The following is a 141,380-nucleotide window of genomic DNA, read 5'->3' as shown; positions in this document are numbered from 1 at the left end:
GTCTACAGCATTCTCCTGATCCAGCAAGGTAGTCACTTTCTCAAAAAAAGAGATCAGGTTAGTCTGACATTACTCGTTCTTGAGAACCCATGCTGGCTCTTAGTAATCACATCCATTCTTTGTAAATGTTCCATGATTGACTGTTTGATGATTTGTTCTAAAACTTTTCCAGGTATAGATGTCAAGCTGTAGCCTAAGTTATTCTAGAGAGAAGTATTCATCATGCTACAGCAAGAAAACATCAAGGTGCACTAGCATGGCATGAACATAAAGTTAGCCTGGCTTCCTTCTGCCTCTTTATTACCATATTATAGTTTCTGCCTCTCTAGGGTCAGGTCGTTCGAATGACCCAATCAAGGGTCCTCTTGGATGAAATTTTCCACAGACTATCAGCAGCATCATCCCCTGTTTGCAGAACTGGATAAAGGTTCTCACGATTAACCAATGACCACAATCTGGGATCTGGCCTTGAAAAAAATGTTGTTAGCTGCAGGGAGACTCCAATTAGGAACACCCACAAGTTGCACCAGACCACTTACGTAATAATCCCTGTAACCCTTGGGGGAACAAGGGTTCTTCGCCTCACAGATCCATTCCCCTTATCCTGGTTCAGATTCTGACCTTTTATCTGGACTGCAGTGCTGGCCTTCCGGAAGAATGTTTAGTCTTTCACCTCTTTCTTTCCCCATGTAAGAATGATGTCTTTCTCTCTTTGTTTCCCTTTCTCTCTCTGCAAAAGGAGCCAGAAGTATAAGAGAGACTATAGCCAGTTTGGTGTAGTGGAGAGACAGTCTGGTGTAGTGGAGAGCCAGTTTGGTGTAGTGGTTAAGTGTGCGGACTCTTATCTGGGAGAACCGGGTTTGATTCCCCACTCCTTGGGTCAGCCATAGCTCTGGCAGAGGTTGTCCTTGAAAGGGCAGCTGCTGTGAGAGCCCTCTCCAGCCCCACCCACCTCACAGGGTGTCTGTTGTGGGGGAGGAAGGTAAAGGAGATTGTGAGCCGCTCTGAGACTCTTCGGAGTGAAGGGCGGGATATAAATCCAATATCTTCATCTACCTCACAGGGTGTCTGTTGTGGGGGAGGAAGGGAAAGGAGATTGTGAGCCGCTCTGAGACTCTTCGGAGTGGAGGGCGGGATATAAATCCAATATCATCATCTTCTTCTTCTTCTTCTATGGTGGAGAAAGAGAACAGCCTTGCATTTGAAGAAAGGTTGCAGGGTTCTTCTAGAGCAGGGGTCCCCAAACCCCGGTCCGTGGACTGGTCCATGGGCTGTTAGCAACTGGGCCGCCACTCCCTGCCCACCACCCCCCTGCTGCCGCTGCACCCCACCGGACTCCATCGCCCCCCCGCCTCCTCCCGCACGATGAGGCTCGGTTCCCTACCACCGCCACTGCTCATCCCCTCCTTTCTCTTCCCCAGCGCAGCACTGTGCCCTGCTCCCTCCCTCACCTGCGCAATCCAAGGAGCGTCAGTTCGGCCCTACCTACTTCGGCAGGGCCCAGGTGATTCTAAGTTGTCTGAAGAGCCGGCTGGAGGAGGAGGAGGAGTTTTGCCCCTCCCTCACTTTTGGAAGTTAAGTGGGGGGGGGAGAAGCGTCCTTCAACCTACTCTTCAAAGAGCTTAGAATCAGCCCGAGCCCCATCCAAGCAGGTAGAGCTGAGCCCCATCACCCACCTGACCTGGCATGATCAGAGGGGTGCCGCAATGAGAATCGGGCCGCATGAACAGGGCCAGGGCTGATTCTAAGTTGTTAGAAGGGAGCCGAGCCTCATCATAGAGGGGGGTGATGGAACGCGGTGCTGTGTTGCGGCGCTGTCAAGGGCAGGTGGGGGGGTGAAGCACGGAATGGCACTGGGGAACGGAGGGGGCGGGCCGTGGTGGAGCCCGAACCGGTCCCTGGTGCCAAGAAGTTTAGGGATCACTGTTTTAGAGGATCCCAAAGGGAGAAGAAAAAGATCTCGCCCTCCACACCGAATCTCAGAGCAGCTCACAATCTCCTTTACCTTCCTCCCCCACAACAGACACCCTGTGAGGTGGGTGGGGCTGAGAGAGCTCTCCCGCCAGATGCCCTTTCAAGGACAGAGGCTCAGAGCGGCCTACAATCTCCTTTCCCTTCCTCCCCCAAAACAGACACCCTGTGAGGTGGGTGGGGCTGAGAGGGCTCTCACAGCAGCTGCCCTTTCAAGGACAGAGGCTCAGAGTGGCCTACAATCTCCTTTATCTTCCTCCCCCACAACAGACACCCTGTGAGGTGGGTGGGGCTGAGAGGGCTCTCACAGCAGCTGCCCTTTCAAGGACAGAGGCTCAGAGCGGCCTACAATCTCCTTTCCCTTCCTCCCCCACAACAGACACCCTGTGAGGTGGGTGGGGCTGAGAGGGCTCTCACAGCAGCTGCCCTTTCAAGGACAGAGGCTCAGAGTGGCCTACAATCTCCTTTATCTTCCTCCCCCACAACAGACACCCTGTGAGGTGGGTGGGGCTGAGAGAGCTCTCCCGCCAGATGCCCTTTCAAGGACAACCTCTGCGAGGGTTATGACTGACCCAAGGCCTTTCCAGCAGGTGCAAGTGGAGGAGTGGAGAATCAAACCTGGTTCTCCCAGATAAGAGTCCGCACACTTAATCACTGAACCAAACTGGCTTTCTTTCCCGAATGAGCTGGTTCAGAGTGAGTGACCTTCACTGTTATTATGTCAGAGGAACACACCAGAAATAACCATATGAGATTCCTGATTCCCTTCTGAGCAACATCTAGTTTGGCACAATCCTGCAGGCCGGTGGGTAAGGAGGGAGGGAGGCCTTAATCTGGAGGCTCAGAAGCTGCTTCTGGGCAAGACTTAAGCTGAAGTTCTTCATGGGTGGGGGAGGAATCTTTAAACACTAGATATTCTTGAGGAAAGGTGGAGGGGTGGCTAAGATTAGTCCAGCTGGATGAAGCCAAAGGGCCATCAGTCCTTTCCTCCTGCAGTCACATGGATGCCTTTGGATCTTACCAGCCTTCCCAAATGCTAACAAGATCTCTCTCTCTTTATTCCAGTAGAGGATGATCAGAGGAATGAGGAGGGTGAGAAACTTCATCAGCAAATGCTAGATAGTGTTAAAAATGAAGAATTTAACGAAAATGTCAGGAATCAAAGCAGAATGAAGAGAAAGAAAGGTGGCTGTATGGTTGAGAAGCATGATGGAAGACAGCGGAATGTACATTTTCCAAAGCACAGGAAAATGAAAGCAAGTAAATCCGTTCAGTGTGGAAAGTTTTTCAGAAATAGATCACATCTTCTTGTGCACCAAAGAACAAAGAGAGAGGAGAAACCTGAACACTTGGAGACCAGGCTTAAATTCAGTCTCAGCTATAATCTTCAAAAGCATCAGAAAACCCACACAGAGGAGAAAACATTTGAATGCTCAGAGTGTGGAAAGAGATTCAGCACGAATGGCAATCTTCAACAGCATCAGAAAACTCATACAGGGGAGAAACCTTTTAAATGCACAGAGTGTGGAAAGAGATTCAGCACGAATGGCAATCTTCAACAGCATCAGAGAACTCATACAGGGGAGAAACCTTTTGAATGCTCAGAGTGTGGAAAGAGATTCAGCACGAATGGCAATCTTCAACAGCATCAGAGAACTCACACAGGGGAGAAGCCTTTTGAATGCTCAGAGTGTGGAAAGAGATTCAGTCAGAGTGGCTGTCTTCAAAATCATCAGAGAACCCACACAGTGGAGAAGCCATTTGAATGCTCAGAGTGTGAAGAGAGGTTCAGTACAAGTGGTGGTCTTCGATATCATCAGAGAAGCCACACAGGGGAGAAGCCATTTGAATGCTCAGAGTGTGGAAAGAGATTTGGTACGAGTGGCGGTCTTCAGCAACACCAAAGAACCCACACAGGGGAGAAACCTTTTGAATGCTTAGAGTGTAGAAAGAGATTCAGTCAGAGTAGCAGTCTTCAACAACATCAGAGAACCCACACAAGGGAGAAGCCATTTGAATGCTCAGAGTGTGGAAAGAGATTCAGTCGGAGTGGCAGTCTTCAGCAACATCAGAGAACCCACACAGGAGAGAAACCTTTTGAATGCTCAGAGTGTGGGAAAAGATTCAGTGATAGAGGGAATCTTCAAGCGCATCAGAGAACCCACACAGGGGAGAAACCTTTTGAATGCTCAGTGTGTGGAAAGAGATTCAGTCAGAGTGGAAATCTTCAATTTCATTGCCGAATCCACACAGGAGAGAAACCTTTTGAATGTTCAGATTGTGGAAGGAGATTCAGTCAGAGTGGCAGTCTTCAATTTCATTGCCGAATCCACACAGGGGAAAAACCATTCGAATGCTCAGAGTGTGGAAAGAAATTCAGTCAGAGGGGGAATCTTCAAGCACATCAGAGAACCCACTGAGGGAAGAAACCTTTTGAATGCTCACTGTCTGGCCCTGGCTCGTCACACCTGGTCTCATAAATGGCCTCAAGAGAGGCTTTAATGATAGGTACCATCCCAATGAATGAGATCACTCTCTTGTTACCCTAACTGATATTGAGGTTCTCCTGAGTTTATTGGGGGAATTAGCTAGAAGATGCAGAGGATACGAGGGGAGTAACAAGCAGAATCTCCACCTATGCTTATTAGGATTTTTTCCCTCAGTAGTATCCTCCATTATTCAAGCCTTAAATAATGAAATGGGTTTTCTTAATAAAAATTATAGAAATAAAAATAAAACTTATAAGTTGAGGAGCACTCTAAACACACATACAAGTTCAGAATATAAAGGTAGTAGCTTATATAGACAAAAAGGAACTTATTCTATGGGACTATATTTACCTGTTCAGAGAACATAGATCCAAGTGGAAGGATGAGCAAAACGAACCAGTGTTCCACTCAAGTGTACACAGCCTTGCGGCTGGGGATGCAAATCAGTGGACATCCAAACAGACACACACAGTCTCTTGGTCAGGGGGTGGTTGACATAATTTGAGCAATGAAGAGGAATGCAGATTTATACCTTGCCCTTCTCTCTGAATCAGAGACTCAGAGCAGCTCACAATCTCCTATATCTTCTCCCCCCACAACAGACACCCTGTGAGGTGAGTGGGGCTGAGAGAGCTCTCCCAGAAACTGCCCTTTCCAGGACAACCTCTGCCAGAATGCCATTCTAGCAGCTGCAAGTGAAGAAGAAGATGACTGAAGATTTATACCCCGCCCTTCTTCTGAATCAGAGACTCAGAGCAGTTCACAATCTCCTGTATCTTCTCCCCCAACAATAGTCACCCTGTGAAGCGGGTGGGGCTGAGAGGGCTCTTTCAAGGACAACTCCTGCAATAGCTATGGCTGACCCAAGGCCATTCCAGCAGGTGCAAGTGGAGGAGTGGGGAATCAAACCCAGTTCTCCCAGATAAGAAAGCTATGGCTGACCCAAGGCCATTCCAGCAGCTGCAAGTGGAGGAGTGGGGAATCAAACCCAGTTCTCCCAAATAAGAGAGCTATGGCTGACCCAAGGCCATTTCAGCAGCTGCAAGTGGAGGAGTAGGGAATCAAACCCGGTTCTCCCAGATAAGAGTCCACACACTTAACCACTACACCAAACTGGCTCCCATTAACATGATTGCTCCCAGAACAAAGCTGTGATGATGTGAATAATGCATTTGAACCAGGGACACTACGTAGCTTTCCTATGGGTTGCGAATGCAATGTAACATTCATGTGAAAATGTCTATTTTGTTTGGTGACCTCTAATAGACAAGACAAGAGAATTATTACAAAGCGGTGTTATGGGATTAAAATGGTATTGACTATAGACTCACATAGGATGAACCAGGTACGGGAAAATCAGGCAAGGTAGGGAAATGAGTCAGTTGTACTGCCTTTTCTGGAACTTAAACTTTGGCACTGATGGATTGAAAAGAAGGAAGAGAACTGCCAAAAACCAGGCCTTTGCACCTTTAGGATCACTTTTCCCAGACAAGCCTCTGTTCAGTATTTGATGACACACATTCCATGTGATTGTAGGACTTATTTTGATCCTATTTGCAGACCAAGTAAAAGTCTAGAGGAATGACCCTGTGAGATGTTGAGAAAGAAGATTGCCTGCATTACCTTGTCCAAGGTACCAGACTAGTTCTTCAAGGGAGGAGGAGTCCAAGCGTAACACTACCCCCACCCCACCCCCACTGAACTTGCTGATGAGGTGTTGCCCCATCAGCCTCTGTTACCACAGTGGCAGCTGTCATCCCAGAGGGTCCGATGAGGGTAAGGGGAGCAGGGAATGGGACAGGCCCCAGAAGGCTAGACCACTGCATTGAAGAATCCAAACAGGAGAAACCTTTTGAGTGCTCGAAGTGTGAGAGAAGATTCAGTTCTTCAACTGCATCAAAGAACCCGCGCATGAGGAGAAAATGTTGGAGCACTCAGATTGTGAAAAGAAATTCAGTCAGTGTGACTATTTTCAAAACTCATACAGGGGAGAAATCTTTTGAATTCTCAGACTGTGAAGAGAGATGCTGTTGCAGAAGCACTCTTTGATGGCAACTGAGATCCCACACAGGGAAGACACAATTTTAATGTCTGAAAGAGATTCAGTCATAGCGGTATTCTACTGTATCAAGGAACCCACATAAGGAGGATCCATGCAACTTCTTTGCTTGTAAAAAGAGCTTTTCTCCTATTTCATACCTGAAAGACGACCACAGACCATAACGAGTATTGAAAAGAGGCCAACTGCTGTAAAAGACCTGAATGTACAGACGAATCCTTACCCTAATCAGAAAGAAACATTATAAGTGCTCGGACTGTGGAAAGAGCCTCAGCCATGTTCAAAATCCCAAAAAGATCCAACAGAAAAGGTGTGGGGGAAGGATGAGCCATGGGATCTCCAGGTCAGAAAATCAGTTGATCTCTCTTTTAGAATCAAAGAGTCCACCCAAGGGAGGAATCTCATCAATGCTCTGAATCTGGCACAAATAACCTGAGGCACAAATCTAACGTTCGTGTTCCTCAGAGAATGAACAGAAGAGTGGAAATTTCTTATAGCTGGTCCTGATGAGGTCCTCCAAAGGACCTGGTGTTGCCAGTTCAGAACGGCTGAGAACGTGGTTACACCAAGGAGGAAGGGCGCTTTTAGTGGTTCCCCTCTGTGACAGGATTTCGGCTGGGTTGGCCCTCTCTTATGAAATTGGCTACAAGAGCTCTTTATGAAAATTGGCCATCAAGGGTTCAAGCATTCATAGTGCCAACAGCTCAGGCTGAGGATCTAGGTCAGTAGAGAAAGTGTGTGAAAGGCGAAGGCTGTCTCAGGACAGGAAAAGACTTACATGGTATGAGCCTTATATGGTATAAGCAGGAACTGAATAGGGAAAGATGCAGCCGTAGATTTTGGAATGTAGTTTGACGTATATGATAAGATGACGAAGAAGTAGAGATAAGTAATAAAGGGGATGTTTAGCCTGGAGAGGAGGCGGCTGAGAGGTGATATGATCACCATCTTCAAGTACTTGAAGGGCTGTCATATAGAGAATGGGGTGGAATTGTTTTCTATAGCCCTAGAAGGTAGGACCAGAATCAATGGGTTGAAATTAAATCAAAAGAGTTTCCAGCTCAACATTAGGAAGAACTTCCTGACAGAGCGATTCCTCAGTGGAACAGGCTTCCTCGGGAGGTGGTGGGCTCTCCTTCCTTGGAGGTTTTTAAACAGAGGCTAGATGGCCATCTGACAGCGATGAAGATCCTGTGAATTTAGGGGGAGGTATTTGTGAGTTTCCTGCCTTGTGCAGGGGGTTGGACTAGATGACCCTGGAGGTCCCTTCCAACTCTATGATTCCAGGGGGGGGGGGGCTTTACAAACCTTGAAATTTTGAGCAGAAGGGGCCTGACATGGATAGAGGCAGGGGTCTCTATCCATGTCAGCCATGGAAGGGGGCTGAACTGCACTAGAGACAGGAGACGGTCTCTATGCTGGTCATGCCTTTCTAAATGGGACTTGAGACTTAGATTCTAACCAGGAAAATGTAGATAGGTGAAGTCCCTGTTGGGCCTTAGATTTTTCATCATGCTCTCTGCTTTACTGTAGAACTATGCTTTGTGCTTGACTATCTTCTCTAACTGTGTAACTGTATTCTGAAATGTACTAGTGGTATCTAAACTGTTTTGCTTTTCTGTCCATATATTTTAAGGCTTCTGTGTGGAGTGTAACTTAGGTGTAACAAAAGTTTGGTGTAGTGGTTAACTGCATGGACTCTTATCTGGGAGAACCGGGTTTGAGTCCCCACTCCTCCGCTTGCACCTGCTGGCATGGCCTTGGGTCAGCCATAGCTCTGGCAGAGGTTGTCCTTGAAAGGGCAGCTGCTGGGAGAGCCCTCTCAGCCCCAGCCACCTCGCAGGGTGTCTGTTGTGGGGGAGGAAGATAAAGGCGATTGTGAGCAGCTTTTGAGTCTCTGATTCAGGGAAAAGGGAAGGGTATAAATCTGCAATTCTTATTATTCATTCATATGTATTAGCCTTCTGATAACTATGGGTTGTTTGGGTTACTGAGGGTACAAGGTGTCCAAAAATAATTCCCACAACACCCTCCTCTGTGGAACTTGCTACTTCAGGTTATCCTCCAATCTAACTCTTGACATCTTGAAATCTGGCGAAAAAAGTTCCTTCCCCAGATCCTATGAAGGAAGAGACCTTTTTAAGGTAACAGAAACCTGCAGCCTCTCTGCTGCTGGTGTAGATCTACTGTAACCAGCCGGCATCCTTAATTTACAAACTCTTTTATCTGAGGAGCAGTTCTAGAGAGGCATTTCTCAACCCTGTTCCCTCCCTAGTTCTGCCTGCTGTGAGCTTTTTGGGGTCCTTCGAAGCCGAAAGCATCCTGGCAGTAGGATTACTTTGGGCTGAAAGAAAAAGATTGCGTTCCCTAACCAAAGAACTCAGAAAGTTCAATGGGCCCCATAAGATATGATTGAGAATTGATTCAGGGATATCTGGCACTCTTGGGGGGAGGAGCTGTTTTTTAAAATAATTGGTACCAAATTTGCTCCATCATGCTTGTTTCTCTCCTCAGCCCCCCTCTGCCAAGTGTACAAAAGGCTGGACCAGGAATCCAATCTATGGGACCTAAAGAAGGTGTCCTCTTCCTCCATTTTTCCCAATGGAGGGGGGTGGTGCAAAGGCACTTGGAGGGACTGTCCCTCTCAATCCCTTCCTTCACCAAGCCACACAACTCCATGGACGGGATCGCCAAAGGCACAGTTCACTCTCTCCCCAGAGTCACGTGGTTTGGAGAAGGGAGTCACCAAAAGGGACAGTCCCCTTCAATTTGGATAGCTGAATCAGCACACCAAAATCATAGAGGAGCTCAGAAGCGTTCTCACAAGAACCAAAATGCTGATGTTTTGGCACACACAGCCCCTCTGCCAGTTATCTGGGCCCGGACCTTTTGCATCGTTGCTCTGCCTCTGTGGGGGGGGGGGGTCCCTGAAGAAGTGGGGGTAGGTCCCTCCTCAGAGATCCTCAGGAGGGGCTACAAGGTCTGCTGGTTTGCCAGGGCTTTTATGGAGGCGGAGGGGGTTGGATTTCAGTTATCTCTGAAGGGAGCCAGGGGGATAATTATGACGCTTGTCCCTGTACTTTGAGCTTCATCTGGCAATGTTTAACTATTATTGCAAGCTGCCTTGAACTGCAAGGGAGAGCCTTGGCTGTTGTGCTTGGTGGGCCAACTTAGGGTCCTTTGCAAGGGGATGGAGTGCCAAGGAGCCAGGTGTTGCAGCGGCTGGTTGAAAGCTGCATTTTGCACAAGGGGGAAGAGTTGGCCATCCACGGCAATCCTCTCGTTGTTAAGGTGAGTGACTGCTTCTGAGGTCTTATAATAATAATAATAATAATAATAATAATAATAAATTTTATTTATATCCCGCCCTCCCCGCCTAGGCAGGCTCAGGGCGGCTGACAAGAGTTCGATAAAATTATACAATATAAAGTATACAATATAAGGTAATTTAAAACAACATTTAAGTTATACATTGATTTAAAACAACAATCTAAAACCAGTTCCAAATGTCTGGATCATTCCATAGTTTAAACGGCGGTGATCTTCCTGATGTTATCTGTACACTTGTATTATGGCAGGGGTCACTAGATAAATAGTTGGTAATTAAACAGCCATCCTATCAAGTTCTACAAACGCCTGCTTGAAAAGGATGGTCTTACAGGCCCTGCGGAATTGGTCCAAATTCCGCAGGGCCCGTACCTCCTCCGGAAGTTGATTCCAAAGGCACGGGGCTATAACAGAGAAGGCCCGTGCCCGTGTACTCTGTAATTTCGCCTCCTTTGGCCCAGGGATAGTCAGCGTGTTCTTCCCTGCCGACCTCAGTGCTCTTTGGGGCTCATATGGGGAGAGACGGTCCCTCAGGTAGGCAGGTCCTCGGCCATATAGGGCTTTAAAGGTAATAACCAGCACTTTGTATCGGACCCGGTATGTAACTGGCAGCCAGTGCAGTTCACGCAGCCCCGGCTGTATATGCTCCCATTTCGGGAGTCCCAATAACAGCCTGGCCGCTGCGTTCTGCACTAGCTGCAGCTTCCGGGTTCGACACAAAGGCAGCCCCATGTAGAGGGCATTGCAGTAGTCTAGTCTTGAGGTGACCGTCGCATGGATCACTGTTGCCAGGTCCCGGCGCTCCAGGAAAGGAGCCAGCTGCCTTGCCCGCTTCAGGTGGAAGAATGCCGACTTGGCAGTGGCCGCTACCTGGGCCTCCATTGATAGTGAAGGCTCCAGTAGGACTCCCAGGCTCTTGACCCGGCCCGCCGCCTTCAACGGCGCACCGTCAAAAACCGGGAGAGGTATTTCCCTTCCCAGAGCGCCGCGCCCCACGCAAAGGACTTCTGTCTTCGTCGGGTTCAGCTTCAACCCACTCAGCCTAAGCCAAGTTGCCACGGCCTGCAGTGCCCGGTCTAAGTTCACTGGAACGCAGTCAGGCCGGCCATCCATTAGCAGATAGAGCTGGGTGTCATCCGCATATTGATGACAGCCCAGTCCAAAACTCCGGGCAATCTGGGCAAGGGGGCGCATGTAGATGTTAAATAACATCGGGGAGAGAACTGCTCCCTGAGGCACCCCACAATCTAGTGTGCGCCTCCGGGAAAGCTCACCCCCGATTGCCACCCTTTGTCCCCGACCTTTGAGGAAGGAGGAGAGCCATTGTAAGGCCAGCCCCCTAACCCCTATGTCGGCGAGGCGGCGGGTCAGTAGCCGGTGGTCGACCGTGTCGAACGCTGCCGACAGGTCTAACAGCATCAGCACCGCCACGCCTCCTCGATCCAGTTGCCGGTGGAGGTCATCTGCCAAGGCGACCAGCACTGTCTCCGTCCCGTGGCCCGGGCGAAAGCGGGACTGGCAAGGGTCTAGGACAGAAGCGTCATCCAGAAAACCCTGTAGTTGCAGCGCCACTGCCCTCTCAATAATTTTACCTAAAAACGGTAAATTAGAAACCGGTCGGTAATTTGCCAATTCGGCCGGATCTGCTGTGCATTTTTTCAAGAGGGGGCGGACCAAAGCCTCTTTCAGAGGTGATGGGAAACGCCCCTCCGAGAGGGATCTATTTATTATGTCCCGTAAAGGACATCTAAGCTCCCTCTGGCAAGCTTTAATCAACCAGGAGGGGCAAGGGTCCAAATCGCAAGTTGTTGGGCGCGCAACAGAGAGAATTCCATCGACTTCCTCCAGGCTGAGCGGGTCAAACCGACCCAACTCCAAACCCGAAGACAGGCGCGGAGCCTCAAGTTCCCGTACTGCATCCAATGTGATAGGCAGGTCTTGGCGGAGCGACGTGATTTTATCTGCAAAATATTTCGCAAAAGCCTCACAGCCAATCTCTAATTCCCTAACATTTGGTTTGCCTTGAGGCAATGTAGTAAGATCTCCAATTATTCTAAACAATTGTGCCGGGCGCGAATCTGCAGATGCAATCTTGGCTGCAAAGTAATCTTTCTTTGCAGCCTTGACTGCCATCTCATAAGACTTCATAAACGTTCTATAAGATGTTCTCGTCGCTTCGTCCCGAGTATGCCGCCACTGCCTCTCTAGTCGTCTGAGCCCCTGTTTCAGCCAGCGTAGCTCCAGGGTATACCATGGGGCCAGCCTCCTGCGAGGGCGCAGAGGACGTCGAGGTGCGATCTCGTCGATGGCCCTGGTCAGCCGGCCTTGCCAGGCCTCCACCAGGTCATCGAGGGAATCGCCAGGGGGCCAGGGATCCCCTAGTGCCATTTGGAACCGTTCCGGGTCCATCAGGCTCCGGGGGCGAGCCAAAATAGGCTCTCCGCCCATACAGGGTTGGGGTGGCATCTCCACACGGGCCTTGAGGGCTAGGTGATCCGACCATGGTACCGCTTCTACCGCGATATCGTTCACCGAAATCCCGGACGCAAAGATCAGGTCTAACATGTGCCCGGCCTGGTGCGTGGGTGTCGTAACAAATTGAGAGAGTCCCAGTGTCGCCATGGAAGACACTAGGTCCATCGCCTGAGTGGAGGCCGAGTCGTCGGCATGGACGTTGAAATCACCCAGGACCATAAGCCCTGGGTACTCCAACGCCCAGCCCGCCACAGCCTCCATCAGGGATGGTAAGGCGCTGGCCGGTGCGTTAGGCGGACGGTACACCAGCCAGATCGCCAACCCCTCTCCGACATCCCACGCTAAACCGGCACATTCAATACCCTCAATCTTTGGGCCCGGGAGAGCCCGGAAGGAGTAACCCTCCCGTATGAATAATGCCACCCCTCCCCCCCGCCCGCTATTCCGTGATTGGTGGAAGACCGAGTAACCTGGGGGGGTCATCTGGGAAAGAGCCACTGTCTCCCCATCTCGCACCCAGGTCTCGGTCACGCAAGCCAGGTCCACGTCCTGCTGGAGCAGGAACTCCCTGAGGGTCGCGGTCTTATTATTTACGGACCTGGCATTGCATAACACCAATGACGGAGACAGGCTATTCCTCTTGGCCCCACTACCTGTCACCGTTGGGATGGGAAGTAGACTGGAAGGGAGCCGAGCACCGTGTTGTCTCCGTCCCCTTCCCTTACACCTCTGTCTATTCCCACCGTCATACCTTCCCCTCCCCAAGAGCACTGGAATCCCTGAGCCGAGCATCCGTGCCTATGCCCGGGGTGATCTTACTAGTACTGAGCGGCTCCACCTCCCCCCGGATTCTCCCAACCTACAGTTGATTCGCACCCCACCAGCCACTCTGGTCTCCCAGTTCTGGTCTTCCTTTGATACTGCCTCTTGGCACCCCAGGATTCAAAAGCTGACTGTGTCTGAACATGGAAGTTCCCTTTAATCACGCTGCCTAGTAGCCATTATTAGACCTCTCCTCCATGAATCTATGTAATCCCCCTTTAAAGCTGTCTATACCTGTGGCCGTCACTACATCTTTTGGCACAAGATCACTGTATAAAAACTATTTCCTCTTGTCCATCTTGAATCTACTGCTGTCAGCTTCATTGGATGCTTCTAGTGATTTGAGAGAGGGGGGGAAAGTTCTCCTTGTCAGCTCTCTCCATCCTGTGCAACCTTTAGATCATCAAAGCCCTACTGTGGTGGCAAATCTGAGGATTTCCATTGGTTGGATGTGGGCTACACAGGATTGGCTCACACAATGTCTCTGGCATGCCACTGGCTGATTCTGCTCTCTCCCGCCCACCGCCTGCCCCATCAGGTGGGAACCCCACCAGACAGCCCCTGACCTCTGAGGGAGACAGTTGCCTGCTGACAGGTTCTCCTGGGGGCTTACTGACCACTACTGCCTCTCCTCAGGGCCCAGTGTAGGAAGCCCAGGATAGCCCATTCCCCCTTCCCCCTCAATAACAATGCTACAGCAAAGCAAACAGTGAAGCAAACAGTAAACTGTGAGAGACAAATTCATGAGACAAACAATATCACTTCTCATCAACTGACACAAAAGGAATGTTCATTCACATCAGGGAGGGGCCAGATCCACAGCAGCAGATAATCAGACATACTATACAGTGTATCAGGTCTCCTTCCAACTGCAAATACTCTTCACTCTTTCTATTCAAATTCGGGTACAGAGGGCTCGTATGATGGAATGGACTCCATTCTCTCCTATGGGCCCTGTAGGATACAATGCAGTCCATTCTGCCCTATGGGCTGATAGCCTAGATCTGGAGACCAGAGAGAAGCCATGCTAGCGTCATGATTTTGCTGGATTGAGGCCAGGACTATGCTGAGGCCACATTGCAATGAAGAGCTACCTAGGAAATGCTTAGGTCTCCACTCTGAGGCTGAGAATTTTAAGATTCTGCCATCTTAACACCATATGCCAATGTATTAGATAGAAAAGTCAGATTTCCTCTCTTATGCTGCTAGACTACAGAGATTATTTTTCCTCATATCAAGATTGTTCTTTAAAAATTTAATAAACCACCTCTGTTTTGCTGAGATCTGCTTTGTTGTGAACCTCTGGCCTTGGAGATACAGAGAGCCCCGGCTTGGGCTCCTTGACAGAGTGGCAGTTTAAGGGGATCGAGGCCTCTGTCCACAACTGAATCTATGAACAACCCCCTCTCTACCTCAGGGAGTGAGGTTATTATTTTGGAGAGTCAGTATGGGAAAGGCAGGGAAGAAGACATGAACTTCACATAAGAGCATGAGAGAAGCCATGTTGGATCAGGCCAACGGCCCATCCAATCCAACACTCTGTGTCACGCAGTAGCCAAAAAATCCAGGTGCCATCAGGAGGTCCATCAGTGGGGTCAGGACACTAGAAGCCCTCCCACTGATGCCCCAGCCCAGTACCAAGAACACAGCATCACTGCCCCAGACAGAGAGATCCAACAATAAACTGTGGCTAATAGCCACTGATGGACCTCTGCTCCATATGCTGATCCAATCCCCTCTTGAAGCTATCTATGCTTGTAGCCGCCACCACCTCCTGTGGCAGTGAATTCCACGTGTTAATCACCCTTTGGGTGAAGAAGTACTTCCTTTTACCCATTCTAACTCGACTGCTCAGCAAATTCATTGAGTTCCCCCAAGTTCTTGTATTGTGAGAAAGGAAGAAAAGGTCTTCTTTCTCTGCCTTCGCTATCCTGTGCATAATCTTGTAAACTTCTATCATGTCACCCCTCAGTCGAGGCTCCTATCAAAGAGCCCTAAGTGTTTTAACCTTTCTTTATTGTGTTCCAGCCCTTTAATCCAGGGGTGTCAAACACCCGTCCTGTGAACCAGAAGCGGCCCATCCAGGGTTTTGATCAGGCCCTGGGAGCCCTTTTCTACTCCCTCCCTCCTGTCCTTACCCTTCTGAAGTTCGGAGGCTGTCTCTTTCAGTTCTCACGGTCTTTGAGGCTCTGAAGGAGAGTCTCTTTCAGCCTGGGAGCTTCAGAGGTTGTTTGAACCCCTTTTGAAGCTCCCAGACTGAGTCTCTGTTCCCCGCTCTTCCTGCCTTTCTTTGCTGGCTGCTGCAAGGAAAACAGGTGGATTTTAAGGTCCATTCCACATTTTTCTTGCAGCTTTGCCTTTGCTCTGCAATGGTTTCAAATGGAGTAGAGATGGTCACATTTTCAGAGTTCCTGTAGCCAGGTAAAACTCATGCTTCCTGGAGTTGGGACCTTGCAGGCAAAAAGTTGATGTTTTCAGCCATCTTATCTCTGCTGAATGGACCTAATCTAGTGAGTACTCCGATGTGGGATCCCACAGCCAAAAGGGGGATATTATACTGGAAGGCCATTGGCAACCTGAGTAGACTCGAGGAGGGGAGAGGAAAAGAAGCTTACAATGCCATTCCGTTGTTTCCAGTCAGAGCCTTTGTGCCTTTTCTTGATGTTTTATTTTAAAAATTGCACTGCCAAATTCCAGTATTCCCCCACCTTTCCAACTTAAACAAAATATTGGAAGAGTTTTAAGCATGTTTGTATTTTAAGTTTAAAAATAATATCTTTCACTGTGTTTGTCTGTGTCCGTTATAAAGTTTATATCTCCACTACCTGGTATTATATTTTACGGCGCACACAACACATGCTCTGTATTCTTACGGCTCCACAAAATCCCATTTGTGTCAGATCTGGCCCTCCTAACAAATGAGTTTGACACCGCTGTTTTAATCATTCTAATTGCTCTTTGCTGGACTTTTTCCAATGCTATAATATCTTTTTTGAGGTGTGGTGACTAGAATTGTACAGAGTACTCCAAATGAAGCCACACCATCGATTTATTCAGGGGCATTATGATACTGGCTGATTTGGCACCTGAGTTTTTTGGCCACTGTGTGACACAGAGTGTTGGACGGGATGGGCCATTGGCCTGATCCAACATGGCTTCTCTTATGATCTTATGTGACACAGAATGTTGGACTGGATGGGCCATTGGCCTGATCCAACATGGCTTCTCTTATGTGACTCAGAGTGTTGGACTGGATGGGCCATTGGCCTGATCCAACATGGCTTCTCTTACGTTCTTATGTGACACAGAGTGTTGGACTGGATGGGCCATTGGCCTGATCCAGCATGGCTTCTCTTATGTTCTTATGTGACACAGAGTGTTGGAGTGGATGGGCCATTGGCCTGATCCAACTGGGCTTCTCTTATGTTCTTATGTGACAGAGTATTGGACTGGATGGGGAGGGACGGTGGCTCAGTGGTAGAGCATCTGCTTGGGAAGCAGAAGGTCCTAGGTTCAATCCCTGGCATCTCCAAAAAAGGGTCCAGGCAAATAGGTGTGAAAAACCTCAGCTTGAGACCCTAGAGAGCCGCTGCCAGTCTGAGAAGACAATACTGACTTTGATGGACCAAAGGTCTGATTCAGTTTAAGGTAGCTTCATATGTTCATATGGGCCATTGGCCTGATCCAACATGGCTTCTCTTATGTTCTTTTAGTTTTTCAATTCCCTTCCTAATAATTCCCAGCATAGCGTTGGCTTTTTTATGACATTCACATACTGTCTCTACATTTTCAGTGAGTTATCTGCCACAACCCCAAGATTTCTCTCTTGGTCAGTCTCCACCAGTTCACACCCCATTCACTTGTATTTATAGTTAGGAGTTTTGGCCCCAATGTGCATTACTTTGTACTTGGCCATGTTGAACCTAATTTGCCTCATTGACGCCCACTCACCCAGCCTCGACAGATTCCTTTGGAGTGCCTCACAATCCTCTCTGGTTCTCACCACCCTGAACAATTTGGTGTCATCCTCAGACTTAGCCACATCACTGCTTACTCCCAGTTCCAGATCATTAATGAACACGTTAAAAAGCATCGGACCCAATATTGAGCTCTGCGGTACGCAACTGCTTACCCCCCTCCACTGCAAAAATTGCCCGTTTATACTCACTCTCTGTTTCCTATTAATTAGCCAGTTTTTCATCCACAAGAGGACTTGTGCTTTCACCCCATGAGCTTTCTTAGGAGCCTTTGATGAGGAACTTTATCAACAGCTTTCTGGAATTCAAGGTAAACAACATTTATTGGGTCCCCTTTGTCCACATGTTTGTTCACCCCCTCAAACAACTCTTAAGAGGTTAGTGAGACAAGATCTTCCCTTACAGAACCCATGTTGAGTCTTCTTCAATAACTTTTGTACATCAGTGTGCCTGCTAAGTCTCTCTTTAATAACGGTTTCCATCAACTTTCCCGGTATTGAAGTGAGACCAACTGGCCTGTAATTTCCTGGATCTCCTCTGGAACCCTTTTTAAAGATGGGTGTATTTCAAGAGCGTGCAGGAAGTGCATTTCCATAGATGCGCATGGGCTCTTGACATCATTGTGATACCATCATCAGTTTGTGGAAATGCCTTGGAAAGCCATGCATCTTTCTTTGGTACCAGAACCAGTGTTTGGACCTGCAACACTCTATATCAGGGGTGGACAAACTTGCTGAATGTAAGAGCCACATAGAATAAATGTCAGATGTTGGATAGCCACATCAAATCGATGTATAAATCGATGGTGCGGACTCATTTGGAATACTGTGTACAATTCTGGTCACCGCACCAGTCCAGAAAAGAGCAACTAGAATGATTCAAGGTTTGGAACACTTTCCCTATGAAGAAACGTTAAAACGCTTGGGGCTCTTTCGCTTGGAGAAATGTCGACTGCGGGGTGACATGATAGAGGCTTACAAGATTAAGCATTGGATGGAGAAAGTAGAGAGAGAAGTCCTTTTCTCCCTTTCTCACAATACAAGAACTCTTGGGCATTCAATGAAATTGCTGAGCAGTCGGGTTAAAACGGATAAAAGGAAGTACTTCTTCACTCAAAGGGTGATTAACATGTGGAATTCACTGCCACAGGAGGTGGTGGCCTTCCCACCAAAGTGGCTCAGGGCAGCTCACAGCACATAAAATCTAACATAGAATTATTGAATTTAAAAACATTTTACACAGTTAAAACAGTAAAAACAGTAAAAAAAACATATAACAGCGGTCTATTAAAACTACACTCAGTTTCCAATGCCAGTTAGTTATAAGCCAGCCGGAAGAGGGCTGCCTTACAGGCCCTGTGGAACTGGGCAAGGTCCCGCAGGGCCCTCATCTCTTCCGGCAGCTGGTTCCACCAGAAAGGGGCCGTTACAAAGAAAGCCCTGTCCCTGGAAGATTTCAGGCGGGCTTCCTTTGGCCCGGGGATAACGAGCAGATTTTGAGATCCCAATCTCAGTACTCTCTGGGGAACATGTGGGGAGAGGCGGTCCCTAAGGTAGGCAGGTCCTAGGCCATATAGGGCTTTAAAGGTAATAACCAGCACCTTGTACCGAACTCGGTATATTATTGGCAGCCAGTGCAGAATCCAAAGTCTCCTGGCTCCTTCCTTTCCCGCCTCTCTGTTGTGCAGAGAAATGCTAGGCTTGAAGACTGACACAGGCTGCAAAGTCTGAGCTCCATTTTCCTTCCTTCCATCCCCCAATGTGCAGAAAAAAGCTAGGCTTTAAGACTGACACAGGCTGCAAAGCTCCATTTTCCTTCCTTCCATCCCCCAACATCTCTGTGTTGTGCAGATAAAAACTAGGCTTGAAGATTGACATAGGCTGCAAAGCCTGAGCTCCGTTTTCCTTGGAGTCCTCTATAGAAGAAAGAGACAGACTTTCCTGGCTCCACCCCCAAAGTCTCCTGGCTCCACCCCCAAATTTTAGTAGACAACGAAGGAGAAGTGTAAAAATAACCGGGCCACAGGGGAGGGGAAAGTTTGGGAAACCCTGCCCTAGAGGACCCACCCCCCAGCAGCCATCTTCTCCAGAGGAACTGCGGTCTGTAGCTAGGGGATAAATTGTATTCTGGAGAGATCTCCAGGCCTCACCGGGAGGTTGGCCAGCCCAGGAAAGACCCTGCGGGAGGAGAACCCCCCTTCCCCCAGCCTGGGGTCCCTTGGCAGAGATAATTCGGAGCGGTGGTCCACCTTCAGCACCCTGGCTACCCCTTCCACCAGCTGTGCACCATGGCCTGCCTGACCCCATGGTGGCTTTCAGCATTTCCCTGGACATTCCAGAAAGGTTCAGGAGGTCCCACCAGGTTTCCTCTCCAGGGGGCCCCAGAAACGCTAAATGGTCTGTTTAAAGAGCCTGATCTAGGCTTCCCAACCCTCCCGCCCTGGCGGGGGCCCCCAGGATTTCCACCCTCTTCTCCCGCTACTCAAAAAAATGGAAGCGGGGGAAGGGGGGGAGGCGGCGCCGGCCGCCCCATCTCGGGCGCGCAGCTGCCGCTCACCGTGGCTGCTCCTCCGAGATGGGCTCAGGCTGGGCTAGGCTTCCCAACCCTCCCGCCCTGGCGGGGGCCCCCAGGATTTCCACCCTCTTCTCCCGCTCCTCAAAAAAATGGAAGCGGGGGAAGGGGGGGAGGCGGCGCCGGCCGCCCCATCTCGGGCGCGCAGCTGCCGCTCACCGTGGCTGCTCCTCCGAGATGGGCTCAGGCTGGGCTAGGCTTCCCAACCCTCCCGCCCTGGCGGGGGCCCCCAGGATTTCCACCCTCTTCTCCCGCTCCTCAAAAAAATGGAAGCGGGGGAAGGGGGGGAGGCGGCGCCGGCCGCCCCATCTCGGGCGCGCAGCTGCCGCTCACCGTGGCTGCTCCTCCGAGATGGGCTCAGGCTGGGCCCATCTCGAAGGAGCGGCTGGGGTGGGGCGGCGGCGGCGCGGCAGCGTCGCCCGCTCTGCCTCTAGCATGGGGGGGGGTGCGGACGGGCCGGGGGCGTGGCGGGATTGGCAGGGATTGCAGCAGGGCGGAACCATACTTACAGAGGCGACGTTTCCTACGGAATCCCCGGCGAAGCACCCCGTCTCCTAGCAACAGCTGGTGGACTCTTCGAGCCTGAGCCGGGGTTAGGCAGGAGCGTCGCTGAAATGTGTCCGCCCGCCGTGTAGAGCCGCCTGCCGGGACTGCCTGGCGAAGGAGCTGCAGTGTCTTTGCGGGCGAAGGAGGTTGGGGAGCCATGCTGGGCCAGGAGGGAGGCCTCTCGCTGACCATTGCCCATGTCGTGCACAGGCTGAAGGCCTCGGGGCTCCATTCCCAGCTGGAGCGACAGGCCCGGGTGAGCTGGCTGGGGCCGCTTTGGAGCGCTCGCCGCCCCTTCTGTCAAGGGAAGCGCTTCCTTCGCCTCTGCCTTGGCTTCTGTCCTCCTTTCTGCTATCCCAAACCTTTGCTCTTCGCTTCTCTCTCTCGTTAACTCCTCCTTTGTTTGCTGTTCTGTGCCTTGCCTCTCTGCCCGCTTTCCCACTCTTTGACCTTTTGAATAATAATAATAACAACAACTATTAGATTTCTGAGCATCAAACATGCTCCTCCTGTATGTTATCTAATCGTAAAAGGCAGACATGTATATTCTGCTAAAGGGCAAAGCTGTGTCTGGTTTATAAAGGGCAGAACGGTTAGAATGCAATAATAGTATTATTATTATTAATAAAAGTTGTTGTAATGTTTTTGATGTGTATTTAGTGTGTTATCTGAGGGGGAAAGACTTGTATATTCTTCTAGAGACCAAAGTCACATCTGCATTGCAAAAGCCAGAAAAGGCTAAATGCAGTAACAGATTTTTAAATTTATGTTTATTTTTTTTTTTACTAAAAATAAGAATCATTGGAATACTTAAGAACATTTAATGTGCTTCTTGTGTATCATTTGGGGAGGGATGGTGGCTCAGTGGTAGAGCATCTGCTTGGTAAGCAGAAGGTCCCAGGTTCAATCCCTGGCATCTTCAAAAAAGGGTCCAGGCAAATGTGATGGCCAGAACTCCCTTGGAGTTCAATTATGCTTGTCACAGCCTTGATCTTGGCTCCACCCCTAATGTCTCCTGGCTCCACCCCCAAAGTCTCCAGATATTTCTTGAATTGGACTTGGCAACCCTAGCCTGATCTCATCATCACTAACCCCCCCTTTTGACCCCCCCAACTGAGTTTTAGAGTCCTTATTCTAGGAGAGGGGTGACTCGGGAGGGGGGACCCAGCTGCAGCCTCCTTTTTCTGAACTAAAAGACACAATTGTGTGGCCCCAAAATCACTTGTTATCGCAATAAATTGTATTCAAACATATCCCACAAACCACAATCAATAGTGCAGAAGAATGAATGGAGCCCAGCTCCAGCAAGAATAGTTCAATTAATCCCGTTCTGACAGAAAATGAAATGAAGTCCAAACCCTTACAAGAAGGGAAAAGGCTCAAAAGAGCATCGGTAGAGTGAAAGTCCTTTCAAAGGCGGAGGTGGGGCTCCTCTTCACTCTCCGGCAAAATCCAACCTCAATCTCTCAATGCGTCTGTCATTGTTTTAAGATGATGTATAGGTGGTATATGACTCCCAAAAAATTGGCAAGGATGAACAATAAGATGCCAGATAGATGTTGGAAATGCAAAAAACATGAAGGTTCTTTCTACCATATGTGGTGGACTTGTGAAAGAGCAAAAAAGTATTGGCAGATGATTCAACAAGAAATTTCTAGGATCTTGGGATATGAATTCAAGAAAGCTGCAGAGACTTTTCTGTTGGGATTACAAATGGAAAAAAAATTCCAAAAGAAGATAGAACTATAATTTGGTACTTGCTTTCAGCTGCTAGGACACTATATGCGCAGTTATGGAAGCAAGAAAAAATACCAGAAAAATGGGATTGGATTGTAAAAGTTATGACATGGAGTGAGATGGACAAATTAACAAGAACTTTAAGAGACTATGATTTAGAAGATTTTAAAAGGGAGTGGAAAAAATTTAGAAGTTATGTGGAAGATGAGTGGAAAGTAAAAGGACATTGGACAATTTTTGATAATGATTAAACTTTAGAAGAAAGAAGAATATTAATTTTAGTTCTTGGGAATTAAGGGTACCTTTTAATGTTAGTATTTTGAGTAAATAACACTGGTGGGGGTCAAGTAACGGGGGAAGGGGTGATTAGAAAGAAGCATATGGGATAGATGAAAAGAAGTTATTAATGGAAATTGTTACCATATGTTATCAATAAAATTGTTTAAAAACCAAAAGAGCATGTCTCGACTGTACTTCCTGCACAGTTTCGAAGAACCGCCCCAAGGCAGTTCACACTTTATCAAGTGATAAATTTGCCTGGAATGAAATTTGTGAAGCGCAGTTGAGAGAAAGCCATGCACCATTTTGCTCTTGATGTTCTTTTGTGTTCTTTTGAGCCTTTCCCCTTTCTTGTAAGGGTTTGGATTTCGTTTCGTCTACTGTCAGAAGGCGACTAATTGAACTAAGACGTTCTTGCTGGAGCTGGGCTCCATTCATTCTTCTGCACTTTTGATTGCGGTTTGTGAGATATGTCTGAATACCATTTATTGTGATGCGAGTGGTTTTTGGGGCCACACAGTTGTGTATTTTTGTTTGGTGAGCCAGTTTGGTGTAGTGGTTAAGTGTGCGGACTCTTATCTGGGAGAACCGGGTTTGATTCCCCACTCCTCCACTTGCACCTGCTGGAATGGCCTTGGGTCAGCCATAGCTCTGGCAGAGGTTGTCCTTGAAAGGGCAGCTGCTGTGAGAGCCCTCTCCAGCCCCACCCACCTCACAGGGTGTCTGTTGTGGGGGAGGAAGGTAAAGGAGATTGTAAGCCGCTCTGAGACTCTTCGGAGTGGAGGGCGGGATATAAATCCAATATCTTCATCTTCTTCTTCTTTGTTACTTATTGCTGTGTTTTGTTTTGATGTGCTCCTTTTTGTGAACTGGCTGAACAGCAGGGGCTACCCCGGGAGGAACACAACCCCCTGCAGCCCCCGAGTTACTCCCGAGCAGCCCCGTGGAGCAGCATAAGGCGCGGCTGAGGGCAGCTTCCATGAAGCTCCTTTAAGGGGAGGGACGTTGGCTCAGCGGTAGAGCATCTGCTTGGGAAGCAGAAGGTCCCAGGTTCAATCCCCGGCATCACCAACTCCAAAGGATCCAGGCAAATAGGCGTAAAAAACCCTCAGTTGGGGAACCGCTGCCAGTCTGAGTAGACAAGGCTGACTTGGAGGGACCTTTGAGGGTCTGATTCAGTAGAAGGCAGCTTCCGATGTTCAATATGTCCTCCAGGACAGGCATCTCCTTCCTCTGCAGCAGGAAAAGGGTTAAAACCGCCGAGCTGCTTGCTGGAGAGGCCGAGCAAGGAGGGGGGGGGTGTCAGAAAAGAGGAAGGGAGTTTTTCCAGGGGGAGGGGTTTGCATTTGCAAAGCGAAGAAGGAAGTGGGGGGGGGGGGGCCTGCAGAGAAGCAGCTGCAGGAGGGAAAAGCCGTGCAGCAGCTGCCTGGATCCCAGTTTTGTTCAGCTATATTTGTTGGCGAGCAGCAAGGATCAGTGTCTTTCAATGTAAGGGAAGTTCAGTACGTGAAACTGACATTCTTTTGCTGGTTTTTCATTCTGCAAAGGGACAATCCCAGCAGACCTTTTGGAGAGTGGGGTGAGTTAAGGAAGGGGTGTGGGCTGGGTGAAGTTTGTGTGTGTATATACGTATCTTCCTTCTGACACACTCCTGTCTGTCTCCCTCTGTCTCCTCAGGGAGAAGCCTCTCTTCAGAGCCAAGTAAATAAAGGCAACTTCTCAAAGACAGAGGTGGCCCAAGAGAAGGGAAAGGAGATGGAACAGCAGGACCCAGAACGACCTGGAACTGGCAGGACAGCAAGCAAAGGCCCTGATCCCACCCCAGCTGGGAGTGGTGTTGAATTCTGGGAAAGGGCTGTGCCAGAGGTCCTGGCTAAGAACACCCCGACCTCAGAAGTATGTTGCCAGTGTTTCCGGCAGTTCCGCTACCATGAGGCCGATGGGCCCCGAGAGGTTTGCAGCCAGCTCCATGGACTTTGCAACCAGTGGCTGAAGCCGGAGAGGCACACCAAGAAGCAGATCCTGGACCTGGTGATCCTGGAGCAGTTCCTGACTCTCCTGCCCCAGGAACTGCAGTGCTGGGTCAGAGGATGTGGGCCGGAGACCAGTTCCCAGGCGGTGGCCCTGGCCGAAGGTTTCCTTCTGAGTCAGGCAGAGGAGAAGAGGCAGGCAGAACAGGTGAGAGGATTCCCTCCAGGTGTGTATAACTCAAGTAACGATATCTGACCTTAACTTAAAGTTTCCTTGCCAGATAATTGCCCAGAACCTCTTCTAGAGAATTTCTGACCCATACAGATAACTCACCAAATCTGCTGAGAGAAGGGTGCAGAATCTGGGAGTTGGGTAGGATCCATTCCTTGGTCTCTTTTCCATTCCATCTCTTACCCCTCTCCCTTGCTGCTGTTTCAGATGCAGGGACCACCTTTGGAGATGGAAGCTGCAATCCCTGAGGCAGAAGGAGCTTCCTTGGAGCAGGGGCATAGGGGGCAGGCGGTGGAGCGTGCCCAAGATGCTCTCTCCTGTGGTAAGGACTTCTTGTGCCTGGGGAGCCTGTGAATGTGATGGGTAGAGAGGTCAGGTCTTGGGGGGAAATGCAGATTTCTATGGGCAACACAGAGTTAATCGGTGGCACTCAATATCCACACACTGTGATGTCTCTAAAAGATCAGACAAACTCCTGGAGGACCATTTATCCCATAACTTTAAAAATTCATCTCTCACCTTCCTTCCTTAAAAGGTCTCAGATTCCCTTGGGAGGAGAAGGCAGGCAACCCTCAAAAGGGAACCTCCACCTTCTGGGGAAGCAGAGCTCTAAAACCACTCCCTGGGGGCCAATAATCATGGGGACATTTTCCTTCTGTACCTGTGCCTGGAGGGTCATCTGGGGGGCTGCTGTGGGCAGCAGGGTGTGGAATAGGGATGGCAGGCTCTGGCCCAGCACTTGCAGGCGCTTTGGGGAGGGTCTTGGGGTGGGACTTGGGACAGATGTGATGTCATGTTGAAGTTGCACCTGGCTGAAAACCTGTTTGTGAAGTTGGCATGCCCAGAGACACTCTGAAAACTCATTCATATGACTCTCAAGCCCCAGAATTCCTCCAGTCATGTCGGGTCCAATGTGATGGAGAGGTTTCATTCTATTGCATTTCCTCTCTGCATTTCCCTGTAGAGCAAACACAAGTCTCATAGAGGTCTAAAATACATTGGCAGCATTTATAATCCCTAAGTCCCTGGTGTGTCTCTTCTATCTCTCCCAGAATGTAGTAAAAAGTATTTTAAAAATCTGTTGAGCGTTCATAGGACAAGGTTTAAAGACCCTGGGAAGGGTGTGTGTGTGAAGCAAGGAATATGCAAGCCAGAATGCTTCCTCCCTCCCTTGTCTCAGAAACAGGCAGTGAAGAGATGCTGTTGAGCCGTTGTCTTTTCCAAGGTGTGGGAACAGCTGCTGCACCTCCAATCCAGGTAGGAGAGATGAGCAGGGGGGGGCACAGCCTGGGTCCCTCCTCCTTTCTCTGGGAGCTTTTGTTCCTTCAGTTTCTACAAGGGGTCCGTGAGAGAGATCCTTTGAATGCTGTAGCATATACCCATCCCAAGCCTTATTTTCTGAACCTTCCCAGACGACTCCCTTCCAGGGTGAGATCTCTGAAGAGGAGGGAATCTTCTTTTTCTTCCAGGGTCCCTTTTCCTTGGAGGAGGTGTCCGTCTCTTTCACGGAGGCAGAGTGGGCCCTGCTGGATCCGGGACAAAGAGCTCTGTACAGGGAAGTCATGCTGGAGAACTGTGGGAACGTGGCCTCTCTGGGTAAGGATCTTTCCTAGGTGCCATTGTGAGGAGGAATGAATCCAAATACTGAATAGCAATGCATCATTTTGAGGCCTTCCCTACCACTTGGAGAAGAGCCCCGTGGCGCAGAATGTTGAAGCTGCAGTACTGCAGTCCTAAGCTCTGCTCACGACCTAAGTTCAATTCCCGGTGGAAGCTGGGTTTTCAGGTAGCCGGCTGGAGGTTGACTCAGCCTTCCATCCTTCCGAGGTCGGTCAAATGAGTTCCCAGCTTGCTGGGGGGAAAGTGTAAAAGACTGGGGAAGGCAATGGCAAACCACCCCATAAAAAGGCTGCTGTGAAAATGTTGTGAAAGCAACGTCACCCCAGAGTTGAAAACGACTGGTGCTTGCACAGGGGACCTTTCCTTTCCTACCGCTTGGGGAGGGGCTGCAGCTCCCTGGCAGAGCATCTCCTTTGCATGCAGAAGGTCCCAGGTTCAATCCCCAGCATTTCCAATGAAAAGGATCAGATAGGAGGTGAAATGAAAGACTCTGCCTGAGACCCTGGAGAGCCAATGCTGGACTGAGTAGATGATACTGACGCCAAGGGTATAAGGAAACTTCACCTGTCCATAGAATCATACAATTGGAACTGACCTCCAGGGTCATCTAATCCAACCGCATGCAAAATGCAGGGAATTGAGGACTACCCTTGTTGCATGCCCAGAAAATGGCATAAAAAAACCCCCAAACCTCCACAAACCTTGACTAAAGTTGCTTGGAGAAATTTGTTTCCTGACTCCAAAGTGGCAGTCGCGTTTCCTTGGGCATGTAAGAAAGCCCCACAAGAACTAAGCACTGATGCAGTCCTTCCTTTCCAGCCTCTCACTGTCTATCAGCATTGGTGTCAGGTGGCCGTCTAGCCTCTGTTAGAATCCCAGGATCACAGAGTTGGAAGGGGCCATAGAGGCCATCTAGTCCATCCTCTGCTGATCTAGTCCAAATTAGGCTGATCCAATACAGGATCAGCCTAGAGCATCCCCGACAAGCATTTGTCCAGGCGCTGTTTAAAGACTTCCACGGAGGGAGAGCTCACCACCTCCATAGGTAGCAGATTCCCCAGCAGAATAACTCTTGCTAGGAAAAGTTTTTTCTCCTATCCAGCTGGTAGCTTCCCACCCTTATTGCGAGTCCTCTCCTCTTTTTAAAACCCCCCAAAGAAGGAGAGCTCACCACCTTCCGAGAATTTCCTGGGAAAAGGATCAGGTAGGAGATGATAAAAAGATGTTTGCCTGAGACCCTGGGAAATTGTTGCTGGACTGAGGATACTGCGTTTAACAGACTAGAGTCTGATTCATAAGAACATAAGAGAACATAAGAGAAGCCATGTTGGATCCGGGCAATGGCCCATCCAGTCCAAGAACATAAGAGAAGCCCTGTTGGATCAGGCCAATGGCCCATCCAGTCCAATACTCTGTGTCACATAAGAACAGAAGAGAAGCCATGTTGGATCAGGCCAATGGCCCATCCAGTCCAACACTCTGTGTCACACAGTGACCAATATGTGTGTGTGTGTGTGTGTGTGTGTATATATATATACATATACATACATACACACATACATACACACACCTATATATACACACTGTGGCTAATAGCCACTGATGGACCTCTGCTCCATATTTTTATCCGAACCCCTCTTGAAGGTGCCTATGCTTGTAGCCGCCACCACCTCCTGTGGCAGTGAATTCAACATGTTAATCACCCTTTGGGTGAAGAAGTACTTCCTTTCATCTGTTTTAACCTGACTGCTCAGCAATTTCATCGAATGCCCACGAGTTCTTGTATCGTGAGAAAGGGAGAAAAGGACTTCTCTCTCTACTTTCTCCATCCCATGCATTATCTTGTAAACCTCTATCACGTCACCCCGCAGTCGACGTTTCTCCAATTCAGTATAAGGCACCTTGCTGAGGCAATCTTGAGTAGGCTGTTACAGTCTGTTACAGTCTGTCTGTACGTCGCAAACCTATTTTTGATTTATTGACATTCATTAGTGTGGCATTAGTGTGTTTAAAATCCTTCCTCGGGAGGTGGTGGGCTCTCCTTCCTTGGAGGTTTTTAAGCAGAGGCTAGATGGCCATCTGACAGCGATGAAGATCCTGTGAATTTAGGGGGAGGTATTTGTGAGTTTCCTGCATTGTGCAGGGGGTTGGACTAGATGACCCTGGAGGTCCCTTCCAACTCTAGGATTCTATGAACTTCCTGACCGATTCCTCAGTGGAACAGGCTTCCTCAGGAGGTGGTGGGCTCTCCTTCCTTGGAGGATTATAAACACACTAATGCCACACTAATGAATGTCAATAAATCAAAAATAGGTTTGCGACGTACAGACAGACTGTAACAGCCTACTCAAGATTGCCTCAGCACAGACACTGTTTATAGATTTTGGTGCAGTAATTCAGAACAAGAGGTGTGGGTTATCAGAAACAGTTTAATAAAAAAGTATTGCAAGGGTGCTAATCTCTTACTCATGTTTATTTTAAGTTTTTTTAAAAAAAATCTTTAATTGTGTTTGTCCGTGTCCTTAATAAAGTTTATATCTTTGCTACCTGGCATCACGTTTAATGACATACAGGGCCCGGCCTGACAAAGTCTCATTTATGCCAGATCCAGCCCTCATAACAAATGAGTTTGAAACCCCTGTTCTAGAGGCTCCCAAGAGCATATTTCAGGGGTGGCCAATGGTAGCTCTCCCCCGCGTTGGTCTTGTCAGCCACCAGCGAGCCTGCAGCAGACGTGGACTACTGCACCCTTCTTAAATCTTCGTTCGCGAAGTCAAGCCGAGAGAGAATGGTAGCTCTCCAGATGTTTTTTGCCTACAACTCCCATCAGCCCCAACCAGCATGGCCAATGGCTGGGACTGATGGCAGTTGTAGGCAAAGAAACATCTGGAGAGCTACCATTGGCCACCCCTGGCATAATTCCTTCCCAAATGAGCAGCTTCAGAGTGAGTGGCCTTCACTGTTATGTCAAGAGTACAGGCCAGAAATAACCATACGAGATTCCTGATTCCTTCTGAGCAACATTTGGTGTGGTACAATCATAGAGGCCGGTGGGTAAGGAGGGAGGGAAGCTTAATCTGGAGGCTCAGAAGCTCTTCTGGGAAAGAGTTAAGCTGAAGTTCTTCACGGGTTGGGGAGGTATCCTTAAATACCAGATATTTGGGAAGGAAGGTGGAGGGGTGACTAAGATTAGTCAACTGGATGAAGCCAAAGGGCCATCAGTCCTTTCCTCCTGCAGTCCCATAGATGCCTTTGGATCTTACCAGCCTTCCCAAATGCTAATAAGATCTCTCTCTTTATTCCAGCAAATGATGATCAGAGGAATAAGGAAGGTGAGAAACGTCATCAGCAAATGTCAGATAAAGTTAAAAATGAAGACTTGAACGAAAATGTCCAGGAATCAAATCAGAGTGAAGAGAAAGAAAGGCTGCTGTATGGTTGAGAAGTGTGATGGAAGATGGGGAAATATACACTCTCCAAAGCACAGGAAAATGAAAGCAAGCAAATCCATTCAGTGCAGAAAGTATTTAAGAAATAGATCACAGCTTCTTGTGCACCAAAGAACAAAGATGGAGGAGAAACCTGACTACTCAGAGACCAGACATAAATTAAATCTCATTAGTAATCTTCAACAGCATCAGAGAACCCACACAGGGGAGAAGCCTTTTGAATGCTCAGAGTGTGGAAAGAGATTCAGTCGGAATGGCTATCTTGAATATCATCAGAGAACTCACACAGGGGAGAAACCTTTTGAATGCTCAGAGTGTGAGAAGAGATTCGGTCTAAGTGGCCATCTTCAAGTGCATCAGAGAACCCACACAGGGGAGAAGCCTTTTGAATGCTCTGAGTGTGGAAAGAGATTCAGTCAGAGTGGCAGTCTTCAACAGCATCAGAGAACTCACACAGGGGAGAAACCTTTTGAATGCTTAGAGTGTGGAAAGAAATTTGCTCTGAGTGGCCATCTTCAAAAGCATCAGAGAACCCATACAGGGGAGAAGCCTTTTGAATGCTCAGAGTGTGGAAAGAGATTCAGTTGGAGTGGCCATCTTCGAAGGCATCAGAGAACCCACACAGGGGAGAAGCCTTTTGAATGCTCAGAGTGTGGAAAGAGATTCATTCAGAGTGGCACTCTTAAACAGCACAAAAGAACCCATATGGGGCAGAAGCCTTTTGAATGCTTAGCATGCGGAAAGAGATTTATTTCAAGTGGCGGTCTTCAATATCATCAGAGAACCCATACAGGGGAAAAGCCTTTTGAATGCTTAGAGTGCGGAAAGAGATTTATTACGAGTGGCCGTCTTCAATATCATCAGAGAACCCACACAGGGGAGAAGCCTTTTGAATGTTCAGAGTGTGGAAAGAGATTCATTCATAGCGGTGCTCTTCAACAGCACCAAAGAACCCACATGGGGCAGAAACCTTTTGAATGCTTAGCGTGCGGAAAGAGATTCACTTCAAGTGGTAATCTTCAACAGCACCAGAGAATCCACACAGGGGAGAAGCCTTTTGAATGTTTAGAGTGTGGAAAGAGATTCACATTTAGCGTCAGTCTTCAAACACACCAGAGAATCCACACAGGGGAGAAGCCTTTTGGCTGCTCAGTGTGTGGAAAGAGATTCAGTCAGAGCAGCCATCTTCAAATGCATCAGAGAACCCACACAGGGGAGAAGCCTTTCAAATGCTCAGAGTGTGGAAAGAGATTCAGTCGGAGTGGCCATCTTGAAATGCATCAGAGAACCCACACAGGGGAGAAGCCTTTTGAATGCTCAGAGTGTGGAAAGAGATACAGTCAGAGTGGCAGTCTTCAAAGGCATCAGAGAACCCACACAAGGGAGAACCATTATGATGTTCAGAGTATGGAAAGAAATTCAGTGAAGGAGGAACCTTCAAAAGCATCAGAGAACACACACAGAGCAGAACCCTTTGAATAGTCTATGTCCTGCCCTAGTTTGCCACACCCGGACTTGTCAGTGGCCCCAAGGGGAGTTTTCAGGACAGAGTGAGGCCATCCCAGTGCATTAGATCACTCCCCCTCCCCCACTGAACTTGCTTATGAGGTGTGGGCCCATCCGCCTCTGTTACCACAGTGGCAGCTGGCATCCCGGAGGGTCCGATGAGGGTTAGAGGAGCAGGGAATGGGACAGGCCGCAGAAGAAGCGAGGACAGACGAATGCAGTGGAGAATCGATAAAGGAGAAATGTTTTAAGAGCTCAGTTAGATTCAGTTAGAGTGGCACTGTTGAGCTGCCTCAAAGAACTCACACAAGGGGAGGAAATGTTTGAGGTCAGATTGAGTGAAGAGATTCAGTCACCGTGAGAATTTTCAAAAGTGTATATGAACCCACATAGGTGAGAAACCTTTTGAATTTCAGACCGTGGAAAGAGATTCTGTTGCAGAAGCACTCTTTGATGGCAAGTGAGAACCCACACAGTGAAGACACAATTTTAATGTTTGTTGCCTTGAAGGAGATTCATTCAGAACAGGACTCTTCCGCTGCATCGAGGAACCCACACAAGGAGGATCCATGTAACTGCTTAGCCCATAAGAAGAGCTTTCCCCCACCTTGCATCTAAACAACAACCACAGACGATAAAAAGTATTGGAAAGATGCCAATTGCTATAAAAGGCTTGAAGAAACCTTACCCTAATCAGAAAGAAATGTTATAAATGCTTTTCCCAGGAAGGTACTGCACAAACGAGGATGCTGTGTACAGAAATTGCACTCAGCACCGAAAGGCACACAACCCACAACCAGCTGTAAAAATCTTAAAACAATGAAGTAAAGAACAATTTAATATTTTTTACACATGCTGACTCACTGAATTTCTCGGGTGAGGAATGAACAATACGTGTGGAGCATCGGCTCCTTCATTGTTGTCTTTCAATGAAGATATATCCAAAGCTCCGTAGAGCTCCAGAAAGTCCAAAGGAAATCTAAATAACATTCATGCTTCTCGGTCTGTTGTTTAAGGCTTTGGTATCAAATTTGCTCCATCATGCTTGTGCCTTTCCTCAAGCCCCCTCCCCCAAGTTTACAAAAATTTTAACCAGGAGTCCAGTCTATGGGTCCTAAAGAAGTAGGTGCCGTCTTCCTCCATTTTCCCCAAGGGTGGAGAAAGCTCCTGAAGGGACTGTCCCTCTAAACCCCTTCCTTCTCCAAGCTGCGCAACTCCGTGGCAAGTGAACTCTGAAGGCACAGTTCACTCACCCTGGAGTCGCATGGTTTGGAGAAGGCAGTCATGAAAAGGGACAGTTGCTTTAAGTTTGGATAGCTGAATCAGCACCCCAGAATCATAGAAGGGCTCAGAAGCATTTTCACAAGAACCAAAATGCTGATATTTTGTCCCAAACAGCCAGTCTGCGACTTCTCAGGGCCTGGGCCTTTTCCATCTTGGTTTTGCCTCTGTGGGGCTCCATGAAGGGGTGGGGTCCAGCTCAGAGATCTTCAGGAGGGTCGCAGGGCCTACTGCTTTGCCAGGGGTTTTATGGGGGTTTGAATTCCAGGTATCTCTTAAGGGAGGGAGGGGGAAATGTACTGTATTTTGGGTTTCCACTGGAAATGTTTATTAACTATTATCGTAAGCAGCCTTGAAGGAGAGCCAGTTTGGTGTAGTGGTTAAGTGTGCGGACTCTTATCTGGGAGAACCGGGTTTGATTCCCCACTCCTCCACTTGCACCTGCCGGAATGGCCTTGGGTCAGCCATAGCTCTGGCAGAGGTTGTCCTTGAAAGGGCAGCTTCTGGAAGAGCTCTCTCAGCCCCACCTACCTCACAGGGTGTCTGTTGTGGGGGAGGAAGGTAAAGGAGATTGTGAGCCGCTCTGAGACTCTTCAGAGTGGAGGGCGGGATATAAATCCAATATCTTCTTGAAGTACAGGGGAGAGCCTTGACCATTGCCATTGGAGTGGTGCGTGGCGGGTCATCTCAGTGTTGAGGTGACAGCTTCTGAGCTCTTCCTTTGACACTGCCTCACGGCACTCCCAGGGTTCAAAGGTTGACAGTTTCTGAACATGAAAATCCCCTTTGATCACGCTGTCTAGTAGCTGTTATTAGACTTCTCCATGAACCTTTGTAGTCCTCTTTGAAAGCTGTCTGTGGTTGTGGCCACCGCTACATCCTCTGGCACCAAATTCCACATTTTAATCACTGGCTGTTTAAAGGAGTATTTCTTTTTGCCCAGCCTCAGTCTACAGCCCGTCAGGTTCACTGGATGCCCTCAAGTTCTAGCCGTTTGAGAGAGAAGGGAAATTATCTCTTTGTCAACTCTCTCCACCCATGCATAATTTTATAAACAGCCATCAGGCTCGCCGTTAATTGTCTGTTTTCTAAACGGAGTAGTCCCAAACCCTTCAGCCTTTCTTCATAGGAAACTTTTTCCAGCCCCCTGTACATCTGGGGAAGGCAATGCAAAGCACCCTGTAAAAATTCTGCCGTGAAATGTTGTGATGCGATGTTACCCCAGAGTCGGAAACGACTGGTGCTTGCACAGGGGACCTTTCCTTTACCTTTTTATGAAACAGCTAGTGAATGAACATTTCTGCTTTGCCGCAGGTCAGTATAGAAACCTCAGTCCCCCCCCCCCCAAAAAAAACCCCTGTGTTTTCTAAATTCATGTAGGAGCCCAGAGGCTGCAGAGTTCTGTGATGGAAAATTTGGCCATAGCTGGCTTTATAAGGACATCAGCCCGATTCATGGAGGAAGTCAAAATGAAGGGAATCGGAACATCCTCTGTGTGGGTGCATTAAGTGCCTCAAACCCCACGCCTGAAATTTCCCAGTGGAGGCAATACCCCTCCCCCTCCCTAGGTGCCAGGTATCTCCCTGGGTGCCAGGTCAGTGTAGAAACCTCAGTCCCCCCCCCAAAAAAACCCCTGTGTTTTCTAAATTCACATAGAAGCCCAGAGGCTGCAAAGTTCTGTGATGGAAAATTTGGCCATAGGTGGCTTTATAAGGACATCAGCCCGATTCATGGAGGAAGTCAAAATGAAGGGAATCGGAACATCCTCTGTGTGGGTGCATTAAGTGCCTCAAGCCCCCCCGCCTGCAATTTCCCAGTGGAGGCAATACTGCCCCCTCCCTAGGTGCCAGGTATCTCCATGAAGCTAGTTAGCCTTAAACTTTGTGGTCTCCTTCTCTCTGCTCCTAAAGAGGCTGCCTGCCACTCTGAATTTGGGACATTTACTTGTCACACAGGAACACCGCTTCACTGCCCTGGCTTATTTTTTCCTTTGGGATTCGTAGAAAGACAGGTTGCTTACCTGTAACTGTAGATCTTCGAGTGGTCATCTGTGCATTCACACTTGTGGGATGTACTGCGCCTGCGCTGGTCCCCAGTCGGTATCTGTAAGAAAGCCGGGAAAGATTTCCGCGGACGGCGCCACTGGGCATGCGCCGGCGTCCCACTGCGCAGGCCCAACGGCGCCACCGCGGCAATCCCACCAGTTCCTTCTTGACCGCTGAAAGCCCCTAAGGAAGGGAGACCGTCAGCAGTGGGGAAGGAGGGTGGGTAGTGTGAATGCACAGATGACCACTCGAAGATCTACAGTTACAGGTAAGCAACCTGTCTATCTTCTTCGTGGTCTCTGTGCATCACACTTGTGGGAGATTAGCAAGCAAGTCATACCTGGAGGTGGGAAGACGGTCAACCGGAGATGACAGATTGTAGCACCGCAGTCCCCAACCGGGTCCTCTGCTGAGCATGCACGTCCAACGCGTAGTGCTTCATGAAAGCATGCGGGGACGACCAGGTAGCAGCTTTGCAGACATCAGCCAGAGGCACGCCCTTCAGGAACGCCACCGATGTCGCCATCGCTCGTGTGGAGTGGCCACGTACAGGTCCAGGCAGTGGCCTCTTTGCTAGGAGGTAGCAGAGCTTGATGGTCTCTGTCAACCACTTCGAGAATCTCTGTGAAGAAATCTTGTCACCCATTCTGGGTGCGGTGTAGGAAACGAATAACTGCTGTCCCTTACGGAAGGACTTGGATCGGCTTAGGTAGAAAAGCAGGGCACGCCGGACGTCTAGGGAGTGAAGCCGACGCTCCTCGTCCGAGGAGGGGCTAGGGAAGAAGGCGGGGAGCCACACTTCCAGGTTGAGGTGGAATTGGGAGGGCACTTTAGGAAGGAAGTTGATATCAGGGGCCAGGGAGACGCCCGACTCTCTAAAGGCTAGGTAGGGGTAGTCACAACGCATCGCCGTGAGTTCCCCCACCCGGCGTGCGGAGGTGATGGCCACTAGGAAGGCAGTCTTCCAGGACAGAAGCTGCAGGGAACATGAGGCCATGGGTTCGAAGGGCCGCCTGGTTAATCTGTCTAGGACTATTGACAAATCCCACAGTGGGGTGGGGGGTTTGGACGGTGGATGCAGTCTAAATAGCCCCTTCATGAACTTCTTGGACTGGGGATGGGCGAAAACAGAGTACCCAGCCACAGGTTCGTGAAAGGCAGAAATGGCTGCCAAGTAGACCTTAATGGAGGAAAACACCAAGCCCGCGTCTACTAGGGACAACAAGAAATCAAAGACTGCCGGCAGGCCAGCCTCCCTAGGTGCGACTGGCCGGCCAGCCGTGAAGTCCGAGAACCTCTTCCACTTCCTGTCATAGGATGCCCTGGTGGAGGGCTTCCTGCTATTCAACAGGACCTCCTGGACCCTACCCGAGAACTCTAAGGGTCTATGCGCCACGCCGTCAGTTTCAGGTGTGGCACGTTGTGGTGTAGCACCCGCCCCCGTTGGGACGACAGGAGGTCTGGTTCCGCTGGAAAGTGGTAGAAGTTCCCCCCCGACATGGTCAGTAGGGAGGCGAACCAGTTCTGGCGGGGCCACCAGGGGGTCACCAGGATACAGCGTGGCCTCTCCCTCGCTAACTTGTTTATTACCCTGGTCAGCAGAGGGAGAGGAGGGAACAGATAGAGGAAGCGGCCCTCCCACGGAATGAGGAGCCCGTCCCCCAGGGATGCAGGGTCTGCACCCCCTCTGGAGCAAAACATAGGGCACTTCTTGTTGCCTGCCGTGGCGAAGGCATCCAGCTGTGGGTACCCCCAGAGCTGGAAAACTGGTTGTAGGAAACGCCACTGAAGTTCCCACTCGTGCGGGGAGGCCCCCCCCCTGCTCAGAGAGTCCGCTTGAATGTTGAGGACCCCTGGGAGGTGTGCGGCCTTCACGAAGACGTCGTGCTGGATGCATTCCGTCCACAATTCTATCGCCAACGCACAGAGGCGGCGGGACACTGTCCCACCCTGCCTGTTGATGTACGCCAAAGCGGTGGTGTTGTCTGTGAGTAGTGCCACTGTCCTCCCTGTCAACTTTGGGCGGAAGGAACGCAGGGCAAAGTGAACCGCTAGTAGCTCCAGATAGTTGATATGGTGCACAGCCAGCTTGGGAGGCCACTGGCCCCCCACACACAGGCCTTCCATGTGGGCGCCCCAGCCCCACTGGGAGGCATCGGTGGTGATGGTCACTGAGGGCGGTGGGAGGTGGAAGGGAGCTCCCTGGCAGATATTGTCTCTGGATCCCCACCACTGGAGCGATTGGAGCGTCATAAGGGGAATAGTGAACCTCTTTCGAGGTGAGTCTCTGTTCGGGCGAAACTGGCGAAGAAACCATAGCTGTAGGTCCCTCATCCTCAGTTTCGCGTAAAGAAGCACGCTTGTCGTTGCTGCCATCAGTCCCAGCATTCGCTGAAGTTGCTTTACTGTGCCCCAGCCTTGGTTCTGGAGTAACTGTACTGAGTTGGTGATGTCCTCTGCCCTTTGGGCGGGGAGGAAAGCTCGATGGAGGTTTGTGTCCAGCACTGCCCCTATGAACTGCACTGTCCTTGATGGAGTGAGATTTGACTTTTCTAGATTGACCTGCAGGCCCAGGGCATCGAGAAGGTGCAGTGTGGCTGTGATGTGGGTAGACAGACTTTCTCTTGAATTGGCTACCAGGAGCCAGTCGTCTATGTATGGGAAGACTATCACCCCCTGCAGCCGCAGGTAGGCGGCCACGACGCTCATCATCTTTGTAAACACCCTGGGTGCCGTGGAGAGCCCGAAGGGTAGGGCAGTGAACTGGAAGTGTTGTGAGCCTATTGCAAACCTGAGAAACTTTCTGAACTCTGGGTGGATGCTGATGTGAAAGTAAGCATCCTTGAGGTCTAGGGTGGCCATCCAGTCTCCTTGGTTGATGAGGGGCAGGATGGACTGCAGTGTGGACATCCTGAACTTTCGATACAGGATGAATTTGTTCAGATTCCGGAGGTCCATGATGGGCCTTAATCCCCCATCTCTCTTCGGGACTAGGAAGTAGCGGGAGTAGAAACCACCCGTCCTGGTTTCCGATGGTAATTTCTCTATGGCTTGTTTCTGTAGGAGGGTGTCCACCTCCGCCAGCAGAGGTGGGGATGGGGGGGGGGGTGATCACCACTGACTGTGTTGGAATCTGAGCAAAGTCTATTTTGTAGCCCTCTTGGATGACAGAGAGGACCCACCTGTCTGAGGAGACCAGCTCCCAGGCAGGCAGGAAAGGGCGAAGGCGGATGGTGGGCTGGGTGGTGGCAACGACGCGTGGTGCAGGAAAGTCAAAGCCCCTGCTTGGCGGGGCGGGTGCCCTTCGGTTTGCCTGATGGCTGGGCACTGTAGCGCCCTCTGTTGTTGCCCGAGTAGGCCTGCTTGTCGGGCTGTGGAGGGCGTGGTCGCCACTGTTGGTCCGAAGATGGCTTATGCGGAGTCTTTCTCGACCAGGACCTGCTCCACTGTCTGGCTCTGGGTTGTCTGGGAAGTGGCTGCACCCCAAGGCTCCTAGAGATCTTAAGGTTCTTATCTAGTTCCTGCAGTGCGGTGTCCGTGGTGGAACTAAAGAGTCCGTCCCCTTCAAATGGCAGGTCCTTGATAAGCGCCCTGGTGTCTTGTTGCAGGGCGGTCGATCTCAGCCAGGAGTGCCTGCGAATGGAGACAGCGGACATGATTGCCGCAGCTGAAACGTCCACTAGGTGCTTGGCTGCTGTTAGTTGCTGCTTTGCGACCTTCTGGCCCTCGTGCAGCAGTGCCTTGGCAGTGGTTTTCTTGTCATCCGGTAGGAAGGACAGGAGGGGGGACAGCTGCTCCCACATGGCGTATTGGTATCTGGCCATACAGGCCGTATAGTTCGATACCTTGGCGCCGAGGGACCCCGCCGAGTAGATCTTCCTCCCCATGGCGTCGAGTTTCTTCCCCTCCTTGTCAGGGGGGGTAGAGTGCACCTTACGTGACCTCGAGGAAGAGGAGACGATGGCTGAATTTGGTCTAGGATGTGTGAACAGAAATTCAGCCCCCGCCTCTTGGACCTTGTACATGTGGTCCAGTTTTCTTGAAGACACCGGTGCAGAGGATGGCTTCTTCCACGGATCCTTGAGCGCCTGGAGCATGACCTTTGTCATTGGGAGGGAGACGGCTGGAGAAGTGTCCTTCTGGACGATATCAAAAACACTATCGTCCACGGTTGGCTTGGGTTGAGAGATGGGGAGGGAGATGGTCGCTGCCATTCTTTTGACCATCTCCGCATAGGAGCGTAGGTCCTCAGAGGGCGAGACTGGGAGGTCCTCTGACGTGTTGGGGTCCGGTGAGGGCTCCCAGGTTCTCTCCTCGTCGCTTTCCGACCCCGACGGGGAGGACTCTCCTCGGCCCGAGCGCTCCGATAGGCGCGGTGATGGCTCCCTTCGCGGCGACCGGGTCGGTGTCGGTGTTCGGCGCGGAGGCTCCGTCGGTGTGACGCGTTTGTCCCGAGGAGTCGTGGCCGATCCCTGAGGATGCTTGGACCGATGCGATGTCCTGGAGAGCGAGGATAGCTCAGATTGATGCTCCCAGTCCGGGTGGTCGAGTGGCTGATGCCAATGATATTGGGGGCAGCAGGGATACGTCGACTGCCATCGATGGTGCTCCCAATGCGGCATCGATGGGTAGTGGCGTGGCTCGACCGAAGGCTCCCTTGGCCTCACGCGCTTGGGTGCCGCAGGCGTTGTCACGTCGACCGGTGGAAGAGACTCGACGTCCGATGCCGAGTCGAAGCTCCGCTGACGAGACGCCACCGATGGAGACCGACGGGTGAGGTCGATCTCCACGTCGTGTGTCGAGGACTGCAGCCGATGGTCGCTGGGTCCAGGCGTCGGGGAGGTACGACGTCGATGCGCGCTAGCCCGTGGAGTTGGAGGGCTGCGTGGTCGATGGCCGCTAGCCCGCGGAGTTGGAGGGCTGCGTGGTCGATGGCCGCTAGCCCTTGGTGTCGGAGGGCTGCGCTGCCTTCTCGCGCTAGCCCCTGGAGTAGCGGGGGTGCGGAGAGGAGAGGGGGGAACCCTTCTCACTGGGTCGGTGCCGATCGGTGCCGACACGTCGGGGGGAGGCGGAGGGGAGCGTGGCCGTTTCCGCTTCTCCTTGCTCTTCGCCTTCTTAGAGGATTCATGTCCCGAATCCTCCCGTCGTTTCTTCTGGGGCCTCTCGACCGACTCGTCGGGGGGCCGTTTCGCCGACTGCTGCTCCTTCTGCGGGACAACGTCGACCGGGGCTGCATCGGCCGATGGGGCCTTCGGGGTTTGGGCGGCAGCCATTTTCGGTACCGATGCCGAGGAAGACGCCGTTTGCTTCGGAGGGCGAAGTGCCGAGGCAGTTAGTGCGGCCGAGAGCCTAGCCGCTCTATTCTTTCTGGTCTGCTTCGAAAAGCGGAGGCAATGCGGGCAGGCTTCCACGCGGTGTCCTTCGCCGAGGCAGAGCAGACACAAAGAGTGGCCGTCGGGAGGGGCGATTTTCTTGCCGCAGGCCTGGCACCTCTTAAAAAATCCCCAGCGACTGTCCATAGACAGCGGTCGCTGGGAAAAATCCTCTCAGAATCCTCTGAGAGGAGGAAAAACTAGGGGCGAGGGGGGGGGAAGTCCCGGAGGACAAGAAACCCCACCGCGACACGCACCCGAACGAAAACGCACTTTTTTTTTTTTTTTTTAAACTAACTAACTATGGAACTAACTAACTACTACACTACAGAAAACAATAAACAGGCTAATATTTACAGGAGGCTCGGGGAAAAAGGGGTAGAAAAAACCCAAAGCTCACCGACCGGGAACACGAGGAAACACAACTCTTCGCGCAGCGGTCAGAAAGGAACTGGTGGGATTGCCGCGGTGGCGCCGTTGGGCCTGCGCAGTGGGACGCCGGCGCATGCCCAGTGGCGCCGTCCGCGGAAATCTTTCCCGGGCTTTCTTACAGATACCGACTGGGGACCAGCGCAGGCGCAGTACATCCCACAAGTGTGATGCACAGAGACCACGAAGAAGATGTTCTGCCTACAGCCCCTACTTTCAGTTTGCAGACCATCAAAAGGGACAATATATTGGAAGCTGTTTTCATGCCCTGGGAGCTGCAGCTTTAGAGAACAAGGAATGGAGAGGGATGAAGATTTCTGTCTTGAGCTGCGTGTGTCAGGATGGGGGGTGGGGGGTGGGGGGTGGGTGGGACAGAGGCCTGTGTCTCCAGTGCTGGAAGTTAAGGTGATTTTGGTATCCTGAGACTTGCAGCTTTAAAGGTAAAGGTGCAAGCATCGAGTCATTACCGACCCCTGGGGTGACATCCACTGTTCCCTCTAAGCTGCAGAGTCTTGTGAGCAAAAATTATAATTTGTGAGCTACTGGTATTAACATTGTGAGCTACTGGCGTTAAAGTTGTGAGCTACTGCATAAATTGTTGTGCTCTGGTGCCATTTTTCCTGAGCTAAGACAAAAATATGTGAGCTGAAGTATAAAAATCTGTGAACTACCTCACGCTAACTCAGCTTAGAGGGAACACTGGAGACGTCACATTGTGACATTTTCTTGACAGATTTTTTTTACAAGATGATTTCCCTTTGCCTTCCCCAGTCATCTACACTTTACCCCCAGCAAGCTGGGGACTCATTTTACCGACCTCAGAAGGATGTAAAGCCGAATCAACCTCTAGCTGGCTACCTGAACCCAGCTTCCGTCGGGATCAAACTCAGGTCATGAGCAGAGCTTGGAACGCAGCTGACCACTCTGTGCCACGAGGCAGCTTTAAAAAAGAAGAAACTGAATATATGGGAATAGCCTTTTCAGCTATTGTTTCTGTGTGGATGTATGATTGTGGAGTGGTAGATAAAGCTGGTTCATGAAATATGGCAAGTGAGGCAATTCTGTTGTCCTGGATTATACTTCAATCATACAAAGGCTCCCACAATTTCAGGTCAAAGTGTCTGAGATGCCAGAATTTACTGTGGATTCTGAGAAGCATTTGGGGTTTTCCTAGTGTGTGTCCAGTATGTAAGCGGTGTTGTTGTTAATAGTGTTTGTCTAAGATTGGGGAGAGCAGAGTTTAAATCGCCACAAAACACGCTACTTGACCTTGGTCCAGTCACATGCCCAGGCTAAGTTGTGGGGAAAAGGGGCGAGGGGAGTATTTCCTTTCATGCATGAAGCATCTCCACAGACTGTCACAGTGAGGCCATTCATAACATCGTTCATCCCAGAAAGTCCTCTTTCTTTGAAGGTCAGAATATGATGAGTGAACACAATTATATATATTTTAAACCACATCATTGTTGATGGCCTTTGGATGTATAAATAATTTCAAATGTAATCAAATACAGATTACTAACCGTGTGGGCCTGGACCAGGCTCAGCCCCTTCCCCCCTCCCGAAAAATTGTTGTCTACACTCCCCCACCCTCCAAACCCTGAGGAAGATGCTCATGGCGATGCCCCCGTGTGCTCATTAAAATTATATATTTTTAAGCCGCATCATTAATTGTTGATGGCTGTAAGCTTCAGGCTTGGGTTTCCTCCAGCGAAACTTGGCTCCAAAGTCCACACGCACAAATCCAGCAGGTCAGGCAAAAATAGATTTATTAACATCCATGAAGCAAAATAGCCTGGTTTAGCAAGGAATAGCCAGATAGATAGATAGATGAATTTATTGTCATTGTTCTCAAAAAGAGAGCAACGAAATGAGGTGCTCTTCCACAAACATACCAACACATCAAACACACATATTCATAAACCATTTAAATACATCTGAAACCATTAAACCATTTAAACCATTTAAATACATCTAAAACGGATAAACATTCATAAAACCATTAAAACCATTTAAACCATTAAATAAACATTCATAAAACCATTAAACATTCATAAAACCATTTAAACCATTTAAACCATTAAATACATCTAAAACAGATAATCCTTCATAACCCTGCATTTAACCTAACCACAGCACTTGGATAGAAACTGTCCTTAAATCTGTTTGTCCTAGCCTTCAACACTCTATATCGTCTACCTGACGGTAAGATCTCAAAAAGCAAATGGCCCAGATGTGTATGGTCCCTTAGGATCATTTGTATCTTCCTTTTACATGCCATATTATACAGATCCACCAATGAGGGGAGAGAACATCCACAAATCTTTTGTGCTCTTCTCGTCACTCTTTGGAGCACCCTTCTCTCTGCTAATGGGCTTCAATGTCCTGTGAAGCATGAATTACAGTAAAAGCCAGGAAAAACTCAAATTCAAAAGGGAGGGGAGTGCCCTGCCTCAAAGGACTTGGCTCCAAAGTCCGCACGCACAAATCCAGCAGGTCAGGCAAAAATAGATTTATTAACATCAATGAAGCAAAATAGCCTGGTTTAGCAAGGAATAGCCAGGCTAATGGGCTTCAACGTCCTGTGAAGCATGAATTACAGTAAAAGCCAGGAAAAACTCAAATTCAAAAGGGAGGGGAGTGCCCTGCCTCAAAGGACACGCATGATGATAAAACTTTTCCCCTCCTGGCTTTTATCCTTAAGGCAGACCAATTAACAGGCTGCCCCCTCCCTCTCATCTAGTCCAGACGACTGAGCTATGCTATGCTGGTATCAGCAGAATGAAGGTCAGTTATCTCTTCCTTACAATGGCCTTTGGAAGTTCAAATAATTTTCAAATTGAAACAAGTATTTATTTATTTTGTAGGCTTATATTCCGCCTTTTCCCCGTAAACGGGCTCAAGGCTGATCGCAACATATAAAAATAACAACAAAAACCTATATATCAAAGTTAAAACACCTCTTCCCCCCCCTTTCAGGGTCATCAAAAAGAGGGGAGGGGGAAATGTCTGTTGGACACTCCATTACTCCCCTATGGAGACCGATTTCCATAGGGTATAATGAAGAATTGACCTGTGGCTTTAGGTATGTGCGGTTTTTTTGAGGTAGAAGCACCAAGTTTTCAGCACAGAATCCAATGCCTCTCCTCAAAACACCATCCAAGTTTCAAAAGGATTGGACCAGGGGGTCCAATTCTATGAGCCCCGGAAGAAGGTGCCCCTGTCTCGCGGTCCCTTTAAATGTGATGGCCAGAACTCCCTTTGGAGTTCAATTGTGCTTGTCCCAACCTTGCTTCTGGCTCCACCCCCAAAGTCTCCTGGCTCCACCTCCAAAGTCCCCAGATATTTCTTGAATTGGACTTGGCAACCCTAGGTAAGACCTAAGCAGTTAAAGTGAGAATTCAGAACGAGAACAGAATAGAATGGGGGAAAAAACGGAACTAACTCTAAGTTGTGCCGATGAGGCAACAGAAGATTATTTTCCACTGAAACGCACAACTCTGGCAAAGGACACAAGCACATAAAAATGCAAAAATTCCGAAAGAAAAAAGGAAGGGTGTGTGAGGGAGTGAAATAAGTTTCCTCTTAGGCGGAAACACAGAAAAGCCACAGGGCAGTGTAGGCTGCTATAGCTCCCCACCCCCCTGAAAGTAAGGGGAGGTCCCCATTGGCAGAGGAGAGGGGGAGATATGGGATTCCACCTTCTTTGCTTGGAGAGCAAAGGGAAGCCCAGTCTAGTTTGGTGGGGGGGGGGGGATTGGAGTTCCCCCCTCCCCTTTGCTGGTGCTTCCTTGCAGCATTTGGGCACCACTGGGGTTGTGCTTCTTGCGGGGTCTGGGCTGGAGACCCACCCGGGAGGGCGGGGAAAAGTGTTATTTACATTCCAGCCATTATAGAGTTACCTGTTGTTGTTTACCTAAAAGAGGAAGTGATGCATTGTAGCCTAAACCCAATTCGGTACTGGTTCTTCTAAGGGGGCGGAGGGGGGGAGGTAAAGACTGAATTGGTCGGCTGGCACCTTCCACCTAAAACTCCTTTGCAAGCTGAATTGCTCTTCTTCCTGGAGCGAAATTCTCTGGGGAGAAGAAACCAGCTAACAAAGGCTAATAAAAGCAGCCATGTAGCAAATTAGACATAGTGAGGTGTGCTAGTAAGCTGAGTGTTATTTCTTTTGTCCCCAAGTACTTTTTCCTGATCTCTTCCTAGTAAACTTTGTTTCTCTTGATAAGCTTAAGTCGCTATTTATTGCAACCTCCATGCCTCTAATTTTAAACGCATTTCCCAGCAGAAAGGCGGGGAGGGGGAGGGGGCCTGCAGCAGGGATTTGTACCACGATTGGGACTGGATTACCAACCTCCAGGGAGGACCTGGAGACCTGCTCTACAACAGCTCACCTCCAGACTGCAGAGATCAGCCCCCCTGCAAAAAAGCCCTGTTGATCCCCTCCTGCCCCCAAGAAACTCCGCCTTCCCAGCTTCCCCCCCCCCCATCTCCAACCGCGCTGGGGGGGGGGCACAGAAAACCGCTTCCCTCCTCATCTATTTAAGAGCGAGCACCTAAAGCCGACTCTCCCCCACCCCAGTTCCTCTGCAGTCCTTATTCCAAGGAGCTGCTGGGATTCTGCTCCAGCCTCCTTTCCCTGGATCCTGCGGGCATGCAGCCCCGTGCAGAGTTACTCCCGAGCAGCCCCATGGAGCAACACTGCAGATGGCAGCCTGGCTTCTGGAGAGGACGAGAAGGCACAGGTTGCGTTCCTCTGCAGCACCGAAAGGGTTAATGCTGGAGAGGCTCAGCAGGGAATGCATGGGGGTGGGGTAGGTCGGAGAAGAGGAGGGGCTCTGGCGTTCCTTCCTTGCCTGCGCAGGCATGCGCAGGGGAAGGGGTTTGCTTCCGAACTGGATAAGAAAGCAGGAAGCGTTGCAGAGATGCTGAAGCGGAGAACAGCAGCGCAGCTAGAGACTGGGAAAGTTTCCTTAAAAGTAAGCCATGTGAAGGAAGGGAGAGGCGGGGATCATGCATGCCAAACCAGGGCTGTGCTAAGTTGGTGGGGAATTTCTGGAGGGGGGCACTTGGGAAGGGAAGACCACAGAGTCTTCCCTCCCACTCCTTGCTCAGCCTCTCTAGCAAACAGCTCTGCTGCTTTAGTCCTTTCTGAGCTGCAGAGACAGGACCAAGGCTTCCCTTCAGCCTGGGTGCCCTCATCGACCAACGCTCTGTAATGATGCAGCTCGGCAGGGGATGGTGCAGAGGCGGGGCGGGGCGCGGGGGAGAAGCTTCCTGTGCAGCCCGAGGCAGAGACTGTTCCTCTTTTTCCTTCTGTCTCTGGGGCTGCTAACCCAGCGCTTATCCTCAGCAAGCCCTTGATGGGGGTGGTGGAGCCCGGCTCTGGCCTTTCCCTCCCAGAAATATTGTCAAAGCTCCCAGGGGGCACTTTCTGGCTGCACTTGAGGTCCAGGGGGCAACAGAGAAAAAAAAAAGAAGCTTCCTCGTCTATTGAAGAGCCAGTCTATAAAGCCGCCTCCTCCCTCCCTCCCCCGTCCCCAACCGAGTTCTTATTCTAAGGAGTTGGAGGGATGCAGATTCAACCTCCTTTTCCTAGATGCTCTGGGCATACAACCCCGTGCAAAGTTGCTCCCAAGGAGCTCCATTGAGCAGCATGAAGTCAAGTATTTTAAATACATAGGTGTTTATTTTCAATACAACGTGACTTGGTCTACCCATCGCAAGTATGCAGTGAAGATAGCTAACATCAGTGCATCTGCCATAGCTTGCTTTTTTTTTTGGCAGAGGTAACCAATTTGTGCCAGCTGCCATAAAAATATTCAAAGCCAAAGTGATTTCACAACTTCTGTATGGCGTCCCGATCTGGATTGGCTCTTATGAAGGTGCTATCGAACGTGCCCAATCCAAATTCTTGCGTAAAATTCTGGGCATGCCAAAATGTGTCCCGTATGCAGTTATCCGCTTAGAAACTGGCACGTCTTTAATGGTTACTAGTGCATGGCTCATGACCTTCACATTCTGGCTACGCTTGCGCTACAACTCTGAACCGGGGAGCTATATCTCTCAAATGCTCTCTGAATTTAATTTGTCAAATTGGTCAGCACAGATTGAGAGAAAAATAAAAGCAATGGGTTTATCCCTAGAACTATTGTCCGTGCTGTCCTTCGCCGCCGCAGTCCAACAAATTAAAAACAGGTTGCTAGATATCGAGCGCCAAGACCTACACAGTCTGGCTAAGAAAACTTGTTCCCCACTGAGTTTTGAGATCTCTCTTAGTACTGGGAAAATGGCCTCATATCTATCCGTCTTGCAGGTGCCACAGCAGCGTAGAGCTTTTTCCCTTGCCAGATGCAACGCCGTGCCCTCCGCCGTTCTTTATGGCAGATTTAACAAGACAGCCTACTCAGTAAGCAAAAATGTGTGGAGTCAGTTACTCGTATTCTTGAACATATATGAAGCTGCCCTTACTGAATCAGACCCTTGGTCCATCAAAGTCAGTATTGTCTTCTCAGACTGGCAGCGGCTCTCCAGGGTCTCAAGCTGAGGTTTTTCACACCTATTTGCCTGGACCCTTTTTTGGAGATGCCAGGAATTGAACCTGGGGCCTTCTGTTTACTGAGCAGATGCTCTACCACTGAGCCACAGCCCCATTCATGGCTCTCCAGGTCTCAAGCTGAGGTTTTTCACACCATTTTGCCTGGACCCTTTTTTGGAGATGCCGGGGATTGAACCTGGGACCTTCTGCTTACCAAGCAGATGCTCTACCCCGAGCCACCGTCCCTACCCCCGAGCCACCGTCCCTACCCCCTTTATTGTACCTACCCCTTTATTTATTCTTCTTTATTGTAATTTGTATACAGATCTTCGTCACAAGTATTTACATCGTCTTTTAGTTAGCATGGTTGATTGTTCTGATGCACTTAAATCTATAATCTTTTGAACGATACTTCATCTAGTGTCACTGAGAAAGTGGCTAAGTCTCTTTATTCTGTTTTAAAGGCACGTCAGAGGATCTCATAGAAATAGTTTATGTTTATGCTTTTCCTGATGTATATGTATGCAATCGTTCCATTTTATCTTTTTTTAAAAAAAAAAACCAATTTGCTCTGATATATACATCTATATATTTTATGCCAATAAAGGCTCCTCCAGGAGAGAACAGGAGGACACATTTGGCACTCCTCTGCAGCACTGAAAGGGTTAACGCCACAAAGTCAAGCTAGGAGTGGGGGGGCGGGGAGGGGTGGAAAAGACTGGGGCTCTTTCCCTCTTTGCCGGTGGGAAGGGGTTTGCTTCTCCATGGGGAAAGAGAGCAAGGAGGGGTGCAAAAAATGGAGGGGGAAACCTTGCAGCCGGATCCCCAGGAGGTTTGCTTAAAAGTAAGTGGTGGAGGAGGTGGAGAGGGTGAAGCTTCTAGGGGGGCAGGCGGGATCAGGCCAAGCCGTGGCTGTCAGAGGGTGGCTAACTCCTGAATGGCAGATTCCTGGACATTGGGGGTGGGGTGGGGTGGATGTGAGATGGGAAGAAGGCCTCAGGGTCCTCTCTCCTGTGCAGCCATTTTCTCCCAGGGAGCTGATGTCTGCCCAATGGAGGTTGGTTGCAGTTCTGGGAGAACTTCAGGCCCCACTGGGAGGTTGGCAACTGTGCTAGGCAGTAGTTTTGCTCCACTGTGAAAGTGGAGTTTGTGTGTGTGTGTGGGGGGGGTGTTGATAATTTTCCTTTTCTGTACAAAAATGTTAAATGTGCAAAACTTTTTTGTTTTGGTTTTTTAATTTTGCAAACCAGCCCACCAAAGCAGGCCCTTTGGGAAGCGAGATGAGCAAGAGAGGGGCATGGGGGGGGGGGGGGTGGAGAGAAGTCCGGCTTGCGCTGGAATCGGCTGCACCCCATTCTAAGCCCCTGAGGTGGGGCTGGGGCTGCATTTTTAGCCTTGACCCTGTTGCCTGCCATTCCCACCTAGTCCTCTCACACCAGCTTCTAAAAAGTATGGTACTACACGCTTTGTTTTGGGGGGCCACTGTAAAGGTCTGTCTTTCAAAGTACATTGGATAAGGAACCTCTCCAGTGATGTGCCAGCTTGCAGACCCCCTTAGGGTCAAAGTAATTGAATAGGGATTAAGAAGAAGAAGATATTGGATTTATATCCCGCCCTCCACTCTGAAGAGTCTCAGAGCGCTCACAATCTCCTTTACCTTCCTCCCCCACAGCAGACACCCTGTGAGGTGGGTGGGGCTGGAGAGGGCTCTCACAGCAGCTGCCCTTTCAAGAACAGAGGCTCAGAGCGGCCTACAATCTCCTTTCCCTTCCTCCCCACAACAGACACCCTGTGAGGTGGGGGGGGGGCTGAGAGGGCTCTCACAGCAGCTGCCCTTCCAAGGACAGAGGCTTAGAGCAGCTCACAATCTCCTTTCCTTTCCTCCCCCACAACAGACACCCTGTGAGGTGGGTGGGGCTGGAGAGGGCTCTCACAGCAGCTGCCCTTTCAAGGACAGAGGCTCAGAGCGGCCTACAATCTCCTTTCCCTTCCTCCCCCACAACAGACACCCTGTGAGGTGGGTGGGGCTGAGAGGGCTCTCCCACAGCTGCCCTTTCAAGGACAGAGGCTCAGAGCAGCCTACAATCTCCTTTCCCTTCCTCCCCCACAACAGACAGCCTGTGAGGTGGGTGGGGCTGAGAGGGCTCTCACAGCAGCTACCCTTTCAAGGACAGAGGCTCAGACCGGCCCACAATCTCCTTTCCCTTCCTCCCCCACAACAGACACCTGTGAGGTGGGTGGGGCTGGAGAGGGCTCTCACAGCAGCTGCCCCTTTCAAGGACAACCTCTGCCAGAGCTATGGCTGACCCAAGGCCATTCCAGCAGGTACAAGTGGAGGAGTGGGGAATCAAACCCGGTTCTCCCAGGTAAGAGTCCGCACACTTAACCACTACACCAAACTGGTTCTCCAGTCTACCAAGCTTCAATTCATGGTAACAAACTGAAGTTTCTAAATTTGAATTCATTCTCAAGTTCACTATGATGGACCCATCAGGGCTCAATGAGTTCTTACCTCACCTTTGACGCTAATGTACCACACCCGAGTCCCAAACATCATTCTAGCTTGCCATTATTTTGACTGCAAAATAGTGAAATTAACAACCTGAAAGAGCAAACTAGAATGATGTTTGGGACGTGGGTGTGGTACATGAGCACTTTGAAGATAGTGGTCTTTGCAGTAGTTTCTTAATTCAAATCTCCTTTGGAATAGAGGCTTCTAGGTGGAAGCTTGTGGCGCAGGACTGGCATGTTTGGACCGATACAACTGCATGTCTTCTTGCAAGGGACAGTGTCCCGTGCGAGGGAATGTGTCACTTGGGGTGGTCCAGATATTGTTTTGGGGTACAGCCAGTCCCCAGTGTCTACCTCTTTGAGTGTCCTGGGGGAACCTTGTTTTGGAGCAGCTGGCACAAGAACCGCTCATTGGACCATGAGGCAGCACATGTCTTCTCGAAGGGCAGAGTCCCCTGATCAAGGGAGTGTTTGATATATGGGGGTCCAGGACTTATTTTGTGGCTCAGAGCTTTCAAACCCTCTTCAGGAGAGCATGTTTGGTGTAGTGGTTAAGTGTGCGGACTCTTATCTGGGAGAACCGGGTTTGATTCGCCACTCCTCCATTTGCACCTGCTGGAATGGCCTTGGGTCAGCCACAGCTCTGGCAGAGGTTGTCCTTGAAAGGGCAGCTGCTGTGAGAGCCCTCTCCAGCCCCACCCACCTCACAGGGTGTTTGTTGTGGGGGAGGAAGGTAAAGGAGATTGTAGGCCGCTCTGAGCCTCTGTCCTTGAAAGGGCAGCTGCTGTGAGAGCCCTCTCCAGCCCCACCCACCTCACAGGGTGTCTGTTGTGGGGGAGGAAGGTAAAGGAGATTGTAGGCCGCTCTGAGCCTCTGTCCTTGAAAGGGCAGCTGCTGTGAGTGCTCTCTCCAGCCCCACCCACCTCACAGGGTGTCTGTTGTGGGGGAGGAAGGTAAAGGAGATTGTGAGCCACTCTGAGACTCTTCGGAGTGGAGGGCGGGATATAAATCCAATATGTCCATCTACCTCAGAGGGTGTCTGTTGTGGGGGAGGAAGGGAAAGGAGATTGTGAGCCGCTCTGAGACTCTTCGGAGTGGAGGGCGGGATATAAATCCAATATGTCCATCTACCTCAGAGGGTGTCTGTTGTGGGGGGGAGGAAGGGAAAGGAGATTGTGAGCCGCTCTGAGACTCTTCGGAGTGGAGGGCGGGATATAAATCCAATATCATCATCATCTTCTTCTTCTTCTTCTTCTTCTTCTTCTTCTTCTTCTTCTTCTTCTTCTTCTTCTTCTTCTTCTTCTTCTTCTTCTTCTTCTTCTTTCTTCTGTGTTTTTGGTTGAATTCGCGAATAACAACCCGAGCAGGCCTTTCAGGGAGTGGGGTGAGTTAAGCAAGGCGTGTGGGCTGAGGAAAGTAAAGTCCATCCTGCACTGGAATCGGCTGTAGCTCCATCCTAAACCCCTGATGTGGCCCAGTGTGGGGCTGGAGCTGCCCAACAGAGGAGAGGAACATTTTAAATACCTCTGTTGCCAAGGTGGGGCGCACCTAGCAACCTCACGGGTGTTCACAGAAACACCACCAACCCGACCAATCAGAGCATTAGGCTGCTCCCCTGACAGGCAGAGAGGGGTGGAGCATGCTGATGCGGCCACGCCCCCAATATATACAAGGCCTGGAGGAACAAAGGCCACACAAAAATCCATCACTATGAGGATTATGGCATGTATACTCATGAGGGAGTTCCATGGATGTGGGTTCAAGTCCCCACCTGCATCAGTGTTTTGCAAAGTGAGTACACAGGGAGGGAACACACCTGCTCCAAATGCATCACCCCTGAACCATCCCTCCGTGGCTCACTTGGCAGAGGCAGATGTGACTCAATGCCAAACAGTCTCTCCTGCACTGGGGCTTGGGAGGAAGGGCATCCTTTTGCCAGGCGAGAGAGGCACAGACCCCAGGCAGCACAACAGGGAGAAGCACCACGGCACAGTCCCAGGAGGGGTGGGTTCAGATCTTCTTAAGGGGGTGATGCCCAACAAGAATATGAAGCCTGCCTTTTGGGGGTCAGGAGGCCCAGAAAGGAATCCCAGATGGGATCACATTTGCTAAATCATTCATGCTGATTGGCTTGTCTCAATGACAGGTGTTTTGGTTGACTCTCCCCTCAACTTCCATCTCCAGCGGGCACCACTGAGATAATTAGTAGCCGTGCAAAGGTGTTCAAGGTCTTGGCATAGGCTTTATTTCAAATGCTCTAGACTCTGGAAAATGGTCCTTCTTTCAGGATGAGCTGGAATACGGGGCCAGGAGAAAACTGTGATAATTCTCTGGATGAAGGACTTGTGATATATTCCCTGCTTCTTTTTTGGAGTGGAAATTGAATTAATATGTACATATATGTGTCTGCATGTTTGTGTGCCTGTGTATACGTATTTCCTTTTCACACACTCCTGTCTGTCTCTCTCCATTCCCTTGGGGAGAAGCCTCTCTTCTGAGCCAAGTGAATAAAGACAACTTTTCAGAGACAGAGGTGGCCAAGAGAAAGGGAAGGAGATGGAAGAGAAGGACCCAGAAGGACCTGGAACTTGCAAGACAGCAAGCAAAGGCTCCCAACCCACCCCAGCTGGGAGTGGTGTTGAATTCTGGGAAAGGGCTGTGCCAGAACTCTTGGTTAAGGATACCCCGACCTCAGAAGTATGTTGCCAACGCTTCCGGCAGTTCCACTATCATGAGGTGGATGGGCCCCGAGAGGTTTGCAGCCAGCTCCATGGACTTTGCAGCCATTGGCTGAAACCAGAGAGGCACACCAAGAAGCAGATCCTGGACCTGGTGATCCTGGAGCAGTTCCTGGCCATCCTGCCCCAGAAATGCAGTGCTGGGTCAGAGGATGTGGGCCAGAGACCAGTTCCCAGGCGGTGGCCCTGGCCGAAGGTTTCCTCCTGAGTCAGGAAGAGGAGAAGAGGCAGGCAGAACAGGTGAGGGGATTCTCTCCAGGTGTGTCTAATTCAAGCCACAATATCTGACCTTATCTTAAAATTTCCTTGCTAGATAATTGCCAAGAGCATCTTTTGCTAGGAAATTTCTGATCTCTGCAGCTAACTACCAGATCTGCTGATAGAAGGGTACAGAGTCTGTGAGTGGGGTTGGATCCATTCCTTGGTCTCTCTTCTATCCCATCTCTTACCCCTCCCCCTGGCTGCTGTTTCAGATGCAGGGACCACCTTTGGAGATGGAAGCTGCAATCCCTGAGGCAGAAGGAGCTTCCTCAGAGCAGGGGCAGAGGGTGCAGGCGGTGGAGCGTGCCCAAAATGCCCTCTCCTGTGGTAAGGACTCCTTGTGCCTGGGGAGCCTGTGAATGTGATGGGTGGAGAGTTCAGGTCAAGAGAAAATAAAGCATTTCTACAGACAACACAGTTAATTGGTGACAATCGATGTCCAGAAACTGTGATGTCACAAAAAAGATCAGACAAACTCCTGGAGGAAAATTCATCCCATAAATTAAGAAATTCATATCTCACCTTCCTTCCATAAAAGGTCTCAAATTAGGAGGGAGGAAGGTAGACAAACTTCAGCCTGGTGAATAGGAGGCGCCTCCACCTTCTGGAGCAGCAGAGCTCTGAAAACAGGTTCCTAGAGGCCAATAATCGTAGGGGAATCTGCCTTTGATGCCTTTGCTTGAAGGGTCATCTGGGGGGCTGGTGTGGGCAACAGGTGTGGTGTAGGGATGGCAGGCTATGACCCAGCACTCTCAGGCACTTTGGAGAGTGTCTTGGGGTGGGACTTGTGACAGATATGATATGTTGAAGTTGCATCTGGCTGAAAACCTGGTTGTGAAGTTGGCATGCCCAGAGACACTCTGAAAACTCATTCATATGACCCTCAAGTCCCCAGAATTGCTCCAGTCACGTCTGGCCCAATCTAACGGTGAGGTTTCATGCTATGGCATTTCCACTATGCATTTCTCTCCCTGCAGAGGAAACGCAAGTCTCACAGGAGTATGAAATATGTTGACAGCATTTATAATCCCTGAGGCTCATAGGTCCCTGGTGCTTCTCTTCTGCCTCTCCCAGAACGTAGTAAAAAGTGTTTTAAAAATCTGTTGAGTGTACATAGGGCAAGGTTTCAAGACCCTGGGAGGGGTATGTGTGTGAAGCATGGAACAAACAAGCAAACACCTTCCTTCCACCCCTGTCTCAGGAACAGGCAGTGAAGAGATGCTGTTGAGCGTTTATCTTTTCCAAGGTGTGGGAACAGCTGCTGCACCTCCAATCCAGGTAGGAGAGATGAGCGTGGGGGGCACAGTCTGGGTCCCTCCTTCTTTCTCAGGGGAACTTTTGCTCCTTCAGTTTCTACAAGGGGTCCGTGAGAGAGATCCTTTGAATGCTGTTGCATTTACCCATCCCAAGCCTTATTTTCTGTACCTTCCCAGACGATTCCCTTCCAGTGTGAGATCTCTGAAGAGGAGGGGATCTTCTTTTTCTTCCAGGGTCCCTTTTCCTTGGAGGAGGTGTCCGTCTCTTTTACGGAGGGAGAATGGGCCCTGCTGGATCCGGGACAAAGAGCTCTGCACAGGGAAGTCATGCTGGAGAACTATGGGAACGTGGCCTTTCTGGGTAAGGATCTTTCCTGGGTGCCAAAGGTGCAACTTGTTGCCATTGTGAGGTGGAATGAATCCAAATATTAAATAGCAATGCATCATTTTGAGGCCTTTCCCACCACTTGGGGAGGGGCTGCGGCTCCCTGGCAGAGTAGAAGAAGAAGATATTGGATTTATATCCCGCCCTCCACTCCGAAGAGTCTCAGAGCGGCTTACAATCTCCTTTACCTTCCTCCCCCACAACAGACACCCTGTGAGGTGGGTGGGGCTGGAGAGGGCTCTCACAGCAGCTGCCCTTTCAAGGACAACCTCTGCCAGAGCTATGGCTGACCCAAGGCCATTCCAGCAGGTGCAAGTGGAGGAGTGGGGAATCAAACCCGGTTCTCCCAGATAAGAGTCCGCACACTTAACCACTACACCAAACTGGCTCTCCTTTGCATGCAAAAGGTCCCAGGTTCAGTCCCCAGCATCTCCAATGAAAAAGTTCCGGTAAGAGGTGAAATGAAAGGCACTGCCTGAGACCCTGGACTGAGTAGATAATACTGACTCCAAAGGACCAAAGTTCTGAGGAATCTTTACGTGTTCATAGAATCGGAACTGACCTCCAGGGTCATCTAGTCCAACCCCCTGCAAAATGCAAGGAATTCAGGACTGCCCTTGTTGCATGCCCAGAGGATGGCATAAAAAAACCTCCACAAACCTTGGCTAAAGTTGCTTCCTGACCCCAAAGTGGCAGTCGCATCTCCTTGGGCATGCAAGAAAGCGCCATGAGGACGAAGCACTGAGGCAGTCCTTCCTTTCCACCCTCCCGTTGTCTGCCTAAGTTCACAGAATCAGCATTGGTGCCAGATGGCCATCTAGCCTCTGCTACAATCATAGGATCAAAGAGTTGGAAGGGGCCATAGAGGCCATCTAGTCCAACCCCTGCTCAATGAAGGATCAGCCTGGAGCACCCCTGACAAGTGTTTGTCCAGCTGCTGCTTAAAGACTGCCAGGGAGGGAGAGCTAGTCACCTCCATAGGTAGCAGATTCCACAGTAGAACAAATCTTACTATAGAAAGCTTTCCCTTATATCCATCTGGTAGAAGAAGAAGAAGAAGAAGAAGAAGAAGAAGAAGAAGAAGAAGAAGAAGAAGAAGAAGAAGAAGAAGAAGAAGAAGAAGAAGAAGAAGAAGAAGAAGAAGAAGAAGAAGAAGAAGAAGAAGAAGAAGAAGAAGAAGAAGAAGAAGAAGAAGAAGAAGAAGAAGAAGAAGAAGAAGAAGAAGAAGAAGAAGAAGATGATGATGATGATGATGATGATGATGATGATGATGATGATGATGATGATGATGATGATGATATTGGATTTATATCCCGCCCTCCACTCCGAAGAGGCTCAGAGCGGCTCACAATCTCCTTTACCTTCCTCCCCCACAACAGACACCCTGTGAGGTAGATAAAGATAGTGGATTTATATCCCGCCCTCCACTCCGAAGAGTCTCAGAGCGGCTCACAATCTCCTTTCCCTTCCTCCCCCCACAACAGACACCCTGTGAGGTAGATGAAGATATTGGATTTATATCCCGCCCTCCACTCCGAAGAGTCTCAGAGCGGCTCACAATCTCCTTTACCTTCCTCCCCCACAACAGACACCCTGTGAGGTGGGTGGGGCTGGAGAGGGCTCTCACAGCAGCTGCCCTTTCAAGGACAACCCCTGCCAGAGCTATGGCGGACCCAAGGCCATTCCAGCAGTGCAAGTGGAGGAGTGGGAAATCAAACCCGGTTTTCCCAGATAAGAGTCTGCACACTTAACCACTACACCAAACTGGCTCTCCACACCAAACTGGCTCTCCTGGTAGCTTTTTGCCCTTATTGGAAGTCCCCTCCTCTGTTTAAAACCCCACAGAGAGCTCCCCACCTCCCAAGAAGAATCCTAGGATCAACCCCCAGAATCTCCAGGGAAAAGGATCAGGTAGGAGGTGATTCAAAATGTCTGCCTGAGACCCTGGAAAACTGCTGCTGGACTGAGGATACTGACTCCAACAGACCAAGGGTCTGATTCAGTGCAAGGGAGCTTCACGTGTTCGTGTGGGTGTCCTTAAAGAAGGGCGACTGAGGCCAGTGCAGTCGACGTCCCCCAAGCCAGAGAAAGTATGTTGACTTGAGACAAAGTGGATGAGAGGCCCTCAGAAAGACTTTGGGAGGGTCCAGCCTTCTCCAACAGACCATTCCCTGTAGATGGGATTATAAACTTCTGCTCTGCCTGTAATTTGGAAATGATCCTGTGAAGAATCAAAGCCTGGGCCCCCCTGGGTCACTGCTCTTCGTACTTGAGCAACACCCGACTCACTGGCTTCACACAAGTAAAGCAGACCCCTTTAAGAAATAAAGTATATTAAGGCTTTAAAAATAAGACGTCACAAAACAGCACAGTTTCTGCAGCACAGCAAGAGTAAAACAAGAAAAGCTAACTGTTCTGTCTATTATATGAAGTACCTAAATGGAACCTCTTATTTCAGCATCAGTGGTACAACTGTAGCCTAAGTTATTCTAGAGAGAAGTATTCATCACGCTGCAGGAAGAAAACATCAAGGCGCACAAGCATGGCATGAGCATACAGTTAGCCTGGCTTCCCTCGCATCCATACCCGTATTATAGTTTCTGCTTCTTTGGGGTCATGTGGTCCTAATGACCCAATCAAGGGCTCTGCTGGATGGAATTTTCCAGAGATTGTTGGCAGCATCATCCCCTCACGCTTGTGTTTGCAGAACTGGATGAAGGTTCTTATGATTAACCAAGGACCACAATCTGGGAATCTGGCCTTAAAAAAAATGATGTTGTTAGCTGCAGGGTGACTCAAATTATGAACGCCCCGAGTTGCACCAGATCGCTACATAATCCCTGTAGCCCTTGGGGGAACTTGGATTCTATGCCTCACAGATCCATTCTGCATATCCTGGTTCAGATTCTGGGCTTTGATGTGGACTGTGGTACTTACTTTCCAGAAAAAAATAGAGTTTTTTCTTTCCTTCCCCATGTAAAAATGATCCCTTTCTCTCTCTTTGTCTCCTTCTCTCTCTGCAAATGAAGCCAGAAGTATCAGAGAAACTACGGTGGCGAAAGAGAACCGCCTTGTATTTGGAGAAAGGTTGCAGAGTTCTAGAGGATCCCAAGAGCATATTTTCTTCCCAAACGAGCCGGTTCAGAGTGAGTGACCTTCACTGTTATGTCAAGAGAACAGGCTAGAAGTAACCATAGGAGATTCCTGATTCCCTTCTGAGCAACATTTAGTTTGGTACAATTATACAGGCCAGTGGGTAAGGAGGGAGGAAGGGAAGCCTTAATCTGGAGGCTCAGAAGCTCCTTCTGGGCAAGAGATTAGCTGAAGTTCTTCACAGGTCGGAGAGTTATCGGGGAGGGACGGTGGCTCAGTGGTAGAGCATCTGCTTGGGAAGCAGAAGGTCCCAGGTTCAATCCATGGCATCTCCAAAAAAGGGTCCAGGCAAATAGGTTTAGAAAACCTCAGCTTGAGACCCTGGAGAGCCGGTGCCAGTCTGAGAAGACAATACTGACTTTGATGGACCAAGGGTCTGATTCAGTATAAGGCAGCTTCATATGTTCATATAAATACTAGATATTCTTGCGGAAAGGTGGAGGGGTGGTTACGATCAGTCCAGCTGGATGAAGCCAAAGGGCTATCGATCCTTTCCTCCTGCAGTCACAAAGGTGCCTTTGGATCTTACCAGCCTCCCCAAATGTTAACAGGATCTCTCTTTATTCCAGCAAAGTTTGATCACAGGAATGAGGAGTGTGAGAAACTTCATCAGGAAATGCCAGATAGAGTTAGAAATGAAGATTTGAATGAAAATGCCTGGAGTGAAAGAAGAATGAAGAGAAAAAACGGTGGCTGTATGGTTGAGAACGGTGATGGAAGACAGCGAAATATACATTTTCCAAAGCACAGGAAAATGAAAGCAAGTAAATCCATTCAGTGTGGAAAGTATTTCAGAAATAGATCACATCTTCTTGTGCACCAAAGAATAAAGAGAGAAGAAAAACCTGAATACTCAGAGACCAGACATAAATTCAGTCTCAGTATTAATCTTCAACAGCATCAGAGAACCCACAGAAGGGAGAAACCTTTTGAATGCTCAGAGTGTGGAAAGAGATTCACATTGAGTGGCCATCTTCATCGGCATCAGAGAACCCATACAGGGGAGAAGCCTTTTGAATGCTCAGAGTGTGGAAAGAGATTCAGTCAGAGTGGCAATCTTCAAAGGCATCAGATGACCCATACAGGGGAAAAGCCTTTTGAATGCTCAGAATGTGGAAAGAAATTCACATTAAGTGGCCATCTTCAAAGGCATCAGAGAACCCACACAGCGGAGAAGCCTTTTGAATGCTCAGAGTGTGGAAAGAGATTCAGTCGGAGTAGCAGTCTTCAAAGGCATCAGAGAACCCATACAGGGGAGAAGCCTTTTGAATGCTCAGAGTGTGGAAAGAGATTCCGTCAGAGTGGCTGTCTTCAACATCATCAGAGAACCCACACAGGGGAGAAACCTTTTGAATGCTCAGAGTGTGGAAAGAGATTCAGTCGAAATGGCAATCTTCAACAGCATCGGAGAACCCATACAGCGGAGAAGCCTTTTGAATGCTCAGAGTGTGGAAAGAGATTCAGTCAGAGTGGCAGTCTTCAAAGGCATCAGAGAACCCATACAGGGGAGAAGCCATTTGAATGCTTAGAGTGCAGAAAGAGATTCAGTACAAGTAGCACTCTTCAAGAACATCAGAGAACCCACAAAGGGGAGAAGCCTTTTGAATGCTAAGAGTGTGGAAAGAGATTCAGTCGGCCATCTTCAAGCGCATCAGAGAACCCACACAAGGGAGAAACATTATGATATTCAGAGTGTCGAAAGAGATTCAGTGAGGGGGGAATCTTCAAAAGCGTCAGAGAACACACACAGAGGAGAACCCTTTGAAAAGTCAATATCCTGCCCTAACTTGCCACACCCGGACTTGTCAGTGGCCCCAAGGGGAGTTTTCAGGACGGAGTGATGTCATCCCAATGCACTTCCGCTCCCCCATTGAACTTGCTGATGAGGTGTTGGCCCATCAGCCTCTGTTACCACAGTAAAACAACTGTGTAGCCAAAAGAAATCACTTAGTATCTTAAACAAGTTTACTTGAAAAACTTTCTTTACAAAAGTATCCTATGCAGTTCGAAGTGCCAAAAGGCGCCACATAAATAGTCTTGAAGTCCAAAAACTTGTAAAAAACCACTAAGGTGTGGTCAAACCAAGGCTGTTTCAAACATGAACGGAACGGTGGAAGCGTATTCAGAGGATGCCTGTGACACGGTGTACAATAGCACTCTCCTCCTGTGAAAACCTCCACTAACATTTTATTGGGGAATATTAAGATTTCTTAGCTCAAAAAAGTGAGTCTACGAGAGGTGCGGTGAGCAAGGATCTCTGTCAATGTTTACGGAGATAGACCACTGAAAATCCTTTGGTTAATAATGGATTTTATTATAGGTATTGGTTTTCAAATAGTTACATCCCAATCTAACAGTTTCAAGCATACAAGAGGAATACAGTGGTTAGCTGAAAAAGTGTGGATGGGGGAGAGGTGATACAATACCTAGATCTTGCAGAGTAGGCTCAGCCAGAGGAAACACAAGGCTTCTGGAGGGAGATTTCTCTAGAAAAGGGTGGGGGGGGGGTGAAGGCAGGAAGGGAGGGAGGGAGGAGAGGATGGAGAAATCTAATCTTAACAAAATTGCCTGTTTTCTTGGGTAAATTACATCACATCACATCACATGTCCCCCAAGGTTCCTCAGCATGATCATCCAGCTACATGAAGACCAGCGAGGCCAAGTCAGACACTGCAACGACCTCTCGGAGCCCTTCCCAATAGGCACAGGTGTAAAGCAAGGCTGCGTTCTCGCGCCAACTCTCTTTACAATCTTCTTTAGCATGATGCTTCAAAGAGCCGCAGTAGATCTAGATGATGACGATGGTGTCTACATCCGCTATCGCACCGATGGCAGCCTGTTCAACCTGAGGCGTCTAAAGGCTCACTCCAAGACAATGGAAAAACGTATCCGAGAGCTACTGTTTGCTGATGATGCTGCACTCGTCTCCCACTCGGTATCAGCTCTGCAGCATATGACGTCCTGCTTTGCAGAGGCTGCCAAGCTATTCGGCCTAGAAGTTAGTCTGAAGAAGACAGAAGTTCTCCACCAGCCTGCACCCCAGGAAGATTATCACCCTCCCTGCATCACTGTGGGTGAATCAGTTCTGAAGACAGTCCAGCAGTTCAGCTACCTGGGGTGCATCATCTCCTCAGATGCCAAGATCGACAAGGAGATTGACAACAGGCTGGCAAAGGCAAACCGCGCATTTGGCCGACTGCACAAAAGAGTGTGGAGCAACAAGCATCTGAAAAAAGGCCAAAGATCAATGTTTACAAAGCAGTTGTGATGACAACCCTCATCTACGGCTCCAAATCGTGGGTTTTATACCGTCATCACCTGCGACTCCTTGAGCGCTTTCATCAGCGTGCCTTCGCACCATCCTCTACATCCACTGGAGTGACTTTGTGACCAACACTGAAGTCCTCAAGCGCGCGGAGGTTACAAGCATCGAGGTACTGCTGTTGAAGATGCAGCTGCGCTGGGCAGGGCATATTTCTAGGATGGAAAACCACTGCCTTCCCAAGATTGCTCTGTATGGCGAACTTTCCACCGGCCATCGAAATAGAGGGGCACCAAAGAAGAGGTACAAGGACTCCTTGAAGAAATCCCTTGGCACCTGTCGCATCAACCATCACCAGTGGTCTGACCTAGCCTCAGATCGCAAAGCATGGAGGCACACCATCCACCAGGCTGTCTCTTCCTTTGAGAACGCATGCATAGCTGGTCTTGAGGACAAAAGGAGATTGAGGAAGAATCGCACTGCTACAGCACCAACCCCAAATCAGACTTTTCCCTGCAGCCACTGTGGCCGGATCTGCCTGTCCCGCATTGGTCTTGTCAGCCACCAGCGAGCCTGCAGCAGACATGGACTACTGCACCCTTCTTAAATCTTCGTTCGCAAAGTCAAGCCGAGAGAGAGAAAGACATCACATCAAGCGATTCAATTACCCAAGGAGGAAGCAGAGTGTCATACCAATGGAAAATCAGTGTGTCATGTGAATATCCAATTAGAGATCATTGTGTCATAGACCCATATCCCTAATAGAGGAATTTTAATTACACTGCCCAATTGACTTTTTATGGCCCTGTTTTTCCAAACTGATTCCTTTGAAGCTCCCCAAAAGTAGTAGATTTCTCCCTTAATGTCAAACATGGATAGGCATCCATCAAGTGTTCAGGAGACTGGTTGACTTTGGTAGCCTTAGAAGTAATTAAAGAAAAATAGAAATGTTGTTATAAGTCAAATTCCCTGGCAGAAATGTGAGACCAGTTTACTGGTATACCACACATTCACAACAAGATGGCCACTTAACCTTTAGCCTTTGTGTTTCTGCTGTCTTGCCCTGAAGAATAGAAAAAAGGAAAGGAAAGGTCCCCTGTGCAAGCACCAGTCGTTTCCAACTCTGGGGTGACGTTGCTTTCATAACGTTTCCATGGCAGACTTTTTACGGGGTGGTTTGCCATTGCCTTCCCCAGTCTTTTACACTTTCCCCCCAGCAAGCTGGGTACTCATTTTACCGACCTCAGAAGGATGGAAGGCTGAGTCAACCTTGGGCCGGCTACCTGAATCCAGCTTCCGCCGGAATCGAACTCAGGTCGTGAGCAGAGAGTTCAGACCACAGCATTGCAGTACTGCTGCTTTACCTCTCTGCGCCACAGGGCCGCTATTTTGAAGAATAACAGAACATATATATATACAAGACATTTGTTTGTGTTACAGGGGTCCTGGTAAACCGTATCTTTTTTGTTATGTTTTGATAACAGAAGTGAAGGAACTTTTACAGCTCTGCCCACTACGTGTCCCTCTCCGGGCCTGGAATTCTTCATTTCCAGGAGCAAAAAGATGGATGCTCTTTAGCCTTTCAGCAGAGCCACCACATTTGCCCAGTCTGTCACCCAGACTTGACATTCCTGCCTGGAGCCTAGAAGGAACTGGATTTGTCTCCCTTATGCGCAAGAAAGACCATTCCAATTCAAATGGGCATTGCTGTGTCATATTAATATTCAAGGGTTACATTGCAATATCACATTCCAGGGGTGCATGGCTTGGGAATCAGTACAGGGGTGTCTTTCTGGATATCAATCCCTCCTTTCCACCTTCCAAAGCACGAAGATAAACGTATAGAAGCTCTCAATGCGTTCGTCGACTTGGCTTGCTGCGCGTTTCGAACAACCGCCCGAAGGCAGTTCCAGCTTTTTCAAGAGCCTGAATGAACATAATTTACATCAACCTCCAATGTTGCCATATTAAAAAATGCAAAAGAATAACAAATCCACTACTTACAAATCAATGAAAACATCCTTCTCAGTACTGCATTTAGGAAAACATGGACTCCATTCTGTCCTATCAGCCCATGGACTCCATTCTGCCTTATGGAGATTACCATGAAGTGCTAGAAGGCATGGAAGTGCCTGGAAGGAGAAAGCTCCAGCCCTCAAATCCCTGGCATGACGAGGAAGAAGAGTTTTATCTAGGGACCCCAAGAAGAGAGCACTGTGGGAGAGCTGGGTTTGATTCCCCTCTCCCCCTCCATGTGCAGCCAGAGGCAGTGACAGGCTGTTTGGTGCCCTAGGTGGGGCTACCTACTTGCACTCCCCCTCCCCCACCAATTAAGAAAAAATGTTCCAGATATTTCTGCAGTTCTGTAGGATGACTCAGAGCTGGAGTATATTTGTAGGTCTCTTTCTTCCCCTGTGCAGAATTAAGAGTCTGATTACAGCTGCGTCCTATTATCTGGTTCATTCAACACTGACTTGCATAGCTTTAAACGTCTCATAATTCTAATAAACACACTAAAGATGCTTTAGAGCTGGGGTGTCAAACATGTGGCCCGGGGGCTGAATCAGGCTCTCGGAGGGCTCCTATCAGGCCCCTGAGGAACTGGCTGTCATCTGCTTCCGTCTCCCCCTCTCTCGGTTCCTTCTGCATCACAGCTTGCTTTGCAAGAATTGCTCAGTTGCACAGGCGCTACAGAGTAAAGTCTTTACGTTCTCCATTGGCTGAGGCCCCTCCCTTGGGCAGGAAGAGGGGAGGGTAAGATTCCTTTGCCAGGCTCTCTCAATTGCACAGCAGAGCTACTCAGCCAAGCCTCTCTTCCTTCTGTTGGCTGAGGCTCCTCCCCCTCCTGGTCCCCTGGGGAAGGAAGGAAAGAGCCAGAGCTTCCTTTGCCCAGTTCCCTTGATCCCATGGGCGAGATACAAAGAAAGCACCTTTAAAACCAAAGCGTGCTAATATTTTAAGCATGTTTTATTCTTAGGTTTTTTGGTTGTTGGGTTTTTTTTAAAATCTATTATTCTGCTTGTCTGTATCCTTCAAAAAGTTTATGTCTCTGCCACCTAATCTCAAATAGGTACACACACGGCCTGGCCAGACGTGGCTCAGCCCAGCAAGGTCTCACTTATGTCAGAACTAGCCCACATAACAAATGAGTTTTGACACCCCTGCAGTAGAATGATTGCATATTTGGCTTTCTATCTGCTTCTACCTTTTCTGTCAAGCTGCTGGTTGGGGCTGATGGGAGTTGTAGGCAAAAAAACATCTGGAGAGCCACTGTTCCCTATCTCTGAGCTAGACAGGAAGCCTCTGCTGGGACCTACCTATCCCTTGTCTGCACAGCAGGTGTGACCCAAAAGGCGCCGCATCCAGGAGACCTAAATCGGGTCAGCTTTGGTGCACGAAACCAAACATCTTTATAGCTGGAAGCTTTAAAATTCTGACAGAGGCTGTCCAAAGCTCTGGACAGAAGATGGCAAACGGATCACTCTATTTAACATGCAAACGGTGACTATAAAATCCCTCCCAGCCGTTTCCCAAAGAGAGTTTCTTTTAAAAGCGACATACCTGACGGCCCTTTATTAATCATGGGGCAATTTGCGCAAAATCAAGGGAAGCCCTGCCTGGCTTGTGGGGGAGGGGAGTCTGGTTCACTCCTCTTTTGCTGGTGCCCGTTTACTTTTGGACCATTCTGGTTGCGCCCCTGGCAGGGCCTGGGCTGGAGACTTGGGAGAGAGGGAGGTCTGGAAAAGTGTGGCCAGGGAGGAGGACTGGTGTGTGTGTGTGTGTGGGGAGGGGAGCTGCCATGGGATTTGTGCCTCGATTGGGACAGGATTGCTAACCTCCAATCTCTTGGAATAACAGTGCCAATCACACACACACACACACACACACTCTCCTGGGAAAGGGTGACTGCGGGGGGGGGGGGCTCTGTGACATCAAAGCCCCACTGACCACTCCCCAAGCTCCTCCCCCCTCTCCGTCTCCAGAGATTCCCCAACCTGAAGCTGGTAACCCCAGCAGAGGGAGGAGGTCTTCAGAAGGGCCCTGAGAAGATGGTGGAGGGGATGGGAGAGAATACTTCAGGTTTGCCAACTGCCTCGAGGAAGGTCTGAGTTTGAACTTGACTCTCCCTGGGCCAATCCTTCCCTCTTGGACAGGTCTACCTTGCAGGGGGGGTGTGGACATGAGAGGGAAGGGCCCTGGGTGCAGCATCTGGAAGGTGGCAAACTCCTGAGTTGGGGACTTTTTACGGGGTGGTTTGCCATTGCCTTCCCCAGTCATCTACACTCCCCCCCCCCCCAGCAAGCTGGGGACGCATTTGACGGACCTCGGAAGGATGGAAGGCTGAGTCAACCTCGAACTGGCTATCTGAAAACCCAGCTTCCGCCGGGAATCGAACTCAGGTCGTGAGCAGAGAGTGCAGACCACAGTACTGCAGTCACTGCTGCTTTACCACTCTGTGCCACGGGGCCGCAGGGACACCCCCTTAAAACAGAGATCTTCTGTAAGGGAACTGGAGGGGATAAATTATAATCTGGAGAGATCTCCAGGCCCCACTGGGAGGTTGCCCAGCCTTGCAGAGACCCTGCAGGAGGAGAACCTGCCTTCCTCCAGCCTGGGGTCCCTCAGCAGGGATAATGGGGGGGGGGGCGGTCCTTCACCTTCAGCCCCCTGGCTATCCCCCACCAGCTGTGCATCAATCGAATTCAGCATTTCCCTGGACTTGCAAGAAACGGACATAAGATCCAAAGAGGTTTTCTCTTCGGGTGGGGGGCAAAAGAAACACTAAATGGCCTGTTTAAAAAAGAGGCTGATCTCATCATCACTAGCCCCTCCCCCCCTTTCATCCTCCCATTGAGTTTTACGGTCCTTATTCTAGGAGGGGGGTGGGACCAAGCTGAAGCTCCTCCAGGACTCCTTTCTCCTTCCCCTGCAGCACTGGAAGGGTTAAGACCGCCGAGCTGCTTGCTAGAGAGGCGGTGCAAGGAGGGGGGGGAGGCAGGAGAGGAAGGGGGCTCTTCCTGGGGGAGGGGTTTCCTTCTGCAGCCTGAAGGAGGGCTTGTGTGTGTGGGGGGGCTGCATGGAGCAGCAGGAGGGAAAAACCTTGCAAAACATCCGGATCCTGGGAAAGTTTACTTGGAAGTAAGTCAGGGAGGAGATGAAGGGGGGGGGGGAGAATAAGCTTTTAGTTCTTGGGAGGGAGGGAGGCGGGGATCATGCCAAGCCAGGGCTGTCCTAGGTTGCCCACCTCCCTCCCGTGCAGCCATTTTCTCCCGGGGAAACTGATCTCTGTCCCTTGGAGGTGGGTTCTAATTCTGCGAGAACTTCAGGCCCCAACTGGAGGTCACCAGCCAAGAGATCCACGGAAACAGGTAAAGCCACAATAATCAACTACTGTGAATACGCAACTAGCAAATTTCACTACAGGTCCAAATATTTTTTTTCTTTTGTTCAATAGATCAGTGCAGATCCCTTGCATGCTGCACAGTTCAGAATATAAAGTGCCCTAAATGTCTCTTAAAGGGCAAGCGTCTTCTCAACCACTCACAAGAGCAGGCAAAAAGTGCTTGTGCTGATCCTGTGTCTCTTGAATCAAGGGCTTGCAGAAAGACTGCTCAGTTTCACATGTCCATCTCAGGGCAAAGGGGGAGCCTTGTGAGGATGGCAGGGATCAATTTCTCAGGGATTTCTTTAGGAGAGCCAGTTTGGTGTAGTGGTTAAGTGTGTGGACTCTTATCTGGGAGAACCGGGTTTGATTCCCCCACTCCTCCACTTGCAGCTGCTGGTATGACCTTGGGTCAGCCATAGCTCTGGCAGAGGTTGTCCTTGAAAGGGCAGCTGCTGTGAGAGCCCTCTCCGCCCCACCCGCCTCACAGGGTGTTTGTTGTGGGGGAGGAAGGTAAAGGAGATTGTAGGCTGCTCTGAGCCTCTGTCCTTGAAAGGGCAGCTGCTGGGAGAGCCCTTTCCAGCCCCACCCACCTCACAGGGTGTCTGTTGTGGGGGAGGAAGGGAAAGGAGATTGTAGGCTGCTCTGAGCCTCTGTCCTTGAAAGGGCAGCTGCTGGGAGAGCCCTCTCCAGCCCCACCCACCTCACAGGGTGTTTGTTGTGGGGGAGGAAGGTAAAGGAGATTGTGAGCCGCTCTGAGACTCTTTGGAGTGGAGGGCGGGATATAAATCCAATATCATCATCATCATCTTCTTCTTCTTCTTCTTCTTCTTCTTCTTCTTCTTCTTCTTCTTCTTCTTCTTCTTCTTCTTCTTCTTCTTCTTCGTCTTTGGAATTGTAGTAAACTTGGTTGGCTATTTATTCAGGGTATTTGATTATTTTGGCTTCAGCCACCTAACTCTGTTGGGCACCGGTTTTGATCAGCTATGTAAGCGGAGTTTGTTGGGGAGCAGCGATAATCAGTGGTTTTCAATGTAAGGAAAGTTCAATACATGAAACTGACATTCTTTTGCTGGCCATTTTCATTTTGCAAACCAGCAACCCAAGCAGGTCTTTTGGGGAGTGGGATGAGCTAAGAAAGGGGGGTGGGCTGGGGGAAGGGAAGTCCAGCCTGCACTGGAATTGGCTGCAGCCCCCTCCTAAGCTCCTGATGTGGGCCCAGTGTGGGGCTGGGGCAGTCCCTAGCAGAAGAGAGGAACATTTTAGATACCTCTGTTGCCAAGCGACAGAGAGCCTAGCAACAGCACTGGTGCTCCTAGAAACACCACCAACACCCACCAATCAGAGCATTAGGCTGCTCCCCTAACAGGCAGAGAGGGGAGGAGCATACCAATGTGACCACACCCCCAATCTACACAAGGCCAGGAGGAACAAACGCCCCACAAAAATTCATCACTGTGAGGATCCTGATATGAAAACACACCAGGGAGATCCACGGATGTGGGGTTGAGTCCCCACCTGCATCAGTGTTTTGCAAAGGGAGAAAACGCCTGGTCCAAATGCATCACTCCTGCCCCATCCCTCCACAGCTCAGTTGGCAGAGGCAGCCGTAACACTATGCCAGATCCTCCCTCCTGCCCTGGGGTTAGGGTGGGCAGAAGGACATCTTTTTGCCAGGCGAGAGAGGCACAGACCCCCAGGCAGCACAACAGGGAGAAGCACCAGGGCCCAGTCCCAGGAGGGGAGGGTTCAGATCTTGTTAAGGGAGATGCCAACAAGAATAAGAAGCCTTCTTTTGGAGGGAGTCAGGAGGCACAGAAAGGAATTCCAAATGGGAACCAGTGCATTAAATCATTCATGCTGATTGGCTCGTCGCAATGGCAGGTATATCGGCTGACTCTCCCCGCAACGACCATCTCCAGCAGGGTACCACTGAGATAATTAGTAGCCATGCAAAGGTGTTCAAGGTATTGGTGTAGGCTATATTCCAAATAGCTGGACTCTGGAAAATGGTCCTTCTTTCAGGGTGAGCTGGAATACGGGGCAGGGAGAAAAATGATAATTCTTTGGATAAAGAACTTGTGATATGTCCCCTGCTTCTTTTTCGGAGTGGAGGTTGTATTTATATGTGCATGTATGTATCTGCATGTTTGTGTGTGTGTATATATATATACGTATTTTCCTTATATACATATTTGTATTTACATGTGCATATACGCATGTTTGTGTGTGTGTATATATGTATTTTCCTTTTGACACACTCCAATTTGTCTCTCTCTGTCCCCTCAAGGAGAAGGGGAGGGATGGTGGATCAGTGGTAGAGCATCTGCTTGGTAAGCAGAAGGTCCCAGATTTAATCTCCAGCATTTCCAACTAAAAAGCGTCCAGGCAAATAGGTGTGAAAAACCTCAGCTTGAGACTCTGGAGAGCCGTTGCCATTCTAAGAAGACAATACTGACTTTGATGGGTCGAGGGTCTGATTCAGTATAAGGCAGCTTTTGGCTAAGGACACCATGACCTCAGATGTGCTTTCCCAATTCTTCCGGCAGTTCCGCTACCTTGTGGCCAATGGGCCCCGAGAGGTTTGCAGCCAGCTCCATGGACTTTGCAGCCAGTGTCTGAAGGCAGAGAGGCACACCAAGAAGCAGATCCTGGACCTGGTGATCCTGGAGCAGTTCCTGACTCTCCTGCCCCAGGAAATGCAGTGCTGGGTCAGAGGATGTGGGCCGGAGACCAGTTCGCAGGTGGTGGCCCTGGCCGAAGGTTTCCTCCTGAGTCAGGAAGTGGAGAAGAGGCAGGCAGGACAGGTGAGGGGATTCCCTCCAGGCATGCCCAATTAAAGGAACAATATTTGGCCTTATCCTAAAATTTCCCTGCCAAATAATCTCCCAGAGCCTCTTCTGCTAGAGAATTTCTGACCCCTGCAGATAACTCATCAGATCTGCTGATAGGAGGGTGCAGAGTCTGGGAGTGGGGCAGGATCCATTCCTTAGTCTCTCTTCCATTCCATCTCTTACTCCTCCCCCTGGCTGCTGTTTCAGATGCAGGGACCACCTTTGGAGATGGAAGTTGCAATCCCTGAGGCAGAAGGAGCTTCCTTGGAGCAGGGGCAGAGGGTGCAGGCGGTGGAGCGTGGCCAAGATGCCCTCTCCCGTGGTAAGGACTCCTTGTGCCTGGGGAGCCTGTGAATGTGACGGGTAGAGATTTCAGGTCAGGGGGAAAAAAATACATATTTCTAGAGACAACACAGAATTATGTCTCTAAAAGATTAGAAAGACTACTGGAGGACAATTTATCCCATAAATTAAAACATTTATACCTCACCTTCCTTTCATAAAAGGTCTCAAGTTCCCTGGGGAGGGGGGAAGGCAGGGAAACCTCGAAAGGGAACCTCCACCTCTTGGGGGAGCAGAGCACTCCCTGGGGGCCAATAATCATAGGGAAATCTACCTTTGGTGCTTGTGCTTGGAGGGTCATCTGGGGGGCTGCTGTGGGCAGCAGGGGGTGGGGTAGAGATGGCAGGCTCTGGCCCAGCACTTGCAGGTGCTTTGGGGAGGGTCTCGGGGTGGGACTTGGGACAGATGTGATATCACGTTGAACTTGCATCTGGCTGAAAACCCAGCTGTGAAGCTTGCATGCCCAGAGACACCCTGGAAACTCATTCCTATGACCCTCAAGTCCCCCAAATTGCTCCATTCATGTCTGGCCCAACAGGACGGTGAGGTTTCAGGCTATCGCATTTCCACTCTGCATTTCCCTCCCTGTAGAGCAAACACAAGTCTGGAACACGCTGGCAGCATTTATAATCCCTGAGGCTCATTGGTCCCTGGTGCTTCTCTTCTGCCCTTCCTAGTATGTAGTTAAAATGTTTTAAAAATGTGCTGAGTGTACACAGGGCAAGGTTTCACAACCATGGGAAGAGTGCATGTGTGAAGCAAGGAACAAACAAGCAAACACCCTCTCTCCCTCCCTTGCCTGAGGGAGCTTGAATGTCCTTTTACGGGACATCATAAATAGATCCCTCTCGGAGGGGCGCTTTCCATCATCTCTAAAAGAGGCTTTGGTCCGTCCCCTCTTGAAAAAAAGTACAGCGGATCCGGCCGAATTGGCAAACTACCGACCGGTCTCTAATTTACTGTCTTTAGGTAAAATTATAGAGAGGGCAGTGGCGTCACAGTTGCAGAGCTTTCTGGATGATGCTTCCATCCTAGACCCTTGCCAGTCCGGCTTTCGCCCGGGTTACGGGACGGAGACAGTACTGGTCGCCCTGGTAGATGATCTCCAACGGCACCTGGATTGGGGCGGTGTGGCGGTGCTGATGTTGTTGGACCTGTCGGCTGCGTTCGACACAGTTGACCATCGGCTACTGACCCGCCGCCTCGCCGATGTAGGGGTGAGGGGGTCTGCCTTACAATGGCTCTCCTCCTTCCTCGAGGATCGGGGACAAAGGGTGGCAATTGGGGGCGAGCGGTCCCAGAGGCGCACACTGGACTGTGGAGTGCCTCAGGGGGCAGTTCTCTCACCAATGCTATTTAATATCTATATGCGCCCCCTTGCCCAGATTGCCAGGAGACATGGACTTGGGTGCCATCAATATGCAGATGACACCCAACTCTATCTGCTAATGGACGGCCGGCCTGACTGCGTCCCAGAGAACTTAGACCGGGCCCTGCAGGATTTGGCAACCTGGTTGAGGAAGAGCGGGCTGAAACTGAATCCAGCGAAGACAGAAGTCCTTTGCCTAGGTCGGGGCGCTCGGGGAGGGGAAATACCTCTCCCAGTCTTCGACGGGGCGCCGCTGAAAGCGGCGCACCGGGTTAAGAGCCTGGGAGTTTTACTGGAGCCTGCATTATCAATGGAGGCCAAGATTGCAGCCACTGCCAAGTCAGCCTTTTTCCATCTAAGGCGGGCAAAGCAGTTGGCTCCCTTCCTAGAGCGCCAAGATCTGGCAATGGTGCTTCATGCAACGGTCACCTCGAGACTGGATTACTGTAATGCCCTCTACATGGGGCTGCCTCTGTACCGAACCCGGAAGCTGCAGCTGGTGCAGAACGCAGCGGCTAGACTGTTGCTGGGACTCCCTAAATGGGAGCACATACAGCCTGGGCTGCGCAAACTGCAATGGCTGCCAGTTACATACCGGGTTCGTTACAAAGTGCTGGTCATTACCTTTAAAGCCCTATATGGTCGAGGACCTGTCTACCTTAGGGACCGTCTCTCCCCATATGAACCCCAGGGAGCACTGAGGTCAGCCGGGAAAAACTTGCTGACTATCCCTGGACCGAGAGAGGTGAAGCTGCAAAGTACCCGTAACCGGGCCTTCTCCTCTATAGCCCCGAGCCTATGGAACCAACTTCCAGAGGAAATGCGGGCCCTGCGGGACCTCGAACAGTTCCGCAGGGCCTGCAAGACCTTCCTCTTCAGACTGGCTTTCGCTGATGAAAATGGAAACTGCGAAGGAAACCGCCATCAGAAAGAGTAAACATAGCATTAGCACTTTTAAAAATTAATTAATTTAATTTTAAAACTTAACCAGATTTTAATTAAACCCTTATAATGTTTAATGTAATTTTATCCGTTTGTATAATTCAACCCTGAACTATGTTGTTAGCCGCCCTGAGCCTGCTCCGGCGGGGAGGGCGGGATACAAATAAAATTTGTTGTTGTTGTTGTTGTCTCAGGAACAGGCAGTGAAGAGGTGCTGTTGAGCTGTTGCCAAGGTGTTGGAACACCTGCTGTAACTCCAATCCAGGTAGGAGAAAGGAGTTTGGGGGGCACAGCCTAGGTCCCTCCTCCATTCTCAGGGGAGCTTTTGCTCCTTCAGTTTCTACAAGGGGTCCTTGAGAGAGATCCTTTGAATGCTGTTGAATTTACCCATCCCAAGCCTTACTTTCTCTACATTCCCAGACTCCTCCCTTCCAGTGTGAGATCTTTGAAGAGGAGGAAATCTTCTTCTTTCAGGGTCCCTTTTCCTTTGAGGAGGTGTCCATCTCTTTCACGGAGGCAGAGTGGGCCCTGCTGGATCCGGGACAAAGAGCTCTGTACAGGGAAGTCATGCTGGAGAACTATGGGAACGTGGCCTCTCTGGGTAAGGATCTTTCCTAGGTGCCAAAGGTGCAACTTGCTGCCATTGTGAGGAGGAATGAATCCAAATAGCAAAGCATCATTTTGAGGCCTTTTCCACCACTTGGGGCACTGCATCCTCTTGGCATGCAAAAGGTCCCAGGTTCAATCCCCAGCATCTCCATTGAAAAGGATCAGGTAGGAGGTGAAAGGAAAGACTCTGCCTGAGACCCTGGAGAGCCAGTGCTGGACGGAGTACTGACTCTAAGGGACCACGGCTCTGATTCAGTCTAAAACCACTTCATGTGCCCCTGTGGCTGTTCTTGCAGAAGGGCGACTGAGGCCAGTGTTGTGGCCATCCCCGAGGCCAGAGAAGGTATATTGACCTGAGACAAAGTGGATGAGAGTCCCTCAGAAGGACTCTGGGAGGGTCCAAATCCTGTTTCCAGCCTTCAACACACTCCCTTCCCTCTGGATAGAATTTCATTTGCTCTGTCTGTGATCTGGAAATGATCCTGTCAAGAACCAAAGCCTAGGTCCCCCCGGGTCACTGCTCTTTGCACTTGAGCAACACCTGATTCACTGGGTTCACACAAGAAAACAGACCCATGTAAAAAATAAATTATTAAGTGTTTAAAAATAAGATCTCACGAAGTAGCACAGCTTCTGCAGTTCAGCAAGAGTAAAACAAGAAAAGCTAACCGTTCTGTCTAAGGTGTGAAGTACCTAAATGGCACGTTGCAGCGTCAGTATTGCAACTACAGCCTAAGTTACTCTAGAGAGATTCATCACGATGCAGCAAGAAAACATCAAGGCGCACTAGCATGGCATGAGCATAAAGGTAGCCTCGCTTCCCTCTCATCCATATCCATAGTATAGTTTCTTCCTCTCTAGGGTCAGGTGATCCTAATAACCCAATCAAGGGGCCTCCTTGATAGAATTTTCAAGATACTTTCAGCAGCATCCTCATCCCCTCCCCCCTGTTTGCAGAACAGAATAAAGGTTCTCACTATTAACCAAGGACCACATTTGCGGATCTGGCCTTGAAAAAAATGATGATGTTAACTGCAGGGAGACTCAAATTATGAACACCCACACGTTGCACCAGATCGCTTCATAATCCTTGTAGCCCTTGGGGAACTAGGATTCTATGCCTCACGGATCCATTCTGCATATCCTGGTTCAGATTCTGGGCTTTGATGTGGAGTGCGGTGCTGACCTTCAAGAATAATTTTTAGTCTTTCATTTCTTTCCTTCCCCATGTAAGAACGAACACTTTCTCTCTCTCTGTCTCCCTCTCTGTCTGCAAAAGAAGCCAGAAGTATAAGAGAGACTGTGGTGGAGACAGAGAACGGCCTTGCATTCGAAGAAAGGTTGCAGGGTTCTTCTAGAAGATTCCAAGAGCATATTTCCTTCCCAAATGAGTTGGTTCAGAGTGCGTGACCTTCATTGCTATGTCAAGAGAACAGGCCAGGAATAACAATCAATCAATCAATCAACATTTTATTTATATCCCGCCCTCCCCGCTGAAGCAGGCTCAGGGCGGCTAACAACATCAAATACAATAGGTTATACAATAAATATTTAAAATCAGTATTTAGCTTTAAACAGTCTAATTTAAAATTTAAAATTAACATTTAAAATTAACATTCTGGTGCTATTTCCAATAAGCATGATGGCGAAAATCACTTAGGCGAGTCCCTCTGTCATTTAATCGGTAAAGGCCATCCCAAAAAGGATGGTCTTGCAGGCCCTGCGGAACTGTTCAAGGTTCCGCAGGGCCCGCTCTTCCAGGAGCTGGTTCCATAGGTGTGGAGCTACGATAGAGAAGGCCCGCATACGAGTACTCTGCAGTTTTGCCTCCTTCGGCCCGGGGATGGTCAGTTGGTTCTTCCCTGCTGACCTCAGTGCTCTCTGAGGTTCATATGAGGAGAGACGGTCCCTCAGGTAGGCAGGTCCTCGGCCATATAGGGCTTTAAAGGTAATAACCAGCACTTTGTAACAAATTCGATATGTAACTGGCAACCAGTGCAGTCTGCGCAGCCCCGGCTGTATGTGCTCCCACTTCGGGAGCCCCAGTAGTAGCCTAGCTGCCGCGTTCTGCACCAGCTGCAGCATCCGGGTTCGGCACAGAGGCAGCCCCATGTAGAGGGCATTACAGTAATCCAATCTCGAGGTGACCGTTACACGAATCACTGTTGCTAGGTCCCGACGCTCTAGGAAGGAGGCCAACTGCCTTGCCTGCTTTAGATGAAAGAAAACTGACTTGGCAGTGGCTACTATCTGGGCCTCAATTGATAGTGAAGGCTCCAGTAGAACTCCCAAGCTCATGACCCAGTGCACCGCTTTCAGCGGCACACTGTCAAAAACCAGGAGAGGTATTTCCCTCCCCAGAGTGCCCTGACCCACACAAAGGACCTCTGTCTTTGTCGGATTCAGCTTCAACCCACTCAGCCTTAGCCAAGTTGCCACGGCCTGCAATGCCAGGTCCAAATTCCCTGGGACGCAGCCAGGCTGTCCGTCCATTAGCAGATAGAGCTGGGTGTCATCTGCATATTGATGACACCCAAGCTTATACTTCTGGGCAAGGGGGCGCATATAGATATTAAATAACATCGGAGAGAGAACTGCTCCCTGCGGCACTCCACAATCTAGTGTGTGCCTCCGGAACAGCTCACCCCCGATTGCCGCCCTTTGTCCCCATCCCTCGAGGAAGGAGGAAAGCCATTGTAGGGCCGACCCCCTAACCCCTACGTTGGCGAGGCGGCGGGTCAGTAACTGATGGTTGACCATGTCGAACGCAGCCGACAGATCTAACAACATCAGCACCGCCACGCCACCGCAATCCAGATGCCGCTGGAGGTCATCTACCAAGGCGACCAGTACTGTCTCCGTCCCATGACCTGGACAAAAGCCGGACTGGCAAGGGTCTAGGATGAGATTCCTGATTCCCTTCTGAGCAACATTTGGTTTGGTACGATCCTATGGGCCGGTGGGTAAGGAGGGAGGGAGGCCTTAATCTGGATGCTCAGAAGCTCCTTCTGGGCAAGAGTTAAGTTGAAGTTCATCGTGGGTTGGGGAGGTATCCTTAAATACAAGATATTACTGAAGAAAGGTGGAGGGATGATTAAGATCAGTCCAGCTGGATGAAGTCAAAGGGCCATCAGTCCTTTCCTCCAGCAGTTACATAGATGCCTTTGGATCTTACCAGCCTTCCCAACTGCTAACAAGATCTCTCTCTTTATTCCAACAGTGGATGATCTGAGGAATGAGGAGGTCGAGAAAATTCATCAGCAAATGCCAGATAGAGTTGAAAATGAAGACTTGAACGAAAATGGCAGGAATCAAAGCAGAATGAAGAGAAAGAAAGTTGGCTGTATGGTTGAGAAGCGTGATGGAAGACAGCAGAATGTACATTTTCCAAAGCACAGGAAAATGAAAGCAAGTAAATCCGTTCAGTGCGGAAAGTTTTTCAGAAATAGATCACATCTTCTTGTGCACCAAAGAACAAAGAGAGAGGAGAAACCTGAACACTTGGAGACAAGGCTTAAATTCAGTCTCAGCTATAATCTTCAAAAGCATCAGAAAACCCACACAGAGGAGAAAACATTTGAATGCTCAGAGTGTGGAAAGAGATTCAGCACGAATGGCAATCTTCAACAGCATCAGAAAACTCATACAGGGGAGAAACCTTTTGAATGCTCAGAGTGTGGAAAGAGATTCAGTCACAGTGGAAGTCTTCAGCTGCACCGAAGAACCCATACAGGGGAGAAGCCTTTTGAATGCCCAGAGTGTGGAAAGAGATTCAGCATGAGTAGCAGTCTTCAACAGCACCAGAGAATCCACACAGGGGAGAAACCTTTTGAATGCTCAGAGTGTGGAAAGAGATTCAGTCAGAGTGGCAATCTCCAGTATCATCAGAGAACCCACACAGGGGAGAAGCCTTTTGAATGCTTAGAGTGTGGAAAGAGATTCAGTCACAGTGGAAGTCTTCAGCTGCACCAAAGAACCCACACAGGGGAGAAGCCTTTTGAATGCCCAGAGTGTGGAAAGAGATTCAGCATGAGTGGCAGTCTTCAACAGCACCAGAAAACCCATACAGGGGAGAAGCCTTTTGAATGCCCAGAGTGTGGAAAGAGATTCAGTCAGAGTGGCAATCTTCAATATCATCAGAGAACCCATACAGTGGAGAAGCCTTTTGAATGCTCAGAGTGTGGAAAGAGATTCATTCACAGTGCCCATCTTCAGTATCATCAGAGAACCCATACAGGGGAGAAGCCTTTTGAATGCTCAGAGTGTGGAAAGAGATTCATTCACAGTGGCCATCTTCAACGTCATCAGAGAACCCATACTGGGGAGAAGCCTTTTGAGTGCTCAGAGTGTGGAAAGAGATTCATTCACAGTGGCCATCTTCAATATCATCAGAGAACCCATACAGGGGAGAAGTCTTTTGAATGCTCAGAGTGTGGAAAGAGATTCATTCACAGTGGCAGTCTTCAACGTCATCAGAGCACCCACACAGGGGAGAAACCTTTTGAATGCTCAGTGTGTGGAAAGAGATTTAGCCAGAGTGGTCATCTTCAGCATCATCACAGAACCCACACAGGCGAGAAACCTTTTGCATGCTTAGAGTGTGGAAAGAGATTTAGTATGAGTTGCCACCTTCAACGTCATCAGAGAACCCACACAGGGGAGAAGCCTTTTGAATGCTCAGAGTGTGGAAAGAGATTCCGTCAGACTGGCCATCTTCAACAGCATCAGACAACTCACACAGGGGAGAAACCTTTTGCTTGCTCAGAGTGTGGAAAGAGATTCAGTCAGAGTGGCCCTCTTCAGTATCATCAGAGAACCCACAAAGGGGAGAAGCCTTTTGAATGCTCAGAGTGTGGAAAGAAATTCAGGGAGAGGGGCAGTCTTCAAGAGCATCAGAGAACACACACAAGGGAGATCCTTTTGACTCCTCCATGCCCGTCCACGGCTTGCCATACCTGGACTTGTTAATCGCCCCAAGGGAGGCTTTCATGACAGAGAGACACCATCCCAACAATTGAGACCACGACCCCCCATTTAACTTGCAGATGAGCTGTTAGCCCATCGCCTCCGTTACTGCAGCGATAGCTGTCATCCCGGAGGGTCTTATGTGGGTAAGGGCAGTAGGTGATGGGACAGGCCCCAGAAGAAGCTAGGAGAGACCAATGGGATCTTCAGGTTAGAAGATCGGCTGATCTCTCTTTTACAATCTAAGAATCCGCCCAAAGGAGGAATCTCATCAATGCTCTGTATTTAGGAAGAGCCTGAGGCACAAAGCTCACTTCTGTGTTCCTCAGAGAATCCATAAAAGGGTGAAACTTTCTGATGAGGTTCTTCAAAAGACCTGGTGTTGTTGGTTCAAAAAGGCTGAGAACGTAGCCACACCAAGAAGGCCGCTTTTCCTGGTTCCCCTGCTTTGTGGAACTTGCTACTTCAGGTTATCTGCCAATCTAACTCTGACATCCTCAAACTGGTGAAAACAATCCCTTTCCCAGATCCTGTGAAGGAATAGACAATTTGAGGGTAATAGACATCTACAGCCTCTCTGCTGCTGGTGAAAATATAGTGTCACCAGGCGGCATCCTTACTTCACAAACCTTTGTGTCTGAGGAATAGTTCCTTGGCCCCTCCACCCAAAATTTTCTGGCTGCAGGACTGCACACACCTGGAAGTTTCCTGAGAGGCTTAGGAAGTAGTGGCCTTTTTGCCTGCGTTTGCCTCCCTGGAGTGCCACCCTAACTGAATCTTCTCTCACACTCAGAAGGTTTCTCCTGTTTGGATTCTTCAACGCAGTAGTCTGGCCTTCCGAGGCCTTCCCCATTGCCCGATCCCCATACCCTCATCGGACCCTCTGGGGCAACGGCTGCCACTGCAGTAAGGGAAACCACTAGAAGCAATGAAATTTAGTATATATATAAATTTAGCTATATATGCTATTGAGTTCAAAGCTTCTGGAAGTCTCACAGGCAAGATTTGAACTCAATAGCATATATAGCTGATACTTTACCTTTTTCCTTTATGAAATATTTTCCTAAAGTATCTGTAATGAACCACACTGTTCTTTGTCATGCTCTCATTTGTTAAATGCCTTTCCCAGGATCCTCAGGAGGCCTTTGGCCAGGAAAAGGCTAATAAAAATTGGCATTTTCATTTTAAAATAGTGTTCTCAAGTCTCTGCAATGCACAATTGTGCTACTATTGCTTGTTTAATGCCTGTTCTAGTCTCTTCCAGGTTGTTCCAGAGGTATTTTAGCTGGTATACAGTTCATAAAAGCATGATTTTTCCACATTTGGATTTCTAAAATACTGTTTGCAAGTGTCTACAGCACACCATATTATTTTTACAGTAAAAAAAATAATTCCTGTTTCAGGGTGTTCTGTAAGAATTCTTTTGTGGAAAGTGTTAGTCAAAGTGTGAGAATTCCATGTTTTCATGGATGGTGGCTCAATGGTAGAGCATCTGCTTGGGAAGCAGAAGGTCCCAGGTTCAATCCCTGGCATCTCCAAAAAAGGGTCCAGGCAAAGAGGTGTGAAAAACCTCAGCTGGTGACCCTGGAGAGCCGCTGCCAGTCTGAGAAGACAATACTGACTTTGATGGACCAAGGGTCTGATTCAGTATAAGGCAGCTTCATATGTTCATTTCCAAAATATCGTTCTTGCGTGTCTCTAATGCATCCCACATTTTTTGTAGTACTATTGGGTTTTTTTAATGCCTATTCCAACCTGTTCCAAAGCGTTCAAGAGGAATGTTGGCCTGGAAAGGGTTTTTAAAAGTGCAAGACTTCCATTCTTTCATTTCTGAAATATTGTTCTTGAGTGTTTGTAATGCTTTCCGCTGTTTTTTTTTCTGGCACGGTTCTCAGTTTAGAGGGTGTTCTTTGGTGTACCAGAGTCATTTTGGACTGGAAGGGGTTAATAAAATGGTGAGAATTCACTTTCCCCCTTAAAATATTGTTCTTGAGTGTCTGTACTGCATCCCACTATTGTTGGTTGTTGTTTTTTCTTGCAATCTGTTCTTTGTTTTATGCCTGTTTTAAAGGCATTTAAAAGTGCAAGACTTCCATTCTTTCATTTCTGAAATATTGTTCTTGAGTGTTTGTAATGCTTCCCGCTGTTTTTTTTTTCTGGTATGGTTCAGGAGACAGAAGGGTATCGTTTTTAGTACAACCCCTGGGGGTAGGAGAGGTTTTCTGGGCCCCAGAGTGGAATGACGGTGCCTTAGAGTAGCAGAATTGTTCTGGGCCTGGAATGACAGCCCCCAGAGTGGAATCATGGTCCCTGGGGGTGGGATCTCTAGTTTACTCGTCAGAACAAAAATAGGAACCCTGTTAAAATCTTTACTGAAATCCAGGTCAACAGCATTCCCTCGATCCAGCAAGGTTGTCGCTCAATCAAACAAGGAAATGAGGACCTACGGGGGACTTCCCCAGATCACCAAGTTGTCCTTTAGATGCTCGCAGACTGATCCCTTGAAAATCTGCTCCAGTATCTCCCCTGGGACAGGGGCCAGGCTGCCTCTCCTGCTGTTTCCTGAGTCATCCCTCCTCCCTTTTTTGAAAATTGGGATAACCTCTGCCCTCCTCCAGTCTTGTGGCACGTCTCCTGTGTCAAGTGCCATGCCATTCTTCTTCTTCTTCTTCTTCTTCTTCTTCTTCTTCTTCTTCTTCTTCTTCTTCTTCTTCTTCTTCTTCTTCTTCTTCTTCTTCTTCTTCTTCTTCTTCTTCTTCTTCTTCTTCTTCTACTATTTTTTAGATTGCTTTCACTTTTGCCTCTCTGCTTCCGCCGTACCTCTCTTTGCAACAGTTATTGAGTCCCTTCACACTGGTCTGAGGGGTTGCTAAGGGAAACCAAGGTTGCTCCTCCGGATTAGGAGCACCTGCAAAAGGGGCCTGGGAACATCTTGGGGGGAGGCATCGCTGCTTCCCGCTTTCCTTCAAAATTGTAACGGTTTAAGGTACATCTACTATATAAGGGGGCAAAAAGCCTGTCAAGCCAGTCTTTGCAAAGTCTGTCCTGTCTCCACGTATGTGTCATGAGTCATTAAACAACCATTAAGGAAGTGGACTGCTTGTGATCCTTGAACTACCGGGATCTTGACATCCCGTCCTCCAAGAGGTCTAGAAGACGATGGAAACAGGCCCTGCAATCTCTCTAGAAAGCTCTTTGAGCACTCTTGTGTGCATACCATCTGGCCCGGTTGTCCTAGATGTCCACACACTTAACCACTACACCAAACTGGCTCCCAAACATAAACTAAAATCTTATAGGGAATAAACCGTGCAAAGCTGGCCATATAGGACTTAGTAGGACATTGCTCTTGAACTGTGTTTATTCATGACAGGATGCAAGTACATAAGAACTTATTCTTACGTATTTGTAAGTTTATTTCTGAGGTTTTGTGAGTCTCCTGCATTGTGAGGTATTTGCGAGTTTCCTGCATTGTGCAGGGGGTTGGACTAGATGACCCTGGAGGTCCCTTCTAAATCTATGATTCTATGGCTTGTACTCATTCAAGAGAGCCAGTTTGGTGTAGTGGTTAAGTGTGCGGACTCTTATCTGGGAGAACTGGGTTCGATACCCCACTCTTCCACTTGCACCTGCTAGCATGGCCTTGGGTCAACCATAGCTCTGTCAGAGGTTGTCCTTGAAAAGGCAGCTGCAGTGAGAGCCCTCTCAGCCCCACCCACCTCACAGGGTGTCTGTTGTGGGGGAGGAAGGGAAAGGAGATTGTAGGCTGCTCTGAGACTCTGTCCTTGAAAGGGCAGCTGCTGTGAGAGCCCTCTCAGCCCCACCCACCTCTCAGGGTGTCTGTTGTGGGGGAGGAAGGGAAAGGAGATTGTAGGCCGCTCTGAGACTCTGTCCTTGAAAGGGCAGCTGCTGTGAGAGCCCTCTCAGCCCCACCCACCTCACAGGGTGTCTGTTGTGGGGAAGGAAGGTAAAGGAGATTGTGAGCTGCTCTTCGTCTCTTCGGAGTGGAGGGCGGGATATAAATCCAATATCATCATCTTCCTATCCAGCTGGTAGCTTCCTGTCCTAATTGCGAGTCCTCTCCTCTTTTTAAAAACCCCCAAAGAAGGAGAGCTCCTCACTTTCCAAGGAATGTCCCAGGCCCGACCCCCAGAATCTCCAGGGAAAAGGCTCAGGTAGGAGGTGATTGAAAAACGTCTGTTTGAGACCCTGAAAAACTACTGCTGGATTGAGCCCCTGGAAGATGGGCGGAGTGGAAATGGTTAAATCTGAGTTGGGGAATTTCCGAGGAGGGGAGGATCCTCCAGAAGATATACTGCCTTAGAGAAGAGCCTGGTGCCATCATCACTAAACTTCCCCCTTTTCTCCCCCCCACCCGCCATTGAGTTTGAAGGTCCTTATTCCAGGAGGGGGGGGCCCAGCTGCAGCCTCCTTTCTCTGAGCAGCCCGGGGCACCCCGGGAGGAGCGGAACCCCCTGCAGCAAAGTTACTCCCGAGCAGTCCCATTGAGCAGCACAAGGCGTGGCTGACGGCAGCCTAGGGGAAGCTCCTCCAGGAGACCTTTTTCCTTCCTCTGCAGCACAGAGAGGGTTAAAAGCCCCGAGCGGCTTGCTAGAGAGGCCGAGCAAGGAAAGGGAGGAGGTTTTCCCAGGGAAGGGGAGGGGTTTGCATTTGCAGGGCGAAGGAGGACTGGGAGGGGTGCAGAGAAGCTGCGGGAGGAGGGGAAAGCCTTGCAGCAGCCGGATCCCGGGAGGTCTCCTTGGAAGTAAGTCTTATCGGGGAGAGAAGCGTTTAGATCTTGGGAGGGAGGCGGGGAGAATTGCAAGTCATGGCTGTCCTAGGTTGCCCACCTCCCTCCCATGCAGCCGTTTTCTCCCGGGGAACTGATCTCTGTCCCTTGGAGGCGGGTTCTAATTCTGGGAGAACTTCAGGCCCCACGTGGAGGTCACCAACCGAGAGATTCACGGAAACAGCTAAAGCCACCATAATCAGCTACTGTGAATACAGAACTAGCAACATTTACTACAGATCCAAATATTATTTCTTATGTTCAGTAATCCATCCATCAGTTCCCATCTCTTTCATGCATCTATCTTTTGCACAGTTCAGAATATAAAGTGCCCTCAATATCTCTTAAAGTGCAAGCCTCTTCTCAACCTCTCAACAAAAGCAGGCAGAAAGTGCTTGGGCTGATCCTGGATGTCTTGAATAAAGAGCTTGCAAAAAAGACTGCTCAATTTCATATGTCGATTTCAGTGCAAAGTGGGAGCTTTATGAGGACCGCAGGAATTTCTTTCGCACTGTAGGAAACTTTGTTGGTTACTATTTCTTCAGGGTAGTTGATTGTTTTGACTTCAGTCACCTAGAGGTTGGTAACTCTGTGAGGCACTGGTTTTGCTCTGCTGTGTCAGCGGAGTTTGATGGGGAGCAGAAATAATCAGTTTCTTTCAATGTAAGAAAAGTTAACTATATGAAACTGACATTCTCTTGGTGGTCCTTTTCATTCTGCACACCAACAACCCAAGCAGGCCTCTTGGGGAGTGGGGTGAGCTAAGAAAGGGTTGTGGGCTGGGGGAAGGGAAGTCCAGCCTGCGCTGGAATCGGCTGCAGCCCCCTCCTAAGCCCCTAATGTGGCCCCACTGTGGGGCTGGAGCTGCCCAACAGAGGAGAGGAACATTTTAAATACCTCTGTTGCCAAGGTGGAGAGCACCTAGCAACCCTACAGGTGCTCATGGAAACACCACCAACACCCACCAATCAGAGCATTAGGCATCTCCCCTGTCAGGCAGAAAGGGGTGGACCATGCTGAAGTGGCCACCCTCCTGAAATCGTACTCAGGGCCCGGAGGAACGATGGCACACAGGGACACATCACTGTGAGGACCATGGCATGTAAACACACCTGCAGCAGTGCTCTGCAACGTGGGCACACATCAGTCCGCAGCTCACTTGGCAGAGGCAAATGTGACGCAATGCCAAACTGTCCCTCTTGCATTGGGGTTCGGGTGGGAGGAAGGGCATCCTTTTGCCAGGTGAGAGAGGTACAGACCCCCGCAGGCAGCACAACAGGGAGAAACGCCAGGGCATGGTCCCAGGAGAGGAGGGTTCAGATCTCACCCACCTTTTGGGGGTCGGGAGGACCAGAAAAGAGTCCCAGGTGGGATCAAACATGATGAATCATTTCATGCTGATTGGCTGGCACAAATATCAAAAAAAAAAAAAACCCTTCTCTAGCAGGGCACCAGTAAGACACTTGGCAGTCCCACAAAGGTGTTCAAGGCCTTGGCTTAGGGTTTTGTCCAAATAGTCTGGACTCTGGAAAATGGTCCTTTTTTCAGGGTGAAGGACGCAAGAAGGAGTCACAGCCCCAAAAACTGAATGGTCGAGAACCCCGCTTCCTCCAGTCTGGGGTTTTGCAGTTCACCTTCTCCCTCCTGCTTGATTTCGAAACAGAATATAACTCGCTTGAATAAACCAACAAATCCTAGAACAGGGGTGTCGAATTCAGTTGTTATGAAGGCCAGATCTGACATATATGAACATATATATAAACATATGAAGCTGCCTTATACTGAATCAGACCCTTTGTCTATCAAAGTCAGTCTTGTCTACTCAGACTGGCAGCAGCTCTCCAGGGTCTCATGCTGAGGTTTTTCACACCATTTTGCCTGGACCCTTTTTTGGAGATGCCGGGGACTGAACCTGGGACCTTCTGCTTACTGAGCAGATGCTCTACCACTGAGCCACCATCCCTCCCTTGTTGGTATAACAATTTTATAAACGAGACCTTGTTGGTATAAATTTTATAAAGAATGCAGGCAAACACATATATATTTTAAAAAACTTAAAAGATGCTTAAAATGTTTATACTCGCTGGTCTTAAGGATGCTTTCTTTGTATTTCTCCCATGAGATCCAAGGAACTGAGCAAAGCAAACTCTGGCTCTTTCCTTTCTTTCCCAAGGGACTTTGCGGGGGGGGAGCCTCAGCCAACCGAGGAAGAATTGCTCGGCTCAGTAGCTCCCCTGTGCAATTGAGAGAGCCTGGCAAAGCAAGCTCTCCCTCCCCCCTTCCTCCTCAAGGGAGGAGCCTCAGCCAATGGAGAAAATAGAAGTTTTGCTCTATAGCTTCTGTGCAATTGAGCAAGCCTTGCAAAGCAAGCTGTGATGCAGAAGGAAGCAAGAGAGAGGGAAAAGGAAGCCGATGACAGGCAGTTGCTCAGGGGCCTGATAGGAACCCTCCGGGGGCCTGATTCGGCCCCTGAACTGCATGTTCAACACCCCCGCCCTAGAACATATCCGTGTAAAATGAGCAACCAGTCTTTCCAAACATAGCAGTGGTTAAAAGGCATGGATATCTTTCCATCTTTCCAGTGCATTTTTGTGTTTGTGTCCCTGGATATACAAAGGGATGGTGATATTCTGAATTAATATGGAGGGAAAAGGAAACATGACTTTGCACAGAAAGGAGTGATTAAAATGTGGAATTCACTACCAGAGGATGTAGTGATGGTCACAGAAACAATTAGGTTTAAAGGGGGATTAGGCAGATTTCATAGTGGAGAAGTCTCTCAGTGTATTTCTACTAGCCGTGGTGACTGAGGTGAACTTCCACATTCAGAGGCAGTAATCCTCTGAATCCCAGTCTACATGGAATAATAATAATAATAATAATAAGAGATTGGACTCCCTTCACTTGCAGTCTCAGAGCAGTTTACAATCTCCTTCCCTTCCTCTCCCCAGAAGAGACACTCTGTGAGGCAGGTGGGGCTGAGAGAACTCCGAGAACTGTTGAAAGACCAGCTCTGAGAGAACTTGTGACTGACCCAAAGTCACCCTGCAGCTGCATGTGGAGGAGTGAGGAATCAAACCCAGTTCTCCCAGAACAGAGCCTGTGCTCTTAACCACTACACCAAACTGGCTCTCTCAGGCTTAAGATGGGAATAACTTTGCATAGAGAGGCACATCTATCCTCCTTAGTCAAGGTCATAATCACTATGGCACGCACTGGCTCTGGGGAGCTATGAGGGGTAATCCCTCAGTGAATGGGGAGCTCTTTGGGGGTAATATCTGCTGTGGGAGGGGTTGCTCACGATGTCCCATTTGTTTTCTAGGATCTCATCTCTGAGTGCTGGAATAAGTGGAGGATGGTTTGCAGAGGAGAGCTGAGCTGAACGAAGGGCCGTTGGTGATCCACTGCTAGAAGGATCTGAAGGGGGTTGTTTTTGGGGCCCTGAAATTCAGCTGGGGACAGAAAGTCATTTGAAAGAACTTGTGAAGAAAAAAACCACATTAGCCTTGGTTGGGAGGCAGATGCTGGAGATTTAGATTTCAACAAGAGATTCTTGAGGCATAAAAGAACACGGAGAGGCCAAGACTGCAAACAGAACAGTGACATGTCAAGAACCCTCAAATAGTGGGAAAAACATATTTTTGTTCTTATTGTGGGCAGCCATTTCAAGGGGCTTCAGCCTTGATGGTGCATGAGAGAACTCATATAGGAGAGCGCATATACAAGTGCTCACAGTGTGGGAGAACCTACGGTTGCGATTCTGACCTCACACACCGAAAGAGCCACATGGGAGAGAAGCCCCATCGATGTGCTTTGGAGGGAGGCCACGGATCCAGTCAGAATGCCGCCTCTGCTCCAAGGAGCCCGTCTGGCAGAGAAGGTAAGGAAGTGCCGTGAATGTGGGAAAAGCTCCAGGACGCATGCTCAAAATGTGGCACAAATGGTTGGTGTCCCTCATCCAAAGCCATTCTGAGGGGAAGAGTTAAGCTATTCTTTCAGCTTGAGCCCTGCGCTGGGATGGGCTCTGAGTTCTCCGGTTACACAGATGGAGGATATTTTTAGCCACAGACCCCTGAGAGCAGCTTTGGCCAAAGATCCCATTTTGTTGCTCTATCTGAGGGGGGTGGCCACCCCAGCCCCACCTGAAAGGAGACCTGTGGCAGCTTCAAGGCTGTGAGAGATTTATTGCAGCAGGAGAGAAAGTAAAGTTTACCTCAGGAAAACTTACTGCTCTAATAAATCTGCTAGGGTTGTTCACAAGTGCTGGAACCCCAGTGCCTTGAGGGGGTGGCATGGACTGCTAGTGGGGGATTCTAGCTTTTTAGGTTTATTTACATTTTTGAACACATGAAGCTGCCTTATACTGAATCAGACCCTCGGTCCATCAAAGTCAGTATTGTCTACTCAGACTGGCAGCGGCTCTCCGGGGGTCTCAAGCTGAGGTTTTTCACGCCTATTTGCCTGGACCCTTTTCAGTTGGAGATGCCAGGGATTGAACCTGGGACCTTCTGCTTACCAAGCAGATGCTCTACCACTGAGCCACCGTCCCTCCCCTTTTTTTAAAGCTCATGGACTTCGTTAAGTGGGATGAGAAAGGAGTCTGGTCCTTTCTCACTGAGGGGCATGGCCCAATGGGCCGTATGACTTTTTGTGAAATAGTATCTTTTGAAAGGCAGCCATGTAAACAATTGAGTTGGAACATTCTAGTCCTAAAGGGTCAGGCACCGAAGGTGATCATAGGGCAGAGACATTTAGGGAAAGTGGAGGACGAAAGATCCCGTTCTTCTGGCCTGAAGATCTCCTTTTAGGCTCTCTTCCATTGCTTTAGAACAAATCATCCAACCGTCAGTCCTGGAGCTTTTAGAAAAAATTACTGTGATTACTCAGACCCAGCATAGGTTTCTCAAGAACAAGTTATGTCAGACTAACCTGATCTCTTTTTGGAGAAAGTGACTACATTACTATTAATCTTTTTAATATAATGTGTCTGTGTTTATAAGTATGTACATATGAGTAGTTTTGAATACAATTATGATGATATATTGTTAGGTTGATTCTTCTTCCAGGATGAGCTGGAAAACAGGGCCAGGAGAAAACTGTGATCGTTCTCTGGATGAATTTGTTGTATATTCCCTGCTTCTTTTTATTTTGGGGTGGGGTGAGGTTGAGGTTGTGTGTGTGTGTGTGTGTACGTATTTTCCTTTTGGCACACATTGTCTGTCTCTCTCCATCCCCTCAGGAAGAAGGCTTTCTTCATAGCCCAGTGAATAAAGGCATGTTTTCATAGACAGTGTACCAAGAGAAGGGGAAGGAGATGGAAGAGCAGGACCCAGAAGGACCTGGAACTGGCAAAGGAACAAGGAAAATCCCCCATCCCATCCAACCTGGAAGTGATGTTGAATTCTGGGAAAGGACTGTGCCAGAGATCTTGGCTAAGGACACCATGACCTCAGATGGACATTGCCGACGCTTCCGGCAGTTCTGCTACCATGAGGCCGATGGGCCCCGAGAGGTTTGCAGCCAGCTCCATGGACTTTGCAACCAGTGGCTGAAGCCGGAGAGGCACACCAAAAAGCAGATCCTGGACCTGGTGATCCTGGAGCAGTTCCTGACTCTCCTGCCCCAGGAAATGCAGTGCTGGGTCAGAGGATGTGGGCCGGAGACCAGTTCCCAGGCGGTGGCCCTGGCCGAAGGTTTCCTCCTGAGTCAGGCAGAGGAGAAGAGGCAGGCAGAACAGGTGAGGGGATTCCATCCAGGTGTGCCTAATAAAGCAACAATATCTCACCTTATCTTAAAGTTTCCTTGTCAGATAATTGCCCAGAGCCTCTTCTGCTAGAGAATATCTGACCCCTGCAGATAACTCATCAGATCTGCTGATAGAAGGGTGCAGAATCTGGGAGTGGGGCAGAATCCATTCCTTGATCTCTTTTCCATTCCATCTCTTACCGTTCCCCCTTGCTGCTGTTTCAGATGCAGGGACCACCTTTGGAGATGGAAGCTGCAATCCCTGAGGCAGAAGGAGCTTCCTTGGAGCAGGGGCAGAGGGTGCAGGCGGTGGAGCGTGCCCAAGATGCCCTCTCTTGTGGTAAGGACTCCTCGTGCCTGGGGAGCCTGTGAATGTGATGGGTAGAGAGGTCAGGTTAGGGGGGTAAATGCATATTTCTATAGGCAACACAGAGTTAATTGGTGGCACTCAATATGCACACACTGTGATGTCTCTAAAACATCAGACAAACTCCTGGAGGACCATTTATCCCATAGCTAAAAATTCATCCCTCACCTTCCTTCCTTAAAAGGTCTCAGATTCCCTGGGGAGGGGAAGGCAGGCAAACCTCGAAAAGGAGCATCCACCTTCTGTGGAAGCAGAGCTCTGAAACCAGTCCCTGGGAGCCAATAATCATGGGGACATTTTCCTTCTATGCCTGTGCTTGGAGGGTCATCTGGGGGGCTGCTGTGGGTCTCAGGGTGTGGAGCAGGGATGGCAGGCTATGGCCCACCACTTGCAGGTGCTTTGGGGAGGGTCTTGGGATGGGACTTGGGACAGATGTGATGTCACGTTGAAGTTGCATCTGGCTGAAAACCCTGCTGTGAAGTTGGCATGTCCAGAGACACTCAGAAAACTCATTCATATAACCATCAAATCTCCAGAACTGCTCAATTCATGTCTGGTCCAATATGAAGGTGATGTTTCATCCCCCCCTCTCCTTTCCTTCTCCATAGAGCTTACCCAAGTCTCACAGAAGTCTGAAATACGTCGGCAGCATTTACAATCCCTGAGGCTCATAGGTCCCTGGTGCTTCTCTTCTGCCTCTCCCACATTGTAGTAAAAAGTATTTTAAAAATGTGTTGAGTGTATACAGGGCAAGGTTTCACAACCCTGGGCAGGGTGTGTGTGTGAAGCAGGGAACAAACAAGCAAACACCCTTCTTTCCTCTCTTCTCTCAGGAGCAGGCAGTGAAGAGATACTGTTGAGCCGTTTTCTTTTCCAAGGTGTTGGAACAGTCGCTGCACCTCCAACCCAGGTAGGAGAGAAGAGCAGGAGGGACAGAGCCTCCTTTCTTTCACAGTCCCTCCTCTTTTCTCAGGAGAGCTTTTGCTCCTTCAGTTTCTCCAAGGGGTCCGTGAGAGAGATTCTCTGAATGCTGTTGCCATTGGCCTGATCTAACATGGCTTCTCTTATGTTCTTATTTAATAATAATAATAATGAACTTTTATTTATATCCCGCCCTCCCCGCCAAGGCAGGCTCAGGGCGGCTAACAAGACATGGTAAGACCATGATACAGTAAAACAATATATAATATAATTAATAATTTAAACAGTAAGACCAATAAAACAATATGACATTATAATATAAACAAATTATGAATAAGATGGCACAGAGGTTATTGATGTTATCAGGGGTTCCGTCTTAAAAAGCTAGCTGGAAGAGGACAGTTTTGCAGGCCCTACGGAATTGGTTAAAATCCCGCAGGGCCCGCACCTCTTCCGGCAGTTGATTCCACCATTGGGGGGCCTTCGTAGAGAACGCCAGTTCTCTAGTAGTTTTTAGTTTGGTTTCTTTTGGCCCAGGGATTTCGAGAAGATTTTTTGAACTTGATCGTAGTGCTCTCTGGGGAACATATGGAGAGAGGCGGTCCCTAAGGTAGGCAGGTCCTCGACCATATAGGGCTTTAAAGGTAATGACCGGCAGCTTGTAACGGACCTGGTAAACAATTACCCATCCCAAGCCTTACTTTCTGTACCCTCCCAGACGACTCCCTTCCAGGGTGAGATCTCTGAAGAGGAGGGAATCTTCTTTTTCTTTCAGGGTCCCTTTTCCTTTGAGGAGGTGTCCATCTCTTTCACGGAGGCAGAGTGGGCCCTGCTGGATCCGGGACAAAGAGCTCTGTACAGGGAAGTCATGCTGGAGAACCATGGGAACGTGGCCTCTCTCGGTAAGGATCTTTCAGGGGTACCCAAGGTGGAACTTACTGCAACTGGGAGGAGGAATTTATCCAAATATTGAATGCATAATTTCCCCACCACCTGGGGAGGGTCTGCAGCTCCTTGGCAGAGCATCTCTTTGGCATGCAAAAGGTCCCAGGCTCAATCCCGAGCATCTCCCATGAAAAGGATCAGGTAGGAGGTGAAGGGAAAGACCTCCACCTGAGACCCTGGAGAGCCGATGCTGGACTGAGTGGATGATACTGGCTCCGAGTTTCAGTGTAAGGAAACTTCACGTCTTCATAGAATCATAGAATTGGAACTGACCTCCAGGGTCATCTAGTCCAACCCCCTACAAAACGCAGGGAATTCAGGACTGCCCTTGTTGCAGGCCCAGAGGGTGGCATAACCTTGGCTAAAGTTGCTTCCTGACCCCAAAGTGGCAGTCGCATTTCCTTGGGCATGTAAGAAAGGGCCACCAGAACTAAGCACTGATGCAGTCCTTCCTTTCCACCCTCTTGTTGTCTACCTAAGTTCACAGAATCAGCGTTGGTGTCAGATGCCTGTCTAAACTCCGCTAGAATCCTGGGATCACAGAGTTGGAAGGGGCCATAGAGGCCATCTAGTCCAACCCCTGCTCAATGCAGGATCGTCCTAGAGCACCCCTGACAAGTGTTCGTCCAGCTGCTGCTTACAGACTGCCGGGGAGGGAGAGCACACCACTTCCCTAGCTAGCTGATTCCACAGTAGAATGAATCTTACTATAGCAAGTTTTTCTTCTATAGAGCCAGTTTGGTTTAGTGGTTAAGTGTGCAGACTCTTATCTGGGAGAACCGGGTTTGATTCTCCACTCCTCCACTTGCACCCGCTGGAATGGCCTTGGGTCAGCCATAGCTCTGGCAGAGGTTGTCGTTGAAAGGGCAGCTGCTGTGAGAGCCCTCTCAGCCCCACCCACCTCACAGGGTGTCTGTTGTGGGGGAAGAAGATAAGGGAAGAAGAAGAAGATATTGGATTTATATCCCGCCCTCCCCTCCGAAGAGTCTCAGAGCGGCTCACAATCTCCTTTACCTTCCTCCCCCACAACAGACACCCTGTGAGGTGGGTGGGGCTGAAGAGGGCTCTCACAGCAGTTGCCCTTTCAAGGACAACTCCTACAAGAGCTATGGCTGACCCAAGGCCATTCCAGCAGGTGCCAGTGGAGGAGTGGGGAATCAAACCCGGTTCTCCCAGATAAGAATCCGCACACTTAACCACTACACCAAACTGGCTCTCCACACACCAAACTGGCTCTCCACAGGGAGATTGTGAGCTGCTCTGAGACTCTTCGGAGTGGAGGGCGGGATATAAATCCAATATGACCTTCTTCTTCCTATCCAGCTGGTAGCTTCCTGTTCTAATTGCGAGTCCTCTCCTCTTTTTAAAAACCCCCAAAGAAGGTGAGCTCCCCACTTTCCAAGGAAGGTCCCAGGCCCATCCCCCAGAATCTCCAGGGAAAAGGATCAGGTAAAAGGTGATTGAAAAACGTCTGCCTGACACCCTGAAAAACTACTGCTGGACTGAGGATACTGACTTTGTTCATGTGCGTGTCCTTGCGGAAGGGTGACAGAGGTCACTGTTGTGGCCATTGCCCAAGCCAGAGAAGGTATGTTGACCTGAGACAAAGTGGATGAGAGTCCCTCAGAAATACTCTGGGAGGATCCAGCCTTTTCCAACAGACCCTTCCCTGTAGATGGGATTACAAACATCTGCTCTGCCTGTGATCTGGAAATGATCCTGTCAAGAACCAAAGCCTGGGTTCCCCCCTGGGTCACTTCTCTTTGTACTTGAGCAACACCCGATTCACTGGCTTCACAAAAGTAAAGCAGACCCCTTTTAGAAATAAAGTATATTAAGGATTTAAAAATAAGACGTCACAAAACAGCACAGTTTCTGCAGCTCATCAACAGTAAACAAGAAAAGCTAACTGTTCTGTCTACGATATGAAGTACCTAAATGGCACCCCTTCGTGGAGCATCGATAATGCAACTGTAGCCTAAGTTACTCTAGAGAGAAGGATTCATCAGGTGTACTAGCATGGCGTGAGCATAAAGTTAGCCTGGCTTCCCTCTCATCCATGCCCGTATTATAGTTTCTGCCTCTCTAGGGTCAGGTGGTTCGAATGTCCCAATCAAGGGTCATGCTGGATGGAATTTTCCAGAGACTGTCAGCAGCATCCTCATCCCCTCCTGTTTGCAAAACTGGATAACGGTTCTCACGATTAACCAATGACCCCAATCTGGGAAACTGGCCTTGAAAAAGATGCTGTTAGCTGCCGGCAGACTCAAATTATGAACACCCACAAGTCAGACAAGACCACTTAATAATCTCTGTAACCCTCTGGAGAACTAGGATTCTTTACCTCACAGATCCGTTCCACATATACTGACTCAGATTCTGGGCTTTGATCTGGACTGTGGTGATGACCTTCCAAAAGAATTTTTAGTCTTTTATTTCTTTCTTTCCCCCCGGTAAGAATGATCCCTTTCTCTCTCTTTGTCTCCCTCTCTCTGCAAAAGAAGCCAGAAGTATCAGAGAAACTATGGTGGCGAAAGAGAACAGCCTTGCATTTGGAGAAAGGTTGCAGAGTTCTTCTAGAGGATCCCAACAGCATATTTCCTTCCCAAATGAGCTGGTTCAGAGTGAGTGTCCGTCACTATTATGTCAAGAGAACAGGCAATAAATAACCATAGGAGATTCCTGATTCTCTTCTGAGCAACATTTGTTTTGGTACAATCATAGAGGCCGGTGGGTAAGGAGAGAGGGAGGCCTTAATCTGGAGGCTCAGAAGCTCCTTCTGGGCAAGAGTTAATCTGAAGTTCTTCATGGGTGGGGGAGGAATCCTAAAATACCAGATATTTAGGGAGAAAGGTGGAGGGGTGACTAAGATTAGTCCAACTGGATGAAGCCAAAGGTCCATCTGTCCTTTCCTCCTGCAGTCATACAAATGCCTTTGAATCTTACCAGCTGCTAAAAAGAGCTCTCTCTTTATTCCAGCAAAGAATGATCAGAGGAATGAGGAAGGTGAGATATGTCATCAGGAAATGCCAGATAGAGTTGAAAATGAAGACTTGAACAAAAATGTCAGGAATGAAAGCAGAAAGAGAAAGAATGGTGGCTATATGGCTCTGAAGCGTGATGGAAGACAATGGAATATACATTTTCCAAAGTACAGGAAAATGAAAGCAAGCAAATCCATTCAGTGCAGAAAGAATTTTAGAAATAGATCACAGCTTCTTGTGCAACAAAAAATAAAGAGAGAGGAGAAACCTGAATACTCAGAGACCAGACATAAATTCAGTCTCAGTAGTAATCTACAACAGTATCCGAAAACCCACAGAGGGGAGAAACCTTTTGAATGCTCTGAGTGTGGAAAGAGATTTAATACGAGTGGTAGTCTTCAAATGCATCAGAGAACCCATGCAGGGGAGAAATCTTTTGAATGCTCAGAGTGTGGAAAGAAATTCAGTCAGAGTGGCCATCTTCAAAAGCATCAGAGAACCCACACAGGGGAGAAGCCTTTTGAATGCTCAGAGTGTGGAATGAGATTCAGCATGAGTGGCAGTCTTCAAAAGCATCAGAGAACACACACAGGGGAGAAGCCTTTTGAATGCTCAGAGTGTGGAAAGAAATTCAGTCAGAGTGGCAATCTTCAGAAGCATCAGAGAATCCACACAGGGGAGAAGCCTTTTGAATGCTCAGAGTGTGGAATGAAATTCAGCTTGAGTAGCAGTCTTCAAAAGCATCAAAGAACTCACACAGGGGAAAAGCCTTTTGAATGCTCAGAGTGTGGAAAGAGATTCAGTCAAAGTGGCCATCTTCAAAGGCATCAGAGAACCCACACAGGGGAAAAGCCTTTTGAATGCTCAGTGTGTAGAAAGAGATTCAGTCAGAATGGCAGTCTTCAAATGCATCAGTGGACCCACACAGGGGAGAAGCCTTTTGAATGCTCAGAATGTGGAAAGAGATTCAGTAAGGGTTGTCATCTTCAACATCATCAGAGAATCCACACTGGGGAGAAGCCTTTTGAATGCTCAGAGTGTGGACTGAGATTCAGCATGAGTGGCAGTCTTCAAAAGCATCAGAGAACTCACACAGGGGAAAAGCCTTTTGAATGCTCAGAGTGTGGAAAGAGATTCATCCAGAGTGGCCATCTTCAAACACATCAGAGAACCCACACAGGGGAGAAGCCTTTTGAATGCTCAGAGTGTGGAAAGAGATTCAGTCAGAGTGGCAGTCATCAAAGGCATCAGAAATCCCACTCAGGGGAGAAGCCTTTTGAATGCTCTGAGTGTGGAAAGAGATTTAGTAGAAATGGTAGTCTTCAAACGCATCAGAGAACCCACACTGGGGAGAAACCTTTTGAATGTTCAGAGTGTGGAAAGAAATTCAGTCAGAGGAGTAACCTTCAATATCATGTGAGAACCCACACAGGCGAGAAGCCTTTTGAATGCTTGGAGTGTGGAAAGAGATTCAGTAGGAGTTGTCATCTTCAACAGCATCAGAGTACTCACACAGGGGAGAAGTCTTTTGAATGCTCAGAGTGTGGAAAGAGATTTAGTACGAGTGGCAGTCTTCAATATCATCAGAGAACCCACATTGTGGAGAAGCCTTTTGAATGCTGAGAGTGTGGAAAGAAATTCAGTCAGAGTGGCCATCTTCAAAAGCATCAGAGAACCCACACAGGAGAGAAGCCTTTTGAATGCTCAGAGTGTGGAAAGAGATTTAGTCAGAGTAGCAGTTGTCAAAGGCATTAGCAAATCCACATAGGGGAGAAACCTTTTGAATGATCAGAGTGTGGAAAGAGATCCAAGGAGAGGGGGACTCTTCAAGAGCATCAGAGAACACACACAAGGGATAACCTTTCTAATCCTCAATGTCCATCCATGGCTCTCCACAGCTGGACTCGTAAATGGCCCTAAAGGAGGCTTTCATGATAGAGGGACACCATCCCAATGAATGAGACCCCTTCCCCCTGCCAGACACACACTGAACTTCCTGAAGAGCTGTTGGCCCATCAGCCTCCTTTACTGCAGTGGCAGCTGTTCTCCCATGCAGCCCTATGAGGGTAAGGGGAGCAGGCAATGGGACAGGCTCCAGAAGAAGCAAGGACAGACTACTGCATCGAAGAATTCAAACAGCAGAAACCTTTTGAGTGCTCGGAGTGTGAGAGAAGATTCATTTAGAGTGGCACTCTTCAGCTGAATCAATGATCCTATGCATGGGGAGAAAATGTTGGAAAAGAGATTCAGAAAGTGTGACAGTTTTCAAAAGCGTCTATGAGCTCGTATAGGGGAGAAACCTTTTGAATTCTCAGACTGCGGAAAGAGATGCTGTTGCAAAAGCATTCTTCGATGGCAACTGAGAACCCACACAGGGAAGACACAATTTTAATGTTGGGAGCTTTGAAAGAGATTCAGTCAGAGTGGTAGTCTTCTGCTGCGTCGAGGGACCTACAAGAGGATCTATGTAACTGCTTAAGCCCGTAAAAAGAGCTTTTCCTTTATTTCACACCACAGACCATAAAACCACAGACAACCACAGACCATAAAAAGTATTGAAAAGGTCCCAACTGCTTTAATGGGCTGTAATCTAAGTAAAGGTTCAAGCATCAAGTTGTTACCAACCCCTGGGGTGATGTCAGATCATGATGTTTTCTTAGCAGACTTATTACGGGGTGGTTTGCCATTGCCTTCCCCAGTCATCTACACTTTATCCCCAGCAAGCTGGGTACTCGTTTTACTGACCTCAGAAGGATGGAAGGCTTGAGTCGGCTACCTGAACCCAGCTTCTGCTGGGATTGAACTCGGGTCGTGAGCAGAGCTTGGACTGCAGTGTATCCAGAAAAGGTGCCAACTGCTTTAAAAGGCGTGACTCTACAGTAGAAACCTTATCCTGACCAGAAATAAATCAGTTATAAGTGCTCAAACTGTGGAAAGAGCATTAGCCATGTTCAAAATACAAAAGAAAGATCCCACAGAGAAGAAAACAGGGATGGGCAATGGGGTCTCTAGGTCAGAAAATCAGCTGATCTCTCTTCTAGAATCAAAGAGTTCACCCACGGGAGGAATCTCATCCATGCTCTGTATGCGGGAAGAGCTTGGGGATCACATCTGAGAATCTCAGAGAGCCAGTTTGGTCTAGTGGTTAAGTGCACAGATTCTTGTCTGGGAGAACTGGGTTTGATTCCCCACTCCTCCACTTGCACCTGCTGGAATGGTCTTGGGTCAGTCATAGCACTGGCTGAGGTTGTCCTTGAAAGGGCAGCTGCTGTGAGAGCCCTCTCAGCCCCACCCACCTCCCAAGGTGTCTGTTGTGGGGGGAAGAAGATATAGGACATTGTAAGCCACTCCGAGTCTCTGATTCAGAGAGAAGGGCGGGGTATAAATCTGCAATTCTTCCTCTTCATGTTCCTCAGAGAATCCATAAAAGTGTGGAACTTTCTTAAAGATGTTTCTGATGTGTTTCTTCAAAGGACCTGGTGTTGTTGGTTCAGAAAGGCTGAGAACGTAGTTACATCAAAGAGGGAGGGCGCTTTTAGTGGTTTCCCTCCTCTGTGAAACTTGCTACTTCAAGTTATCTGGCGATCTAACTCTTGCATATGGCAAAACCTGTTCCTTTCTCACAGCCTGTGAAGGAATAGACAATTTGAGGGTAACAGACATCTACAACCTCTCTGCTGCTGGAGTAAATACAGTGTTACCAGCCGGCAACCTTAATTCACAAACATTTTTATCTGAGAAGCAGTTCTAGGGAGGGATTTCTCAACCCTAATCCCCCCTAGTTCAGCCTGTTGTCAGCTTTTTGGAGTCTTCCCAGTTTGAAGCCGAAAGCATTCTGGCAGTAGGATTAATTTGGCCTGAAAGAAACAGGTTGTGTTCCCTAACCCAAGAACTCAGTAAATTTAATGGGCCCCTTTGGGTACAATGCAGAATTGATCCAGGGCTATCTGGCATTCTGGGGGAGGGGTTGGTTTGAAAGGTACTGGCACCGAATTTGCTCTCTGTCTACTTCTGCCGCTTCTCAACCCTCCCCCCCCCCCCCCCAGATTTACAAAAGATTGGATCGGGGGATCTATTCTATGGGACCTAAAGAAAAAGGTGCCCTCTTCCTCCATTTTTCTCAGTGATGGGGGGGGGGGGGGCAAGGAAGGCACTTGAAGGAAGCCACAGATCTCCATGGAAGTGAACTCTGAAGGCACGACTCACTAGCCCCGGAGTCACATGGTATGGAGAAGGGAGTCATCAAAAGGGACGGATATTCATCTGGATAGCTGAATCAGCACCCCAGAATCATAGGAAAGATCAGAAACGCTCTCACAGGGGCCAAAATGCTGATATTTTGGCACACACAGCCCGTCTGCCACTTCTCAGAACCCGGGCCTTTCCCTTCATAGCTCTGCCTCTGGGGGCGGGGCTCCCTGAAGAGTTGGGGGTGGGACCCTCAGAGATCTTCAGGAGGGGCTGCAAGGCCTACTGTTTGCTATTGTAAGGTGCCTTAAACTGCAGGGGAGAGCTTTGACCATTCCCCCCATGGAGTGGTGCATGGCAGGGTGAGCCTGGTTCGGTGGGGAGGGCGGGATATAAATCCAATAAACCATTTGAAACTCATTAAACCATTATCTTAGGGTCCTTTGTGAGGGGCTGGACTGCCAAGGAGTGGGGGGTGGGGTTTCAGCAGCTGGTGAAAAGCTACATACTCCACTAGGGAGAAGGTTTGACCATCCATAGCAATCATCTCACTGTTGAGTGACTCCTTCTGGGGTCTTCCCTTGATACGGCCTCCCAGGAGTCAAAGTCTGACTGTGTCTGAACATGGAAGTTCCTTTTAATCATGGGGTCTAGTAGCCATTATTAGACCTCTCCTTCATGAATCTATGTAATCCCCTTTTAAAGCTGTCTAGGCCCGTGGCCATCATTGCATCCTTTGGCAGTGAATTCAGCATTTTAATCACTTGCTGTGAAGAGAACCATTTCCTCTTGCCCATCTTGAATCTAGTGCGGTCAGCTTCCTTGGATGCTTTCAAAATCTAGTAATTTGAGAGTGGGGAGAAAGTTCTCTTTGTCAGCTCTCACTATCCTGTGTATCCTTTAGATAATAAAAACCCTACCGTGGTAGCAAATCTGAGGATTTTCAGAGGTTGGATGTAAGCTATGCAGGATTGGCTTGCACTGTGTCTCTGGCGTGCCATTGGCTGATTCTGCTTTCTCCCGCCCAGGGAAACAGTTCTCTGCTGACAGGTTTTCTGGGGGCTTATTGATCATTACTGCCTCTCCTCGGCCCATTGCAGGAAGTTCAGGACAGTCCATCTCTCCCCCCCACACACAACAACAAAACTGCGGCAAAGCAAACAGTAAACTGATAGACATGTTCTAGCACTTTCTTTCTCTCTCTCTCTAGCACTTACTTCTCTACAATTGACACAAAAGGAGTCTTCATTCCCAGCAACAGCAGCAGATAAACAGACTAACATTATACAATATATCAAGCCCCCTTTTCACCTGCAAATACTCTTCACTCTTTCTATTCAAATTAGGCTACAGTGGGCTCATATGATGGAATGGACTCTTCTGTCCTATCAGTCCATAGGACAGAATGGACTCCATTGTGTCCTATGGGCCCATTGGATAGATTGGAGTCCATTCTATACTTTGAACCCATTGGACAGAATAGACTCCATTGTAACCTATGGGCCAGTAGGATGGAATGGACTCCATTCTGTCCTATGGGCTCGTAGGATAAAATGCAGTCCATTCTGTTCTATGAGCTGGTAGCATAGAACGGAGTCCACTCTGTCCTATGTTCCCGTGTTATGGAATGGACGCCCTTTTGCTAGCAGGAGGGAGCAAAAGGGGAGGCTGGCAATGGCTCCCTGCTTCTTACAGCTACCAGCGGAGCAGGTACGCTTGTCAGCTGCTTGCTTTTAGAGGCAGGGAGCCATTGGAAACCTCCCTTTCACACACACCCTGCTGCAAGTGGGAGGGGATGAAAAGGAGGCTTCTAATGGCTGCCTGCCTGTCTATCTTCCTGTCATTTTTCTTTCTTTCTTCCTTCCATTCATTTTCCTTTCTTTCGCTCCTATTTCCTCAACTTTTCCATAACTCTCCTTTCTTTCCTTCCACTCGTTCTTTCTGTCTCTGTCTTTTTCTTTCATTCTACCTTCCTTCTCATTTTTCTTTGTCTCACTTTTTTCTCCCCCTCTTTCTTACCTCTTCCTTCTGTTCTTTCTCTCGTTCTTTCTCTGTATCTGTCTTTTTATATAATTCTGTTTACCTTCCTCTCATTTTTCCTCCTCACACTTCTTTCTCCCCATTTTTTTACCATTCTGTCATTCTTTCCCTGTCTCTCTCTCTCTCTCTCTCTTTATTCAGATTGTCTATCTTCCTTCCTTCCTGCTATCTACACATTCATAACCCCTTATGGTTGCCAAGTCCAATTCAAGAAATATCTGGGGACTTTGGGGATGGAGCCAGGAGACTTTGGGGGTGGAGCCAGAAGCAAGGTTGTGACAAGCACAATTGAACTCCAAAGGGAGTTCTGGCCATCACATTTCAAGGGACTGAACATCTTTGATGGCGCAGAAAGCTCCTGCAGACACTGCTGCTGGTTTTTTTCCTTCAGACCTGTGTGTAATTTTCCGTGTTTAATACGGTTCCCTCCCACTGGCACTGATGCCCTTTTCATACTCCAGATATCGATAGGGGGTCTCTTATGAACAAGTGCTCTGATGCTTAGGCGGTTATGGATACCCAAGTGTTTTCCACTCTCCAGTCACTTTATATGTGCTTATTCTCTGATGGTGAATAGAGTCGCACTGACATGAAGCTTTCCCACCTGTAGGGCAAAGCATCCCTGTTTCCTCTGAGAGTCAGTTTGGTGTAGTGGTTAAGTGTTTGGACTCTTATCTGGGAGAACCGGGTTTGATTCCCCACTCCTCCACTTGCACCTGCTGGAATGGCCTTGGGTCAGCCATAGCTCTATTATCTGGAAGAACCGGGTTTGATTCCCCACTCCTCCACTTGCACCTGCTGGAATGGCCTTGGGTCAGCCAGAGCTCTGGAAGAGGTTGTCCTTGAGAGGGCAGCTGCTGTAAAAGCATTCTCAGTCCCACCTACCTCACAGGGTGTTTGTTGTCGGGGGTGGGTGGGGAAGGTAGAGAAGATTGTGACCGCTCTGAGGCTCTGAGATTCAGACTATAGGGCGGGATATAAATCCAAAATCATCATCACCATCTTCTTCTTCTTCTTCTTCTTCTTCTTCTTCTTCTTCTTCTTCTTCTTCTTCTTCTTCTTCTTCTTCTTCTTCTTCTTCTTCTTCTTCTTCTTCTTCTTCTTCTTCTTCTTCTTCTTCTTCTTCTTCTTCTTCTTCGATGGCACAAGTTGATTTACTCCAGCTTGCAGTTGTCCATAATTGGGCCTCTCTGGCCACACTCTTCTGATCTTTCTCAAGGCCAGAGTCAAGAATGTGATAATTAGCTCTTTATGGGATCCTGTGAGAGCCAGTTTGGTGTAGTGGTTAAGTGTGCGGACTCTTATCTGGGAGAACCGGGTTTGATTCCCCACTCCTCCACTTGCACCTGCTGGAATGGCCTTGGGTCAGCCATAGCTCTGGCAGAGGTTGTCCTTGAAAGGGCAGCTGCTCTGAGAGCCCTCTCAGCCCCACCCACCTCACAGGGTGTCTGTTGTGGGGGAGAAAGGGAAAGGAGATTGTAGGCCGCTCTGAGCCTGTCCTTGAAAGGGCAGCTGCTGTGAGAGCCCTCTCAGCCCCATTCACCTCACAGGGTGTCTGTTGTGGGGGAGGAAGGTAAAGGAGACTGTGACTCTTTGGAGTGGAGGGCGGGATATAAATCCAGTATCTTCCTCTTCTTCTTCTGTGGTCTGCTGGCTGGGGTGAAAGGGCACTCAGGAGTAATATCATTGAGAGCAGGGGTGTCAAACTCATCTGCTATGAGGGCTGGATCTGACATAAATGAGACCTTGAGGGGCCGGGGTATGTTGGGTTGGGCTGAGCTATGTCAGGCTGGGCCATGTGTTTAAGATTAGGCTATTTAAGATTAGGTAGCAGAGACAAACACAAATATAAAGAGCACAGACAAACACAAATATATATATATTTAAAAACTTAAAACGTTAGCACTCGTTGATCTTAAAGGTGCTTTCTTTGTATTTCTCCCATGGAATCCTGGGAACTGGGCAAAGGAAGCTCTGGCTCTTTCCTTCCTTCCCCAGGAGAACAGGAGGGGGAGGAGCCTCAGCCAATAGAAGGAAGACAGGTTTGGCTCAGTAGCTCTGCTATGTGATTCAGAGAGCCTGGCAAAGCATGCTATTCCTCCCCCCCCCCCGCTTCCTCCCCAAGGGAGGAGCCTCAGCCAATAAGAGAAAATAGAGGCTTCACTCTGTGGCTCCCATGCGATTGAGCAAGCCTGGCCAAGCAAGCTGTGGTACAGAAGGAAGCAAGAGAGGGAAAAGGAAGCAGATGACAGCCAGTTGCTCAGAGGCCTGATAGGAGCCCTCCGGGGGCCTGATTCGGCCCCCAAACTGCATGTTTGACACCCCTGATCTAGAGGGTTCCAGCATGTATGCATCCTGATTGGATTTGGAACATCACCAGATGCCTGCTGGTTTGAGAGTACAATTGACCTAGAGACCAGAGAGAAGCCATGTTAGCTTCATGATTTTGCTGGACTGAGGCCTGGACCATGCTGAGGTCACATAGTTAAGGTCTGGTTCCTTGTGAACATCTGTCCTTGGAGATACAGAGAGCCGAGGCTTGAGTTTCTTGGCAGGGTGGTAGTTTAAGGGGATCAAGGCCTTTGTACACAACTAAATCTATTAGCAACCCATGCTCTGGCTCAGATAGTGAGGGTACTATTTGGAGAGTCAGTATGGAAAAGTCAGGGAAGAAGACAGGAACATCAATGAGTACTGCTGAAATGGAGGTGACTGTAAGGGAAGATTCGGGTATTTCTAGCAGGTGCTAGAAGGCATTGAAGGAGAAAGCTGCAGCCCTCAAATTCCTGACATGATGAGGAAGAAGAGCTTTACCTAGGGAGCCCAAGAAGAGAGCACTGTGGGAGAACTGGGTTTGATTCCCCTCTCCCCCTCCAAGTGCAGCCAGGGCCAGGCTATCTGGTGCCACCTACTTGTGCCCCCCTCCCCCCCCCCCCAAAAAAGCATGTTCCATATATTTCTGTAGTGCTGTAGGATGGCTGAGAGCTGGAGTATATTTGTAGGTCTCGTTCTTGCCCTGTGCAGAATTAGAGTATGATTACAGCTGTGTTGTGTTATCCGGTTCATTCAGCAATGACATGCGTGGGTTTAAACATCACATACTTCTAATAAACATGCTAAAGATGCTTTGGAGCAGGGGTGTCAAACTTGCAGTTTGGGGGCCGAATCAGGCCTCTGGAGGGCTCCCATCAGGCCCTCGAGCAACTGGCTGTCATCCTTATATCTTGCTTCCTTCTGCATAACAGCTTGCTTTGCAAGGCTTGCTCAATTGCATAGGAGCTACAGAGCAAAACCTTTGTTTTCTCCATTGGCTGAAGCTCCTCCCTTGGGGAGGGAGGAATAGCTTGCCTTGCCAGGCTCTCTCATTTGCACAGCAGAGCTACTGAGGAATGCCTCTCTTCCTTCTATTGGCTGAGGCTCCCTCCCAGTCCCCTGGGGATGGAAGGAAAGAGCCAGAACTTCCTTTGCCCAGTTCCCTTGATCCCATGGGTGAGATACAAAGAAAGCACCTTTAAGACCAACGCGTGCTAATGTTTTAAGTTTTTAAAATAATATATGTGTATTTGTCTGTGCTCTTAATAAAATGTATATCTCTGCCACCTAATAGGTACGCACATGACACATTCCGACAAGGTCTCATTTAGGTCAGATCCGGCCCTCATAACAAATTAGTTTGACACCCCTGCTTTAGAGTGATTGCATATTGGGCTTTCTACCTGCTTCTGCCCCTTCTGGACACCTGGTCCCTGGGCATAGCCTCCGCTGGGACCCATCCCTTGTCTGCACAGCAGGTGTGACCCAAAAGAGGCTGCATGCAGGAAGTTGGCAACTCCAGCAGAGGGAGGAGGTCTTCAGGGTGGGTGGAGGAGAGAAACGCGAAGGGACCAGGGTGGAACTCCTGGGAGATGGGCGGAGTGGAAATGGCTAAATCTGAGTTGGGAAACCTCTGAGCAGGGGAGGGTCCTCCAGAAGGTATAATGCCCTAAAGGACTGTCACCCCCCCCCCCCCCAACAAACAGCCCTCTTCTACAGAGCAACTGCATTCTGTAGTTTGGGAATGAATTGTAATCTGGAGAGATCTCCAGGCCTCACCGGGAGGTTGGCCAGCCCAGCTGAGATTCTGCACCTTTGCTGTGCACCGTTGCGTGTCTGACCCCAAAGTGGCTTTCAGCATTTCCCTGGACATTCAAAAAAGGGCCAGGAAGTCCCACCAGCTTTTCTCTCCAGGGGAAAAGAACAAACCACTGCGTGTGCAGGAAAATAAGCAATATACAAAACCTGCCTGTCTATCTGTATATAAACCGATATTACATAACACAGCAGAAAATAATTTCATTCACAAGGAAAGGTTCCACTGCAAAAATAAAAGAGTCCGCTTTCACTGATGAAATTCAAGTTCATATAGCACACAGTTTCACGTGGAATTCTTCAGTAATTTCTGCGTGGAAATTCCTATCATTCCCTGAAGAAATTCGGCTCCAAAGGCAAAGGTTTTCCTTATGTGTCAGTCGACTCAGGACCGCGTTTTGCGTAACAATGCTTTCTCTAGAGCCAGTCTGTTCTGTGGTATTAACAATTTGACATCATGGCAACAAGTCTTAATGCATTCTATAATACAGTGCGTTCTATGCATTGAAGAGGTGAGATGGTAGTGATAAACAGCTCTTTGTTAGATACAGCGTGGTAGGTTGCGGCACTGTCAAGACTGAGGAATGCGGTCAACTATACAACTCAGGGTTCCCACGCAAACACGTTATTGGGTCATTCAAATCAACAGGGGCTTGTGATTGGTGTAGGGCAGCAGGCCCATCGTTCCCACGTCCCTAAGCTCCATTTGTATGGCTCCAAATAGCCAGGCAGAAACACCCCATTCAGTCCTCTATTGAGTCCACATACACGACACATTCCATAGGCACAAACTGGCTCTAGACAAAGCGTTGTAATGCAAAATGTGGTCCCGAGTGGACTGACACATAAGAAGAACAAAATAGGAGTCAAGTTTGCACCTTTAAGACCAACTTAGTTTTATCGAGAACATAAGCTCTAAGCACGCTTCATCAGACAAGGAATCCGGTACAATAAGCAGAGCTGGTAGTCAGTGGCTCAGAATGCAAACTGGTCCAATGACAGAATAGTAAAATTATCTGGTAGGCAGTGGTCCACAATGCAAAATGGCACAAATTCAAGATCCAATGAAAGAGTAGCAAAATTAACAAATTTAGCAAACCTTTGATCTGAGTGGCATGAGAATGCAAAAGCAATAAAACAGTAATATGTCAAAATGTGAGAATGTCTGTTAATGACCATATTGTATAAGCCTGGGCCAAAAGGAAGGTATTTCAGAAGTTTTCCCATCGAACTAATTTACCTTTTCACCTGTAATGCACATATAGGTTGCCATTAGGAGAAAAATACATTAAAATATAGTGGGAGATGGGTACAGTATATGACTATATGTAATGGGATAAACAACCAGTATCCCTGTTTGTATGTCAATACAGCTAAAAGAGAAATACATTGAATAGCGTTTTTCTTGTCCACCTAATTGACTTTTTAACACGTAAACATCATTCTAGTTTGCCATAGAAGAAAAATAGAATACTATAAAGTGCCGTGTTCTACTGGAGAAAGTTTTCCTTCCAGACTGTTTCGTTCTCAGAACGAAACGTCTGGAAGGAAAACTTTCTCCAGTAGAACACGGCACTTGATCCCGAAAGATTCTACAAACCCTAATGATGTTACCAGCCGTGAAAACATGAAATCCTTGAGAATACTATAAAAATAGTATTCTTGTTTTCTAACGGCAGACTAGAATGATGCTTAATGTATAGATTGATGTTGATAAGTAGATCGGGCGGGCTGCAACTAAGATTCACTTACATTTTTTAGAAACACCATTTGGCAGGGAGTTCTATCACCTTTTATGGCTATCCAGACTAAATGGCCAAAGCCACACTGCTTTAAGAACATAAGAGAAGCCATGTTAGATCAGGCCAATGGCCCATCCAGTCCAACATTCTGTGTCACACAGCGGCCAAATATATATATATATATATATACACACACACACACTGTGGCTAATAGCCACTGATGGACCTCTGCTCCATATTTTTATCTAACCCCCTCTTGAAGGTGGCCATGCTTGTGGCCGCCACCACCTCCTGTGGCAGTGAATTCCACATGTTAATCACCCTTTGGGTGAAGAAGTACTTCCTTTTGCTTTGCGTGACCATGCGCTCAATTAAGTTTGCTCTCTCAATCAACAAGCTGCTTGTGTTTCAGCTCGCTATACCTGATCCCCTCGACTGATGAAGTGTGCTTAGAGAGCGCACGAAAGCGTTCTGAATAAAAATGGGTTGGTCTTAAAGGCGCACTTGACTCCCGCTTTGTGCTAAATGGTCCGGTTAAAGAAGAGCCTAGCTCATCATCACCAAACACACACACACACCCCAATTGAGTTTCACGGTCCTTATTCTAGCAGGGGGATGAATAAGGCGGGAGGACCCAGCTGCAGCCTCCTTTTTCTGAGCCGGCTGAACAGCGGGATACCCCGGGAGGAGCGCAGCCCCCTGCAGCAGAGTTACTCCCGAGCAGCCCCATGGAGCAGCACAAGGCGTGGCTGACGGCAGCCGGGCTGAAGGTCCTTCAGGACACGTTTCTCCTTCCTCTGCAGCACTGAAAGGGTTAAGACCTCCAAGCTGCTTGCCAGAGAGGCTGAAAGGGGGGGGGGTGGGCAGGAGAGGAAAGGGGCTTTTCCGGGGAAGGGGGGGGGTTGCACTTGCAGGGTGATGGAGGACTGGGGGGGGGGGGGTGCGGGGCGCAGAGAAGCTGCAGCAGGAGGGAAAAGCTTTGCAGCAGCCGGATCCTGGGAAAGTCTACTTGGAAGTAAGTCTTGGAGGAAGGGGTGGGGGGGAATAAGGTTTTAGATCTTGGGAGGGAGGTGGGGATCATGCAAGCCGTGGCTGTCATAGGTCGGCCACCGCCCTCCCGTTGAACCATTTTCTCCTGGGGAACTGCTTTCTCTCTCCTGGAGGTGGGTTCTAATTCTGGGAGATCTTCAGGCCCCTCCTGGAGGGTTACACACCGAGGGGTTCACACAAAAACACGCCTAAAGCCTCCATCATCAACTACTGTCAATACATAGCTAGCAAGTTTTGCTGCAGATCCAAATATCATTTCTTATGCCCAGTAATCAATAAATCAGTCCCCATCTCTTGCATACCTGTATCTGTTGCACCGTTCACAACATAAAGTGCCCTGCGCATCTCTTATAAGTGCAAGCGTCTTCTCAACCTCTCACAAGAGCGGGCATAGAGTGTTTGCAAAAAGACCGCTCAATTTCCTATGTCGATTTCAGTGCAAAGTGGGAGGCTTATGAGGATGGCATGGATCCATTCCTCAGGAATTTCTTGGGCACTGTAGTAAACTTTCATAGGATCATAGAGTTGGAAGGGACTTCCAGGGTCATCTAGTGCACCCTCCACCCCTGCACAATGCAGGAAACCCACAAATACCTACCCCAAATTCACAGGATCTTCATTGCTGTCAGATGGTTATCTAGCCTCTGTTGAAAAACCTCCAAGGAAGGAGAGCCCAATTTCATGGAATCCTAGAGTTGGAAGGGACCTCCAGGGTCATCTAGTCCACCCTCCTGCACAATGCAGGAAACCCACAAATACCTACCCCAAATTCACAGGATCTTCATTGCTGTCAGATGGCCATCTAGCCTCTGTTGAAAAACCGCCGAGGAAGGAGAGCCCAATTTCATAGAGTCCTAGAGTTGGAAGGGACCTCCAGGGTCATCTAGTCCACCCCCCTGCACAATGCAGGAAACCCACAAATATGCCAAATTCACAGGATCTTCATTGCTGTCAGATGGCCATCTAGCCTCTGTTGAAAAACTTCCAAGGAAGGAGAGCCCACCACCTCCCGAGGAAGCCTGTTCCATTGAGGAATCGCTCTAATAGTCGGGAAGTTCTTCCTAATGTTGAGCTGGAAACTCTTTTGATTTAATTTCAACCCATTGGTTCTGGTCCTACCTTCTGGGGCCACAATAACAATTCCACACCTTCCTCTATAGGACAGCCCTTCAAGTCCTTGAAGATGGTGATCATATCAACTTTGTTGGTTATTTATTTTTGGGGTACTTGATTATTTTGGCTTCAGTCACCAAGAGGTTGGTAACTCTGTGAGGCACCCGTTTTGCTTTCCTATGTAAGCAGAGCTTATTAGGGAGCAGGGATAATTCGTGCTTTTCAATGTAAGAAAAATTAAATAGATTAAACTAACGTTCTCTTCTGGAAGTGGAAAGAAAGCAACTTTAAATACATTCTCCAAGCCACTGGTGGGCTCAGCTTGGAGAAGGGATTTAAAGAGACAAATGCTTTCTCCAAGCCAGCCGACAGCACAGCGGGGACTCTGAGAGCCACACAATATGTGTGAAGGAACCACACGTGGCTGCCAAGCCACAGTTTGGACACCCCCATGTAAAAACATTCATGCCGATTGGCTTGTTGCAATGGCAGGTATTTTGGCTGACTCTCCCCCCAAATTCCATCTCCAGCAGGGCACCACTGAGATAGTTAAAAGCCATGCAAAGGTGTTCAAGGTCTTAGCGTAGGCTTTGTTCCAAATAGTCTGGACTCTGCAAAATGGTCCTTCTTTCAGGGTGTGCAGGAATATGGGGCAGGGAGAAAACCATGATAGTTCTCTGGATGAACTATTCCCTGCTTCTTTTTGGGAGTTGAGGTTGTATTAATATGTGCATATATGTGTCTGCATATCTTTTTTGTGTGTGTTTATATATGCATTTTCTTTTTGACACACTCCTGTCTCTCGCCATCTCCTCAGGGAGAAGCGTCTCTTCATAGTCAAGTGAATAAAAGCAGGTTTTCCCAGACAGAGGTGGCCCAATAGAAGGAGAAGGGGATGGAAGAGCAGGACCCAGAAGGACCTGGAACTAGCAAAGGAGCAAGGAAAAGCCCCCATCCCATCCAACCTGGAAGTGGTGTGGAATTCTGGGAATCAGCTGTGTCAGAGGTCTTGGCTAAGGACACCAAGACTTCAGATGCTCTTTGCCAACACTTCCGGCAGTTCCGCTACCATGAGGCCGATGGGCCCCGAGAGGTTTGCAGCCAGCTCCATGGACTTTGCAACCAGTGGCTGAAGCCGGAGAGGCACACCAAGAAGCAGATCCTGGACCTGGTGATCCTGGAGCAGTTCCTGACTCTCCTGCCCCAGGAAATGCAGTGCTGGGTGAGAGGATGTGGGCCAGAGACCAGTTCCCAGGCGGTGGCCCTGGCCGAAGGCTTCCTCCTGAGTCAGGCAGAGGAGAAGAGGCAGACAGAACAGGTGAGGGGATTCCCTCCAGGTATGTCCAGTTCAAGCAACAACATTTAGCCTTCTTAAATTTCCCAGCAAGATAGTAGCGCAAAGCTTTTTCTACTAGTGATTTTCTGACCCCTGTAGATAACTCGCCAAATCTGCTGATAGAAGGGTGCAGGAGTGGGGCAGGATCCCTTCCTTGGTCTCTTTTCCATTCCATCTCTTACCCCTCTCCCTTGCTACTGTTTCAGATGCAGGGATCACCTTTGAAGATGGAAGCTGCAATCCCTGAGGCAGAAGGAGCTTCCTTGGAGCAGGGGCAGAGGGTGCAGGCGGTGGAGCGTGCCCAAGATGCCCTCTCCTGTGGTAAGGACTCCTTGTGCCTGGATGCAGTTGGAAAGTTGAACAAAAGAGGAAGGAGATCACAGAACAGAGTGAGAAAGCAAAGAGATACTGCGTTCTGAAAGACGCTAAACAATTGGATGGAATTGGGGCAGCCCACGAATGTGATGGGTAGAGAGTTGAGGACAGTACACAAATACATATTCATACAGACAACATAATTTGTGGCACTCAGTGTCCGCTAACTGTGATGCCTCTAACAGGGGAATTAGACAAAGTTCAGGAGGTCACTGTCTCCCATTAACTAAAAAATTCATATCTCACCTACCTTCCATCAAAGGTCCCAGGTTGCCTGAGGACAGGGGGAAGGTAGAGAAACCTCAGCAGAGCTCTGAAAACCAGTTCCTAGGTGCCAATAATCTGGGGGAAATTTGGCTTCTGGACCTGTACTTGTGAAGGGTCATCTGGGAGGCTGCTGTGGGCAGCAGGGTGCTGGAATAGGGGTGGCAGGCTATGGCCTGGCCCACCCAGGAGCTTTGGGGAGGGGCTAGGGTGGGACCTGGGACAGATGTGATATCATGTTGAAGTTGTGTCTGGCTGAAAACCTGGCTGAGAAGTTAGCATGTCCAAAGATGGTCCAAAAACTCATTCATATTACCCTCCAGCCTCCAGAACTGCTCCAGTCATGTCTGGACCAATGTGACAGTGATGTTTCATGCTGTAGCATTTCCACTACCCCCTTTCCCTCCCTGGAGAGCAAACGCAAGTCTCCCAGAAGTCTGAAATATGTTGGCAGGATTTATAATCCCAGAGGCTCATAAGTCCCTGACGCTTCTCTTCTGCCTTCCCCAGAATGTAGTAAAAAGTGTTTAAAAATGGAGAGTGCAAGGTTTCACAATCCTGGGAAAGGGGTGTGTGAAGCAGGGAACAAATAAGCAAACACCCTCTCTCCCTCCCTTGTCTCAGGAACAGGCACTGAAGAGATGCCGTTGAGCCGTTGTCCTTTCCAAGGTGCGGAAACAGCTGCTGCACCTCCAATCCAGGTAGGAGAGATGAGCAGGGGGAGCACAGGCTGGGTCCCTCCTCCTTTCTCAGGGGAGCTTTTCCTCCTTCAGTTTCTACAAGGGGTCCGTGAGAGAGATCCTCTGAATGCCATTCCATTTACTCATCCCAAGCCTTACTTTCTGAACCATCGCAGACTACTCCCTTCCGGTGTGCAAATTCTGCCTGGCATGATCTCTGACGAGAGAAGCTTCTTTTGCTTTCAGGCTCCCTTTTCCTTGGAGGAGGTGTTCGTCTCTTTCACGGAGGCAGAGTGGGCCCTGCTGGATCCGGGACAAAGAGCTGTGTACAGGGAAGTCATGCTGGAGAGCTATGGGAACGTGGCCTCTCTGGGTAAGGATCTTTCCTAGGTGCCAAAGGTGCAAATTGCTGCCATTGTGATGAGGAATAAATCCAAATATTGAATAGCAATACACAGGGCTTTTTTTGTAGCAGGAACTCCTTTGCATGTTAGGCCACCCACCCCTGATGTAGCCAGTCCTCTAAGAGTTTACAGGGTTCTCCTTACATACAAGGCCTACTGTCAGCCCTTGGATGATTGGCTACATCACGGGTGTGTGGCCTAATATGCAAAGGAGTTCCTGCTACAAAAAAAGCCCTGGCAATACACCATTTTGAGGCCTGTCCCACTACTTGGGGAGGGGCTGTGGCTTAGAGGAAGAGCATCTGCTTGGAATGAAAAGATCCCCAGTTCAATCAGCACCATCTCCAGAGAAAAGGATCAGATAGGAGGTGAAGGGAAAGACTCTGCCTGAGACCTGGAGAGCCGATGCTGGACTGAGTAGATAATACTAACTTAAAGGGACCAAGGGTCTGATTCAGTATAAGGAAACTTCATGCATTCATAGAATCATAGAATTGGAAATGACCTTCAGGGTCATCAAGCCCAACCCCCTGCTCAGTTTAGCATCAGTGTGGTCCCCAACCTTTTTGGCACCAGGGACCAGTTTTGTGGAAGACAATTTTTCCACGGATGCGGGGAGGGGGGTGGGATGGTTTCGGGATGATACAACTGTCCACTTTATTTCTATTAGTTTGGTGTGGTGGTGAAGTGTGTGGACTCTTATCTGGGAGAACCGTGTTTGATTCCCCACTCCTCCACTTGCAGCTGCTGGAATGGCCTTTGGTCAGCAATAGCTCTTGCAGAGTTGTCCTTGAAAGGGCAGCTTCTGGGGAGAGCTCTCTCAGCCCCACCCACCTCACAAGGTGTCTGTTGTGGGGGAGGAAGATAAAGGAGATTGTGAGCGGCTCTGAGACTCAGAGTGGAGGGCAGGATATAAATCCAATGTCGTCATCTCCTTCTCCTCCAGAAGCAATGGGTTGAAATTAATTCAAAAGAGTTTCCGGCTCAACATTAGGAAGAACTTCCTGACCGTTAGAGCGATTCCTCAGTGGAACAGGCTTCCTCGGGAGGTGGTGGGCTCTCCTTCCTTGGAGGTTTTTAAGCAAAGGCTAGATGGCCATCTGACAGCAATGAAGATCCTGTGAATTTAGGGGGAGGTGTTTGTGAGTTTCCTGCAATGTGCAGGGGTTGGACTAGATGACCCTGGAGGTCCCTTGCAACTCTATGATTCTATGATTCCTCCTCACTGTAATATATAATGAAATAATTATACAACTCATAGCCTGGTTGCTAACAGGTCACTGATCGGGACCAGTCCACGGACCAAGGGGTTGGGGACTCCTGGTGTAGAACATCTGTGACAAGAGCCGGTTTGGTGTAGTGGTTAAGTGTGCGGACTCTTATCTGGGAGAACCGGGTTTGATTCCCCACTCCTCCAATTGCACCTGCTGGCATGGCCTTGGGTCAGCCATAGCTCTGGCAGAGGTTGTCCTTGAAAGGGCAGCTGCTGGGAGAGCCCTCTCAGCCCCACCCACCTCACAGGGTGTCTGTTGTGGGGGAGGAAGGGAAAGGAGATTGTGAGCTGCTCTGAGACTCTTCAGAGTGGAGGGCGGGATATAAATCCAATATCTTCTTCTTCTTCTTTGTCTAGTCGCTGCTTTCAGACTGCCAGAGAGGGGGATCTCACCACCTCCCTAGGTATCTGATTCCACAGCAGAAAAACACTTACTATGAAAAGTTTTTCCTAATATCCAACAGGTAGTTTCCTACCCTTAATGTAAACCCATGGCTGTGAGTCCTCCCCACCTCCCCAGGAGAGTCCCAGGCTCAATCCCCAGAATCTGCAGGGGAAAGGATCAGGTTGGAGGTGATTGAAAAACATCTGCCTGAGACCCTGGGAAACAGCTGCTGGGCTGAGCAGACTGACTTCAACGCATCAAGGCTCTGATACAATATAAGGCAGCTTCATGAGTTTGTAGGAGCTCCGTGGCGCAGAGTGGTAAAGCTGCAGTACTGCAGTTGGAGCCCTCTGCTCACGACCTGAGTTTGATCCCAGCGGAAGCTGGTTCAAGTAGCCGGCTCCAGGTCGACTCAGCCTTCCGTCCTTCTGAGGTCGGTCAAATGAGTCCCCAGCTTGCTGGTGGAAAAGTGTAGATGACTGGAGAAGGCAATGGCAAGCCACCCCGTCAAAAGTCTGCCGTGAAAACATTGTGAAAGCAACGTCACCCCAGAGTCAGAAACAACTGGTGCTTGCACAGGGGACTACCTTTACCTTTACCTTTTGCATGTGTTTGTAGTAGAAAGACAAGGCCGTTTGGTGGAAAAGCAAGAACCAGGCCACTGGCACATCAGGAAAACAGCAAAGATTTATTAACACGCACGGGCTCAGACGGAGTCACATCCAAAAGGGTCTGAGAGCCCCGATTTCATACGGATCATAGCTTTTACACTTGCAGCTTATCAATTACAGTAAATGACAGATCAGTTACAGTAAAGGACAGTCCCATTTCCCATACATCATTATAAGCGTCATTTTACTAAAGGAACAAGGAGGAGACGAGGGGGTTTCCATGCATGGCATCGATGCTGGTAATACTCTTGTAGCAACGCCCTTTATTATAAATATGTTTACTCATTTTGCCTGTACTCATAAGTACTTTCCTAGGTGCTTTACTTAATATACTGGTTCCAGCAAGCTAAAACCGGTTCTAGTTCCTCTTTTGCTAGCTGCCCCTCAGACCACAAGCGAGCGAAGGGGCTACTTCCCTTTTCTACTAGCATTATTTCACATGCTTTATATCAATTTACTCCAGGCCTGCTATATGTTCATGTGGGTGTTCTTGCACCAGGGCAACTGAAAGCAGTGTTGTGACTACCCCAGGGGCGGCCCAAGGGCGAATGGCACCCTAGGCAAACTCCCTCCACAGTGCCCCCCCCTCCCCAGCTGCGCCTCCTCCTCCCTCCCTTCCCTCCCAGCGGGCCATCTAAAGCCACCCACCCCCCGCTGCCGCCGGACATCTGATGAAGAAGAAGATATTGGATTTATATCCCGCCCTCCACTCCGAAGAGTCTCAGAGCGGCTCACAATCTCCTTTCCCTTCCTCCCCCACAACAGACACCCTGTGAGGTGGGTGGGGCTGGAGAGGGCTCTCACAGCAGCTGCCCTTTCAAGGACAGAGGCTCAGAGCGGCCTACAATCTCCTTTCCCTTCCTCCCCCATAACAGACACCCTGTGAGGTGGGTGGGGCTGAGAGGGCTATCCCAGAAGCTGCCCTTTCAAGGACAGAGGCTCAGAGCGGCCTACAATCTCCTTTCCCTTCCCCCCCCAACAGACACCCTGTGAGGTGGGTGGGGCTGAGAGGGCTTGCCCAGCATCCGCCCTTTCAAGGACAGAGGCTCAGAGCGACCTACAATCTCCTTTCCCTTCCTCTCCCACAACAGACACCCTGTGAGGTGGGTGGGGCTGAGAGGGCTCTTACAGCAGCTGCTCTTTCAAGGACAGAGGCTCAGAGCGGCCCACAATCTCCTTTCCCTTCCTCCCCCACAACAGACACCCTGTGAGGTGGATGGGGCTAAGAGGGCTTTCACAGCAGCTGCCCTTTCAAGGACAACCTCTGCCAGAGCTATGGCTGACCCAAGGCCATTCCAGCAGGTGCAAGTGAAGGAGTGGGGAATCAAACCTGGTTCTCCCAGATAAGAGTCCGCACACTTAACCACTACACCAAACTGGCTTTCCTGATGAAGACTACAAACGCGAAAGGCTCACTCAAAGTCAGCGCTGTGGGGCCAGCCAGCTGGCGGGCCAAGGCGGGAAGAAAAGGGCGTGCACCGTCACTCCCTCCTCCCACTTCCTTTCCATCCAGTGCCCTTTCCTTCCCGCTGCGGGCGGGCAGCCACCTGGCCCCGCAGCGCTGTCTTTGAGTGAGTCTTTCGCGTTTGCAGTCTTTATCAGGTCGGTGGCGGTCGGCTTTAGATGGCCCCCCGGGGAGTGCGGTGCTCAAGCGCCGGCTCCCCAGCACTGAAATTGACCAGGGAGGGAAGGGCAGGAGAAGGCAAACTTGGCGTTTGCCGAGGGAGGGGGGGAGCCCAATTTGGCGACCCTTCCTCCCAGCGCCCTAGGCAACCGCCTAGTTTGCCTAGTGGCTGGGCCGGCCCTGGACTATCCCTCAAGCCAGGGAAGGTGCCCTGGAGGGGGTGAGAGGCCCTCAGAAATATTCTGGTCGGGGCAGACTTTCATCTCTCTGTTTGCAGCCTTTCCAGCACACCCTCTCCCCCAGGATGAAATTACAAACATCCGCTCTGCCTGTGATCTGGAAACGATGCTGTCAAGGCTGGAAACCCCTTGGTCCGCGCTCTTTGTACCTGAGCGGCACCCAGTTCACTGGGTACTCAAGGGAAGCGCACACAAGTAAAGCAGACCCCTTTTAAAAATGCATAAAGTTTAATTAAAGGTTTGAAAATAAGAAGCCACAAAGCAGCAGCAGCAGCTCAGCAACAGTAAAAGAAAAGAACACATAACTGTTCTATATAAGATCTCTCTCTCTCTCTCTAAATCAGACTTTTCCCTGCAGCCGCTGTGGCCGGACCTGCCTGTCCCATATTGGTCTTGTCAGCCACCAGCGAGCCTGCAGCAAACGTGGACTATTGCACCCTTCTTAAATCTTCGTTCGCGAAGCCAAGCCGAGAGAGAGGCCTAAGTTACTCTAGAGCAGCGGTCCTCAGCCTTTTTCGCACCAGGGACTGGTTTTGTGGAAGACAATTTTTCCACCGACTGGGGAGGGTTGGGGATGGTTTAGGATGATGCAGCTGTGCACTTTATTTTTATCAGTTTAGTAGTGGTTAAGTGTGCAGGCTCTTACCTGGGAGAACCAGGTTTGATTCCCCACTACTTCACTTGCAGCTGCTGGAATGGCCTTGGGTCAGCCATAGCTCTCGCAGAGTTGTCTTTGAAAGGACAGCTTCTGCGAGAGCTCTCTCAGCCCCACCTACCTCACAGAGTGTCTGTTGTGGGGGAGGAAGATAAAGAAGATTGTGAGCTGCTCTGAGACGCTGAGATTTGGAGTGGAGGGCAGGATATAAATCCAGTGTCGTCTTATTATTATTACATAGTAATATAGAATGAAATAATTATACAACTCACGGCCCGGTTGGTAACAAGCCACGCACCAATACTGGTCCATGGCCCAGGGGTTGGGGACCTCTGCTCTAGAGAGGAGTATTCGTCCTGATGCAGCGAGAAAACACCAAGGCGTACTAGCATACCGTGAACATAATTAGCGTGGCTTCCCTCTCGTCTTTACCTGTATTATAGTTTCTACCTCGCTTGGGTCAGCTGGTCCTAATGAACCAATCAAGGGTTCTCCTTGATGGAATGTTCCAGAGGATGTCAGCAGCATCCTAAATGCCTCGCCTGCCAGTTTGCAGATACAGGTTCTCACGATTAACCAAGGATGACATTCTTGAGTCTGGCCTGAAAAAGATTATGGTGTTAGCTGCAGGGACACACAAATTATGGACACCCCTGAGTCACACCAGGCCACTTAGTAATTATTGCACCCTTGGGGGAACTTGAAACATTGCACCCTTGGGGGAACATTGCCTCACAGTTCCATTCCCCTTACCCTGGGCTTTGATCTTGACCTTCCTGAATAATTTTTAGTCTTCCAATTCTTCCCCGCCCCCCCCATGTATGAATGATCACTTTCCCTCTCTTTGTCCCCCTCTGTCCCTGCAAAAGAAGCCAGAAATATAAGAGAGACTGTGGTGGAGATGGAGAAGAGCCTTACGGTTACACTGCAGAATTCTTCTAGAGCAGGGGTGTCAAACTCATTTTGTTAGGAGGGCCGGATCTGACACAAATGGGACTTTGTGGGGCCAGGCCACGAGTGTCATAAAATATAATTCCAGGTAGCACGGATGTAAACTTTAAAATGGACACAGACAAACCCAATTAAAGGGCTTTAATTTGGTATTTGCTCTCAGCTGCTAGAACATTGTGTGCGCAGTTGTGGAAGCAAGAAAAAATACCAGAGAAATGGGACTGGATTGTGAAAAGTTTTATCGTGGAGTGAGATGGATAAATTAACGAGAACTTTAAGAGACTGTGATTTGGGTGTGTTTAAAAATGAGTGGAAGAAATTTAAAAGATATATATAGAGCAAGAGTGGGACGTAAAAAGACACTGGGCAATTTTTTAACATTGAATGAGAAGAAAAAGACACTGAACTTTGATTGGTTAGGGGTACCTTTATAATTGAATTTAAATATATAACTTCGGGGGAAGTCTAGTAACGGAGGGAGGGGGGGATAGAAAATATCATATGGGTTAGAGATAGTAAGAATATAATTAAATATTGTAACCATATGTTATTAATAAATTGTTAAAACATTAAGATGTTTTTTTTAAACTTAAAACACAAACATGCTTCAAAACTCTTATGAACATATATGAACATATGAAGCTGCCTTATACTGAATCAGACCCTTGGTCCATCAAAGTCAGTATTGTCTACTCAGACTGGCAGCTGCTCTCCAGGGTCTCAAGCGGAGGTTTTTCACACCTATTTGCCTGGACCCTTTTTTGGAGATGCCGGGGATTGAACCTGGGACCTTCTGCTTCCCAAGCAGATGCTCTACCACTGAGCCACCATCCCTTTTCCAATGGTTTAAGCTGGAAAGGTGGAGGACTATGAAGAAAGGTTGAAACGCTTGGGACTCTTTAGCTTGGAGAAACGTCGACTGCGGGGTGACATGATAGAGGTTTACAAGATAATGCATGGAATGGAGAAAGTAGAGAAAGAAGTACTTTTCTCCCTTTCTCACAATACAAGAACTCGTGGGCATTCGATGAAATTGCTGAGCAGACAGGTTAAGACGGATAAAAGGAAGTACTTCTTCACCCAAAGGGTGATTAACATGTGGAATTCACTGCCACAGGAGGTGGTGGCGTCCACAAGTATAGCCACCTTCAAGAGGGGTTTAGATAAAAATATGGAGCACAGGTCCATCAGTGGCTATTAGCCACAGTGTATGTGTGTATATAACATTTTTTGCCACTGTGTGACACAGAGTGTTGGACTTGATGGGCCGTTGGCCTGATCCAACATGGCTTCTCTTATGTTCTTATGTTCTTATGGACTAGTGGAATCTGGCAATGCAATTTTTAAAATAAAACATCAAGAAAAAGCACAAGGCTCTGACTCTGTGGAAACAATGAAACGGCATTGTAAACTTCTCCCCACCCTACTCAGATTGACAAAGCCTTTCCAGTATAGTATCCCCCTTTGGTTGTGGGTTCCCACATTAGAGGACTCAATAGATTAGGTCCATTCAGGAGAGATAAACTGGCTGAAAGCATCAACCCTTGTTTGCAAGGACACAACTGCAGGAAGCATGAATTCCAGCTATCTATCGGAAAGCTGAAAATTGTAACTATCTCCACTCCTTTTGAAGCCATTGCAGAATACCGACAAAGCTGCAAGGAAAATGTGGATCTTAAAATCCACCCCACCTTTTCCTTGCAGCAGCCAGCAAAGAAAGGCAGGAAGAGCCGGGGACTCAGCTTGCAAGCTTCAAAGGGCACTTCAAAGAGCTTTTGAAGCTTCCAGGCTGAAAGTGAAAGAGACTCGACCTTGGATCTTCAAAGAGCCTGGGAGCTGTAAGAGCCTGGGAGCTTGAACATGAACATATGAAGCTGCCTTATACTGAATCAGACCCTCAGTCCATCAAAGTCAGTATTGTCTACTCAGACTAGCAGTGGCTCTCCAGGGTCTCAAACTGAAGTTTTTCACACCTACTTGCCTGGACCCTTTTTTAGTTGGATATGGCGGGGATCGAACCTGGGACCTTCAAAGGGTAAGGACAGGAGGGGGTGGAAAAGAGCCCTGTGGGCCTAATCAACGTCTTGGGCAGGCTGGATGCGGGCCTGGTGTTTGACACCCCTGTTCTAGAGGATCCTAAGAGCATATTTCCATCCTGAATGAGCTAGCTGAGGGTGAGAATCCATCATTTTTATGTCAAGGGAACGGGCAAGGAATAGCCATAGGGCAGGGGTGGCCAATGGTAGCTCTCCAGATGTTTTTTGCCTACAACTCCGTCAGCCCCAGCCATTGGCCATGCTTGTTGGGGCTGACGGGAGTTGTAGGCAAAAAACATCTGGAGAGCCACTGTTGGCCACCCCTGCCATAGGGGATTCCTGATTCATTTCTGAACAACATTTAATTTGGTAAAAATATAGAGGCTGGTGGGTAAGGAGGGAGGGAGGCCTTCTGGAAGCCTGAAATCTAGAGGCTCTGAAGCTCATTCTGGACAAGAGCTCAGCTGAGGTTCTCACGGGTGGAGGAGATATCCTTAAATACTAGATATTCTTGGGAAAATATGGACATGTGGTTAAGATCAGCCAAACTAATGAGTCCAAAGGGCCTCCAGTCCTTTCCTCCTGTAGTCATATAGATGTTGTTGGATATTACCAGACTTCCCAAGTGCTCTCTCTTTTTTCCAACAGAGGGTGATCAGAGAAATGTGGAAGGTGAAGAACTTCATCAGCAAATGCCAGATAGAGTTAACGATGAAGACTTGAATAAAGATGTCAGGAATCAAGGCGGAGGTTATAGAAAGAAAAGCAACGGTATTGTTGAGAAGCATGATCAAAGAAAACAGAATGTACATTTTCCAAAGCAGAGGACAGTAAAGCCAGGGAAATCTATTCAGCGTGGAAAGAATTTCAGAGAGTGTGGGAAAAGATTCAGTAAGAGTGGCTGTCTTCAACAGCATCAGAGAACCCATATAAGGGAGAAACCTTTTGAGTGCTCAGAGTGCGGTAAGAAATTCAGTCAGAGAGGCCATCTTCAGCTTCATCAGAGAACCCACACAGGAGATACACCTTTTGAATGCTCAGTGTGTGGAAAGAAATTTAGTAGGAGTGACAATCTTCAAATACATCAGAGAATCCACACAGGGGAGAAACCTTTTGAATGCTCAGAGTGTGGAAAGAGATTTAGTCAAAGTGGCAATCTTCAACATCATCATAGAACCCACACAGGGGAGAAACCTTTTGAATGCTCAGAGTGTGGAAGGAGATTCAGTATGAGTGACAGTGTTCAACTGCATCAGAGAACCCACACAGGGGAGAAACCTTTTGAATGCTCAGAGTGTGGAAAGAGATTTACCCAGAATGGCAATCTTCAACTACATCAAAGAACCCACACTGGTGAGAAACCATTTGAGTGTGCAGAGTGTGGAAAGAGATTTAGTCAGAGTGGCGATCTTCAACAGCATCAAAGAACCCACACAGGGGAGAAACCTTTTGAATGCTCAGAGTGTGGGAAAAGATATAGTACAAGTAGCAATCTTCACAAACATTATAGAACCCACACAGGGGAGAAACCTTTTGAGTGCTCAGAGTGTGGAAAAAGATTTAGTCAGAATGGTGATCTTCAACAGCATCAGAGAACCCACACAGGGGAGAAACCTTTTGAATGTTCAGAGTGTGGAAAGAGATTCAGTCAGAGCGGCCATCTTCTATGTCATCAGAGAACCCACACAGGGGAGAAACCTTTTGAATGCTCAGAGTGTGGAAAGAGATTCAGTTTGAGTGGCTATCTTCGTAAGCATCAGAAAACCCACACAGGGGAGAAACCTTTTGAATGCTCAGAGTGTGGAAAGAGATTCAGTACAAATTGCAGTCTTCAAAAACATCATAGAACCTATACGGGAGAAACCTTTTGAAAGCTCAGAGTGTGAAAAGAGAGTATGAGTGGCAGTCTTCAAAAGCCTCAGAAAACCCACCCAGGGGAGAAACCTTTTGTGTGCTCAGATTGTTGAAAAAAAATTAGTCAGAGTGGCCATCTTCAACAGCGTCAGAGAACCCACACAGGGGAGAAATGTTATGAATACCCAAGTGTGGAAAGAAATTCAAGGAGAAGGGGATTTTCAAGAGCATCAGAGAACACACACAGGGGGAAACCTTTTGAATTCTCAATGTCCAGCCCATCTCACCACACCTGGACTCGTGAATGTTCCCATGGGAGGCTTTCATGACACAAAGACTCCATCCTAATGAATGAGAACACTCCCCCCCCAACTTGCTTATGAGCTGTTGGCCCATCAGCCTCCCTTACTGTAGTAGCAGCTGTTCTCTCAGCTGTTCTCTCAGCTGTTCTCTCAGAGGGCCCTACGAAGGTAAGTGAAGCATGCAATGGGAGAGGTCCAAGAAGAAGTGTGATGCACTACTGCAGCAAAGAACCCACACAGGGGAGAAACCTTTTAAGTTCCCAGAGTGCGGGAAAATATTCCATTAGAGTGGCACTCTTCGACTATATCAAAGAACCACACAGAGGAAAAAAACTTTTGAGTGCTCAGAGTGTGGGAAAAGATTTAGAGTGGCACTTTTCAACTGCTTCAAAGAACCCACACATAGGGAGAAAACATTGGAGTGCTCAGATTGTGAAAAGAGTTTCAGTCAGTGTGACAATTTTGAAAAGCATGTAGGAACCCATATAAGGGAGAAACCTTTTGAATGCTCAGAGTGTAGAAAGAGATTCTGTTGCAGAAGCACTCTTTGATGGAAACTGAGAACCCACACAGGGAAGACACAATTTTAATGTTTGTTGCATTGAAAGTGATTCAGTCAGAGCGGTATTCTTCTGCTTCATTGAGGAACCCACACAAGGAAGATGTAACTGCTTAGCCTGTAAAAAGAATTTTTCTCCTAATTCATACCTGAGAGACAACCACAAACCTAAAGAAGTGTTGACAAGATGTTAACTGCTGTAAAAGGCTTGAATGTACAGAAGAAATCTTACCCTAATTAGAAAGAAATGTTATAGGTGCAGAGACTGTGGAAAGAGCTTTAGCCATGTTCAAAATCCCAGAAAGATCCCACAGAGAAGAAAACAAGGATGGGCAATGGGATCTGCAGGTCAGAAAATCAGCAGATCTCTCTTTTGGAATCAGAGAGTCTGTCCAAGAGAGGGAATCTCATCAATGCTCTGTATGTGGGAAGAGCCTGAGGCACAAATCTTACTTACATATTCCTCAGAGAACCCATGAAAGGGTGAAACTCTGTTATAGCTGGTTCTCATGAGGTTCTTCAAAAGACCTGGTGTTGGTTCAGAAAGTCTGAGAACGTAGTTTCACAAAAAGGGGCACTTTTACTGGTTCCCCTCTGTGGAACTCGTTACTTCAGGTTATCTGCCGATCTAACTCTGATCTCTTCAAAACTGGTGAAAACAGTTCCTTTCCCAGATCCTGTGAAGGAATAAACAATTTGAGGGTAACAAACATCTACAGCCTCTCTGCTGCTGGTGTAAATATATTGTGACCAGCTGGCATCCTTAATTCACAAACATTTTTATCTGAGGAGCAGTTCTAGAGAGGCATATCTCAACCCTAATCCCTTTGTAGTTGAGCCTGCTGTAAGCTTTTTTGGGGGGGATCTCACCACTTTGAAGCCAAAAGCATTCTGGCAGTAGGTTTAATTTGGGCTGAAAGAAACAGGTTGTGTTCCCTAACCCAAGAACTCAGTAAGTTCAGTGGGCCTCATAAGGTACGATGGAGAATTGATCCAAGGGTATGTGGCACTTTGGGAAGGGGCTGTTTTTAAGGTATTAGCACCAAATTTGTTCCATCACTGCCTCTCCTCAGCCCCCCTCCCCCTCAACATTTTCAAAAGGTTGGACCAGGAGTCCAATCTATGGGACCTAAAGAAGGTGGCCTTCTCTTCCATTTTTCTCCTGGCGGGGAGAAGGGAGCTGAAGGAACTGTCCTCAATCTCTTCTTTCTCCAAGCCACACAACACCATGACAAGTGAATTCTGAAGGCACGGTGTACTCACCATGGAGTCACCTGGAGAAGGCAGGCATCAAAAGGAACAGTCCCTTTAAATTCAGATAGCTGAATCAGCATCCCAGAATCATAGAGAGCCCAGAAGCATTCTCACAATAACCAACATGCTGATATTTTGGCATACACGGCTGCTTATCAAAACCCAGATCTTCTCCATTGTGGCTGTCTCTTTGGATAGGGCTCCCTGAAGAGGTAGGGGTGGGGCCCTGCTCAGAGATCTTCAGGAGGGGCCGAAAGGCCTGATGGTTTGCCAGGACTTTTATGTGGGTTCGAATTCCAAGTATCTCATAAGGGAGTGAGGGGGAGACCTGTGAAGTTTGCAATTGTATTTTGGGGTTCAACTGGAAATGTTTATTATTGTAAGCTGCCTTGAGCTACAAGGGAGAGCTGGACCATTGCCACCATGGAGTGGTGCTTGGTTGAGGGTGTCACGACCTAGGAAGGTGTTACTAATTGCTGCCACCACTCTGGGTTAAAGGTCTCCCTTGAGAAGGTCCAGAGTACCCTCCCAAGCCCCCTTTAGGTTAGACCAAATAATAGGTGTGAGGACCAGGCAGATTGAACAACAACAAAAAGGTTTTATTTTAAAAGAGAAGTTCCGTGCAATATAAACAAACAAGATGCATTAAAGAGTAAAAGGGTGAAGGGAAAATAAACAAATGCCCTAACACATCTATCTATACAGTCCCTACGCCAATGCCAACACTTAACCCCTTGGGTAAGGGAACTTTCCCCTGCTGCAGGCTCTCTAGGCTACGGCCTGTTTCCAGCTCAGCCTTCCAGGAAAAGACCACCCCCTGCCTGGGGTTGGCCCTTTTATGCCCTCCTCCCAGGCCCCACCCCTCTCTGGGCCAATTTCCCTCTTCCCAGTAATTCCTAAGCAGGCTTCCTTGAGGCTTGCAGGCCTTGCTAGGCCCAGGATCATGACAGAGGGGATGGAGGGCCAAGGAGCCAGATGTCACAGCAGCCAGTTATGAGGGAGAAGCATGGGTCATCTTTCTGTTGAGATGAGCGACTCCTTCTGAGGGCTTCCCTTGATACTGCCTTCCAGGATTCAAAGGTTGACTGTGTCTGAACCTGGAGGTTCCCTTTAATCATGCTGTCTAGTATCAGTTATTAGACCTCTCCTCCATGGATCTATGTAATCCCCTTTTAAAGCTGTCGGTGCCTGTGGCCATCACTACATCCTTTGCAAGCAAATTTCATTTCATTTTATTTGATTTATATCCCGCCCTCCCCACCGAGGTGGCTCAAATTTCACATTTGACTCACTCACTGTGTAGAGAACTATTTCCTTTGTCCATCCTGAATCTACTTCCTGTCAGCTTCATTAGATGCTCTCAAGTTCTAGTAATTTGAGAGGGGGGGGGGAGAGTTCTCTTTGTCAGTTCTCTCCATCCTCTGCATAATTTTATAACCCTCAATCGTTCCCCCTTTAGTCATCTGTTTTCTAAACTGAATAGTCCCCAAATCATCAGCCTTTCCTCATAGGAAAGTTTCTCTAACCCCTAAACACTTTGGTTGCTCTCTTCTATACTTTTTCTACCTCTGCAGTGCCCTTTTTCAGATATGGTGGCTAGAGCTGTATTCCAAATGAGGCAACTCCATACATCTATACCTGGGATATTATAGATCTAAGGGGCATTATAAATCTACCTTCCACGCTCCAAAGATGTTCAGTGTTTTTCTCCTGCATTGTTTGTTGCACAATATGATTGGAAGTGTCCTCATGACCTGAATCCCTTAGTAAGTCACATTCTTAGATGGAATTTCTTTCCAGTCCCCAGAGCTCTTTCCAGTGAGAATTCTTTGATGCTGCAGAAAGCGCTCACAGACACTGCAGCTGACATTTGCTTCAGTCTTGTATGAAATTTTCTGCTTAATAAGGTTCCCACTGGGACTGGAGTCCTTTTCATACTCTAGATATTGATAAGATTTATCTTATGAGCAAGTTTTCTGATACTTAGTAAAGCTGGGGTGGCGGGGAGCAGGACAGACGTCATAATTTTCTAGAACAGTGTTTCCCATTTGCAGGATCGTGACCTGGTACCGGGTCACGGAAGCCTCACTACCGGGCCACAAGAAAAGCCAAAGCTAGCCCTGCCCTCAGCAAAGCTAGCCCCCCCCCCCCCCGTCTCTGTGTTGTGCAGAGAGGAGCTAGGTTGCCTCTCCTTCCTTCTCCCCCCTTGCAATGTTTGGGAGAAAAGCTGGCATCCATTGGCACTTTAGACCCATGAAGTGTTCTTCAAGGTATGAGCTTTCATGTGCCTTGTAGTATGTTCTTTTGGGGAGATTTCCCTGGGAGGCCTGGGCGGCAAAGAAGGGTGTGTGTGTTTTTTTCAGCTGGGAGGGGTGGAGAGTGGGCATTCCAGTAGCTGTTTTTTTTACTAAATGTCCCCTGGGCAGAATTTTTGCTGGCTGGGGTCATCTGGAAGTGACATCACAGGAAAAGATGGAGTTTTGGTTCAGTGTACCCCGGAAGTGACATCACTTGGTCCTTGGCACCACAGGAAATGACATAATTCCTGTCTCCCGGCTCCACCCCCAAAGTCTCCTGGCCCAACCCCCAAATTTTAGTGGGCCATGAAGGAGAAGTGTAAAAATAACCGGGCCACGGGAAAGAAAAGTTTGGGAAACCCTGTTCTAGAAGGTTCCAGTGAGCACGTGCCTGAAGGTTTGAGAGTACAATTGATCTAGAGACCAGAGAGAAGCCATGTTAACGTCATGATTTTGTTGAACTGAGGTCTGGACTATGCTAAGGTCACATTTCAGTGAACGGCATTGTAGAAACCACTTATGCCTCTACTCCAAGTCTGTGGGACTTTTAAGAGTCTGCCATCTAACACCTGGTACCAAAATATTAGATAGAAAAGTTAGCTTTCTTGTTTTATGCTGCAAGGCTACAGGGATTGTTTTGCCTGCTATTAAGATTGTTCTGTAAATATTTAATAAACCTTATCTATTTTGCTAAGAACTGGTTTGTTGTGAATATCTCTCCTTGGAGATGCAGAGAGCCCAGGCTCGGGTTTGTTGACAGGGTGGTTGCTTGAGGAGTTCAAGGCCCAGAGTGGAATGACAGTCCCTGGAATTAGCAGAAGTGTTCTGGGACTGGAATGACAGCCCCCAGAGTGGAATGACAGTGGGAGATGTGTTCTGGTATGGAAATTACAGGCCACAGCGTGGAATGACTGTGTCTGGAAGTAGCAGAAGTATTCCAGAACTCAAAGGACAGGCCTCAGCATGCAATGCTAGTCCCTGGGGATAGCATTCTGACCCAAGAATGGAATGACTGACCTCGGAAGTAGCAGAAGCAACCTGGGACCGGAATGACAGCCCCTGGGTGTGTAGCAAGAGTGTTCCAGAACTGGCATGACAGGCCTCACAGTTGAATGACAGTCTCTAGAAGTAGTAGAAGTGTTCTGGGACTGCAGTGACAGGCCCCAGAGTGGAATGACAGGCCCGGGCACTAGCAGGAGTGTTGAGACTGGAAAGGTTACCACCAATATAGGCATGACAGTCCTTCGTGGTAGGAGATATGTTCTGGGACTGAGATGACAGCCACCAGAGTGGAATGACAGCCTGTGACGTTGCAGAAGCCTTTTGGGACTGGAATGACACACACACACACACCGAGTGGAATGACAGTGCTCTGGAAGAGAATCAGTGTCCTGGGATTAGAATAGTGCTGCCAATCCCCAGGTGGGGGCAGGGGATCTCCCGGTTTGGAGGCCTTCCCCCCGCTACAGGATCATCAGAAGGAGGGGGAGGGAAATGTCTGCTGTGCACTCCTTATTCCCTATGGAGACCAATTCCCATAGGGTATAATGGAGAATTGATTTAGGGGTATCCGGGGCTCGGGGAGGGCTGTTGTTTGAGGCAGAGGCACCAAATTTTCAGCTTAGCATCCAATGCATCTCCTCAAAACACCTGCCAAGTTTCAAAAGGATTGGACCAGGGGGTGCAATTCTGAGTCCAAGAAGAAGGTGCACCTATCCTTCATTATTTCTAATGGAGGGAAGACATTAAAAAGGTGTGCAGTCCCTTTAAATGTGATGGCCAGAACACCCTTTGGAGTTCAATTGTGCTTGTCACAACCTTGCTTCTGGCTCCACCCCCAATGCCTCCTGCCACAACCCCCAAAGTCCCCAGATATTTCTTGAATTGGACTTGGCAATCCTATATTACAATGATTGGTCTCAGAGTGGTATGATGGTCCCTAGGAATAAAATCAGTACTTTGGGGCTGGGATGACACACACACACACACACCCAGCGGCGTGATGTCCCCAAGGTACAGAATCAGTGCTCTGGGAGTGAGATGATTGCCCCCAGAGTGGAATGGCAGGTTGCTGGAGTGTCCTGCCATTGGATATGATAGAGGTTTACAAGATAATGCATGGGATGAGAAAGAAGTACTTTTCTCCCTTTCTCACAATACAAGAACTCGTGGACATTCGATGAAATTGCTGAGCAGTCAGGTTAAAACGGATAAAAGGAAGTACTTCTTCACCCAAAGGATGATTAACATGTGGAATTCACTGCCACTGGAGGTGGTGGCGGCCACAAGCATAGACAGCTTCAAGAGGGGGTTAGATAAAAATATGGAGCAGAGATCCATTAGTGGCTATTAGCCACAGTGTGTATACATATATGTGTGTGTATAATTTTTTTTGGCCACTGTGTGACACAGAGTGTTGGACTGGATGGGCCATTGGCCTGATCCAACATGACTTCTCTTATGTGACACAGAGTGTTGGACTGGATGGGCCATTGGCCTGATCCAACATGGCTTCTCTTCTGTTCTTACGTGACACAGAGTGTTGGACTGGATGGGCCATTGGCCTGATCCAACATGGCTTCTCTTATGTTCTTACGTGACACAGAGTGTTGGACTGGATGGGCCATTGGCCTGATCCAACATGGCTTCTCTTATGTGACACAGAGTGTTGGACTGGATGGGCCATTGGCTTGATCCAACATGGCTTCTCTTCTGTTCTTACGTGACACAGAGTGTTGGACTGGATGGGCCATTGGCCTGATCCAACATGGCTTCTCTTATGTTCTTACGTGACACAGAGTGTTGGACTGGATGGGCCATTGGCCTGATCCAACATGGCTTCTCTTATGTTCTCTCCTACCCCCAGGGGCTGTTCTAAAACGATACCTTCTGTCTCTTGCTCTGAACCAGGAGGTTTCTGTTTGTTTTAATGTGTTCCTTTATTGGTCTTAATGTTTTAAGTATTATAAATTTACTAAAATAATAAAATTCCCCTCTGGGGCATGAGATTCTTGTCTCTCTGGGCCCAGAGTTCTTGTATTGTGAGAAAGGGAGAAAACGACTTCTTTCTCTACTTTCTCCATCCCATGCATGATCTTGTAAACCTCTATCATGTCACCCCGCAGTCGACGTTTCTCCAAGCCCCAAGCGTTATAACCTTTCTTCGTAGGGAAAATGTTCCAACCCTTTAATCATTCTAGTTGCCCTTTTCTGGACTTTCCCCAATGCTATAATATCCTTTTTAAGGTGCGGCGACCAGCACTGCACACAGTATTCCAAATGAGACCGCACCATCGATTTATACAGGGGCCTTTATGATACTGGCTGATTTGTTTTCAATTCCCTTCCTACTAATTCCCAGCATGGCGTTGGCCTTTTTTTTACTATACTGCCCGGGTTCTCTACTTTTCATTATACTGCCCAGGTTCCTCCACGCATGCAGGCAGATAAAAATGCAAAAATACAAAGAAGGGGGAGGGGGGGGGATCAGCCTCCCCTGAGGCTACAGCACACAGCAGCCGCCACATCCTGCGAATCCCCCATTTCCTTCCAGGATGCTGCAAGCTCCTATTGTCTCCTTCGCAGAAAGGAGTCCCACTTTCGACGGAAGTCTCGCCCCAGCAGGAGTCCGGGAGTGCAGCGACTGGCGTCGCTCTTCCCTACACGTGTTTCCACCTCCCGGCACCCGAAACTGCAGCGGGACTCCGTTCCTGGGTGCGCATCGTTGCTGCGCCCTGGCTGTGGCGTAGAGAGCTCCCGCAAGTAAGGAAGGGAAGGTGGGGGGCTTTCCCTTGGGGGAGGAGGGGGCGAGTTTGGATTCCGCCTTGTCTGGGGGGGCCCAAGGGAAGCCCAGCCAACCTGGGGTGGGGGCGGTAGTCCGGTTCGCCCCCCCTTTTGCTGGCGCCACGATGGGTTTGCATTTGGGCACCTTTGGGGGTTGCGCTTCTTGCAGGGCCTGGGCTGGAGACCCGGGAGGGGGGGCTGGGAAAGGCAGCGGGGGTGGGGGGTGGGGGTGGAGGAGGATTTGGGAGGATGCAAGGAGGATTTGTGCCTCGCTTGAGACAGGCTCGCCAACCTCCAGGGAGGTCTGGATTGGAACCAAGCATCGAAATAATGAACGCAAAAAGATTTGCGGGACGCAGCTTGATAATCTGATTACAACATTTTCAAGACAAAAACTTGTGAACTGAAAAACGAGGAGTTTTTCAGGAGTGAAATGCAACCCGAGGAGTGAAATGTCAAAAATCCAACCTAATGACAATAAAGTGACCATTAACAATTCTATCAAAACTGCATTAATTCCTTTATTAATGGTCCCAATAAAGTGACCATTAACAATTCTATCAAAACTGCATTAAGAAGAAGAAGATGATATTGGATTTCTATCCCGCCCTCCACTCCGAAGAGTCTCAGAGCGGCTCACAATCTCCTTTACCTTCCTCCCCCACAACAGACACCCTGTGAGGTGGGTCGGGCTGGAGAGGACAACCTCTGCCAGAGCTATGGCTGACCCAAGGCCATGCTAGCAGGTGTAAGTGGAGGAGTGGGGAATCAAACCTGGTTCTCCCAGATAAGAGTCCGCACACTTAACCACTACACCAAACTGGCTCTCCATTAAGTCCTTTATTGAAGTCCTTTTCATAGCGTCCATTGCCAGCATCTTAAAAATTCATCCGTTCCAACGGACTGAATTATAGTGCTGGTCCTCCAGATGTAATTTCACAGGAAAAGTTTCTATGTTTTCAACATTTCCCCCCCCCCCCCCAGTCATGCCAAATTTATTGGCCTCCGATATTCATACAGGAACTTTTCGAGTGCGAAGTTGAAGTGGGTATGAAGCAAGCCTATAGCTGGAACGTGCCTTTTACTTCTGTTTCAGGGAAAACCCTTCCTCAGAGAGGCATATCCCACTGTAGGTGTCTTATCATTTATCACTTGCGCGCAGCACTCAAGCGCGGAGAAAATCTGCTTGGTTTCAGATTTTCACTGTGATACTCTAGGCGTTTCAAAGCTCCACGGAGAGCGTGGAGATCTGCATTAACAACAGGCATCTCCAGACTTCACATGATGGTGATGGTATTGGATTCATATCCTGCCCTCCACGCCTGAATCTCAAGTCTCACAGGCTTACAACCTCCTTTATCTTCCTCCCCTACCACAGACACCCTGTGAGGTGGGTGGGGCTAAGAGAGCTCTGACAGCAGCTGCACTTTCGAGGACAACCTCTGCCAGAGCTATGGCTCACCCAAGGTCATTCCAGCAGGTGCGAGTGGAGGAGTGGGGAATCAAACCCGGTTCTCCCAGATAAGAGAGCTATGGCTCACCCAAGGCCATTCCAGCAGGTGCGAGTGGAGGAGTGGGGAATCAACCCCGGTTCTCCCAGATAAGAGAGCTATGGCTCACCCAAGGCCATTCCAGCAGGTGCGAGTGGAGGAGTGGGGAATCAAACCCGGTTCTCCCAGATAAGAGAGCTATGGCTCACCCAAGGCCATTCCAGCAGGTGCGAGTGGAGGAGTGGGGAATCAAACCCGGTTCTCCCAGATAAGAGAGCTATGGCTCACCCAAGGCCATTCCAGCAGGTGCGAGTGGAGGAGTGGGGAATCAAACCCCGGTTCTCCCAGATAAGAGAGCTCTGGCTCACCCAAGGTCATTCCAGCAGGTGCGAGTGGAGGAGTGGGGAATCAAACCCGGTTCTCCCAGATAAGAGAGCTCTGGCTCACCCAAGGTCATTCCAGCAGGTGCGAGTGGAGGAGTGGGGAATCAAACCCCGGTTCTCCCCAGATAAGAGAGCTATGGCTCACCCAAGGTCATTCCAGCAGGTGCGAGTGGAGGAGTGGGGAATCAAACCCGGTTCTCCCAGATAAGAGAGCTATGGCTCACCCAAGGTCATTCCAGCAGGTGCAAGTGGAGGAGTGGGGAATCAAACCCGGTTCTCCCAGATAAGAGTCCGCACACTTAACCACTACACCAAACTGGCTTTATATGCATAGGCTTGTGATTTCCATTTCATTGTATCTGAGGAAGTGCGCATGCACACAAAAAGGTCATGGCCAGAATAAAACTTTGTTGGATTCAAACTTTGTTCTGCTGCTTTAGGCCAACGGGGGGACCTGCCTGAATTCAGTTCAGAACCAAACCCTTCCGTGCCCCCCACCCCCAGAAAACAGCATCCTCCCTCCACTCCTTGCTTGGCCTCTCTAGTTCACAACTTGACTGTTTTAACCCTTTCAAGCGTGCAGAGATGGCGAAGGCTTCCTGCCCATTCCATTGGGAGAAACCCCCAGAGCAACAGTGGTGCAGACGCGTGGAAAAAGCTTCCCATCCAGTCCAAGGCAGGGGTTGTTTCCCTCTTTCTCCTTCTGTCTCTCAGGCTGCAAAGGGAGACCTTATCCCCAGGGACGCAGCGAGCCCCTGAAAGGGGGTGGTGTGTCTAAATCCAGCCTCCTTCCCCATAATCCTTCCCTTCCCTCCAAGAAATATTGCCAAAAACTCCCATTGGAAGAGACCTCTAGGGTCATCTAGTCCAACTCCCTGCACAATGCAGGAAACCTCACAAACACCTCCCCTTAAATTCACAGGATCTTCATTGCTGTCAGATGGTCATCTAGCCTCTGCGTAAAAACCTTCAAGCAAGGAGAGCCCAATTACATAGAATGATAGAATCATTGAGTTGGAAGGGACCTCTAGGGTTATCTAGTCCAACCCCCTGCCCCGTGCAGGAAACTCATAAACACCTTCCTAAATTCACAGGATCTTCATTGCTGTCAGATGGCCATCTAGTCTCTGTTGAAAAACCTCTAAAGAAGGAGAGCCCACCACCTCCCGAGGAAGCCTGTTTCACTGAGGAATCGCTCTAATGGTCAGGAAGTTCTTAGAATCATGGTATCATAGAGTTGGAAGGGACCTCCAGGGTCATCTAGTCTAACTCCCTGCACAATGCAGGAAACTCACAAACACCTCCCCTTAAATTCACAGGATCTTCATTGCTGTCAGATGGCCATCTAGCCTCTGTTTAAAAACCTCTAAGGAAGGAGAGCCCACCACCTCCCGAGGAACCCTGTTCCACTGAGGAATCGCTCTTAACAATCAGGAAATTCTTCCTAATGTTGAGCCGGAAACTCTTCTGATTTAATTTCAACCCATTGGTTCTGGTCCTACCTTCCGGGGCCACAGAGAGATCCTGTGGGACGAGAACCATTGTCCATCCAGCCTGGAGTCCCTTGGGAGGGATAATCCAAGCAGGGGTCCTTAACCTTCAGCCCCCTGACTACCCCCCACCAGCTGTACACCCTTGCCCGCCTGACCCCAAAGTGGCCATCAGCATCTCCCTGGACATGCAGGAAAGGGCCACAAGGCCCTGCACTTTCTCTCCAGGGGCACAATAGAAACATTTACTCAACTATTTTAAAAAAGAGCCTAAACCTAATAAAATCTAACAACAACACCCCCTCCCCTCATTGACTTCTGTGGTCCTTATTATAGATGGATGGCCAAGAAGAAGAAGACTGCAGATTTATACCCTGCCCTTCTCTCTGAATCAGAGACTCTGAGTTCACAATGTCCTTTCCCTTCCTCCCCCCACCACAGACACCCTGTGGGGTGGGTGGGACTGAGAGGGCTCTCACAGCAGCTGCCCTTTCAAGGACAGAGGCTCAGAGCGGCCTACAATGTCCTTTCCCCTTCCTCCCCCACCACAGACACCCTGTGAGGTGGGTGGGACTGAGAGGGCTCTCACAGCAGCTGCCCTTTCAAGGACAGAGGCTCAGAGCGGCCTACAATGTCCTTTCCCTTCCTCCCCCACCACAGACACCCTGTGAGGTGGGTGGGACTGAGAGGGCTCTCACAGCAGCTGCCCTTTCAAGGACAGAGGCTCAGAGCGGCCCACAATCTCCTTTCCCTTCCTCCCCAACCACAGACACCCTGTGGGATGGGGGCTGAGAGGGCTCTCACAGCAGCTGCCCTTTCAAGGACAACCTCTGCCAGAGCTATGGCTGACCAAAGGCCATGCTAGCAGGTGCAAGTGGAGGAGTGGGGAATCAAACCCGGTTCTCCCAGATAACAGAGCTATGGCTGACCCAAGGCCATTCCAAGCAGGTGCAAGTGGAGGAGTGGGGAATCAAACCCGGTTCTCCCAGATAAGAGTCTGCACACTTCACCACTACGCCAAACTGGAACCTTTGGCTTTGGCCTCCTTTTTCTGAGAAGGCTGAACAGCATGGGATATCCCCAAGGGTGCAGCCCCGTCCAGCAGTTAGTCCCAAGGAGCCTCATTGAGCAGCATAAGGCATGACTCCTCCTTGAAAACACAGGACACATCTTTTCCCTTTCTCTGCAGCACTGAAAGGGTTAAAGAGCCAAGCTGCTGGCTGGAGAGGCCAAGGAAGGAGGGGGAACAGAGGGGTTTACTTTTGCAGGGGAAAGGAGGACTGGATGGGCTGCAGAGAAACAGCATAGAATCATGGAGTTGGAAGAGATGCCCAGGATCATCTATTCCAGCCCCCCGTACAATTCAGGAAAATCCACAGATACCACCCCCTAAGTTTACAGGATCAGTGTGGCTGTCAGATGGCCGTCTAGGAAAGGAAAGGAAAGGTCCCCCATGCAAGAAGCAGTCATTTCCGACTCTGGGGTGACATTGCTTTCACAACGTTTTTATGGGGTGGTTTGCCATTGCCTTCCCCAATCATCTACACTTTCCCCCCAGCAAGCTGGGGACTCATTTGACTGACCTCAGAAGGATGGAAGGCTGAGTCAACCTCGAGCCGGCTAACTGAAAACCCAGCTTCTGCTGGGGATCGAACTCACGTCGTGAGCAGAGCTTAGGACTGCAGTACTGCAGCTTTAACGCTCTAAAAACCTCCAAAGAAGGAGAGCCCACCATCTCCTGAGGAAGCCTGTTCCACTGAGGAACCGCTCTGACTGTCAGGGAGTTCTTTCTAATGTTTAGTGGAAAACTCTTAGTTTAGTGGAAACTAATTTCAACCCATCGGTTCTGGTCCAACATTCTGGGGCCGTGGAAAGGAACGGTCCCCTGTGCAAGCACCAGTCTTTTCCGACTCTGGGGTGACGTTGCTTTCACGTTTTCACGGCAGACTTTTTACGGAGTGGTTTGCCATTGCCTTCCCCAGCCCTTCAAATACTTTAAGATGGTGATCATAACACCTCTCAGTTGTCTCCTCTCCAGGCTAAACATACCCAGCTCCTTCAACTTTTCTTCCTCGTAGGACTTGGTCTCTAGAACCCTCACCATCTTCATCGCCCTCCTCTGGACACGTTCCAGCTTGTCTGTATTCTTCTTAAATTGTGGTGCCCAAAAACTGAACACAGTACTCTAGGTGAGGTCTAACCAGAGATTAGTAAAGCGATGTCATCACTTTGTGCGGTCTGAAGACTATACTTCTGTTGATACAGCCGAAAACGAGGGAAAAGCTTTGCAGTCAAATCCCAGGAGAATCCATCAGGAGGGAAAAGCCCTGCAGCTGGATCCCAGAGAAGTTTCCTTAGAAGTAAGTTGAGAAGGAAGAGGCGGGGAGGAATAAGCTTTTAGGTCCTGGAAGGGAGGAAGGCGGGGATCATAGAAAGCCAGGGTTGTCTTAAGTTGGCCACCTCCCTTCTTTGCAGCCATTTTCTCCTGGGGAACTGACCTTTGCTGGAGGTGAGTTGTAATTCTGGGAGAACTTCAGGTCCCACCTAGAGGCCACAAACCAAGAGATTCTCAGAAACAGGTCAAGCCACAGTAATCAACTACTGTGAATAACTAACAAATTTTTACTACAGTTCCAAATATTTCTTCGTATATTCAATAATCAATAAATTAGTCCACAACTCTTTTATACATATATCCATCGCACAGTCCACAGTATAAAGTGCCCTAAATGTCTCTTAAAGTATATCTTCTCAGCCTCACACAACAGCAGGCCAAAAGTGCTTGTGCTCATCCTGTATTTCTTGAATAAAGTGCTTGCAAAAAGACCTGTCAATTTCCTATGCTTCTTTCAGTGCGAAGTTGGATAATGGCATGAATCAATTTCTCAGGAATTTCTTTAGAACTGAAGTCAAATTTGTTGGTTATTTATTCACAGTAGTTGGTTGTTGTGACCTTACCCACCTGGAGGTGGGCAACTCTGAGGCACCAGTTTTGCTCCACTATGGAAGCGGAGTTTGTTGGGAGGGGATCAGATGTGATGAATCGTTCATGCTGATTGGCTGGCCCCAATGTCAAGTATTTTGGCTGAAACACCCCCCCCCCCCCCAAATCTCCACCAGGGCACCAATGAGATGCTTAGTAACCACACAAAAGTGTTCCAGGTCTTATTGTAGGCTTTGTTTCCAATAGTCTGGACTCTGGAGAAGAGTCGTTCTTTCAGGGTGAGCTGGAATACGGGGCCAGGAGAAAACGGCGATAATTGTATTTGTGTGTGTGCACGCACCTGGAACTCATGACAATCTCCTGTGCCTGACCCCTGGAGGATATTGAGGGAGGTGGCTGAATAAAGTCTGCTCCTGTGTCCCCACTTCTGGTATTCCAAGGAGGTCTCCCATCCAAATACTTGCTAGAGTCGACCCTGCTTGGCTTCCGAGATCTGAGGAGATCTGGCTTGCCTGGGCTATCCTGCTTCTTCGTGGGGTAAGAAGCGCCAAGGGTTCCCCCATGGAAGGAGAAACTGCTGCAGCCTTCTGGTGTCTTATTATTTGCTTTAATGACAGATATCCTGGCAGAGCTGAGTTCGGGTGGAAGGCAGCCAATCAGCTAGCCCACATCAGAGGCCCAGAAGGCAGGGCTGGATTAACAGTTAGGCCAAGGAGGCACTGGCCTATGGGCCCCCACATCCTTTGGGGCCCCGGGCTGGCTTCCCCCACCGCCCGGTTTCCCCCCTGCTTGCAGCCTTCCCAGCCGGCACGTGCAGCCAGCAACTGAGCCGCTCTCTGCCCGACTTGCCTGGTGCGGCTCCTACTGGTGTTGTCGCTAAGTTTGCCTCTGTGACGGACTTGAGAACAGTTCATGCAGCCAAGCTTGGAGTTCAATAGCAAGCTCGCTGGGATTGGCTGGACTGAGACGAGGGGCTTTTTGGGGCTTCAGTCGAGAGTTGCACAGACGGGGAGAAAGACCTGTTTGAGCACTGAGAGCTAGGAACGGAGCTAGTGACGAAATAAGGCTCTGTTCTGAGGAGATTTTTATTTTCTTTTTAGAGGTCAAGTAAGCCTCTGGCGACAGCTCTGTTTTAGGAGTGCTGATATGCCTTTGTAAAATCAGAACATCATGCACGCATTGATAGCTGAGGGGCTGAATTTTGGTTATCAGAGGGAAGATCCAGGACAGACAAAGGCTTCAGACAAGACTCTGAAGTTGTGGGTTAGTGATAGTACCCTGAGAGAGAGTCAGTGTCCAGGCGGTCTGCAACCAGAGTCTGAGGTGGACCTTCAGGGATAACCAGTGCCTCAGGGCGTTAAGCGCGTTTGAGTGTGTGGGACGGTATAGTGCCAACCAAATTTATACTGGGCACAGCTGGTTTTTGTTTTTATTTGGGTTATCCAAACTTAGGATAACCTAGCTTTCAGTTCGTTGGTTTCAAAGCTCAGTCAGCCTTCATAAGCACCCAGAGGGAGTGCTGTGTTGATTGTATATACTGTTAAGTTCTGCCAACTGATTTACCTTATTCACTGCCACAGGAGGCGGTGGCGGCTACAAGCGTAGCCAGCTTCAAGAGGGGATTGGATAAAAATATGGGGCAGAGGTCCATCAGTGGCTATTAGCCACAGTGTGTATATATAGATATAGATATCTATATAATTTTTTTTTTGGCCACTGTGTGACACAGAGTGTTGGACTGGATGGGCCATTGGCCTGGTCCAACATGGCTTCTCTTATGTTCTTGTGTGACACAGAGTGTTGGAATGGATGGGCCACTGGCCTGATCCAACAGGGCTTCTCTTATGTTCTTATGTGACACAGTGTTGGACTGGATGGGCCATTGGCCTGATCCAACATGGCTTCTCTTATGTTAACATAAGAACATAAGAGAAGCCATGTTGGATCAGGCCAACGGCCCATCAAGTCCAACACTCTGTGTCACACAGTGGCAAAGAATTTTATATATACACATACACTGTGGCTAATAGCCACTGATGGACCTGTGCTCCATATTTCTTATGTGACTCAGAGTGTTGGACTGGATGGGCCATTGGCCTGATCCAACATGGCTTCTCTTATGTTATGTGACTCAGAGTGTTGGACTGGCTGGGCCATTGGCCTGATCCAACATGGTTTCTCTTATGTTCTTGTGTGATACAGAGTGTTGGACTGGATGGGCCATTGGCCTGATCCAACAGGGCTTCTCTTATGTTCTCATGTGACACAGAGTGTTGGACTGGATGGGCCATTGGCCTGATTCAACATGGCTTCTCTTATGTTCGTATGTGACACAGAGTGTTGGACTGGATGGGCCATTGGCCTGGTCCAACATGGCTTCTCTTATGTTCTTGTGTGACACAGAGTGTTGGACTGGATGGGCCATTGGCCTGGTCCAACAGGGCTTCTCTTATGTTCTCATGTGACACAGAGTGTTGGAATGGATGGGCCACTGGCCTGATCCAACAGGGCTTCTCTTATGTTCTTATGTGACACAGAGTGTTGGACTGGATGGGCCATTGGCCTGATCCAACATGGCTTCTCTTATGTTAACATAAGAACATAAGAGAAGCCATGTTGGATCAGGCCAATGGCCCATCAAGTCCAACACTCTGTGTCACACAGTGGCAAAAAATCTTATATACACACATACACTGTGGCTAATAGCCACTGATGGACCTGTGCTCTATATTTCTTATGTGACTCAGAGTGTTGGACTGGATGGGCCATTGGCCTGATCCAACATGGCTTCTCTTATGTTATGTGACTCAGAGTGTTGGACTGGATGGGCCATTGGCCTGATCCAACATGGCTTCTCTTATGTTCTTATGTGACTCAGTGTTGCACTGGATGGGCCATTGGCCTGATCCAACATGGCTTCTCTTGTGTACTTTATTCCTTCATTTTATTTCTGTAAATACATTCCCATCCCCTGCCTTTGAAAAACCAATGAACCTTTTCTTTTGGTTTTAAAAATTTAAAAGTTGTTTGTGTGCCACTTTCTGCTCAGGGTATTCCTGTCAGATGGCCAGGCTGGTCTGTGAGGAGAAAAGTTTTTATTAAGTGATTGCCTGGGCTGGGAAGAAGTCTTGGCTGGATAAGGGCTTCTTCACAGCCTCTCTCTGCCTCTCTCCCACAGTTTTGTCAAAGGGACTTCTGAGAGGGTGCCTGCAGGCTGCAGCAGTGGCTACGGGTGGCAGGGTGGGCACTCCGACTCTGAGATAATTTGCGAGGGGCCCCCCAAAATTTTGGCTGCCTAGGGGCCTACACAGGGTTTAATCCGGCACTGCCAGAGGGAGCATTTCCACGCCTCAGTTTTCTTCAGCCAAATCTCCTCTGAAGCCTGTTTGCCATTCTCTCCCAATCTCAGCTGCTTGTTCTTCCCATAGGAACATCCTACCACTTCTGCTCAGGTGGGTGCTCAGATGGAGCTCTTGCCTAACCCTTCAGGCCCTATCGAAGAGATGCAGAATCTGGGAGTGGGGCAGGATCCATTTTTTGGCCTCTTTTTGGTGTAGTGTTTGTTGTAGTGATTAAGTGTGCAGACTCTTATCTACTGGCATGGCCTTGGGTCAGCCATAGCTCTCTTATCTGGGACAACCGGGTTGGATTCCCCACTCCTCCACTTGCACCTGCTGGAATGGCCTTGGGTCAGCCATAGCTCTCTTATCTGGGACAACCGGGTTGGATTCCCCACTCCTCCACTTGCACCTGCTGGAATGGCCTTGGGTCAGCCAGAGCTCTCTTATCTGGGACAACCGGGTTGGATCCCCACTCCTCCACTTGCACCTGCTGGAATGGCCTTGGGTCAGCCATAGCTCTCTTATCTGGGACAACCGGGTTGGATTCCCCACTCCTCCACTTGCACCTGCTGGAATGGCCTTGAGTCAGCCAGAGCTCTCTTATCTGGGACAACCGGGTTGGATCCCCACTCCTCCACTTGCACCTGCTGGAATGGCCTTGGGTCAGCCATAGCTCTCTTATCTGGGACAACCGGGTTGGATTCCCCACTCCTCCACTTGCCACCTGCTGGAATGGCCTTGGGTCAGCCAGAGCTCTCTTATCTGGGACAACCGGGTTGGATTCCCCACTCCTCCACTTGCACCTGCTGGAATGGCCTTGGGTCAGCCAGAGCTCTCTTATCTGGGACAACCGGGTTGGATTCTCCACTCCTCCACTTGCACCTGCTGGAATGGCCTTGGTCAGCCATAGCTATCACAGGAGTTGTCCTTGAAAGGGCAGCTGCTGTGAGGGCCCTCTCAGCCCCACGCACCTCACAAGGTGTCTGTTGTTGAGGGAGAAGAAATAGGAGATTGTGAGCCTCTCTGAGACTCTGAGTGGAGGGTGAAATATAAATCCAATGTCGTCTTCTTCTTTTCCACTCCATTTCTTACCCCTTTCCCTTGCTGCTGTTTCAGATGAAGATATTGGACATATATCCCGCCCTACACTCCGAAAAGTCTCAGAGCGGCTCACAATCTCCTTTACCTTCCTCCCCCACAACAGATACCCTGTAAGGTGTGTGCGGCTGAGAGGGCTCTCACAGCAGCTGCCCTTTCAAGGACAGAGGCTCAGAGCGGCCTACAATCTCCTTTTCCCTCCTCTCCCACAACAGAAACCCTGTGAGGTGGGTGGGGCTGAGAGAGCTCTCACAGCAGCTGCCCTTTCAAGGACAACCTCTGCCAGAGCTATGGCTGACCCAAGGCCATTCCAGCAGGTGCAAGTGGAGGAATGGCGAATTAAACCCAGTTCTCCCAGATAAGAGTCTGCCCACTTAACCACTACACCAAACTGGCTCTCCCTACACCAAACTGGGACAGATGTGATGCCCTGTTGATGTTGCAGCTGGCTGAAAACCTGGAGGTGAAGTTAGCACACCAAGAGACACTCTGAAAGCTCGCTCACATCACCTTCCATTCTCCAGAATCGCTCAAGTCATGTCTGGTCCAATATGTCGGTGACGTTTCATGCTATGTAATTTCCACCCTTCCCTTTCCCCTCCCCGCACAGCAAACACAAGTCCCACAGAAGTCTGAAATACGTTGTCAGCATTTATTATCCGTGAGGCTCATGGGTCCCTGGTGCTTCTTTTCTACCTCTTCCAGAATTTATTACAAAATGTTTTGAAATGTGTTCAGTGTATATAGGGCAAGGTTTCACAATGTTGGGAAGGGTGTGTGTGTGTGAAGCAGGGTACAAACAAGCAAACACCCTTCCTTCTTTCTTTGTCTTAGTAACAAGCTGTGAAGAGATGTTGTTGAGCTGTCGTCTTTTCAGAGGTGTGGAAATGGCTGTATCACCTCCAGTCCAGGTAGGAGAGATGAGCAGGGGACAACCCACTTTTCTCAGGGGAACTTTTGTTCCTGTACTTTCTACAAGGGGTCCATGTGACAGATACTCTGAATACTGTTCCCTTATCCTTTCCAAGGAATATATCCTGTCCCTTCCCAGACTCCTCTCTTTTTGTGTTCAAAACTCCATCTCAGGTGATCTCTGAAGAGGAGGGAATCTTCTTTTTCTTCCAGGGTCCCTTTTCCTTTGAGGAGGTGTCCGTCTCTTTCACGGAGGCAGAGTGGGCCCTGCTGGATCCGGGACAAAGAGCTCTGTACTGGGAAGTCATGCTGGAGAACTATGGGAATGTGGCCTTTCTGGGTAAGGATCTTTCCTAGGTGTGATGAAGGATGAATCAAAATATTCAACAGCTGTACACTGTTCTGAGGCCTGTTCGGCTAATTGGCAGCCTGGTAAAGCATCTGCTTGGCATGCAGAAGATCTCGGGTTCAATCACCAGCATTTCCTGTGAAAAGTATTAGGTAGGAGGGGATGTGAAACACCTCTGCCAGAGACCCTGGAGAGGCAATGCTGAACTGCGTAGACAAGACTGATTTCAATGGACCAAGGGTCAGATTCAGTATAAGACAGCTTTCTATGTTTGTGTGTTGTGTTCTTGCCATGGAGTAACTGAGGCCAGTGTTGTGGCCATCCCCCAAGTCAGAGAAGGTGTCCTGGCCTAACTGAATGAGAGGCCACAGATACACTCTGGAAGGGGCCATTCTCTATAGCTAACCTTTACCACACACTCTTCCCCTTGGTTGGGATTTCCAATATCTGCTCTGCCAGTGATTTGGAAATGATCCTGTCAAGAACCAAAGCCTGGGTCCCCCAGGTCACTTCTATTTGTACCTAAGCAGTACCCAGTTCAGTGTATTCACAAGGAGAGTGCACGCAAGTCAAGCAGAATGTTTTTAAGATATATATGTATATAAAGGATTATAAAGGATTTAAAAACAAGACCTCTTCACAGCATAGTTTCTGCATCTCAGTAACAGGAAAACATGGAAACATAGCTGTCCTGTCTAATACATGAAAACCTTGGTATTAGAACATAAGAGAAGCCATGTTGGATCAGGCCAATGGCCCATCCAGTCCAACATTCTGTGTCACAAGGTGGCCAAAAAAATTATACACACACACACACATATATATACACACTGTGGCTAATAGCCCATAGGACAGAATGGACTCACTCGTATCCCCTGGACCCATAGGATGAAATGGACTCCATTCTGTCCTATGGGCTTGTAGGACATAATGCAATCCATTCTGTCCTATGGGTTAATAGGATAGATCTAGAGACCAGATAGAACATAAGAGAAGCCATGTTGGATCAGGCCAATGGCCCATCCAGTCCAACACTCTGTGTCACACAGTGGCCAATATATATGTGTGTATACACACACACATACATACATACATATACACACATATATGCACACAGACACACACACATATATATATTGTGGCCAATAGCCACTGATGGACCTCTGCTCCATATTTTTATCTAACCCCCTCTTGAAGCTTGTGGCCGCCACCACCTCCTGTGGCAGTGAATTCCACATGTTAATCACCCTTTGGGTGAAGGAGGACTTCCTTTTATCCGTTTTAACCTGACTGCTCAGCAATTTCATTGAATCCCCACGAGTTCTTGTATTGTGAGAAAGGAAGAAAAGTACTTCTTTCTCTACTTTCTCCATCCCAGGCATTATCTTGTAAACCTCTATCAACAGCACCTCTTTTGCAGCCTAAGAATTCCAGCTGCAGCCTACGTTACTCTACAGAAATCTATTCATGATTCAGTAAGAAAATATCATGGCATGAGCATGAAGTTAGCTTGGCTTCCCTCTGGCCTGTACACTTATTATACTTTCTACCTGGAGAGCCAGTTTGGTGTCGTGGTGAAGTGTGCGGACTCTTATCTGGGAGAACCGGGTTTGATTCCCCACTCCTCCACTTACACCTGCTGGCATGGCCTTGGGTCAGCCATAGCTCTGGCAGAGGTTGTCCTTGAAAGGGCAGCTGCTGTGAGAGCCCTCTC

At 48.9% G+C, this 141,380-nt stretch overlaps 5 protein-coding genes, 1 non-coding gene and 1 pseudogene across 6 annotated transcripts in view; 6 read left to right on the top strand and 1 right to left on the bottom strand.

Moving 5' to 3' along the window:
• The window catches only part of LOC132572113 (zinc finger protein ZFP2-like), a 12,226-nt gene extending 7,510 nt beyond the window's left edge, over window positions 1–4,716 (top strand). The window contains exon 6 of the mRNA XM_060238915.1: window positions 3,037–4,716. Coding sequence (XP_060094898.1) covers window positions 3,037–4,391 — 1,355 coding nt within the window. The 3' untranslated portion in view covers window positions 4,392–4,716. The remainder of the gene's footprint in view (window positions 1–3,036) is intronic.
• Window positions 4,717–23,601: 18,885 nt separating this feature from the next.
• LOC132572133 (zinc finger protein 202-like) lies at window positions 23,602–32,019 on the top strand. The gene is made up of 6 exons (XM_060238938.1): window positions 23,602–23,741; window positions 23,931–24,431; window positions 24,663–24,777; window positions 25,636–25,712; window positions 25,925–26,051; window positions 29,381–32,019. The coding sequence occupies exons 2-6, from the start codon at window positions 24,009–24,011 to the stop codon at window positions 29,515–29,517; spliced, it is 879 nt and encodes a 292-aa protein (XP_060094921.1). The 5' UTR covers window positions 23,602–23,741; window positions 23,931–24,008; the 3' UTR covers window positions 29,518–32,019.
• A 12,992-nt stretch (window positions 32,020–45,011) lies between these two features.
• On the top strand, window positions 45,012–76,708 carry LOC132571613 (oocyte zinc finger protein XlCOF6-like). The gene is made up of 6 exons (XM_060238410.1): window positions 45,012–45,136; window positions 51,693–52,184; window positions 52,418–52,532; window positions 53,407–53,626; window positions 57,825–58,514; window positions 75,316–76,708. The coding sequence occupies exons 2-6, from the start codon at window positions 52,077–52,079 to the stop codon at window positions 76,706–76,708; spliced, it is 2,526 nt and encodes an 841-aa protein (XP_060094393.1). The 5' UTR covers window positions 45,012–45,136; window positions 51,693–52,076.
• Window positions 46,738–46,809, bottom strand: TRNAT-AGU (transfer RNA threonine (anticodon AGU)). The gene has a single exon. It is a non-coding gene; the product is annotated as a tRNA-Thr (tRNA).
• A 10,107-nt stretch (window positions 76,709–86,815) lies between the features above and the next one.
• On the top strand, window positions 86,816–87,868 carry LOC132571612 (zinc finger and SCAN domain-containing protein 31-like). The gene is made up of 2 exons (XM_060238409.1): window positions 86,816–87,231; window positions 87,791–87,868. Exons 1-2 carry the CDS (start codon window positions 86,938–86,940, stop codon window positions 87,866–87,868), a joined length of 372 nt encoding a protein of 123 aa, XP_060094392.1. The 5' UTR covers window positions 86,816–86,937.
• Window positions 87,869–87,972: 104 nt separating this feature from the next.
• On the top strand, window positions 87,973–119,400 carry LOC132571611 (zinc finger protein 420-like; annotated as a pseudogene).
• A 19,835-nt stretch (window positions 119,401–139,235) lies between these two features.
• LOC132572129 (zinc finger protein OZF-like) overlaps window positions 139,236–141,380 on the top strand; it is a 1,123,325-nt gene continuing 1,121,180 nt past the window's right edge. Inside the window, exons 1-2 of the mRNA XM_060238934.1 lie at window positions 139,236–139,316; window positions 139,531–139,657. Coding sequence (XP_060094917.1) covers window positions 139,257–139,316; window positions 139,531–139,657 — 187 coding nt within the window. The 5' untranslated portion in view covers window positions 139,236–139,256. The remainder of the gene's footprint in view (window positions 139,317–139,530; window positions 139,658–141,380) is intronic.

The sequence above is a fragment of the Heteronotia binoei genome, chromosome 5 (genome assembly GCF_032191835.1).
Source record: "Heteronotia binoei isolate CCM8104 ecotype False Entrance Well chromosome 5, APGP_CSIRO_Hbin_v1, whole genome shotgun sequence".
Lineage (NCBI taxonomy): Eukaryota > Metazoa > Chordata > Lepidosauria > Squamata > Gekkonidae > Heteronotia > Heteronotia binoei.
The sequence above is the reverse complement of the archived record's forward strand: the minus strand, read 5'-3'. Positions and strand labels throughout refer to the sequence as shown.

Coding starts and splice junctions, on each gene's coding strand:
- LOC132572133 (XM_060238938.1), top strand. CDS start 24,009: ATGGAACAGCAGGACCCAGAACGACCTGGAACTGGCAGGACAGCAAGC. Junction 24,432..24,662: donor AGAAGAGGCAGGCAGAACAG/GTGAGAGGATTC, acceptor CTGCTGTTTCAG/ATGCAGGGACCACCTTTGGA. Junction 24,778..25,635: donor CCAAGATGCTCTCTCCTGTG/GTAAGGACTTCT, acceptor CCCTTGTCTCAG/AAACAGGCAGTGAAGAGATG.
- LOC132571613 (XM_060238410.1), top strand. CDS start 52,077: ATGCAGTGCTGGGTCAGAGGATGTGGGCCAGAGACCAGTTCCCAGGCG. Junction 52,185..52,417: donor AGAAGAGGCAGGCAGAACAG/GTGAGGGGATTC, acceptor CTGCTGTTTCAG/ATGCAGGGACCACCTTTGGA. Junction 58,515..75,315: donor ACCCATACAGGGGAGAAGCC/ATTTGAATGCTT, acceptor AGAGGAGAAAAC/ATTTGAATGCTCAGAGTGTG.
- LOC132571612 (XM_060238409.1), top strand. CDS start 86,938: ATGACCTCAGATGGACATTGCCGACGCTTCCGGCAGTTCTGCTACCAT. Junction 87,232..87,790: donor AGAAGAGGCAGGCAGAACAG/GTGAGGGGATTC, acceptor CTTCCTTAAAAG/GTCTCAGATTCCCTGGGGAG.